This window comes from Lissotriton vulgaris, chromosome 3_1 (genome assembly GCF_964263255.1).
Source record: "Lissotriton vulgaris chromosome 3_1, aLisVul1.2, whole genome shotgun sequence".
NCBI classification, from domain to species: domain Eukaryota; kingdom Metazoa; phylum Chordata; class Amphibia; order Caudata; family Salamandridae; genus Lissotriton; species Lissotriton vulgaris.
Window position 1 is genome coordinate 1,563,152,500 of NC_141689.1, and position 135,968 is coordinate 1,563,288,467.

Here is a 135,968-nt window from a genome sequence, read left to right on the forward strand (position 1 = left end):
ATGCAATTCACTGTATATATTCACTTATGGTTCCATGTCTCACTTGGGGATTCACTGCACAAAGTATACTGCTTTTTTAATTGAAGAGGCAGAATAAAAGCCAGCAATGAGCAGAAAGAGGTAAGATAAAGGTTAGAAACAAGCAGAAAGAGGCAAAATAAAGGTCAGAAACGAGCAGGAAAAGGCAGAGTAAAGGTCAGCAATGAGCAGAAAGTGGCAAAATACAGGTAAGAAAGGAACAGCCAGAGGCAAAAAAGGGGCCAACAACAAGCAGAAAAAGGCACGTTAATGGTGAGAAACGAGCAGAAACATGCAAAAAAGATAGGAAACTAGCAGAAACAGGCAGAATTAAGGTCAGAAATGAGCAGTAAGAGGAAGAATAAAGGTCAGACACGAGCAGAAAGAGGCAGAATAAAGGTGAGAAACGAGCATAAAGAAGCAAAATAAAGGTGAGGATTGAGCAGAAAGAGACAGAATAAAGGTGAGGAACGAACAGAAAGAGGCACAATAAAGGTGAGAAACGAGCAGAAAGAGGCAGAATATAGATCAGAAATGCGCAGGAAAGAGCCAGGGAAGGGATCAGCCAGAGGTTAAAAAAGGCCAACATCGAGCAGAAAAAGGCAGGCTAAGTTTAGTTTCGTTTAGTTTAGCCATTTGTAAAGCACCTGGTTACACCACTGGTGCGTCCCCGCACTATAGACGCTATTCTAAAACAGATAAGGGAGGCTGTGAGAATATGTACAACCTATCTCTCTAATTTACTGCGCTATCGAAAAGAGCCAGGTCTTCAGTTGTTTGCGAAATATTGTTAAGAATGGTGAGAAACGAGCAGAAACAGGCAAAAAAACTGGCAACAAATGATCAGAAGCTAGCAGAAACAGGAAGTATGAAGGTCAGAAACCAGCATTAAAGGTGGAATAAAGGTCAGAAACAAGCAGAGAGCAGCAGAATAAAGTAAGATACGAGCAGAAAGAGGCAGAATAAAGGTGTGGAACGAGCACAATGAGGAAAAATAAAGGTGAGAAACGAGCACAATAAAGGTGTGAAATTAGCAGAAAGAGGCAGATCAAAAGTCAGAAGCAAGCAGCAAGAGGCAGAATAAAGGTCAGAAATAAGCAGCAAGAGGCAGAATAAAGGTCATAAACTAGTAGAAATAGGCAGAATGAAGATGAGAAGCGGGCGGAAAAAAGGCTAGCAACGAGCAGAAAGAGCTAGATAAAGGGGAGAAACTAGTAGAAAGAGGCAAAAAAGGTCAGAAGCAAGCAGAAAGAAGCAGACTCAGGCACCCACTCACAGACTCATGCACTCACTCACAGACGCACTCAGAAACTAATGCACCCACTTACAGATCCACTGAGACACTCAAGCACCAACACAAAGACCCACTTAGACACTCGTGCACCCACTCACAGACCCACTCATTGCCTCACACACCCACTCACAGTCCCAGTCAGACACTTATGCACCTACTCACAGATCCACTCAGAGACTCATGCACTCACTCACAGACCCACTCATAGAGACTCATGCACTCATCACAGACTAACTCAGACACTCAGGCACTACCTCACCGACTGGATCACACACTTATGGAGGCAGTCACAAACCCACTCAGACACCTACCCTCAGACCAACTCAGACACTTATGCACACACTTAGACCCCCACAATGCACCCACTCAGACACTCAAGCACCCACTCAGAAACCCATTCAAAAACTCACATACCCAGTCCCAGACCCACTCAGACACTGACTAACAGACTGACACACTCATGGCAGCACTCGCAAACCCACTAAGACACTCTCACATCTACATCTACACACATTGCCACTAAGACACCCACTCAGAGACTCACGCACCCACTCAGGCACTCATACACTCACTCACAGACTGACTCACAAACACTTTGAAGCCCTCTGAAACTCACTCAGACACTCTCACACCCAGTCACGTACCCACCTAGACATACATGCACACAGATACCGCTCAGACACTCATTCACCCACTCACAAACCGACTCAGACACTCACACAGCCAGTCATTTGAGATGTCATCAGAGATGTCACTGACCATGTCATAAGTGATGTAATATGTTAGGTCATAAGCAGTGCATTATAGGGTGTAAGTTATAGCTCAGGTAACTATAACTGCTGAATTTCACTGGTTTTGTATGATTGAATTCTGAGCCTATCGATAATGTATTTGTAACCTAACTGTAACATCCATGTAACCTTTGGATTTTCCTGTGAATTTCTGTTTTCTTCTAAATTCCATTTCCTAACTATAACGATGGCGCGCCACCAAGAACCCCGCCGACAGAGCAGCTCACAAACCAGCCCTAAAGCAACTACCACTGGCACATCAAAGAAGCCAAGAAAGCATCCATCACCACCGCATCGACTCTTCGGCCCACCACACAAAGGAACTCTTCAAAATAGTCAAAGAACCACTCCTTCAGACGTGCTGGGCTCCAATCGTGGAAATGTACCCCCGTGAGGGCACACTGGTGCAGGTCACCCTCATCCACAGGTCTGAAGCCTAACAAAAGAGAGATCAGCACAGGAGTGAAGTAAAACAAACCAAGTTTATTAAATGCTCATGAGCAGGACTGCGTCCGAACAACACCCTCAAGTGTTGTGGGAGGAAGTACACATAATGCAAAAACCATGGTCCTTAAAACTGGAGGGAACAGGTTCAAACATGGAAATAGCTATAGGCAAACAAGAACAATGATGAGGAGGGGGAGTAAGGAAACGTTATGGCGGCAATAAGCTATCAATCGATAACCTCTGAGACCAGGTCCACTGGCAGCTGCAACCCCCCCCGCCCCCACACGTACACCAGATTGACCATGTCAGAGAGGTCAGCTAATGTTAGAGGACACAGGCTGGGTGAAAAGACGAACAGCAGAGAGTTAAATGAACATGATAGAAACAAAATGGACGCAACAGTCAAAATGGCTGCCGCTTATGCTACCGTAAAATTTACACTTTTCCACAGACAACACTTTTAGCATAAGCTAAGACAGTTTTGTTCCTTCATAGGGGTATTTCATACGTCCTCAACATCTATTGCCATAAATCTATATATTTCTTGTTCCATTGCTAAACGGGCATTTACATTTTGGACATTCACTTTAGACGGTATGCAGGCAGTACAGGCAGAAGTACAGAGGGAACAGAGCATTGGTCCACAATGAATACACAAGCAACAAGAGAAGATAATAGCTATTAATATGAACAGGACTGATAGTATTTTTAAACCCCAAGCTGAAAGTAAGTTCCAAAACCACCCAGTCCAAGTCCATGTGCCTGGGTCTTTATGTATTTCGGTGGCTATTTTGTGCAGTTTGGAGATGGCCGCATAGACAGAAGGTGAATTATCTGGTATGAAGACACAGCAGCTGGATCCGATGATATGGCATGCTCCATCTCAATCAGCTAGAACAACATCTAAAACAAGTCTATTCTGTAAAGCAACCATGTGTATCGATGCTTGTTCTTCTGTTAAATTTCCTAAGGCTGAATTTGTTTGATTGATCACTGCCTCCATTGTACGGGTGAGGCGACGGACCAGCTTACTGTTCTGTACTGGGCCAATGAAGAATAAGAATCCTTTATTAAAGTCTGTATATTGTTCCCATGTGGTCTCTGTCTGGTCGACTACAGAGACATCAATTGCACGTTTTCCACTACTACCAGCATGGTGATTGCACAATTGCAAATCTTGGTGGTATGTTGGGGGAGCTAGAAACACAGGTGGTAAGAGAAAGGCTATCTAACAGGTACCAGACCAATCAAGAACAGAGGAGGGACCCTGAAACATTAAATGTATGGAGAAGGGATCAGGGAACAAATCAAAAAATAACAACAGAAAACCTCTCCTTAACAATTAATTTGTGTACAAGTTATACATCCAACCTCAAAAATACATTGTCCCACTACAACATGAATAGTTAATTTTTTATTTATCAAAATATAAAAAAAATTGTTTTAAAGTTTTATATATATATATATATATATATATATTCACTGAAAAAACCATAGGTTATAGACCATATATAGTTAGGGATTAGCATTTAAAAAACCTTATTTTATTTGCACAAAACCATTGAAATTCCATATATAGTTAGTTGCACTAACTATATATCGCGGACCCGCAATCCACTGCTAATGATGTCACATATTACATCATTCATGACATGGTCAGTGACATCACTGATGACATCACTGATGACATCTCAAATGACATCACTGATGACATCACTGATGACATCTCAAATGACATCACTGATGACATCACTGACATCTCATTTGACATTACTGATTACATCACTGATGATATCATTTATGTGATAATACATCTTCAGACTCTAATATAACCTTTGATACACTCAGTGTAAACAGGCACTCACAGACTGTCACACATCCATGGAGTTACTCACACACCTATTCAGTCATGCAAAGAATCAATCACATCTCCATTTCCTTAACTATACAGTTATACACACCTTACTTATTCAAACATATACTAACACATATTTACTCTCTTATACAATCCTTGATACAAGTTCACAATGATTCATACAGCCACTCTCACATTCACTGACTCTTATGTTCAGTTATTTATATATGTCAACTCTCACATGGAGTGTGCTTTACATATGTACTTACTTTGACATGTAGAACTGAGATATCCATTCACTCACCAATATACTCATGCACACAGTCAACTGTCCATACAGCTGTTTCTACATGCACTTTTGAACCCATACACCTAGGGAATCAACCGCTCACACATCTATGCACAGAGTTATACACCTCCCAGCCACCCACACACACACTCAGTCTCCCATACAAATACTTGGGCAACCATTCAATAACCCATATAGTTACTGATATAGCTACTGATTTAAACATGCAGCAGTTTACAGAAGAACATAAATATTGATTGCCAAATTAAGACACTTTAATCACTAACCCATGCACTCAGTGAGACACATTTAATAATTCTCTCATACAGTCAGTCATGCACCTACTAAATCCTTCATCCAGACACTTATACATCCACTCATTCTTCAATATGTAAGACATATTTTAACTTTACAGAAACATACAGTCACTGGGTGTTGTCATCAGTGATGTCATCAGTGATGTCATTTGAGATGTCATCAGTGATGTCATCAGTGATGTCACTGACCATGTCATGAATGATGTAATATGTGACATCATTAGCAGTGGATTGCGGGTCCGCGATATATAGTTAGTGCAACTAACTATATATGGAATTTCAATGGTTTTGTGCAAATAAAATAAGGTTTTTTAAATGCTAATCCCTAACTATATATGGTCTATAACCTATGGTTTTTTCAGTGAATTTTCAAGGTTTTGTAAATGCAAATTCCTAACTATATATGGTCTATAACCTATGGTTTTTTCTGTGAATTTCATTGGTTTTTTAAAAGCTAATATCTATAGCTGTAAAATATATTCTTTATTAAGTGACGTATCACGTAGCCCGTGAGACGCCTCATGATGCATCGCATAACCGTGACGTATCGTCTCTGCAGCGCAAACCAAACCCAAAACGTAAGCGCGCCAGAACACGCTTAAAGATATATATATATTTTTTAACCTTAATTAGACAAAATCCACACGTGCACATATCACAAACGTTCAAAAAACACAATATGTCGGACTCCCGTTACGCTGCCGGTTAGCTGCCCGGTTAACGTACCAGGAAGCACCTTTACCGCGAAAATCGCAAATTTTTTTTTTTCACCCCCCAGGGAACTTTAATAGCCCCCTCATCAATCCTAGGGGTTCAGGAGGGGTCTGCCTTACCCCTTTCATTCATTTACACCTTTTTTTTTTCCACCTCTTGTCTCTCGATCCCACAGAGAGACAAGATGGCGGCCGCTCCAGACTGTTTACAATGATAACAGCCAATCAGCTTCTCCTCAGACTCCCGTTACACTGCCGATTAGCTTCCCGGTAGCTTCCCGGTAGCTGCCCGGTTAGCTGCCCAGTTCGCGTACCAAGACGCGTCTCTACGGCGAAAAAATCGGATTTTTTTGTTTGTTTTTTTTTGGCCCCACGTGGTTTTATAATATCCCCCTCATAAATCCTAGGGGGTCAGAAGGGGTCTACCTTGCCCTCTTTCCTTCATTTCCCCCTTTGTTTTGGCCTCCTCTTGTCTCTCGATCCTACCGAGAGACAAGATGGCGGCCGCTCCGGACTGTTTACAATATTGACAGCCAATCAGCTACTCCTCAGACTCCCGTTACACTGCCGGTTAGCTTCCCGGTTAGCTGCCCGGTTAGCTGCCCGGTTCGCGTACCAAGACGCGTCTCTACGGCGAAAAAATCGGATTTTTTTTTTTGGGTTACACTGCCGGTTAGCTTCCCGGTTAGCTGCCCGGTTAGCTGCCCGGTTCGCGAACCAAGACGCGTCTCTACGGCGAAAAAATCGGATTTTTTTTTTTTTTTTTTTGGTTACACTGACGGTTAGCTTCCCGGTTAGCTGCCCGGTTAGCTGCCCGGTTCGCGAACCAAGACGCGTCTCTACGGCGAAAAAATCGGAATTTTTTTTTTTTTTTTTTTGGGCCCGGCGTGGCTCTATAATATCCCCCTCATCAATCCCAGGGGGTCAGGAGGGGTCTACCTTGCCCCCTTTCCTTCATTTCCCCCTTTGTTTTGGCCTCCTCTTGTCTCTCGATCCTACCGAGAGACAAGATGGCGGCCGCACCGGACTGTTTAGAATGTTGACAGACACCGGAGAGCCAATCAGCTTCGCTTTGCAAAGTTCCGATACGCGAAAAGTTCGCGAACCGGAGCGCTGCCCGGAGCGCTGTTACAGATATATATCTTGATTTAAACGTTAATTTCTCAAAATCCACTGAAGCACATATATTGAGACCTAGCAAAGGCACATCGGGCTAACAGTCCCTACAATTTTGCCAAGTTTCGTGGAAATCCATTCAGCCGTTCGGGCTAAAAGTGAGTCCAACCGCCCTATGGAAATTAACATGGGAAAAACGCGTTTTGGGACCCCCCTTTTTTCTCGGCCCCCCCTTGACGAACCCCCCCCAAAGTTTCAGGAGCTGCTCAGAAACAAAATGTGCCATTTTCCTGAAAATTTCAGCCGATTCCGTCCACAAACGCCAAAGTTATTAGACATAGAATTTTCAAAAGTCCCATAGGAAAAAAATCCTAACTATATATACCTACTGGCTATCGCCAGTAGGTAATATATATATATATATATATATATATATATATATATATATATATATATATTTATTTATATATATATATATTCACTGAAAAAAGCATAGGTTTGACACCAGTTATAGTTAGCTGGAAATGTTACTGACATAAAACCATTGAAATTCCCACGTTATAGTTAGTAAGACTCACTATAACTTGCGCGCCTGCAATGCACTGCTAATGACGTCACATATTACATCACTCATGACATGGTCAGTGACATCACTCATGACATCACTGATGACACCATCCAGTGAATGTGTGTCTTTCTGAAAAATAAATATGTTTTATATATGTATATGTTAAGGTCGATGGAAGAATAAATGTTTAAGTAAGTGTCTAAATGGATTGTTTTTTAAAAATAAATTGATTGGTTAACTGGCTTATTAAGTTTATCTTAGTGAATACATATATTAGCGAGTAATGTTTAAATATTTAAATATATGTATCCGTGTTTCACTTTGTGTATAAGTGGCTGCATGGGTTGGTGAATAGCTACATGTGTGTGTATATGGGTTATTAGATTTTTTTTAGTATCAGTAGGAGTGTCTGTATGGTTTGGTGGGAGTATTACTTAGCACATAGATGCATCAATGACTGACTCACTGTTTGTATGTGTTTTGAAGACAGCATATGTACAGGACTGTATGGGTGGATGAGTGTGTATATGTGTGTGTTAGTGAGTGAATGACTGTCTCACTAGTGTCTTTATCAGTAACTACATATGTTTTAATCTAGTATATGTGAGCATTGATGTATATAAGGGAGTATATGTGAGAGTGAGAGATTGTAAGAGGTCCTGTTTAAATAAGTATGTCTTTATATAAGTGATTGTTTAAGAGAGTAAGTATGTGTAAGTTTCCATAGAAGTAAGGTGGTAGTGTGTGTATAGCTGTATATGCAAATAAAAGGATGTTCAATAGTTTATTTGCATGTGTGAGCATGTGTGTGAGTAACTTTTGGATGACTGTCGGTGTGTAACAGGATGTATAGGTGTATCACTACATATGAGTGAGTATATGTATGAGTGACTATATAGAACTGTTGGTGAATGAGTGGATGTGTATATAGATGGTGGAATTACTGAATTGGTTGTTGTAACTGGTATGGGTATCTCCATTTTTTGAAAATGTTAGTTTCTATTTTTGAATATGTATTTCAAGGGTTACATTACACTGAAAGGAGGTCTGTCACTCTGTCACAAGGATGGTGTCATCAGTGATGTAATGAGTGATGTCACTGACCATGTCATGAGTGATGTAATATGTGACGTCATCAGCAGTGCATTGCAGGCGCGCAAGTTATAGTGAGTCCAACTAACTATAACGTCGGAATTTCAATGGTTTTATGTCAGTAAAATTTCCAGCTAACTATAACTGGTGTCAAACCTATGGTTTTTTCAGTGAATTTAATAGGTTTTTTAAATGCTAATTCCTAACTATAGCTGGTGTGAAACCTATGGTTTTTTCAGTGAATTTCATAGGTTTTTTCAATGCTAATTCCTAACTATATATAGGGTCTCAAACCTATGTTTTTTTCAGTGAATTTCAAAGGTTTTTTAATAGCAAATTTCTATTGCTATCAAATATAATATTTTTTATAATGAATCCTATATTGTATATTTATGTAATACTATTTTTTATATGTATATATTTTTTTTTTGCCCTGGAGTGCTCCCAGTGCGTCTACCGGTGTGCTGAGGTAATTGAAATTTTTATGGTCAAGTATGTCCCCTAACGTGTACCCCAACATTTCCATGTACGTGCTTAAAGTACATGTAATTTCCCTCCATGACCGAATATGAAGACGCATATACATTTGCGTCCAACGTTAACATGTCATCTACCAGATCCACCATGAATGGATTGATAAGTAAGTCTTTAAACATGCCATGCCAACGTCTTTACATGGTATACTTGTACGTTTCCTGGCTCTGCCGAGCTAGGCCCTGATTTCTGACTTCGAACCACTTCTGTCTCTGAAAGCTGCAGCATGGAAATGTTTCCCTGACCTCTGCCTTACTTCCTGCCAAGCAAAGCGGTGCCTGGCTCAGCCTGGCCTGCCTGCCAAGACAGTATTTTGCCTTCAAGTTATCAGTTCAGCCTCCTCGAAAACACATTCCAGTCTAGTGATATAGGTAAACATATTCCCGGCTGCAGAGCAAAGGGCAAGCCTTCTTGTCTCCTTCACGTAATTCATTGCTCCCGTTACCATGGTAGGCCCATGGCCCCGCGCATTACACTTAGACACATATGCATTCAGTATAGAATAGCCTCTGCCCGAGAGACCTTTTACTTCAGATAAAATATCCTCCAAACATAAGATATCAGATATGTTATAGGAACAGGTCGATCTGACATGCCAGACTTCTGTCTCCTCTACTAGTGCTAAAGTCAAGCTCCCAGCTCTCCCTAGTTCCACGTCAATCACACGTCATACTAATTGCGCGCGCACCTATGTTAAAGGTTTCTGCTGACCCAGCAGAATTTCTCTATGCATCCACCCACCTATGACACTTTCTGTGACGTTTCCAGCACACACCTCCGTGTACGCCCTTGTACACGCCTTCTTGCTACGCACATGTGTTCTTATCTTATTCTTTTCACTTGTCACGCCTACTGTATCCATCACCATTGTACAGTTTTACTATATATATTATGTACTGTTAATAAAACGTTGACATCATTGCATATCCCTTCCTGAACCCTTGTGGTGATGGATCTTATCTCCATTGGCTCAAGCCATTTTATTAAAGCCTGTATGACTCAGATACCACGGACTCTGCCTCTCATTTGATTGAGCTATTCTTTTACCTGTCATTAATTATACGGAAAAATAGTACGGTAATTAAATTTACCACATAATTTGGCGCCCGAACAGGTACCCCTCCCCCACCCCACGCGCCGGCGATGCGTCGCAGGCCTTGACCCCTCTACAGCCGTGACGGACTCCTATGCGCATCTGCAGGTTTTCCTGTATCTCCCTCAGGCCCACGGAGGAGACGGAGACTGCGGTTCAGCATCCAGACGAGGCGGTGAGGAGTGCGGAGGATCCCGACCAGAGCCCAGCCGAGAGAGCAAGGTCCGAGGTGTCCAGAGGCCCACCTGTTTCCGAAGCATCGAGGCGCATGCGTAGTGCGTAGCAGTAACCAGACGTCGTAGCAGTCCAGTCTAGTCCAGTTTCCGAGGCCTTCCGTTCTTGCTTCCCGGTGAGTACCGTTGTTGGGAACGCATCTAGACGGGTTCATTAATTTGTGCCTGGTCAAGACAGGTTTGGGTACACAGACCTGGTCCTGACGTGTTCACTTAGGTGGATACGGTCCGACATGTCTCTTTATGGGACCGGTATTGTCTGTACTGTTTTAGCAGTGCATCTAGTTATCCAGTATTCTAGTATTGAATCTCGAGAGTTTTCAGTATTTGTGTTTTAGGTACCAGGTGAAATCAGTCTGAAACGTTTCAATGTCTTTTAATGTCGTGGTATGAATGATTGTTTGCATTTCATAACTGTGTTTGCGTTCAAGTAAAGGTAATCATGCCACTGTACTCGAAATTACGTCAGATAGGAACTAGGAAAGGGATACTCGAAGAAGCAGTTCCCGTCCCGCCTAGGGACACTCCAGGACATTTTATGTACCACAAACATGGCTTAGACGCCATACTGTACTTAGATTTGTGGGTGGACTACACCAAAGACCTGGAAGAGAAATATAGATGTCCTGTTACAGGGACATGGGATGCTGAGTGCATCATGAGAGTAGAAGAAGCACTGTGGAAAAAGAAAGCCAGACAATCTCAGAAAGATGCCATAGAATTGTGGCGTAAAGAATCGCATAGAAGAACAGAGAAAGAAATCAGAAAAGCAGAGAAAAGTAGAGAAGAATCTGAAAAAGTCAGAGAAAAGGAGTTACTAGAAGAAGGCGAACAAGTCAGATTAGAACAATTAGACCGTCAAAGAAATGCACTCATTACAGGCATGTATCCAGTTCTTGCCGAGGGCCTGCCCAAGGCGACCCAGGAAGTACCCCGTAACTTGCCGCCACCATTGGTTCCGACTAAAGTACGTCACAAACAGACCGCAGCAGACATATTCCTTTCTTCTTATTTAGACGGCGTAGCTCCAGCAAATACCAATGTACCCGTACCACCCGTTAATAATGTACAACAGCCTGCACCGTCTGTTCAAGCCACGACCCCTCCACGTCACCATCTTCCCGCGCCTGTTGTCACTTCCCCTACTGCTGTTGCTACTGCTACTGGCCCCCCTACTACTGTTCCCCCTACTATTGGTCCTCTCAATCCTTTTGTGACAACTGCAACCCAAAGTCCACCCCCATTACATATACCTCTTATACCCGCCATGACCTCAACAGCTACAACTCAGTCAGTTTATGCCCTCGCTTCCGCTTCAGGAGGTGCCGTAGGAGGCCACCTCCGCACCCCGCCACAAGTGAAACGGATGACAATCAGAGAATTAGCATTGCAACGTACACCATAAGCGGTTGCATACGAGAACCTTAGACAGTATATTACAGATTGTAGATATGATCCAGTACCTGGCAAAGAGGGAGACATGATGTTAGCCTCGTTACGTCTACGACGTGTTACAGATTATTTGATACTATTACCAGAAATGACAAACCATCTAGACAACATATATCATTTTATTAGAACGGGGGAGAGACCAGAATGTATTTGTGAGGCCATGGCATATCAAAAGACTGAGACACAAGGTTTTGTCTTACGATTCTTGATTAATTGTTTGATAAGGGAACGAGACCGGCCAGGTACTGTCAAAGAAGAGATGGATGCACTGATAAAATGGAGTCAGAATATTGCAGATTGTAAACATGATAAACAAAATTGCATAGATGCCATGTGCAGAAAGATCCGTAAAGAAATAGTAACGATGCATGATAGACAAAAGGCTGAAAGGGAAGCCGAATCAGACAAGAATGAATCCTCAGAGGAGGAAGAAATAGAGAATCCAGTAGAGAATCAAGGCACAATGGCGTACGTAGGTAGAGTGGAGCTTCCTAAACAGTATTCTTTTGACAGACCTTTTGACAGACCCATTCGTCTAGAAAACAAGAAACGTTTCCTTTCCCCCATACCAGAACAATGTTCTCTTGAACATGTATTTCAACATACTGATAAAATACTGAAAGAAAGAATAGGTTACAACAAACTTAATACAATGCATGAACAAGAACTAGCACGGTCCGCAGTACAGTGGGCTAATAATAACAGCGTATATAAAGATGATTCAGTAGCACAAACATTTTTGAGTCTTACTCCAACTGAACAGCGTTTAGCTGGTATGTACATGATTCAACATCTCATTATGCTATATGAGAGTCAGCATTCTGATCCAGGTCCCCTATATAATATATTAGACGACTTACTTCTGAAAAGATGAAGAGGCCTAGGTACCGATTTGATTAATGTGATTCTTGAACAACGTCATAAATACAGAACATTTTTGACTCCACATTTTGTTCCCGTTCCACCTCCAGTAGGGAAACCCTTTTACATAGACAGACAGAATCCTTTACGAGAAGTTCATCCCGTCCAGACGACTCCAGGGGGTGCGCTTCAACGCGTATTCGTATATACACCCTTAAGTAAAATGGAATTATTGGAAATGAAGAAAATAGTACCTTGTCACGATAAAGACCCTGCAGGGTTTCACCGTGAATTAAAAGACATGTTACTAATGGGAGACTACACATATCCCGATATTATGAAAATGTTAAAAGTACTGTTACCGGCTGGTATTTACGAGAAACTGAAAGAAAAAGAATGGGAGGTGGGAGATAAAAAGATTAACTGGACTGAATTAGAAGACGAAGAAAAGACACGTACCCCAGGTTAAGGTCTTGGGGACAAAACTAAAGCATTACCAGGATTACTAGTACAAGTTTTGCCTAGATTATTGACGGTTAAAAAAGAAGACTAGGATGCAAGCCTGTAAACAGAAACAAGACGAAGACACTAGTGATTTTTATTCCAGATTCGAGAAATGTTTTATTATTAATAGTGGCCTGAAAACAAGTAGCGAGTCATATCCACATCTTTTTGTGACCAAACTAGTCGAGAATTCCTTACCCCAGGTTAAGAACCGTGTATTGAAAGTTGAAAGTACATGGCAAGCAAATACGCCTTCCCAAATGTTACAAATGTTACAGTACCACCAGAACAGAATTAGAGAGGAGCACGATCATGAACAGAGACGTATAAAAGACACGAAAATGAAAGTTTTAGTGGCTCAGTCAGTTCCAGCTGATGGTCAGAGAAGGGGTACGACACAGTCCCATAATCCGACAGCTCCTGTTAAAGGGACCTGCAACTATTGTAAACAGCCAGGTCACTATATAAATGAATGTACCGTTCTGAAACACAATATAGCTACAGGTAAAACGAAAGAAAGACCGCGTCCACCTAGACAGGATCAGGTCCAGCAAAATATTCCGCAGAATGTGAAGCCTACGCAGATTCCACAACAGACCGTAGCGGTACCGCAACCCCAACCCATTGCCGCAACACAACATGTCACACAGCAGATGTACCAGTATGCTCAGTCCGATTACCCCGATTATCAGCAGTATACATGAAACAGCCTAGAGAGGGAGGTTGGCTTGCCCCTTATCGAGGTTCCTGTAGATCAAGAGGGTCCTTATGTACATAGTCAGGTATTAGGTAAGGACAGAAAATTTTTGATTGACACAGGGGCTAGCAGAACTACCATTAGTCATGACGAGGTTCCAGGGGCACCCCTCTCAGGCTCACAGAATATTTCCCTTGGATTTTCAGGAAAGCCTATTGTTAACGAAGTATCGAAACCAGTTCCCCTTGAGTTGGTCCATTGTCCCGTACTACAGATTTGTTACTTACGAAATCATGTCCAGAAAACTTGCTTGGTATTAAAACGCTGAAAGCTCTAGGAGCTGTAATTTGTTGTTCTCCGGAAGGAGTGAGGTTATTCTTACGTGATTTCAAAGGACATTATGTGTTGAGAGATTTTGATCCCAGATTACAGAATGTACCAGAGCATTTATGGGCAAGAGGTCCAACTGATGTAGGTTGTATGCACATTACACCATACCGTGTTACACTCAAACAAGGAGTTGTACTACCCCGAATCCGACAATACAAGTTACCACCTGATGCTGTAGTGGCTTTACTGAAAATCATTGACGAGCTCATTACACAAGGAGTGGTTGTAGAAACCGACTCAAATGTTTGTAATTCCCCTATCATTCCGATTCTTAAACGTACTGATCCGAATGCACCTCCAGTCTATCGATTGGTGATTGATCTTCGAGAATTAAACAAATGTATTATACCACAATATCCAGTGGTCCCAGGCATTTCGTCATTATTGACAGCTATTGATTCAGAAGCAGCGTTCTTTACTGTAATCGATCTCAAGAACGCCTTCTTTAGTGTCCCCATTCATCCGGAAAGCCAGTACCTTTTCGGATTCTGTTTAAATGGCCGAAGTTTCAAATTTGCACGCGCCCCTCAAGGATTCACAGAAAGCCCTAGCATCTATAGCCAAGCACTGAAACGACAACTTGACAGTATTCATATGCCTACTGACACTGCCCTACTCCAATATGTCGATGATCTATTGATCACAGCCCGAACAGAACGAGATTGTGAACGTGCATCACTGACAGTCCTATATTTTCTGGCAGACAAGGGACACAAAGTGTCTCCTTCGAAGCTGCAATTCTGTGCCCAGCAAGTGGTATACCTTGGGCACTTGCTGTCCAAGTGGGGTAGGCAGCTAACACCTGATTGTATCCAGTTAATTGCACATCTTCCACATCCCAAGACACAGAAGGAAGTGCGAGCCTTTATTGGACTCACTTCTTACTGTAGACAATGGATTCCTCAATATGCATATCTAGCTAAGCCACTCATACAGTTGACAACACAGGAGGCAGCGACTTCGACTGTCCTCCCTTGGACTCAGGAACATACACAAGCTTTTGATGAATTAAAGAAAGCCTTATGTCAAGCACCCGTTTTAGCGACACCATGTTACAGCAAACCTTTTACACTTTTTGTCACGGAACGCGATGGCACAGCGTTATCGGTTCTCACTCAGGTTCAGGCAGACAAACACAGACCGTGTGCTTATTTTTCGAGTACATTAGATCCAGTAGCCCAGGCTTTGCCTGCGTGCTTAAAATCAGTTGCAGCAACAGCTCTAGCAATAAGACAAAGTGATTCCATAGTATTAGGACATCAGCTGACAGAACAGGTTCCACACTCTGTGGAAGTTCTCCTAAACAGAACACAGACTCAGCACTTGACTATAGCACGACTGACAGGTTATGAATTGACATTGTTTCAAACACACATAGAGATCAGACGCTGCAATACATTAAACCCTGCTACACTTTTACCGTCAAACACAACAGACCCTACTCCACATGACTGTGTGGAAGTCATTAACACAATCACGAAACCCAGACAAGACTTGACAGATATTGCATTACCCGATCCAGACCTGACACTTTATGTGGATGGTTCATGTATGAGAACAAGCACAGGAGAGTTAGTGGCCGCATATGCAGTGACCACTGAAACTGAAGTCATAGAAACATATCGCATTGACACCCTGTCAGCTCAAGCAGCAGAGCTCATTGCTCTGACCCAAGCCTGTACACGAGCCAAGAACCTTAAAGTAAACATATACACAGATTCACGTTATGCATTTTGGAGTCGTACACGACTTCGGTGTTCTCTGGCAAGAGAGAGGTTTCTTGACCTCTCACGGAGCCAAGATCCAGCATGGTCCCCTCATTCAAGCTCTATTAGAAGCAATACATTTGCCTACAGCCATAGCCATCATGAAGTGCAAAGCACATACTAAAGTCACGGACACTATTTCCCAGGGTAACGACCTGGCAGATCGAACAGCGAAATTTACAGCTCAGACTCAGACTGATATATCGACTGACATGACAAAGACTGAAGTAACTTCACTGATACATTGCATGACAGTTAGGGATCCCACACAAGATGTACTCGATATACAGACACTTGCCACTCCAGACGAAATCAAGAAATGGACTGAACAAGGAGGGGTCCAGACAGAACAAGGATGGATGACGAAGGGAAAAGCCACATGGTTTCTCCCCGACTCTATGGTTCAAGTTATCATTAATACAGCACATAGTCCAGCACATTTAGGAGAGAAAGCCATGTTAGACAGTTTGCAGAACCTCTGGTTCAACAAGCATTTACGAGCAGCAGCAAAACAGAAAGTGCGTACCTGCATGATCTGTTGTCAGTTCAATCCAGGAAAAGGTATTCCCGTGGAACAAGGTGGATTTCATCCTCCTGACCATCCTTTTGAAGTCCTCCAGATGGATTATATCCAGATGGACAGATGCCGAGGATTCAAGTATGTCCTCGTAGTTGTATGTGCCCTATCCAGATGGACAGAAGCATATCCAGTCCCAGATTACACTGCCATAACCACTGCCAAGCAGTTGGTTCGTGAATTTTTCCCACGGTACGGTTTGCCCCGTGTCGTATATTCAGATAATGGTCAGCCATTCTCGTCCGAGCTTATGAAGCAGGTTTTACTCTTGTTAGGCTATCAATGGAAATTCCACTGTGTTCGACATCCTGAGGCAGCTGGTCTCGTGGAGAGACACAATCAGACTCTGAAAACTCGTCTTGCTAAAGTATGTGCAGAAAAAGGTGTAGATTGGATGGTAGCTTTGCCAGTTGCCCTCTTTTACATGCGAATGGTAGCTCATTCTAGGACAGGGCTATCCCCGTATGAGGTGGTCTTCGGTAGGCCTCCTAATATGTGGGGGACGCCTATGCCCCGTAAGATTACTGATGTTGACAGTTCTATGCTGACAGATTACCTTGCTTCCTTGATGTCTGCACTACTATCATGTCGTTCACAGGTCGCGGCAGCCTTCCCAGACAACACCGAGGTGAAACCACATGAACTTGTTCCCGGTGACATCGTCGTGGTACGAAATTTCGACAGATCAAGCCCTCTGGAGCCCCGCTGGAAGGAGCCTAAAATCGTTCTGATGACCACAAGGACCGCTGTGAAAATAGAAGGAAGGAAGGGCTGGCTGCACTCGAGCCATGTGAAGAGATTTTATGGACTTCCGCCAAAAACTGTTTCCCAGGACTGCCACATTCCAGACACTGATACTAAACTCCCCCTGTTAGAGAAAACTCCGCAGCAGGAGTACAAGTCAAAGTTGAGGTCTAGTAAGTCAGACAGTTTAATTGTTTAAGTCCCCCTCGGGTGAAGCGGTTAGACAGGTTCCTGGCATGTATAAGATAGACCCCAATAGTGAGAGAGATAGACAAGAGATCAAGAGAAAGAGATATTGTAAAAATCTCCGAAGTCGTTGCATTCTTACGTTACTTTTTATGTTTATTCTGAGTCTTACGATAATCTGCATAAGTTGGATGTTACATACTTTCTTTCCCATTGCACATTCTTTTCCTAATAACACTGCAGAGCACACGTTTAGTGATCTGCCCCCACACGAATTGTCTTATCGACTTGCGCTGCGCAACAATACATTCATCCGTATGTTACACCATTCTCACCAGACCAGCAATGCTACTAATTGTTGGATATGTGGCCGACTCCCTCCCTATCAGAACTACAAGGGAGCTCTGCCACTCTTTCCTTATCCGTTTACACATAATGGTTCCTGCGGTGCATGGTTTAGTTTAATATCCTCTTTAGACACTGAATCCAGAGTTTCCCAGGGCAATTGGATATGGGGAAATCTGAACACAGTTATGAATAGAGCATGTTTCCCAGACGAGGAAGGTCTACCACAAAGGACAGGGACCGATCTAGAAAATGAAGTGTATGGATTAGGTAATTTTACACTTAACCTCATGATTCTGAATGTTCAGTCCGAGACTAATCCAGACTTGCCATCAATATCAGTCTTACCAGTAAAAGGTGAATTATGTGTCAGAAAGAATGGTTCAGTACATCTAGGACACAGTGACTGTACTACTGTGGTCGAATTCAGTGATAAAGGCAAGTCTACTTTCAAAGCTTCCCGCCATTCCTATTTCATTTGTGGTCAGACAGCCTATATACGTTTACCTCTAGACTGGGATGGTACTTGTTTTATTGCATTCTTACTGCCACCTGTTTTTCTAGCCCCATCTGATTATCATAGGAATTCCCATCCTACTCACGTTAGACAAAGGAGAGGTATCCCAATTGTCGATCAGACTGAAACTACATTAGAACAGTATATAGATTTCAATAAAGGATTTTTTCCATTCTTAGGTACTGTCTCAAATAGTAAACTAATACGCAAGTTAACTAGAACCCTCGAAGCAGTAGTAAATGAGACTACTTCTGCTTTAGGTAACTTAACCGAGGAACAGTCTGCTATGAGACTTGTTGTTCTTCAGAACCGCCTTGTCCTTGACGTCATCCTGGCCGATAGGGGCGGAGCTTGTAGAGTCATCGGATCCAGTTGCTGTGTGTTTATTCCTAATAACGCACCATCAGTATACAAAGCAATAACCAGGCTTCATGAAATAGCCCATCAGCTACACCAGAATCCAGGCACCTGGACTTGGTCCGGTTGGCTCTGGAGTGTAATATCAGCCTGGGGATGGAAAGTACTGTCATTCCTAGGAATCATACTGCTCATAGTATTCAGTTGTTGTCTATGTCTACAATGTGGGCCAGCGATTTGTGGCTTGTGTGCCACAGCCTGCATTCCACATCCAAGTTCACGTTCCAGTTCCCGTATGAGAAAAGATGAGCAGATGATGTTATATGAACAGATAGATGGTCTCATGAAAATAGATATATCCTGAAGGGAACGTAGGGGACAAGGAGGGAATGAGGTAATTGAAATTTTTATGGTCAAGTATGTCCCCTAACGTGTACCCCAACGTTTCCATGTACGTGCTTAAAGTACATGTAATTTCCCTCCATGACCGAATATGAAGACGCATATACATTTGCGTCCAACGTTAACATGAAATCTACCAGATCCACCATGAATGGATTGATAAGTAAGTCTTTAAACATGCCATGCCAACGTCTTTACATGGTATACTTGTACGTTTCCTGGCTCTGCCGAGCTAGGCCCTGATTTCTGACTTCGAACCACTTCTGTTTCTGAAAGCTGCAGCATGGAAATGTTTCCCTGACCTCTGCCTTACTTCCTGCCAAGCGAAGCGGTGCCTGGCTCAGCCTGGCCTGCCTGCCAAGACAGTATTTTGCCTTCAAGTTATCAGTTCAGCCTCCTCGAAAACACATTCCAGTCTAGTGATATAGGTAAACATATTCCCGGCTGCAGAGCAAAGGGCCAAGCCTTCCTGTCTCCTTCACGTAATTCATTGCTTCCGTTACCATGGTAGGCCCATGGCCCCGCGCATTACACTTAGACACATATGCATTCAGTATAGAATAGCCTCTGCCCGAGAGACCTTTTACTTCAGATAAAATATCCTCCAAACATAAGATATCAGATATGTTATAGGAACAGGTCGATCTGACATGCCAGACTTCTGTCTCCTCTACTAGTGCTAAAGTCAAGCCCCCAGCTCTCCCTAGTTCCACGTCAATCGCACGTCATACTAATTGCGCGCGCACCTATGTTAAAGGTTTCTGCTGACCCTGCAGAATTTCTCTATGCATCCACCCACCTATGACACTTTCTGTGACGTTTCCAGCACACACCTCCATGTACGCCCTTGTACACGCCTTCTTGCTACGCACATGTGTTCTTATCTTATTCTTTTCACTTGTCACGCCTACTGTATCCATCACCATTGTACAGTTTTACTATATATATTATGTACTGTTAATAAAACGTTGACATGATTGCATATCCCTTCCTGAACCCTTGTGGTGATGGATCTGATCTCCATTGGCTCGAGCCATTTTATTAAAGCCTGTATGACTCAGATACCACGGACTCTGCCTCTCATTTGATTGAGCTATTCTTTTACCTGTCATTAATTATACGGAAAAATAGTACGGTAATTAAATTTACCACAGTGCGCACCGGAAAGCGCAGTCTTGCGGCGCGCCCCGGTGAGCGTACCGGTGAGCGTCTCGTTTGCGCTATTGCCGCGAACGAAAACATCATCATGACGTATCGCGTAGCCGCGTCCGCGTGATACGCACGGCGTAAGTGCACCCGGAAGCACGCTTAGAGCATACGTAAGCGCCCCGGGGAGCGCCCCGGGGCTCGTAGCGTAAGCGCGTCGGGTCATGTGACCTAAAAATAAAACTTTTCATTGGTTCAGGATAGTTTTGCTTTTCCAAATGATGAAAGCCCTGGTCATGTGACCTGAAAATAACACTTTTCATTGGTTCAGGACTGTTTTGTTTTCCAAATGATGAAAGCCCCCACCTTTTTTCCTCATTCTCACTTTGTACTTTGAGTGAGGAAGACCTGTTTGCAGACCTATTTGTACCTATTTGTACTGAGAAATGGCTACAGTAGCAGCAGCAGCAGGAGCATCTCAACCACCACCACCACCACCACCACCACCACAAGGACCACCACAACACCACAGTGGTGGAGATGAAGAAGAGGAGGAGGAGGAGGAGAGGCAGTTCCTGCCTGAAGATACTACCCCCTATGAGCCAAAGGAGCACATTGTCTGGGAGTTTTTTAAAATCCCAAGAGACCTCAAGAAAGTAAATGCGCCAAAGGTTACTTGTCTGATCTGTGGCACTGTACTTTCCAGGGGGAACCCTGCCAAAAAGTTCTCTTTTGGCAACAACACCATGATTCGCCACATGCAATGCGGGCACCCAAACAACTATGCTGCGGCAGAGGTCAGAGAACTGACCAGAAACCCTCCCCAATCTTCTCCCAGCACCTCCCAAAGTAAACAACCCACTCCATCGGGTCCAGAGACAAGGGAGATGGTCCCAAACATCCAAACCCAGTTTGGAGATTTCAAAATCGTTTGTAAATTTTGTGGAAGAACAATTTGCTATGGAGAGCAAAGTATTAAACTCATTAACCGTGCTGGAGACAACCACAAGTGCAAAAACAAACCTTAATTTTATCCTGTTTTTTTTTGCTCCAGTTGAGCCGTTTACAATTCCCTGTTTTTTATTTGTCCCCATAAAAATTACAAAAAAAATATAAAATTGTTCATAAAAGCCAAAAAAAAGTAAAAAATGTTCCAAAAAACAATAAAAAAATATAAAACAACAAAAATAATTTAAAAAACAGTTCTTTTTAGAACTACCTCCAATTTATAAAAAAATGCTACATTTTTAAAAAACTCTGTCATTCTTTTTTCCCCATGCGCGTACCGGGCGCTCCCCCCGCCCTTTTATGGCCCCCACATCAAACCTAGGGGGTCAGGGGGGTCTACCCTGCCCCCTTTTGGTCATTTCCCCCTTTGTTTTTGCCACCTCTTGTGTCTCAATCCTACCGAGACACAAGATGGCGGCCGCTCCGGACTGTTTGGAATGTTTACAGACACCCGAGAGCCAATCAGCTTTCCGCTCGCGAACTCGCTGGAGCACGCCCCGGTGCGCGAACCGGGGCGCGCTGATAGATATATATATTTTTTTTCACCTAAATTACTCAAAATCCACTGGAGCACATAGCTTGAGACATAGCAAAGGCACATCGGGATACCATTCCCTACAATTTTGCCAAGTTTGGTGGAAATCCATTCAGCCATTTGGGCTAAAAGTGAGTCCAACCGTCCTATGGAAATTAACATGGGGAAAACACCTTTTGGGACCCCCTTTTATCTCGGCCCCTACTTGTCGAATCCCCCCAAACTTTCAGGGAAGGAGCGGAGCGCAGCGAGGCAAATTTAAGGAAAATTACAGGCAGATCCCTAAATCGGCGCCAAAGTTATTCCCAATAGAATGTTGCGGATTTCCTATGGAAACCAATCCTAACTATATATATATATATATATATATATATATAGGATGCACTTTTCTTTGCACATGGTGTGTAAATAAATCGTGGAGAAAATCAAACTGTTGCTGTGCCGTGTCTTTATCTACGGACTCGTAGGAGAAGAAGCTGAGGTGATATATATATATATATATATATACATTAATTTGTTAACAACGTCAATCTGTAAAATGATTTAGACAGCCTTAGAGCCCCAAGAGCATGTTAAGAACATCTCACAGCACAGTCTAAACACCACAAGGCACACAACCAACAAACATACACAACACGATCATACCTTTTCAGAAAACCAAACTGAAAACATCATATTGTAACATAATTCATTGCATAAATACAATTGAAAGGAGAAAGCGCTGACGCGTGTTTCGGAGTGTGGTAAACACCCACAGTTCCTTCGTCAGGGCGCAGCGGATAGGTGTCTTATTTGGTGGTCAACCGATATCCAAGCATCAAAACAACATATGTTGATGTGGTGCAAAGGGCTCTTTTTAACAATAGTTGATAACTTTATCTAAAACAATGTTATTTAGCGTAGCAGGAACTTGAGTAAAACAGTCCCAGCTGGATCGGCCCACTGAGATTATTGCTTTTCTCAAAGGGGGTGCTGCCAGAGATACGGCCTCTCGCCTCCCCTAGTTTAACAAAAATGGTGGGTGAAAATGAAAAACCAAGGGCCAACAAAAGTTTCGATCATAAAATATCCAGAATGACATATCGCGATTCTATATGTCTTGAGCACCCACCGGGGATTTAATTAATGGCTCCAAGATTGTCAATGCTTACAGGGGCTCGGTGGATTTACAGGAAGAATTGGACTTTGGCACAAAAACGTTCAATGTGACTGATATGACAGACACTGAGGAATGATGTCTGTTCCACGTACCCAATGGGGCTCCTTCTCCGCACGGGATTGGTATTGTCATTTTGTATAGCGCCAACTCACCTGCAGGTCTCAGGGCGCTTTGACCACAAAACACAACAACCGAGTTGGCCGAAAGGGAGTGGAGGAACTGGGTAGGACTATGCTGGGCTGAGCGTTGCTCTGAATAGAATTGTTTTTAGGGCTTTCCTGAAATGGAGTAAATTGCCATCCTTACGGAGGGCCTCAGGCAAATCGTTCCAGAGCTTAGGTAGTAGGACGGAGAAGGATCTCCCGCCCTTTGTGGCCAGTCTGAACCGGGGACATACCAGCAATTGGGCGTTGGAGGACCTGAGACTTCTTTCAGGTCTGTAAATCTCTAGCCGTTCCTTGATATACGCCGGGGCTTGTCCATAAATGGATTTGTGGGCTATACAGAGACTTTTAAAGACTGACCTTTGCCCAACTGGCAGCCAATGAAGGCTCCGTACTAACGGGGAGGCATGTGCTCTTCTTGGGAGTTTGAAGATGAGTCTAGCCGCATCATTTAAGACCACCTGCAGTCTGTTGATTAGAGTTTTAGGTAGGCCCAGGTAGAGCGCATTTCCGTAATCAAGCCTCGATAGTATGGTGGCAGAGACTACCGTGCGAAGCATTGACTGGGAGAGGAGTGGAACTAATTTGCGCAGTTGTCTTATGAGGCCAGTGCAGGTTCCAACCACAGTGGAGATCTGGCTGACCATTGAGAGGGCGCTGTCTATCTTAATACCTAGACTTTTGACCGCGTCAGCTGGCTTAGGGGTCGGGCCCAATTCCTGAGGCCAGTACAGGTCACTCCAGGGCGAGCAATTTGATGAAACTATCAGCACCTCGGTTTTTTCGGGGTTTATTCTTAGGAGGTTCGTGGACATCCAATGAACTGTAATCTAAGCACCTCCTGTGCATGTAGCTAAGCCTGTATAGTGTTGTCTATGCTCACCAGCAGCTGTGTATCGTCGGCATAGTTGAACACACGGCAGCCCATCTCAGCTAGTGTATTTATCAGAGGTTGAAGATATAGGTTGAACAGGAGTGGGGACAGTGCTGAGCCCTGAGGGACTCCACATGTCAGGTCTCCCACTCCTGATATCCTGTCTCCCAGCTGAATCCTCTGTGTTCTCCCGGTTAGAAAAGATTCCAACCATCGGTAAGCTGAGTCCCGGACCCCAAAACTGGACAACCTGTCCAAAAGTAGGGTGTGGCTGTCACTTTCATTGAGAAAAAAGATGATATTTTTGATAAATAAAAAATGAACTATTCATGTTGTAGTGGGACAATGTATTTTTGAGGTTGGATGTATCACCTGTACACAAATTAATTGTTAAGGAGAGGTTTTCTGTTGCTATTTTTCGACAGGTACCAGACCAGCCTGGAGGCAGGAAGTTGTATGCCTTAGCTCCTCAAACAAAATAAGTATGACATGATGCAAGGAAGCTGCTTCAGCCTCTCGTAGACATCTGCTACACTTTAGTACAGTTACTGTGGCCCACTGGCGCATCGCCTGCCCTCTGTACACAAAGGGGGCCAGTAGTCAGAGCAACAGAGATAACAGGTGGCCAATTTCCTTTACCCGACCTAGAGTTTGGATACACATAGTTTGTTGCTGCATGTCCTCTACTGTATTCTTCCATTTCCAAGGCAGTCCCTTTTACTTGTGGATCCCCATCTTTGTTGGGATAGCAGGCTTTATTCGGTTTGGCATTGAGGTCGCCCACATCCCATGTTTCTGATAGATTAACTTTGTAAGAAGCATATAGAAGCTTAAACCAAGCTTGGCATGAACCATTGTGAGAAAATAGCAATGGGGACAACGCAATTCCTTTTATGTTCTGATGAGTAGGAATCTTGCCACAAACCCAACAGTTAGTAGCATTGCTTAGCTGGTGTGTCTGATGCAACATTTGAAGAAATGAATTGTTTCTTAAATTTTGCAGGTATCCCTGTTCATGTTGCGGCAAATCAAAATGATGGTGTTTTTTTGTAGCAAGCGATGTAACACTAATGTTAGCAAGGAGGCTCCAGGCATTGCTTCCTCCACTACCCACATTACAGTAGCTATGATGGCAGCAGTCAAAATCAGACCAAGGATACAGATTGTACAACCATTATACATTGTCGCAGCGATCGCTTTCTTCTTAGGCAAACTCATTTTCATCAGCTAACGACAAGAAAGGTAGCGCCCTAAGAGTCCTAAGCGGATGTTTGTTTCTTCACTAACATTGAGATGAGTACCACTAATAGGTGACCCCCCCTTTGTAGTCAGACTTATCCAGTCAGGACAATGGCTTCACCTGTCTTGTTTTGCACTGGTGTGTCTTTCTTCCTGGGTCGGAGTAGATACCTGGATGCACTGGGGATCGTGTGGTCCGGGAAGGCTTCCTCAGTTATTTCAGGTGACGCTGCTCGACCTGTCTCAGTGACCAAGATGTCCTGATGATCTTTCAGTGCAGTAGGATCCACCAAGGTGAACAGAACTTTCTTGCAGTGACTGGCGTGGGTCCAATTCTTCCAGTTGGTCACTCGGACTGCAGTTCGGGTCGTGAGGAGGATCTGCCCTTCCAGCGAGGTTCCAGGCAATTCGTCCACTGGAAGGCCTTCACCATTACAAAATCCCCCGGACGCAGGTCATACCCATCACCTTGCGACCTGTCCGGGAGAGCTTCTCGAACCTGTTGATGAATAGAAAGTAAGCTGTCAGTCAACTGAGACAGATAATCACTCATCAATGCGTGAGGCACATCATGCATAGGGCGAGGCTTAGGGACCACCAAAATATTCATCGGCCTGCCAAACAAGATCTCATGTGGGGTAAGCCCAGAGCGTGTATGAAGTATTGATCTGATGGAAAGCAGTGCCAAAGGCAATGCATCCGGCCATTTCAGAGAAGTGGAAGCAGGGATTTTTGCCAATTTCAATTTCAGTGTGGAGTTGTAACGTTCCACCAGGTTTGCTGACTGTGGGTGAAAAGCAGCATGGAACTTCTGCTTGACCCCTAGCCCCTTCATGGCATAATCTACAACCTGTCCAATGAAATGGGGCCCGTTTTCACTCCATAAAATTCAGCAAACACCAAATCGAGGAAAGAACTCCTTTAGGAGTATTTTCATAGTCGTAAGGGCTGTATTGTCTTTTGTAGCATATGACTCCGCCCATTTACCGAAGACGCAAACTACTACTAAGACATATTTAAGATTGTTCAAACTGAATGTAGTCCATTTGTAGGACCTAAAAAGGTATGGATGGTGTCGCAAACCCTCCCGTTGGAGTCTGCGTTCCCTTTCCAGGATTATACTGAAGACAAACCAGGCAAGACTGGACTGTCTTTTTAGCGGTTCCAGCAATATCAGGATGATCCAAGACTTGCATAAGCTGTTTTACTACTGAGGATGCACCAATATGTGCTGGACCATGTGCCATATGGATCAAAGGATATAGGTATGCAGTGGGCAACTTCCATTTAGCCATATCTTTGCTCCTCCAGCAGCCCTCCTCATTCAATGCTCCCTCCTTAGACCATTGGTCTAATTCCTCAAAGGAGGCAGATTGTTGCATATCCAACACTTCCTGTCTAGCACATGCCAACGTTCAGCTTGCAACTTAACCATATACATGGACGTGGTGCTTCGCTGTGTTGCAGTCTTACAAGCTGTGCGATCCACAAAGGCATTACCTGCTCCTATTTTATCTGTCACCTTCTTGTGTGCACTACACTTAACTATAGCTATTTTCTTGGGATAAGTTAAGGCAGTAAGATGATTGTGCACTAGTTCTCCGTGCACTATCTGCGTTCCATGTGAAGTGAGGAAACTTCCACAAGCGGCCAAAGTTGTGCGCTACCCCAAATGCCTACTGACTGTCAATGTAGACATTGACAAGCAAGTCTGTACTAAGCTCACACGCACTTGTTAGAGGAATATGCTCAGCTGCTTGGGTCGATTTCTGTGGGATGCGAGCTGTCTCAACTACTGCCTGGAGTGTCATAATAGCAGAGGCAGCAGATGTGGCGCCATCGGGCAATTTCAAACATGATTCATCAACCCATAACTCCCCATCTGGAATGGAGAAGGGAGTGTCTTGCAGTTCAACGCGACCCTTCGTCTTTTCTTCAGTGAGAAATATGCAATCATGTGGCTCTTGGGACTGAGGCTGAGTAGCTGGAAAGGTTAATAGTGTGGCAGGATTTAGTGTCAAGCATCGTTTTAGCGTGAATTGGGGGCCAGAAGTGTCAATTCATATCCTGTCAGACGAGCACTAGTCAAATTCTGTGTCTTGGTTTGGTTTAGTAAAGCATCAACTGAATGGGGTACTAACACAAGCAGTTTGTGTGACAGACTAGTCCTTCACTCTGGCTATAGATACAGCCGTTGCTGCCACCGCTCGGAAACATCCAGGCAGCACGCGAGTGACTAGGCCAAGGACAGCTGAAAAATATGCACACGGGCATTGTTTATCGGCGTGTTTCTGTGTTAAGATCGAGAGGGCACAACCTACGCTTCGTGGACATAGAGCGTGAACAATTTTGTGTAATCTGGGGTACCTAATACTGGTGCAGAACAAAGGGCTTGATGTAACTGTTAGAAGGCACTCTGGCATTCAGTAGTCCATGGGAGGGGCATCAGGGTGACTTTGGTCAAAAGGGCTAAGAAAGGTTTGACAATATGCAAAAAAATAGGGGATCCACTGCCTACAAAAGGAAATAACTCCAATCAGTGCACGGACATCTTTTTGAGTACGGGGTACAGGAGTGTCTAGAATGGTTTGGATGTGATCTGGTGTTAGCGCACGTCCCTCCTTAGACAGGAAGTGACCTAGATAGATAACCTGCTGTCTACAATATTACAATTTCTTTCTAGAGACTTTGTGATTATGTGATGCAAGAAATGATAGCAGTAACAATGTGCCTTCTTCACATTGCTCAGGAGTGTCGGTAGCTAATAGAATGTCATAAACATACTGAATGAGGGCCAACCCTTTTGGTACGGGGAAGGAATCAAGTTGTCTCTTCAAAGCCTGACTGTAAATACTAGGACTCTCTGTATAGCCCTGTGGAGCGCTACAGAAACGGAAGGATCTGTTTTTCAGTGTAAATTCAAAAAGATAGCGGCTTTCAGGGTGAATAGGTATTGAAAAGAACGTGTTTTTCAAGTCAACGGCCAAAAATATTGTGGCACTTGGAAGGACCATAGTGAGGAGAGCTGTTATGTCAGAAACTATCGGATATTGGGACACCACAATTTTGTTAACCTCACGCCAATCAATAATGAACCTGTAAATCTTAGTACCAGAGTCCTTTTTCAAAATGGGAAGGATAGGGCTATTGCAAGTATTATAGGGAACCTCTTCTACTACACCTACTTTAATCAAGTCCTGGACAATACCTGCTAGTGCCTCCTCACACTCTCAAAATTTCTTGTATTGAGGCTAGCGAGACAATGAGGCAGCTTCTCTCACTTGAATTCTTACAGGAGGAATAACCATTTGACCGACATCAGTATCTGATCTAGCCCACAGAGTGCAAGGCAAGGATGACAGAGCTGTGTCCTCATTGATAAGGCAAGATCTATCAATGATTGGATAGTTGTCATTGAGGATAACACGTACACCTTACGGGGAACAGCGTATTGTACCACGAAAATATTTTAGCATATCGATACCTACAATGTTATCTGGAGTGTTAGGGGAGAGCAAAAATGGGCATGCTGTAGTGAATTTATCTAATATGAATTCAAGTGGCTGTGATAGTGGGTTAGGTGTAGGTGTTCCATCAAACCCTATCAATGTTATCATTGTACCAGACAGGGGAGCCCTAGGAACCAGTCTTTTAGACAGGGCACTATGGGTAGCCCCTGTATCAACCAGAAATTGATCGGTAGATTCCAAGACATTTGCGTCAAAATAGAGACCCATTTGATCTACTGGCACCTCAACCAGTCCCACACCCCGTCCTAGGCATCCCTATGCATAACCGGAATCTGGGTGTATCAGCAGAATAGTCAGTCATTTGGTACTGATGTTGTTTGTCAAAAGCATTAGGGTAATTGGATCCCTGTTCAACTGCCTCAAACCGGGGGTGAACAGTTTCACCACCTCTGCTTCCTACGTTCCCTGGCCGCCCTCTCATACTCCCTCATCCCCGCTGATATTGCTCACCTTGCAAAACAGTGCACTCAGAATGTCAGTGCCCAGTCTCTTTACAATAGGCACACTGATCAGGAAACAAATTGGCCCGAAGCAGAGCAAACACTCTTGGTGCATGCATTGCACGTGAGCCCCCCCCCCCCACCTCTCCTAAATAGTGGACCATATGCTTGAGCCATCATCACCATTGTTTTCAATTCCTTAATCTTTTTATCCTCCTTTCCCTTCGCTTCTAGTTCCTGTCGCTCATCATATTGTGCCATTGTCAAAAGGGAAACTGGGGAGGAAGTAGTCCAAGAACTTTCACTCGCTTTAAGGCGACTAGATATTTCTGGTAACATATTATCAACAAATTTGTCAAAAAACAAATGTTTGCCCGTGTCATCGGCCAGGGACTGGCTGCTAAAATCATGAAATGTCTCCTCAAACCTTGAAAAGAAATCAGAGACGGATTCATCTTTTTTCTGTTTACAAGCCGCTAACGTTGTCCAATCTATTTTCTTACGGGGTATGAGAGTCTTCAATTTAGTCACAATAGCTTTAGGAAGATCTAATATCTCCTGTTGGGGTTTCTAGTCAGATAACCTATCGGCATCTATTTCTTCTAATTTTATCCAAGTGTCACCAAATGCCTCAGGGTTATTGATTTTGCGTATCGTTCTCCACATATCAGGGGGAAAAATAAGCCCAAAGAACATATCTATATCTGCTAATGTGATAGTACAAGAACTAACGGCTCCTTCCACCTCCTCATAGAAGGCAGGATTTTTCCGGGGGTCAGGCAAGGCAGCCTTAGGGGCCATAACTTCTGTTCTACTCCAGGAATTATAGACCCAATTATATATAAAATATCCCTTTGCATAATCGGAAATCTTATCATCATTTGTTCCTGCACACTTTGGTGGAAAATACAGGGGTGCAGCTTCACACATTGGTCTCATAGCAGACTTACTGCTGCTGGGATCATTCACACCCACCAGCATATCTGTCTTCTCTGTCTGAGATACAGTTTTCTCAACGCCTGCTTGCTGCTTTTTAGCTAATTCTTTTTCCTTTTGCATTTGTAATGTATCATCCCATAATTTAATCGCTCATCTAATTGTGTCAGATATGTTTTTGAAAGGGTAAGTCCCATCTCTTAACTGCCTATAATCTGTCTTCAAATCATTTTGGCCTGATTCATCAGAAATATGTTGTCAATTATATAATATCTCCCAACAGAACTTTTCTAAAAAATATAACTGTTTTGCTTCCTCCCAAGCCTGAACCATAGTTGTGAGGATCGTAGCTGTAGTCTTCTGACGAGATTCCTCTCTAGCACTGCCCTTCAATGTATCTTTATCAGCGCTAGACAGAGTAGAGCGAGTCTGTCGCATGGATCGCTGATCTCTGTGTAGGAGAGTAGGGTCTGCAATCCTATGATCACCCCAGATTTTTGCTTTTTGCTTCACTGGTTTACGACTTCCCTGGCTGTGGGCCTGCTAATCAGACCCACAGCCTAGCTGTTCTCTCACTAAATTGACACGTGTACCTTAGGTGCATTTACCAATTGGTACTGGGCCACCTTATCAGTCCCTGTACACAGGGCCTAGGTGTACCCAGGGCCTACCAGGGGCTGCAGCATGTATTATGCCACCCCTGGCTGGCCATCTAAATCTGACACAACTGGCTGCACGACAGCTGGGGCAAGGTGGTGTAATCACCCTTTGCTTTAGATATCGTATACCTATATCTAACCCTAAAATGGACACATGTATTCCTATCAGTCACTCCTATGGCAGGCCTTAACAATCCTGAAGGCAGAGTGCTTGGAATCATGTGAGATGGTGCTCTGGCATGAGCTGAGCCCGTTTGCAGATTGCGGAACCAAGTCCTAATAGCTGTGCCATGATAACGCGTACCATATACTCTTAAGTGCCTTATAATCCTCGCGGTTATTTGCCAACTTTGGTATCGCTTTATCAAAACATGCAGAGTAAGGTGTCATACGAATTGGAATACTAACCCCTCACCGATTCTGGCGACGGGGTTAGCATTCCACCCTTCTAGAGGGACACGACATGTATGTAACTGTGAACGCCGGTTAAAGTTAACTCAAGCCTCAGCATCACAAAATGGATGCTGCCACCACAGACACAAGTCTGACCTCCTGCTGCTGGGAGTCCTTCCAGTGAGGAGAGCTTGGACAAAGGGTTTCCTGTCAGGGGCGGTGCTAGCACCATCCCAGACAGGGTTTTGTGTATCCCAGGTAGGCAGGGCTGAGAGGAAGGGGACTGCAAGTGGCACCCCGGTGCTCACTGTGCATATGCCGGCTTGAACCAGTTCCAGGGGCACACCAGCCCCTGAGCTGGGGAAAGTCCGGACAGGGGAGAGGGGTGTAACCACCCCCCTTCCTGGTCCCACCCATGGGCAGGACCTAGTCGCGTACCAGCCCCTTTCTTTAGAATAAAGGTAGGAGCGGGGACCCTTCCAAATTAGATCATCTTTGAATCCTGAAACTACTTTCCACGAAAGGAACTCTCGACTTCTTCTCAAGATTTCTCCCTTGTGACTAAGGAGTAGTCACCCTGCATCAGCAGGCACCAATTAAGTATCTTGCAGTTTGCTGCATGTCCTTCCTCCGGAACCAGACCGACCAGCACGACGAGACCCGGGCTCCCTGCCATCTCTGACCTCTACCTGCCTCTACAGCACAGCTGAGAACCGTGGGTGCGACGAGACCAGAGGAACCGGCTATCATCAGAACCTGCACCACACTGATCCAGCACGACCGCCAAGGGACCCTCGAGTGGGTGCACTGGGGTAAGAGAAGCCCCAACCCCAAGCGCACGAGCACCGAAGTCCAGCCCCCCAGCATCCACCAGATCTGCGTGGGGCCCTTTTGCTTCTGTGTTGCTTGCCACGTTGTCCGGTCACATGCCCGTTGGCTAGTGACCCTCCAGACGACGTCCTACGTTTGTTTCACCGCTGGTATAGCTCCTCTAGACTAGCCCTTGTCTCCTCTTGAAGGGGAACTTCCTCGGACCCTCCTGGTCCACTCCAGACGCCATTTTGTGTCGCCACGTGGGCTTGCCTTAGCCAAGGCTTGTTGCCTCCTTCAACGGATCCAGCATCGCCAGCAGCAGACATCCGACGTGGGACAGCTTGCAGACCTCCAGCCTGGTCGACATCAGCACCCTGGTCCGTGCAGCAGCAGAATCCAGTGTCACCTCTTCGCCTGGCTGAGTTACCTCGTCCGGTGCCATCCTGGTGCCCACCTAATCACTGGCTAGTGATTCAGAACTTGGTCCCCTCTGCTTACAGGTATCCTTCTTCACTGATCCATCCTTGGATCAGCCCGGAACATCTTCACTGGTCGCCTGCCAGCAACTACTTTCTTCAGGCTCCTGGTTCATCAACGAGGATTCCCGACGTCACTTGAACCCTATGCAGCCGCAGCCCCTGGGCTAGGTAAACCGAGTACCACAGTGCTCCAGCGTAGGACCACTCTCTAAGTGTCTAGATCCACTTTCGTTTTTGACCTACCTAGTCGGGTTCGCCCGAGAACACTAACTTTGCATTTACTAGCCTCCATAGACTTTGTCCCGCATTGCGCGTAAGAGTTTCCACTCTGCACACGAAGTTCCTAGGCCTCCTGCTTCTAATCCAAGGGTTCAGCATTGTAGGCCCAGCGGTTCTAAAGCCTCTGAGAATAGTTACTTACCTGCTAGCAATTCGCATTCCACTTCCATAGTATATGGTTTGTCGTGCCCCTCGGGCATTTGTGTAAATTGTGCAACTTAAAGTATTTTCTTAAGAGTTTTGTTATGTGCTTAGCTCCCTGACTCATAAAGAGATCAGGGTAGACTTGTTATAAATAAATATCCTTTTATTTTCATAACAACTTGTGTGGTGTCCTTCCACTTGGTGTTCAAGGGGTATATGTGATGGTATAACAGCTGGCTTAACACGCCCTCTAGAGTTTAGCCTAAAGACTGCTCTTGTCCATGCTACTAGGATAGCTGGTCTATAAGGTTGACTTACAACCAATCAATAAGGGTCGTTTGGAATGATACATAGTGATCACTAGAATAGTGAGCACTACATATCAGGCCAACTTCTCACACTCTGTCCTTATCATATGATGAGGAGCTTTCCTCATCAGAAGCACCTCCCTCAAGGGGACTCGGATCAGGAGTTCTCTCTCTACCTTTTCTATCCTTTCCTACATCTCCTTATTTCTTAATTCAACACATTTCTCATACATCGTTTTTCGCTGTTCTTTCTGTGCTTTAGCTTCCGCTTTCTTCGCACTCTCTCACACTTCCTTATCCCACATACGCAAACTATCAAACATATCCGGTCTACTCCTCCTTTTGAACAATCACTCTTCCACATACTGAACCTTCTTAAAATCAAATGACCCATTCACTGGCCACTATAAATCAGATTCCTTCTTTGTGTATTTTTTGCCACAATGAGCCATATATTATGGGACAAATACCATATTTTATATACATATCTTTATTCTGCGTCCCTTCTGGAGGAGCCGGCTGACTTTATTCTAAAATACTTCTGGTACTGCCGCAGGAGCACCACTTATGAAGTGTACTAATAACAGCCATGTTTTTACAAGTATATGTAAAATATTACTTATCCAAACAAGTTTCAAAAGGAGAAAAATCCCCACATTACCTGCCTTCAGTCTTTGCAAAGAATTAAAACCAAACCAAACAAGAGTGCCGCATCAGCGACCTTACGAAACAGAAGTCTTCAACTCCCACCTGCTGATCTCTGGTCAACCTAATGGTCACTGCAAATTTTGCCAAAGAAGCTCCAGTCAAGACCGGCCACCACCCGGAGGGTCAAGTCAGGAAAACCGGAAAGTTCACGTTGGCTGCAAAGACAAATCAATCAATCAATCAGGAAATTTGTATAGCGCGCTACTCACCCGGAGGGTCTCAAGGCGCTTGGGGGGGGGGGGTTCGCTACTGCTCGAACAGCCATGTCTTGAGTTGCTTCCTGAAGGAGAGGTGGTCTTGGGTAAGACGGAGGTGGATGGGGAGGGAGTTCCAGGTCTTGGCTGCCAGGTAGAAGAAGGATCTTCCTCCCATGGTGGCTCTTCGGATGCGTGGAACGACGGCGAGGGCGTGGCTGGTCGATCGTAGTTGGCGGGTGGGAGTGTAGAAGGTCAGGCGGTTATTGAGGTACCTGGGGCCTCGGTCGTGGAGGGCTTTGTGTGCGTGGGTGAGGAGGCGGAACGTGATTCTTTTGCTGACGGGGAGCCAGTGCAGGTCTTTCAGGTGTCCGGAGATGTGGGTGTGGCGGGGGATGTCCAGGATGAGTCGTGCGGAGGCGTTCTGGATGCGTTGGAGTCTTTTCTGCAGTCTTGCTGTGGTTCCGGTGTAGAGGGTGTTTCTGTAGTCCAGTCGGCTGGTGACAAGTGCCTGGGTGACCGTCTTCCTGGTTTCGGTGGGGATCCATCGGAAGATCTTTCGGATCATGCGTAGGATGTTGAAACATGAAGACGAGACGGTGTTGACTTGTCTGGTCATTGACCGGGAGGAGTCCAGGATGAAGCCCAGGTTGCGTGCGTGGTCCGTTGGTTTGGGTGCGCTGCCTAGGGCCGGGGGCCACCAGGAGTCGTCCCATGCAGATGGTGATGATCCAAGGATGAGGACTTCCGTCTTGTCTGAGTTCAGTTTCAGGCGGCTGTTCTTCATCCACTCGGCTACTTCTTTCATCCTGGCGGTGGCGGGGTCGTTGGTGAGGGAGAGGATCAGCTGGGTGTCGTCGGCGTAGGAGATGATTTTGAGGCTGTGTTGGCATGCGATGGCTGCGAGGGGGCTCATGTACACGTTGAAGAGGGTGGGGCTGAGTGATGATCCTTGTGGTACGCCGCAGATGACTTTGGTGGCCTCAGATCTGAACGGGGGGAGGCGTACTCTCTGGGTTCGTCCGGCGAGGTACGAGATGATCCACTCCAGTGCCTTCTCTTGGATTCCGACGTTGCTGAGGCGTTGTACTAGGGTGCGGTGGCAGACAGTATCGAATGCTGCGGAGAGGTCCAGGAGGATGAGGGCCGCTGTTTCCCCGTTGTCGAGCAGGTTTCGGATGTCGTCGGTGGCTGCGATGAGGGCGGTCTCGGTGCTGTGATTGGCTCGGAAGCCGGACTGTGAGTGGTCGAGGGATCCGTTCGTCTCGAGGAAGGCGGCCAGTTGTTTGTTGACGGTCTTCTCAATGACTTTGGCAGGAAACGGGAGAAGCGAGATGGGGCGGTAGTTCTTGAGGTCGGTGGGGTCTGCTGATGGTTTCTTCAGGAGGGCGCTGAGTTCGGCATGTTTCCAGCTCTCCGGGAAGGTGGCGGTGTTGAAGGAGCAGTTGATGATGTCCCGGAGTTGAAGTGCGATGACGGAGTCGGCCTTGTTGAAGACGTGGTAAGGGCATGGGTCGGTTGGTGATCCAGAGTGGATGGTGTTCATCGTGTGGATGGTGTCTTTGGTGTTGACTGGGGTCCAGTCGCGGAGGGTGGTGGTGGGGGGCGTTGGTTCTGTGTTGGGGTGCGTGGTCTGTTCGTCGAAGCTGTTGTGTATGTCTGCGGTCTTGCTGTGGAAGAACGTGGCGAGTGAGTCTCAGAGGTCTTGAGAGGGAGTGACGTTGTTGTTTCCGGCGCTGGGGTTGGAGAGCTCTTTGACGATGCTGAAGAGCTCCTTGCTGTTGTGTGCGTTGTTGTCTAGTCGTTCCTTGAATGCTGTCTTCTTGGTGGTGTGGATCAGCTGGTGGTGTTTGCGGGTGGCGTACTTGAGGGCGGTCATGTTGTCTGTGGACGGGTTCTTTCGCCAGGCTTTCTCAAGGGTGCGACAGTTCTTCTTGGAGTTCTTGAGGTCGTCGTTGAACCACGGCGCTTTCTTCCTTCCGGGCCTGTTGGGATGGGTTTTCAGTGGTGCGAGGTCGTCGGCGCAGTTGGTGATCCACTGTGCGAGGTTGAGGGCTGCTTCGTTGGGGTCCGTTGATCTGGCGGGAGGGTTCTGGTTCAGTGATGTGGTGAGATGGTCGGTGGTGATCTTGCTCCAGCTCCTACGGGGAACCTGTTGCGGGTGGTGGTGAGTCGTGGTCTTTCTGAAGCTGAAGTGGACGCAGCTGTGGTCTGTCCAGTGGAGTCCGGTGGAGTGGCTGAAGGAGATGTGCTTGCTCGAGGAGAAGATTGGGTCGAGCGTGTGTCCGGCGTAGTGGGTGGGGGTGTTCACCAGTTGCTTGCATAGGTCTTCTCATGCAGTACTCCTCCTCTGTGATAATTTCGATCTTCCGCCAAAACCACTCCTTCAGACGTGCTGGGCGCCAATTGTGGAAATGTACCCCCATGAGGGCACACTGGTGCAGGGTCACCCTCGTGTCCACGGTTCCGAAGACTAACAAAAGAGAGATCGGCACTGGAGTGAAGTAAAACAAACCAAGTTTATTAAATGCTCATGAGCAGGACTGCGTCTGAAGGACACCCTCAAGTGGAGAAGTGTGGCTCAATGATTAGAGCGGCAGACCCTGATGCAGAGGTCTAGCCCGGGACCAGGGTTCAATTCCCCGCCTCGGCGGGTTTGGACTCAAAAATTCCACGGACCTGATAATTCTCGCCTCAGTGCCTATTCCAATCATGGAGTCCCACTCTGCAACTCTGGGCAATAGCTTGCTTAATCTCCATAACGGCCCCCACAATGCTAAGGATGCCTGGCCTCCACCTTGGGGGTGCCCAGGAGTGGACGCCTCACAGGGAAAGCCAGGATGGGTTCCACAGCGGTTTTTGTACAAGCGCCTTGAGGTGAGTAGTGCGCTATACAAGTATCAATTTACATTTTAATTTACATTTAAGTGTTGTGGGAGGAAGTACACATAATGCATGTCCTTATATACTGTTTGTTAGAATGCAATCTCATGAGCAGGAAAACTGGAGGGAACAGGTTTAAGCACTGAAATAGCTATAGGCAAACAAGAACAAAGCCTGACCAGATGGTCAAGAGATGAGGAGGAGGAGTTAAGAATGTTTAGGGCGGCAATAAGCTATCAATCGATAACCTCTGAGACCAGGTGCACCGGCAGCTTCAACCCTCCAGCACGTACACCAGATTGACCATGTCAGAGAGGTCAGTTAAAGTTAGAGGACACAGGCTGGGTGAAAAGACGAACAGCAGAGAGTAAAATGAACACGACAGAAACTAAATGGACACGACAGCCAAAATGGCTGCCGCTTATGCAAACGTAAAATGTACACTTTCCCACATGGTTTTCGCTAGCCGCCCGGAGTAGCTCAGCCATCATGTCTTCCATCCCCTCCGGGGCACCCACCGACCTCTGCCCCCACCATCTCTACAACCTTGCAATACACCCAATCAGCACACAGCTCACCAGCATCCTCAACACCTCCATCTCCACAGCAATCTTCCCGGACAGATGGAAACACATAGACATCAGATCCCCTCCTAAAGAAGGCCTCCACCAACCCTAGTGATCTCAAAAGTTATTGTCCGATCTCCCTGCTTCCTACCCGGTCAAAGTGCTTGAGAAAGCCATCAGCCAGGAGTTAATCGAACTCCTGGACAAAAAAAAACACCTACTGTATGCCTCACAATAAGGATTCCGTACCAACCACAGCACTGAGACTGTGCTGACTGCCGCCACAGATTACATCAAAACACTCCTTGACCATGGAGAAACTGTGGTTCAGATCATCCTTGACTTCTCTGTGCCGGTCGACACCGTATTCCACAACATCCTCATTACCAGACTCTACAACATAGGCATTTTATTGGACTGGCTGGAGGCAATCAACTCAAGCAATGTCAATAAATATACTCAGTAAGGAGCAACAAACACAAATAGCGGGTACAATTTATCTTTAAAAAAGCATTAACGTAAATACATGCAAAAGCAATGATAGTTGTACTTTGGCAGAATGGTCATATGTATTTATAATGCAACATCGGCACATTAATAGACCATGAAAGAAACAAGCTGAGATCACTCACAATGCAGTGAGTCAAAGCTCAAAAGCAATTTTGTAATTGTGAGCAGCACAGAAATGTCTAGCCTTTCACCCCTCTAACTTAACGATGGCAAAACAATCACAGAACTATATTTGAGCATACTGCATAATGCTATCACTTTAATGGCAACATACCTCAGCAAAAATAGTTGCATGTGCATTTATAATGTAATGGTGTTATGAACCCCATTGTACCACAATATAGGCCTAGGTAGTTGCACAACCTTTTACCTACATTTGCCCTACCTTGCTCTACATAACTGTTCTGGCGCTGACCTTTTACCTAATTAGGTGCCGAATAAATGTTGTGTGGTTTTCGCCGAAAACTAGCCTAATTTATTAGGCATGAAGATTCTTCGTATCGCAGCAGCATTACCATCTTCCACATACTAACTCTGTATAAGGGTCACTGCTATTGTCAACCTTGGCCAACAAGCTCACAGTACCATGACACATTTAGGTAGAACCCCTGAGGGTACATTTGCTGGCACGCTGACACGAGACACTGAAGTCCCTGCAGGCAGACACTCCAGCACGTAGGGGTCTGACATCCCTTGCGGGGTGTCCAATTCGAGACCAAGACGGGGTCCTTCATTGTCTCACATCAGGTAATGGGGTTGGCTCTTTTTTAGAGGAATTCTTGGCTATACACCTACATACATGCTAGTTAGGCTTAGGTAAATCTAGGTAGGGTTTGCATCGTAGGAGTAGGCGTTACTACTGCCATGTATCTATATGCCTGCATATATTCAATGTTTTAGCACCATGGTAGAATTTTTCCTTTTATTTATTCTATTGGTGCTTGTATTCGTATAAATCTGTTTCTGTCTCATGGTTTTTGCAGTACACGTATATTATACTAGGATGACACTGGTTCAATAAATACTTATTGAAAACATCCCAACCATTTATTCTGTATATCTCTCTGATACAAAGTGAGCAAGAGTGACTGAGAGAAAAGTATTGTACTGTTTCCACGATCCCTGAGGGGTCAGGGCTGTCATGTTTGATAGTTGCCTGAAACTATTTGCTACTTGGTAAGGTTGTGGGTTTGTAGTGGCACTGTGCGCTAGCTGGTCTACAGACTAACATATCCTTTGGGGGTGTCTGGAATCAGTCTACACAACAATCCCTTAGTTTATTTTGTTTAAACGCTCAGATCCTATATAGATTTGTAGGAACTACACAACATGGTGCCGCCAATATTGATTTGGTTCTTATTTAAAGGTCAAATCTAAGTAGATCAGTTGTGCTTTCTTAGAGACCCCTACTCACATTTATCCAGAGACATCTGGAGTGGGAAGGGAAAAATCTGCTGCAGCCAAGTAGGTATATACTATTTATTGGCTGTAGGTTTGTTCAAGCTTGAAGGATTATAGTTCCCCATATTGTGCTAAACCTTATCCCTTTCTCATACTAAAAAACTTCCTTGAAAATTGTCTGTCCAATATGAGGCTGTGCCTGCATTTAATGCAAATGCAGGGGAAGCTGAACAGGAAGGTGCAATAAACAATTCATGAAATGTCAGAAATGCACTTACTTTAAAACTAGCAGATTTTGGAGTCTTGTCATTAGGTGGGACTATTACCTTTGTGATTGAGGCAAACGTGGCATACAGGACAGAGCTGTTCTATTTTTGGGTAAAGTTCCCACCCGCAGATGCACATACACATACATTTTATTCTTATATAGCTGAAGAAATACCAGAAAAATACAATCCATACAAGGCCATTAAAATACCAGAAACATATAAATTGATTTAAAGGTACCCTTCCACACACCACAGAAAAAGTGAGACTCGGTCCACTCAGCAGAGACGGAGCAACTTGGTCGGTCCTTGCTCCTCAAACACTGCATCCAGAAATTGACACATTGCCAGTAGCAAGCTTATGTCCAGTTCACAAAGAAATAATAAAACTTTATAGAAATCTGACAGTTTGTTATGAGAACACTTACACTTCAACCTACAAGGGTTATTCCAGCAGGTCAACTACAAGGGACCGCAGCTAGGATCACCCACCAAATGCTGAATGCGATTATGGGAAAAATGCCCACTAAACGTGAGCAAATGCCGTTATGGATAGCTCTGTGTGAGACTGTGGGCTGGGCGGACCGGAATAACAAGCGGGGAGGCCGGATGTAGTGCGCTATGGTCAAGGATTTATTGATGGAAAGTAAACACAAAGTCCGGAATAAAGAGTTCGTAGGGAAGAATAATCCGCCAGGAAGCTCCCAGCCGGGAGGGGAATCTGGATGGTAGGTAGAAATACTGGCTGTGGTCCGCTGCTGGGCTGTTGTCGTCAGGTTACGGCCGGTCGGTGGGTCTCCTCGGAGATAAGAAAGAGAGAGTATAGGGGTTAGTCCCGTCCAGTAAGGACTACTGAGTACTACCACCGTCACCGGTAAGTGAATGGCCAGGTAATGAACGTGGGGGAAGGAGGGAAGGGTAGGTAGGGATAAGACCACTCGGCAAGCAGGAGGGGTTTGTGATGGGGGTGTTCGGGATAAGTGTGGGGACTATGAATACAGTGCTCGTGATAATGCTCCTAAGTACTAAGGCTGGTGCAGAGTGCTCGTGGGGGCTCTATATACAATATCTTACAGTTAGGTACAATATTTACACTAGGGAAACACGGATAAGGATAGAGTGTACTCACGTGCCCCGCCGTAACTCTCATCCGAGTTACGGCCGCTCTCCCGCCACCTCCGGAGGTCGCCACCAATCCTCCGTCCACAGGTCTTCTTCCTCGTTCTCTTCTCCGGTCTCCGCCTCCTCTCCGCTCTCCTCCTACCTTCCGCTCTCCGTCGGGGGTTCCGCGCCCTTCGCTGTCTCCTGCCACGAGTCCGCTGGGCTGAACACTGTCTCCTCGCTCCTGCCGTCTTTTCTAGCGTCTCGGCTGACTGCAGTGGATGTACTTCCGGTTCCGGTCAGTTTGGTTTCCGGGTCGCCGGCGGGAGTTCTGCTTCTGGTATCTGGTTCCGGGTCTTCGGGGGTTTGCGGATCCTGTGGGCGAAGAGAGGAAGCCCGATGACAAAGGGACGACGTTCCTCCCGGGGTGGGGGTGTGGCTTCCCCGCCTACTCTGCGCTTCCGATGAGGTAGGGATCCCGGATCTTTCACACTCTGAAAATAGCACAACTAGAGGCAGTGTTTCCACACACAGGCCCTCAGCAAAAACACTGAATACTAACGATCTGCTTGCCAATGGAGAGAGCCCCCCAGATAGAGGACTGTACCCCACTTGGGGTACAGTCTTCGCTGCCATCTATTCCTTCAATAACCGTGATACCAGAAGTATTAAGACAAATACAGAACGTGCTTTGAACTTAACAATTAAATTAATAGGCAATTATTACCAGGTATGTACAATTATGTTAGCAAACATAAAAGGTGAGGCAGCAGCGGTGGCCGTACGTCAACGCCTGAGGGAATGCACTCCTGCACAACAGGAGCAAGAATTACCTAATATTATTGAAGAGACCTATGGTTCACTGGATAGAGATAATTTGGGAACTAGACCTGTGAAACCACAACTAATGGTAATTTCTGAAATTTACTAATGGTAAATTCAGGTGCTTGCTTGGATAACTTCAAGCAAAAACCCGATTCTTCTAAAAAGACATAGGATAATAGACAACAAGAAAATAGGCTGAATGCATCACAATCAAGGGGTGGGTCTCCTCAGCAGGAGCCCTCTGAGAAGAAGTATAACCTTAGGATCCTTGATAACATTAAAAAACCTGAGAGGTATCAGGATACTGATACAGGTTCCTCTCATTCCTTTCGGAGTTCATCAAAAAACTCTGAGAGGGAAGGACAGTCAGAACAGATATCAGAAGAGAGAGTCAAGCCAAGAGACACACCTCGCCCTTCAGACTACATTATCAAAAAAGAAGATAAACCCAAGAGTAAACCTCAATTTAAAAAGAAAAAAGTAGCTGGTCTTAAAAAAGAAATGCCCAGGCTACTGAGGACTCAACTTCTGAACGAGGAATGGGTTTTGACAATGCTAGAAAGAGCAGCAGAAGTAGAAACAGCTCACTAGAACCTGATGGAATTGCTGGCGACAGCAGTATTGAATGAATATATCACAGTGGAAAAGGCTGATACAAGGGTAAGTGTCCCACACCAGTTATATGAACTAACACTCCTTATGCAGGGGGACATGCCAAGGAAAGTGAAAGGCCTCTTTTGGGAGAACCTGACATATGGATATGACATCCTTTTAGCTGAAAAGGATTGGCCACCAGCGTTCGTTATGGACTGCCCAAAAGAAGAAACTGTATTTTACAGGCTTTCTCCGACCTCGTTCCAGAATCATTAAAACATTCATGCCCGCAGGAGTGGGTGGTAGCACCAGCTCCTGCATTATACCGCAATCATGTAGGATGGGATGCTGAGTCACCTCACCATGTAATACCCATAAAAACGACTCCAACTCCAAAGAGACAGTACCCAATAAAACATAATGCAAAAAAACAAGTCAGGGAGATCTTAGATCAACTTGAATACCAGGGTGTAATAGAGAATTGCACCTCTTCCATGAATATTTGTCTGTTTCCCATAATGAAACCTGACAATTCATATTGCCTAGTTTTAGACTACAGGCATTTGAACAAACGCACAAAACCATTTGTAGTACAAAATGCACACAGTGCTGCATTAATGAATAACATTGTGCGGGAAAAACACAAAACAACTCTAGATATCTCAAATTGATTATTTTGCCAAAATATAGCACCTGAAAGCAGATATTTAAGAGCATTTTTGGCCCTTGGCTCTCAGCACCAATTCTGTAGATTGTCCCAAGGGTACAAGAATAGCCCCGGGTTATTCTCAGCAAGTGTATCAGAGTTACTTCAAAATTTTGATGAGGAGGTATTGTCCTATGTAGATGATATTTACCTGATGGACGATGAACTGTTGGATCATTTGAACAGAGTGAACAACATAATTTTGGGGTTCGCCTCTGAGGGCTACAAATGTAACTTTAAAAAATCTAAAATTGCCCACCTTAATGTCCTATTTTTAGGACATGAGCTCTCAACTGAAGGGAAAAGCCTAGCAGCTAATTTGTTTAGAAAAGTGTGCACTGCTCCAACCTCCAAAGACCCTGAAAAACTTACAATCAATTTTAGGGTCCTTAACTTTTGGCAGAACATACAGTTAGATTACGCAGAAAAAGCTAAACCTTTCACCAACTTAACTAGACCTTATTTCTCACTTCAACATTGGACACAGGAAAATACAGAAATTCTTTGTTCCCTGCAAGAAGACTTGATAGCTTCCAAACATTTACATATACATGTAAATAGTACAAATTGGGTGAGTCGTGTAAGTGCGGGTCAATCGGGTACACTTACCTAACCTTCAATGAAGGCAAAACTGTACCCATTGCATACAAATCACATTTGTACACAAACGCTGAGATGCATTTTGCATCAACTGAAAAAACACTAACAGCAGTACAAACTACTGTAGTGAGAGAAGGAGCACTGGCTCAGGGGAAACAAATAATTATTGTGACTCCTGTACCAACCTTAGAGGCTGTTACAAAAGCAAGAATTCCAAACGTGAAAGCACTGCATCCATGATGATACAATGGGCTAATTCTTTCACTGCAACAGATGTAGACTACAAATTCGATTCTACATTAAAAACGCAAGCATTTTTGCAGTACGAACAAAAATATACTCTTCTGAATAAAATAATGCTTCTAGATCAGTATGAATACATAATTTACACTGACGGTTCAGCTCAGCCAGCCGAAGGAAGCAAACAACAATACAGCGCAGCTTGTGCAATTTTAAAGGGGCGCATGCCGGACGGTAAGTTCCCTCCTAGCAATACGTAGAGGCAGTCTCTAGGAGATTGCACGGCACAACTAGCAGAACTAAAAGCCCTGATACTGGCACTAAAAAATACGGATCGAGAATTCCCTACACTTGTTGTGTGTGATTCATTTTATTGTGTCCAGTCTTACAATGAATACCTTCACTACTGGGGCAAGTATGGGTAAAAGTTTGCACAATAAAGCACAAGTTACTCTGGGAACAAGTGGCAGAGCTGAAAAAAGGCCTGCCGTTGGCCCACGTGATTCATATGCTGAGTCATCAGCGTATTGGCGTGCACGTTGAAGGGAATTCATTGACTGATAAACCCGCCAAGGTGACTGTGCGAAGTGCTGCCATAGCTGCAATCACTCATTCTAGCACGATGATAGATGGACAGATAATGGTAGCTATCAACGCTACGCCTAATAACAGCTCAGCCTTGCCAAAATGTTTTCCACTCACGTACTCCTATGAGTTAGATGCGCAAAACATACTGTCTTTAAGCGGGTCCCCCTAATAGACTGAATGCGTTGTAAACCCATCAGGATGTTATTCCTGTACTTGTTGCTGGTGTTGAGCACGTACCACCGCTCCTGTGTATTCAAAACTTAAATGCTAGCTATTGACTTTGTAAAAGCGTGAGAGTACCACTAGAATTTTCTGGGGCAATGTTAATGGTGAGTGATTGTCAAATAAATACCATTTCATCCAAAAGAATGAGACTTATCCTAACCTACCATTCTTTTGCGCCGGTTATTTTAATAACACATTTAAAATCGGGGGATTGGTATTAAGACTAATCTCTTTCCCTATCAAAGATGGCGACTACAGTGAACGAGTCGGATTGCGGTCACGTGTCCGACGCGCTCGCGCAACGGTGCGTGATACGTCAGACATTTTTAACACGAACCCGATCGCTGAGACCGGGGCAGGATGATTGATTGCGCACCGAGCCCGAGGTCACGGTAAGAACTTGGATGTGACGTTGGGAAGTGAGTAGAATACCGCGCAAATGTGTAGGTCTTTAAGCGGGTCCCCCTAATAGACTGAATACGTTGTAAAGCTGAAAGCGCAGTCTTCATAGGAATGACAATAGGGTCTGAGACCCATTTTTTATGTAATGAATGGATGTGACTTCCTAATGGTAAAAGGGATGTGAGAGTCCATCTAAATGACGATTTTGGAATACGGGTAGTGATGGAGTTGCTCTGCCTTCGAAATTTGACCGTAAGTACATTTGACCACAGGTGTAACAGACCCGTGGGCATTCAGTAGGAGGACGCGATCACACGACGCGGTAGTCTCCGTGAGGTTGCCGGTATGCAGCAGTCACGCAACTAGAAGGTATGATGGTCAAATTACCTTGAAATACTGATGTGGAGAACTACAGTACCTTGGGATACGTTTTAAACGAGATTGCAATTATAATCAGTCTTAATCCCGTCTGTTTTATTTTATCACCACCACAGGTTCTGATATAAATCCTTATTGAAAACAATGATCTGGATCCCTAGCCCTGACGAAGTTGCTCCAAATTGAGTATAGCAATGAAACATGTTGGCTAGTTATGATTAATGTTTGACTTGATAGGAGTCAATTTTAACGTGGAAAGGCTTACAGCTAAAGAATAAAGATTATGGGTGGCAAGTAAGCTTTACTAATTTTTATTGGTGAGAACTACGTCTTTGGTTCTCACGGGATCCTTTGAACACATGCACGATTTCTGCACATATAGGAAGTACATTCACATTTAGTTTGTTTACTTCTTATTTCTCGTTTTTGTTTTCATTGGGTTGTGGATTTGTTGCACAATATATGCACATTTTTCCATTGGAAAGAAGGTAACCGATGATGAGAAGTGGGTCACTGGCGAGTACCAGTCAGTGTTGTCCCCCTTGGTGTTGCTATCGTGAGGTGCCTTCTTTCATTTTCACACTTTTTCTTTGTGATGAAAGGTCTGTGGTGGTGGTTTATTTCTTTTTACAAATAGGATACACTGCGGTTTAATGACCAATTAAGTTCATTGGTTTATATAAAATGATGTCTTAAATTGACTTGACACGTTTTAGCCTGCTAATTATAAATCTTGTTTTGTGTATCCCTGTAGGGATAGCTGCCAATCTCCTCTTGCTACCATACAGGAAGTTCAGACAGAAAGACTAATAAAATTTGAAGATTCTTCTCTACGAAGTAAAGGAGTTGCCAACAATGGAATGGTACTCGTACCTGTCGAAATTGAACAACAGTAAAATACGAATGAAATTCAGATCTCAATTCGGTCTAATACCGACATGTATGTGAATATGTCTCGCAACGAGTCATCTGTAGTTCAACAAAACCTGCTGAGCTACCAAAGATAGATCGAACAGTGTCTTGTTACATCATTGATTTTCACCCCTTTTCTCTGGATCCTAGTGAACCTGAGTTGCGGCCAGCTTCTGTTTCCCTCAAAGAAAAATATTTAAACTCTACCTTTGGCTGAAAAAGACTAACTTTGTTTCACACCGGCTACAGCTCTGGATGGCAATTGGTCTACTTTTCCTAGTCCTTTTGATAGGTATAGTGACTGTCTTTTTCCTGCTCCTGAAGAACATTATCTCCCAGAATGCTCTGTAGTACAACATGTGAACTTGGTCCTGAAACCACATACATCATCTCATTGTGAACAAAGAGACCTGTCCTTTGTGAACATTACAGCAGTTCCAAATCCTGAAGGAATAGTTTGGGATTGAGTTTCATATGATGTATTTGGTCCTACTTAACTTTTAAAAATACCACATGTGTTTAAAATGTCTTTGAATTATATCATCAAAAATGTATTGTATGATGATACATCTGATTTGGATACCATGTATTGTTACTAACATTATGGTCATTTCTTGCACAAAGCAAGTATCCCACGTAGTGTTTTTACTTACCATCAATGGGAACATTGCCCAACACCACGAAAGGGAGTTCACAAACATTTGCACTGAAGTTTGCTTATTTTTCTGGGTTTAATGCTTCAGACCCGACCTCATACTATTATAAGGTTGTACCTACACCTGCAAAGAAAAATATGCTCACTAATATGAAACAGATATACTCTGCTTCCTTTATTTCCCAGCTGTCTTTACAAGGTTTCGACTTCTAGAGGGACACCATAGACACAAAATCTGTCTGGGGGACTACAAATTGGCAAGTTTAGGGAACTGAAGCATTATTTAGAGTGTGCCTCATACCACAGCAAATTATCTTCCTGAACAAGACAATACAATAGGCTTCTTGTCCTGGACTAGCCAAGATCAAGGAATTGAACACACTTCGTATTTCTGCACTTACACACTTTGAAGGATGGCAACATTACATACAACATAGTGAGGATACACTGAATGACATTCGTCATAATAGTTCACACAATTCATCAGACCCCAACTGGCAGTGATGGTTGATTTGGCCTATCAAGACAAATAGGTGTCAATTAAGATTCAAGTGTACCACCAAAGGGTTTAGTATCCATAGACCCGACCGACACTATGTACAACGAGAACATCCAGGCATGGTGACATCCTACAGTGTTGTGAAGTTATGCCTAGAGTGGCTGAGAACCTCAACACTGTCTCAGGTGAAATAACACTTGTCCTTACTTTCAGATGGCATGGATCTAAGGGATTTTCTGTTAGGTCCCTGGAAACCACATTGTAAGTGTTTATTATACGCTATTTACAACAAAGTATGGAAAATCTCTCAACAGGAGGCTGTGGTGAGATCGCGTGAAATTGACAGGGTTAACCTAGAGAAGGCTTTGGCAGTGGTTGACAATGGCATGACCACACTAACGTCCAGGATTTATACACTGAGCAACATTGTGTCTTTTGCGATAGATATAATAGAACATGATTCATTCATTCTTCAACATGGGTAATCGCAATTGTGAACATTCTATTATGAAGCTGGACTCTACAATATTTGCGCTCTGGTCACGTGCCCTGGCGATATCTCAACAATACGTCTCTGTTTTCTGTTTATAATCTAACAGAAAGGCAGACAGCAATGGCACAAAGAGATGCAAAGTATACAATGCAGCACATTGAAAAATTGGACCAATTACCTTTCACTGCAGCTGAGTCACCTTCTACAGAATGGTTAATCCATAGCCATATTACATTGCCAGTCACGACATTCCAATTTCAATATTGCCTACACTACCATCAAGTAGGCAGGTATGAAGCTTTTGGTAGGGAATAAATACATGAATCTTGGGAATTACCTTATAGATTTAGATGAAGAAATGGGGACACTGAAGTCTTTCTCAGCAGTTCAGACTATGAGAATTTGTTAAGTGAGTCTCTAATTTGTCAGGATATTATACTTCACGTAAATTGTAATGCTTTGGTTGTCTCCTTTCTGGTGAAGAATTGGCTTGGTAGTTTAGTCTGCCCTGTTCCCATGATGCCCTGGGCCAGGGACAGACTGATTTGCATATAGCCAGGTTCTGAGCTGGGATGGTGCAGTGAGATAAATAACGGTGATGGATCAAGCCCTGATCTTTGGACTGGGTAAGAGTGGTCTGCTTAATTCAGACACTCTGTTCATCACCACCCCCTTTTTGTAAATCGTTTTTGGCCACTATAGGTGTGGCAGGGTATACTCAGACATGAGTCCCTTTCTCACTGCTCCATCAGGATTCAAGCAAGCCGGGCCGAAGAAGGCTGAAATGCCAGAAACCGGTCCCCGGTAGCTTGTCTCCTTTCTGGTGAAGAATTGGCTTGGTAGTTTAGTCTGCCCTGTTCCCATGATGCACTGGGCCAGGGACAGACTGATTTGCATATAGCCAGGTTCTGAGCTGGGATGGGGCAGTGAGATAAATAACGGTGATGGATCAAGCCCTGATCTTTGGACTGGGTAAGAGTGGTCTGTTTAACTCAGACACTCTGTTCATCACCACCCCCTTTTTGTAAATCGTTTTTGGCCACTATAGGTGTGGCAGGGTACACTCAGACATGAGTCCCTTTCTCACTGCTCCATCAGGATTCAAGCAAGCCGGGCCGAAGAAGGCTGAAATGCCAGAAACCGGTCCCCGGTAGCTTGTCTCCTTTCTGGTGAAGAATTGGCTTGGTAGTTTAGTCTGCCCTGTTCCCATGATGCACTGGGCCAGGGACAGACTGATTTGCATATAGCCAGGTTCTGAGCTGGGATGGGGCAGTGAGATAAATAACGGTGATGGATCAAGCCCTGATCTTTGGACTGGGTAAGAGTGGTCTGTTTAACTCAGACACTCTGTTCATCACCACCCCCTTTTTGTAAATTGGTTGCAAACCTATCATGCCACTTGAAAGGATCCCCAGCTGCTGTGATTCATCGGGTGTTTAAACAGCTCTCGAATTGTAGTTATTTGATGTTGAACAATCGAGGTTGTTGTGAGATGCTACCAGGCATCGCCTATCTGGTTACAGTAAGTTTCAGGGTTACATGTTGTAGGCAAGTATTGTTTCCAGAGGCTCACACAGTCAAGGAGGCGCTGCTATGGCCTTCGTTGAATGTTTCCCTTATATGGTTTGATTCTTAGAGCAGACTGAAAGCCATACTTTTACAGTAGGAGGTGACCTTAACCTCAGCCCGAGAGACTTTTGATCTCGAGGTTGCAAGGTCTTCAGCTGTGATACAGGCACTAGTCCGAACTAACTTCCTGCTCCATTTTGGGGAAATGGTAAATCATATCTTTAACATGTCTGATACGAGTGAGATAGTAGACCTATTCCAGAACTTAGGTTCTGGGCTATTAAGCCCGTTTCAGACGATTTTTGGAGTAATTCCATCATTAATACACTCCGCATTGGGAAAAGTTTTTGGAGGGCTTCAGCTGGTCCTAGTAGTGGGTATCCTGGTTTTAATTTTTCTGCTACGCAAAGGACATCCCAAATTCCAAGGAGATGGAAAAAGCGCTCTTGGAGCCACGTTGCCGTGAACGCATGATACTCCATCTTGGCACACCTCATCTTTGGAAGCTAAGCGAGCATTGGTTTCTGTCTTTCAGATCAGTCTGGGTTGACTGAGTCTTGCATGTACTCCGCTACCTATTCTGCGGATATGAATGGGTGTTGGACATCTGTCTAACACTTACATCATTTGCGCCTCCAGAAGTGGATGTACTACTGGACCCATTAAAGGCTCATGTAGTGCAGTGTCCTCAGCATATTCCAATTCTGAAGTCGGCATTCTTAGAGCCACCACTGGATGCTTCCACTACTGTCGGAATGGACACCGGCTCTGTACCAGGCTTACAGGCATCAAGTGCTTCTCAGCAGCAGCTCTGGGAACCGGAGAAGATCACATTTGCTCCATTGACCTGATCCAAGAGGTGTTACACGGACCGTTGATTGCGAAGGCGAGCAACAGTAATGTTGCGTCTCCCACACAGGAAACATAAACATTTGGCTCTTCGTATGCAGTGAACAATTCTGTCTTTTTTCAAAAACAACCTAAATTGGAATTTGAAAACATAATTTTGTTTTTATTTCTCTTCTTTTGCTCTCACTGAGCACTATGGCTTTCTGCATGCTCCGTTGGTCTAGCAGTACATTGAATATTAGGAGGACTCAAGAAGTTTTTTGACTGTTGCTTCCTTTCTACACATACCATGTTTTTAGATGTTTTTTATACTCATATTTTAGGTATGTTTTTATGCTTTTTAACCAGATATATTTTAGATTTTCTTAGTTCTGTTGTCCAGTCGGATGAGGAGTGGGTGTTATAAACCCCAATATAGACTTAGGTAATTGCACAACCTTTTACTTACATTTGTCCTACCTTGCTCTCCATAACGATTCTGGCACCGATCCTTTACCTAATTGGGTGCCGAATAAATGTGAGGTTTACTCCGAAAACTAGCCTCCTTTATTATGCATGAGGATTCTTAGTATCACAGCAGGATTACCATCTTCCGTATAATAACTCTGTATAAAGGTCACCGCTATCGTCATCCTTGGCCGACATACCCACAGTACCATGACACATCTAGGTAGATACCCTGAGGGTACCTTTTGGGTATACAAGTACCACATCTTTGCTGGGCAAACCAGAGGATAAAAGCTTCTATGCTGACACACTGACAAGAGTCACTGAAGTCCCTGCACACAGACACTCCAACACGCAGTAGTCTGCCATCCCTCGCGTGCTGTCCAAATCGAGACCAAGACGGGGTCATTCGTTCTCTCACATCAGGTAATGGCGTTAGCTCTTTCCTAGGGGGATTCTTTTCTATACACCTATATACATGCTAGGTACACTTAGGTACATCCAGTTAGGGTTTGCATCGTAGGAGTACGCATTATTACTGCCATGTATTTATATGCCTGCATATTTTCACTGTTTTAGCACCATGGTAGAATTCTCCCTTTTATTTACTCTATTGGTACTTGTAATCGTATATATCTGTTTCTGTATCATGGTTGTTGCAGCACACGTATTTTATACTAGACACTGGTTCAATAAATACTTATTGAAAACGTCCCTACCGTTTATTCTGTATATTTCTCTGAGACAAAGTGAGCATGAGTAACTGAGATAAATGTATTGTACTGTTTTCACGATCCCTGTGGGGTTAAAGTTGTCATGTTCGATAGTTGCCAGATATTATTTGCTCCTTAATAAGGTTGTGGGGGGACTTGTAGTGGCACTGTGAGCCAGATGATCTACAGACTCACATATCCTTTTGGGGTGTCTGAAATCAGTCTATACACCAATTCCATAATTTATGTTGTCTAAACGCGCCCGATCCTATGTAGATTTGTAGGATCTACACAACAGGTGCACATAAGGGACAGGTTACAATGCAGTAAACCAAAACCCAAGAGCAATGATCTAGTGGAGGAGAATATAACCTGACGACTAACAATAGTAGACAGTACAATGCTTCTGCAGTGATGGGGAAACACACACAATCTTTCAGCTAAGAATAACAAAATGGCCACATCTAATATATTTATCTATAAGTACAGTGCAATGTTGACACAGTAACAATGAAACACATAGAGCCCGATTCCGATCTCGCTAGGAAAGCCCTCCGTACGAATCGGATCCGGAGGGCTTTCCGAGCAAAACGTGCTTCAGGAGTCCGACCAAGCGAGTACAATGCATCTGTTTGCTTACAGACTCAGTTCGCTCGGACTCCCATTGAACTCTATGGGAGCCTGTGTACCGACGTGTACACAGGCTTCCATTGCAAAAAGGGGTGGGTGGGGAAAGCCACACTGTGCGTGCTTGGAGCGGGGGCCCATGGGCACCCCATGACAGATTCGGAGGCCTATAGATGAAGGGGGGCCTGCTACGCCCCCCCGAAGTATGATTCCGACAGCCGTTTCGTCTCACTGAGACCGAGGCGATGCAGCTGGCTGAATCGTGCATCGTACTCGCTGGGTCGGAATCCGGCTCCATTGCGCGGCACAAATCGGCTAAGAATGAGACGTATGGACACAAACGGGTCCGGAAACGATTCAGTCGGCGCGTATGCTATCTTCGCATCGTAATTGGTCATTCGGACCTGTGTACGATTCGAACGGAAACAGGGGCTACAAATTGGACCCGGGAAAGCCAAATCCAATTCGGAGGCCTTCTGAACGACATCGGAATGGGGTCCATACTCTTAAATCAATTGAAATGCAGCTAATTAAATGCACACTAATAAGAAACTAACAAGTCAGGATAAAGCAATAGAGCTAGGCCGTTCATCTCCAACCTCTCCAAAACCCTCTCTGGGAACGGCACAACTGGGGGGCAGTGGCTTTGGGCTGACAGCAGCTCTAAATGAACCCATCGGTGAGCTTCAATCAGAGTTTCCCACTCCCCTGTTTTATACACAAACCTGGCTTGCGCAATATTCTGATGTTCCCTTCTTGCAAGCTCTAGCCCTGTTATCAGTATTTACATTGTTGCTCTCTCTGGTACTCATCAATCATCCTCTCGGATCCTCTATGGGTCAGTACATTCTCAAAGGTATGTTTCTCCCATGATCCACCTGGCTGCCCCAGTGTACCAATACAGAGCTTCTTTGCAGATAGCTGTGTCTATAGAATGGAGAAAATAAACATTGCAAGCTTGAAGGATTCCCTGAGCACAAGCAAATCAGCGTATCTGTAAGTATTGCAGATAATATCTATTTCAAAAAATCAATGTCCATATCTGTGCATCCAAATTGTGAAAAGTCCTTATTTTTATTTCCTTAGTCCATAGATGTTCATGAAGACTTGTGGATACAGCAGTACAGTCTTGATACACAACAGCCAAATGCCAACACGTGTTTCGTCAAGGGACATCACCCAATGACTTCTTCAGGGCCTAGAACCGGTTACACGCGTCTGTTGGGGAACCCGAGATATTATATGATGGTTCTACAGAGGGAAGGTCAATATTGCCTGGTGTAACTGTATACTAAGGAAGACAGTGATTATTGGGAGAGTTGTAATACCAACTGAATGAGAATCACACAATATAGGTTCTTGTTATGAGCCTGAGTCCATGACATTAAGAGTGAGAACAAGATTCCCTGCTAACGCTGCATGGTACAAGGGTTTTCTGCATGCATTTTTAATCATCTACACTGCCTAAATTAACCCCTTTGTGTCACAATAACTTCCACACACTACTCCCTATATACAGGCATACAGCAAAACGCCCTCATGTGGATCGCCTCCTTCCTAACAGGATGCATGCAGAGCATCTGACTGTTTCCCTTCACCTCCGCACCCAAAGACATCATATGCAACATACCACAAGGATCATCCCTCAGCCCCACTCTGTTCTACATCTACATGACCTCCCTCTCAGTTGGACTCAACATAATCTCTTTCGCAGACGAAACTCAACTGATACTCTAACTCACCGAGAACCCCTCCAACGCCAAAGCCAACTTCTGCAACACCATGACTAACATAGCCAAATGGATGAGAGTCAACTGCCTCCAACTCAACTCGACAAAACTGAAGTACTGATCTTCGGGGGGAACACTTCCTTATGGGACCACAACTGGTGGCCCGCAGAACTTGGACATATACACTCACCGACCGACCATGCATGCAACCTCAGCATCATCCTCGACAGCCAACTGACCATGAAACAACAAGTCAACGCAATCGCCTCCTCCTTCTTCCACACTCTTTGCATATTCTTCAGATGGATCCCAACCAACACCAGACAGACCGTCACTCAGACTTTCGTTACCAGCCACCTCGACTACAGAAACGCCCACTAAATGTAAATGTACAGGAATTTATATAGCGCAAATCACGAGCGGTTTCTAAGCGCTTGCTTAGGGAACCCGTCCTGGTATTCCCCTGTGAGATAACCCCGGCAGGGTATCCGCAAGGTGAAAGCCAGGCATCCCGCCGCGAGGGGCCGTTGAGGAAATTAAGCAAGCTATTGCCCAGAGTCGCAGAGTGTGAACCCGTGAATCGAGTAGGCACCGGAGCGAGAATTGTCAAGTCCATGGACATTTTAGGACTCAAGACCCCGCCAAGCCGGGAATTGAACCCTGGTCCCGGGCTGACCTCTGCTTCCAGGTCTGCCTCCTCTAACCAGTGAGCCACACTTCTCCACTAAGCCGGCATCTCCACCCAGCTCCTCATGAGACTCCTGACCATACAGAATGCTACAACCAGACTCACTCTTGACATCCCCAAATGAACCCACACCGGCCTCCACCTCAGAGACCTCCACTGGCTCCTCATCCAGAAGAGATGCCCGTTTAAGATGCTCATGCAGGCATACAAAGCCCTCCACAACCTAGGACCTGCTTACATCAACCAACAGCTGAACTTCCACCAACCGTCTAGACACCTGCGCTCTTCTTCACTCACCCTCGCACACACCCCCTGCAACAGTCCCAGCCACATCGGTGGCCGCTCCTTCTCCCACATCGCTGCCAAGACCTGGAATGACCTTCCCCTTCAGCTCCATACAGCCCCCTTGCTGGCAGATTTCAGAAAGAAACTCAAGACCGGACTCTTCAACAGAGACACAACGCTCAGATACCCCTAGGGGTGACAGTGTTGCGCTCTACAAATGCTGTTTGATTGATTGATACCTTTGTGTTTTTTAAGTGAATATATGTATAGTTACTACACAACCCTGGATTGTCGAGGGGTTCTATTTTTCATGCCTCAATTACAGTGGCGGCTCACACAGGTAACACTGTGGGGCACGGCAGGGGAGTGTGACATACGACGGGAAAGTCGAGAAAGGAAATAAATAAATAAAAACACTTATTTTGCGCTCGCAGCATCGAGTCGGCGATGCTGCAAGCACAAAGTAAGTGCTTTTATTCATGTATTTCCTTACTCTCGACTTTCCCGTCGTATGTCACACTCCACTGCCCCACAGCGTTACCTGTGCGAGACGCCACTGCTCAATTATATTGTACGTGGCACCATTTACACGCCCTGTTTCAAAAACTTTTAAACTTGAACCTTTCCCATTTCTTTGAAGTGTTACTTTGCACTAGGCTGTCGAGTGATGTGGGTTATTGAGCTGTTTATTTTTATTCTGTGATGTAAACAGAAAACCATTACCTGCACGTCTATCTCTCACACCTCATCACCCACCAAACTGCTAGGTACTGCCTTCCATAGCAAGATAGCCACGCCTTGGCGGTTATCACTCACCGGCACAGCAGCCACAACATGGAACACTTCCCACATATAATCAATACAGATATCTTTACAATCACACACTCTACCTGTCGTAGCTGGGCTGGCTGTCTAAGTAGGTAAGTGCTTTTGTGCCCCACGCAGGGGTAGTAAGCACTAAATAAATCTACAATACAATTTAAGACGCACTTCAAAAGTAATGTTACCTTTGACTTAGTCTGAGGTAACTAAATAAATCATTGTTACGGCCCGATGACATGTTTGCTGCAGCAAGTTTGAGACTACAATTTATAACAAAATCCAAGATTTTCTTTATAAACAATTCGGCCGTCAAGTTATTGGAAATTTCGGTGACCAACAGCCCACCCTTTGGCTTCAGAAATATGCCTAGCGCTTGTAAACTTCACGAATTGGGTTTTTTTTAATTTGTTTTATAGGCATTTAATTAAAAAAAGGGAAACAGTATCACAACGACGACTTTTCGAACAGAAGCGGAAGATGTTCCTAGGGAGGAAGAAGCCACGAGTGGCAAAAGAGTAACGAGAGAGAGGGGCTCACACAACTCCAGGAACTGTTCGGCACATTTTTAAAGCACTTTCCTCGTGGCTTTAGGGACCGGAAGAAATTAAGTTTCGTACACTTCAGCCAATCAGAAGAGGAGTACGACAGTTTGCCTCTCCCCGACTTCCAGCTCATCTTCTCGTGTTTCCCTGCACGTAAACGGGAGATCTTCCCTTGCCACGGCACGGCCCACCGACACTCCCTCTGCTGCTGAAGTTCTCGACCAGGACGTATTTTGTGTGATTTACGGGTGGGGGCGTGGTTACGTTTCCTTGTGAGAAGGGGGTGTGTCCTCCTACTTCAATTCACGTTTGTGCGAGTCGGCGGCAGTTTGCGAATCCTACTCCTCTCCCGTCCCCTGACTCTCGCTTCCTACTCCGGGACAGCCATGTCGGACCAGGCTCCCTTCGACACCAATGTCATCACCCTGACCCGGTTTGTGATGGAGGAGGGCAGAAAAGCCAAGGGGACAGGAGAGCTGACCCAGCTGCTCAACTCCCTCTGCACGGCTGTGAAAGCCATCTCCTCAGCTGTCCGGAAAGCTGGGCTTGCCAACCTGTGAGTGTGACTTCTTTCAGCCCCAAAGGGGCCAGTTTGCATGGGTACCAGAACGACACCCGCAATTTAACAAAACGCCGCCCAAGTCTTACCGAATTTGAGGGCGTGTCCTCGGTTTCTTTACAGCTAGTCTGTCTCTGATTTCTTTATAGCGGGCCTAATGCGGATTTTGGCATTAAATGCCTCTATGAAATTAATAGAAACACAACAAGTTGTAAAGATTCTGTGAAATGTTTGTACACGCCCATGCAAATATTTTTCTCGTCAAGAAGGTAACCATTTGTTGAGAGTAAGAAATATATTACGTTGAAAACTGATCGGAACCACTTCCTTGCCTCCCTGTTTTCTCTGAAACTGGTGTAAAATCTGGATTGTAAGGTTTTAAGTCGCCTAGAGGTATGCCGCCGTCTGCCTTTGCATGCTTTGTCCCACAGTTTTTACCTGCCTGAACTCTGCAGCCTGTAAATTCTAAATGCAATAGCTTTGCGCCACGCCTCGCCACCGCTTTAGGACTGAGTTTAAACAGCCATGCATAATATCGATGTGTTTTTTAATTTCTCAATTTAGGCTCAGATTGGGAACAAAATAGCCCTAGGCTCGCCAAACAAGAGGCACAAGTACGCGAATCGCGACCTCTCGCATAACATTGCTTGGTTAGTATCACTGGGCTAATACATTTTGGATACATATGTTGCGGAATAAGTGTTTTAAATCTTGCCGGGCAATAACGTTGATCAGCACAGTAGCTCTTACCTGTGCCTTTCCAGAAGCCCACTAGGCCTTAGGGGTGCTTATGCAGCTGGTCCCCTGATTCTGGACTGGGGAGTAAATCCAGGCTTTAGACATCAATGGTGCTAGCCGGTGGATGGGTCACTGATATTCTAGTTTTTCGTTCCTAATCCTGCGTTTCTCCTGGGCAAGGTGGGGATTGGCAAACTGGCTGAGTGAGGCCTTTGTGGCTTGCTCTGTAGACTGTGGGCCTTGGGGTCTGGCTTGCAAATCTTCGGCCTCGGCTGCATCCTTCAGGTCACAGGTGATGGCCGCTGTCCTTGTACTGTGCAGAGAGTTGTCCAAATGGTGAACTGCCACTCTGTAGCCAGGAAATGATCTTCCTCATTTGACCTGTCTGGGCACTGTGATGGGCCTGGGAGTGTGGCCATCGTGAGTAGGAAAAGATTCTTACTCTTCGCTGGCACCACTATTGTCCTGTAACATTTTGTCCTGGCGCCTCAAGCCTCTTCGTCTCTGCCAGTTGGACTGCAGACTCCAGATACTATTTTCCTCGTAGCCCTCGCCACACTGCAAACATTTTACTTCCTCACTAGCAGAGATGTCTATGTTCAAAAGCGAGAGTAGCTCATCAGGTTCAACTTTATTCTTAAATTCTACGACTTGTAGTTCTGATTTAATGATAGTCTTTTAAAAAGACTTAAAATCCCATAATGTAAAGAAAATCCCTGGACTTGAGGAGCAAGTCTCACTTTGACATTGACTGGTGGACTCTTTCGTCCCCTACCTCTGTGACATGGGTTCAGTGGCAAAGGAATGGTGATATGGGTCCTAGAGTAGGCAAGGAAAATGTGTTCCCTGGCCACTAGTTGTGTAGCAACAGACACCGCTAATCTTGGTTCAAAGGGCCGCTTGGCCACTGTCGCCGCACCTTTGGTTGGTATACCCCCGTTTGGGGAATTGATCTGCGACCGACCGACCCCCCTCAAATTTCCAATGAGTCACTCTTTCATATCAAGATTTTTCTTTGTATTCTGGAACTTGTAGTCTTGTTCAGCCCTTTGTAAAACCTTGAATACTTATCTCTCTGCGCAAAGAAAGAACCTGGACTGGTTGAGTTACTCAAGTAAGGGCAACTTGAGAGCCCTGGTTTTGTGCCTTCCTGGTCAGTGTTCCAAGGTCCATGCACGACTAGTTTATTCAGGTCAGACTCCTAATTAAGATTCAATATTAGGCTGATAAATACTCCAAATCCTCGTAAGAAAAGGAAACAAGCAAAATGATTATTACATAATACAATATGCATATAACAGTATAATTATAATATGATTGTATAATAACCTTTGTACAGTTGTATGACCTGTCATTGTATAATATGGTATGGCCTGTCCGTATATGCTATGGAATAATATGGTATGGCCTATCCCTGTATGCTATGGTATGGCCTGTCACTGTATGCTATGGTATAATACAGTATGGCCCGATATTGTATCTACATTACTGTATGGTACTGCATGGCTTGTCATTGTACTGTATGATATGGTATCGTCTGGCTTGGCATGTACTCTCATTGTGTGGTGTGGTCTATCACATGGTATATAATGGTATGGGATGTATGTTATGTTATGGCTTATTATGGTATGGCATGTCGTTGTATGGTATGGCCTGCCATTGGTAGTATGGTATGCCCTGCCATTGGTAGTATGGTATGCCCTGTCATTGTTTAGTATGTAATGATCTGTCATTGTATAGAAAGGTATGGCTTGTCATTGTATAGTTTGATACGACCTCTCATTGAATATTATAGTATGGTATGGACTGCCACTGTATAGAAAGGTATGGCCTATCATTGTATATTATGGTGTGGATATGGTGAGGTGTGAGGTGACCTGGCGATGTTTGGTATGGCCTTAGATTGTAAAGTATGGTATGGCCTGTCATTAAAGCGTATGGAATGGTCTGTATTGTATAGTGTGGCATGGTCTGTCATTGTATGATATGGTGTAGTCTGTCCTTGTATGGTATGCTATGTCCTGTCATTGTATACTATGATAGGGTATGGCTTGTCGTTGTGTATGGTATGGCCTGACATTGTATTGTATGGTATGGTCTGTCATTGAATAGTGTGGAATGGTCTGTATTGTATAGTGTGACATGGGCTGTCATTGTATTATATGGTATGGTGTAGTCTGTCATTGTATAGTATGCTAAGGCCTGTCATTGTATACTATGGTAGGGTGTGGCTAGTCATTGTAGGGTATGGTATGGCCTGACGTGTATTTTGGTGCGTTTAATCTTTTGTTACAATGTACACATTGAGCTACAAGAGAAAGTGCAATAGGAGCAAGCAAAGTGCTTTACAATATAAATATATTTTCACACCAAAATTTTCTTATTAACACATTGGGCAAACATAAACCAGTTAAAAACACACCCTGTTTTTTGCATAAAACATTTTAATCATGCCCGAGGCATCCCATAATTCATGAAAAAAAGCGCTTTGTTGCAATCTAAACAAGTGATTACTTTTAACAGAGATGGCGCGAAGTCCTTGTTAAAAGCAATACAAACAACTTGTGGTCTTCTGGTGTTAAAAGTAGATGGGTGAGGATGAAAAGTAAAAGGGAACAAATGCCGGAAACAAGTTGTGAAAGCAATAGCACAAAGCAAAACCAGGAGCGAGGCAACCTGAAAATTCATACAAAGTGTAAGCAGTGGAAAGACTCTTCTTAATTATTATTTTTTTTTAAAACACAGGAAGCAGTACTTGATCCAGGGAAAGGGTACACATACAAACGGTCAAAGAAAAAGGGGCGTAATGGGTCCAGATCCTTAGCAATCCTGCATCAATAGAGCATATAAAGTGTAGATCACTTGTCTTTGGCAATCGGAGACCCCTTCCCCATTACTGGTTCAGAACTTCAAGATGTGTTGGAACATGTAAAATAAATCCTACTTTTTGTGGAAAAAAAACAATTTATTGCTTCCTTAATAATGTTACGATGCTTGACTCCTTGGAAGATTCCGAGTCCTGCATAGACGAGACAAAAAGTAAGAACATACAACAGTCAACATGTGTTTCGCCCTCGCCAACCGATGGAGACCACGCACAATTGACACCAAAGATTTTTACCGCATCCAGTTACGGAGACAGGATTGTTCTAGGATTTAGCATCAAAGTACACACCACGCTCTGAGGAAGTCCCAGGCCAAAAGGCCAATGTGAGGGGCAAAACACGTGTTGGCTGTTGTATGTTCTTTCCTTTTGTCTCAGGAATCTAGGATCCATCTATACATATGACTGAATCTTCCAAGGAGTCAAGCATCGTAACATTATTAAGGAAGCAATAAATTGGAATTTTTTCCTCAAAAAGGAGGATTTCTTTCACCTGTTCTGGCACATCTTGAAGTACACATACAAACGGGCAGTGAAGCCAAAGCAAGGCTAGCATGTGCTGACAAAACAGGGGCCAGCAAATAAGACTGTCAATGAAGGCAACGAATGGTTAGCAATGGACGGGTTCTTAGCCCGCAACATTATGAAAAAAAAATTTGTGTGAGCAACAGCGCATGCACTATCTCGGGCAAGACTTAATAATCTGGACTAGATAATCTATTCAGGCATAGACCTGGTCAACCTTAAAGTTCTGCTTTGGTAAAGCTCTCCGCTCCTATCCCACGACCCCCATCATGTGAAAAGTCGCATAGCAAAGGTGGCAATGGACCTAGAGCAGGCAATGAAAATGTGTTGGTCACAATGGAGGTAACTATGATAAAGTCCATACAATTACATTTTCAAGTGAAATTCCCATTCATGATTATTGTTATGCTATCGGGCAAGGAACCTTTCTGAGTACTTTGCACAGTTGGTACTGATATTCTGGGAATGCTTGAAACCTGTGCCCAGTGAACATTGGGTAGGGCTGAAGACAGGGCCTTTAGCTTGTGAGTGCTAGTGGTGGGGAGATTGCTCGTCGTCGGATGCTACCAAAGTCCATGTCATAGCCTGGTATTTGCAGTAGGTGAGGCACGGGTTGTAGGTACACAGATATTTCTGTATAAGTGCGCTGCAAATTGTGCCATGTGATTGGAGGGTGTGGAGTGTGTCTGTGTGAGTACAAAGTGTATTGGTGTGAAGGGTGTGGGGTGTGCCTGTATGAGTGCATTGTGAGAGGGATGCCTAGTGTTTGTGTGTGGATATGTAAGGATGAACTGTCTGGGGGAGTTCTGAGACAGTACTGCATCGGACTGCAGCATTTGGTGTGTATTATGAGGGGAGACTTTGGTAATTGTTTAAGTGCATGTTGAGGGAGGCACTGTATGACCGTTCACTGGGGCAGTGCCTGTGTGAGTGCAGGGGGAAGTGTGTGTCTGAATGAGTGTAGAAAGTTATGCTTGTATGAGTGAGGACGAGCAGAGTAAGTGCAGGTTGAGTGATGTGCATGGTTGTGGTCCGCATCTGAGTGCGGGTGATGTGGAATGTCTGTAAAAAGAGGTTACGGGGTAGTGAGAGTGGAAGGTGCGAGGGGAGTTTCTTTATTAGTGGTGGGTAGGTATTCTACGTGAGTAAAGGACTTTGGAGTATACTGTGACTTAAGGATGGTTGGAGACCTGTAAGAGGGTGAGGTAAGTGCGTGTGTGATTTTAGGGTCAATGTCAGTATGAGTGTATTGGGAGTTGTGCCTGTGTGAGTGAGGACCAACGGTGTTTCTGTGTGAATAAGACGTGAGTAACGTTTTCGAGTACATTGTTATACAAATTGGATTAATATTTGGGTAGGGTGACAACCCCACTCACCTCCACCTCAAGGAATGATCGCAACCCTTATCGGGATGAATCCTTGGTCACTAAATTAACCTGAGCTCAATTCCTTAAAAGCTATGGTACAGAGCAAACAGGCTTAATTAAGGATAATGTGTAAAATAGTTATGCTGTACCAAAACAGTAATTAAGTCCAAATACAAAACCATACTAATCCCAAACTGAATTAGTAAAAATAGAGTGCAGTTTAATAAACAAAATGACAAAACCCTGTAAGGGGGACCTGAGGTATGACATTTTAATGTTTTAAGTAGAAGGGAAGTGCCCTTGTGAGTCCCGTGGGAGGAATGTGTCTATGGGTACTGTGAGTTTTGCCTTTGTGAATGCAAAGTGCGCAGTGTGACACGAGAGTTCATGGTTTTGCTATGTGAGTGTGGAGGGAGGCGACTGTCAGTCGGTTTGTAGAGATCAAGGGGTGTTTGTTTGAGTGGAGGGTGTGGGGTTTTACTGCATGAGTGTAGTGTAAGCGTTGGGCCTGTGTGAAGATAGGAATATGCCTGTGCAAATGTATAATGAACCGCATGCCTTTGTGTGAGGGGTATGACTGCATTTGTCCTGGGTGAGGGCTGAACCTATGTAAGTACAATGTGTGTATTTGTGTTTGGAAGGTGAGTAGCATGTCTGCATGAGTGTAGTCTGCCCACACAAATGCATGGTGCTGTCAAACCTATTGGCATTGGGAGTGCTTTTTTTCTAAGTTGACTCAGATGTTTCTACCTATTTGTACTTGTGATGAAGTAGGCACAGTGGTAGAGGTGAGATTTAAGGGGTGAGCTACACTGAATAAGCTCTTGTTAGACCTGGCACCTTAGCGTGGGTCTCCCTTCCATTTTTTGCTGTTGCCTCATGTGTTTTCGCTGGTGTTAGATCCTTTGTATTAGTGATTCCTTGATTGGCTGATTTGGTTTACTGGTCAGACCCTAGTACAGTGCACAGAGTGTGCCCAGGGCTTGTAAACCAAATGCTGCTAGTGGGCTTGTGGCACTGGTTGTGCCACCCACAGAAGTAGCCTGTAAAAGTGTCTCGGGTCTGCCATTTCAGAGCCTGTATGCAGTCTGCTACCACCATGTTGACTGGACACTATGGTAGGCCCAAGGGCTGGGTGCATTGTAAGTATATGTTAGGACAAGCCCTGATGTGTGTGGCATGTCCTAATAGTGAATTACAGCCATTTTCGTTTTTCACTATTGCAAGGCTACATATAGTCCAGAAGGGGCAGTTAGATTATTACATCTTATATTCCTAACTGACTCGGGGAACTAGGTAGAAAGAATTCCTGAACTCCTAATGATAACATAAATCTTTTAGTGAAGTTGGTTTTAACTTTCTGTGTTTGAAAATACCACTTTTAGAAAGTAGTTATTTCCTTGTCTAACTATCCAAGCCTGCCTCTGCTAGGTTGTGTATTCCTTGTCTGGAGTTGAAGTGACAGGGGATGGGGGATTCCAGGAGACAGGGTGAGTCAGCCCAACGGTGAATAGAGAGATCTGCATCTAGATGGGAGGAAGGAGTTGCACCTGGGACCTGAATAGGACTGTGCCTTCCCTCCACAATGCTGGCTCCACCTCTTGTGGTGCGTCTGATGTCTCTGTCCTGCACTGTGAAAGGAAAGAAGGAGTCATGTAAACAGTGCTCCAGGACTGACCAGAACTGGTTTGGACTATGCGAAGGCCTCCCTGCCTTCAGAGAACAAAGAGAAACTGTGTATAAAAGAGGGGACCCAAACCCCAGAGAATTCGATCACTTTTGGTCAACAAGAAAAAACCTTTGCTGAGGAGAGGAACCAGAAGAAACTGATGAGAGACTATCCCTAAGCTGAAGTGCTGCTTGGGGGAATTGGCCTGCAGTGGTTTCCTGACTGCTAAAGCAAGGAGAGGACCTTTGTGTACTTTATTTCAACTTGTGAAGGATCTCCAAGGGCTTGAGGACAGAGCTTACCTCCTGCTGAATTCTCAGAGACAACAGACTTCACCCACCAGCTCCCCAAGAGTTCTCTTGAAGTGCCTGCAGTTGTGCTGGACTTCTTGAGGACGTGCGTGTCGCAGGGAGCTGGAAATGCCACTCAAGAACAGGCAGTGTGTTGCCGAACTGCCGCTACCGCTTCACAACATGAAGCGCCTCACTTCGTCAGAGAAGAGGATCAACGTCGCAGCAGACTCCACCGCATCAACGGGAAGTGTGTTGCAGAAGAATTGTTGTCATCGCAGGTCCACCGAAGTGCCTCGCATCGCCAGGAGAAGAGGCTCAACGTCGCAGCAGATGCAGCCGCATCACTGGGAAGCGTGTCGCAGGGCCTGTCATGGCTCCTCGCCGGAGAAGAGGATCGACGTTGCAGCAGCCGCATCACCGGGAAGCGTGTCGCATCAAGGAGAAAGCTCAATCTTTGTTTCTTTGCACCAGATCTTCAACGCATCACCGTCCTTGCGTGTAAGGGACTACCTCATCCCCTTTCCTGCCACACTTTCGTTGCCCTGCGTGTCCCATCTTATGGTAGGTTGACTCAGTGTTGCATTTTAATATCTAAAGAGAACTACGCTAATTCTGCCATTTTAAGCACAGTATTGTGGATTTTTGTTTGTGGTCTTGTGATAAGTCTATGTAAAGAATACTTATTTTTTTATATTAAACCTGTGTGGTGCCCATCTGTAGTGTTGTCACTTGATTACTATATGTGTTCACAAATGCTTTACACTCTGCCACTGACATAAGCCTGTCTGCTCGTGCCAAGCTACCAAGGGGGTGAGCAGGGGTTATTTTAGTAATGTACCCCCTTACCCTGACTAGAGGCAAGGGTCCCTATTTGTCACAAGTACCTACCTGTGCCAACTAGAGACCCCCAAACCTAACAGCTCCTTTTTAAGAGGCTGACAATAGGCATAGTTCTTCCTCCGACTCACAATTGTCTGTTGAGCAATTTCACTGGGAATGGAGGCTGCAATCTGCAGATTCCAATCCCTGCAAAAGTTCAGGAGGTCAAATATACTAGTTGTCACCACTCCAGCTGCTGATTGCAGATTCCAGTGCAGCTAAAATTGCTCAGTGGGTTAATGCGCCTGCTGGTGACCTATGAGCAAGATGACAGGTCCTGAGAACCTGCTTGAAAGCCCCATGTCAGGTGTCCCTTACCAACTCAGCCTGCCTCTCAGGCGTGCTCCCTCTCTCCCCTGCCCCCCCCCATTCATGGGAGAGTGGGAGGTGAAAATAGCCCACCTCACCTTTCCTCCAATGAGGTACTCTGGCCCTCTCTAAACCCCACCTTCCCAAACACCTTGCTGAATCTGTACATTTCAGTTCCAGTAGGGGTGCGTGGGAGGCAGTATGCTGGTCTTACAGGGTGAGGGGTGAAGACAAAGGCCCACATGTCACCTGCTTCAGGAAATCCAGTGTAGCTGGTGGGAATCATAATGGGCACAGAGAGAAAAAAATCCACCACATTTCTCCCCCCCCCCCAAATACCATAACTGTCACTCTGGTGCTGACACATCGCAGAGTTCCGGACTGCCCACCTTACGAATCCAACCCTGTCTCATAAACATTTATTTAACCCAATGTGTTTTAATTGGGAGATAACACTTAGCCCAGGATTCTGTATCTACAAGGGGCAGTGGCAAGTTATGGGTCTTGAGGTGCTTTTTCGTAAAAGACAGTAAACTGGACCATCTTGATGTATTTCGCAGAGAGTTCTACTTCTAAGAAAGGCAAAAAACAAACTCAATTGTTCCATGTTAGATCTGGTGTTAACCAAGAATCACATTTTCCTTCTACCTACTATAGCATACGTATGTGTGAATGAGGCAGCCCACTTCAGTCATTGGCTAACTTCACTGTGAATGATGGCATTCTGCCCTTTCACATGGATTACATCCACACACAAAGCAGTTTCCATCAGTACCAAGTACTTCCATGGCAATGTGTGCTTTCTGAGGCCAAATTATATTTTGCTTTTATTCAGTCTTTTTTTCTTCTTTCTAGAATGACCAATGCCCAGCAGTTTTCCAGACAATAACGTTTTGTAAAACCCATGAAAAAAACAGCATTGACAAAACCAGCACCATACCTTTTGGCTTTGCCAATGCTTGTTAAATGTTGGTAGGTCAAAAGTACCTGATGCCAAGTCCACGAGACAACCCTCTCCTCACTTAATTTTTCTGACCACGTAAGTTTTTGTTTGTGCAAGAGCTCTGTGTCATGAGTGATCTACCTGATGTAGTACTTTGTTCACCACAAGCTTCCAGACTCTGTTGTACAATGCTGTTACACCCCTGGTACTTAATTTCTCTAGGGGCTCTACTAGTCCCTGACCAGGGTATGGCACCACTAACTATTGGTGACAATTGGGTATAGTAGCAGGGTAAAGGTATTTTTAACTGCACCTTTGTGGGTAGGCAGACTACTCACTCCACTTGGCAAACTTCAGCAGTATGTCGTATCTGGACACCTACATTTCCATGATTGTATGCCCATACATGAGACTGAATTCCAGTATGCGTCACCTGTATGTATAAAACACCTAAGTTGTACAGTGTCCAACAAGATTATGGGAAACATCAAAATAATTAAGTATTGTCAAAGTCAGTGGGTTTGAAATTGGTGGTCAGACTTTTGGTTTTGTCAATTTGTGTCTTGTTCTGGCATGGTTTTTGTGAAACATTATTGGTGTTGGAGCTGCCGGGCCCTCACCATTATAACAAGCATTGGTAAAAAGCAAAAAAGAAATGTTTGGTCTCAAAAAGCACACATTGGCACATTAGTTCCTGGCACTGAACAAAACTCCGAATTTGTGTGCCAATATGCTCCTTGTGAAAGAGCAGCATGAGTGACAGCAGCCGATCGATAGAAAGAGAGAATGTGAATAACCACAAAAGGTCTTGGTTAACGCCAGACCTAATTAGGTGCCCAATTATTAAAGCAATCTCAAAAGTGCTCCCATGGTATATGTGGTTGCATTAGTGCAGATTTACAGCTTTCATGAATTCACAAGAATTTACAGAAGTAGGTCAATAAATTATTGTCCTAGAAAATATTTGTGAACTGCATTTTAGCATGAGCAAACATGTATGTGTAGATTTTCTCATGCGTTTGCAAGTTCGCTTTCCCCCATCCACTTTTTTCCCAATCCTGGAAGAAATTGTCTGTCATTGTCAGAAGTAAATATCCAGCCTTTCTCTGTATGGGAAAAGATTAGAGAAGAGCTGGTGAAATCTTAACACATGCTAGTTAGTAGTTTTGCACAGACTTAAAAGGGCATTCCAATCCTGGAACTATTGCTTACCATTACCTTCAGACGCAGTATATAGATCTGCGGAAAGGTGACAAGGTAAGGGAATTGCTAGTATTCAAACCTTGCTAGGGTATGAGCCCTGGCATAATCAGAGAGGCTATATCAGAGCTCTTGTATAATGAGATTGGTACCGTAATTTGTCACTACTCTACAAGGCACAAAAGCGGCAAGTGGATTTGTGTAGCAGCCTGCCCCATGGGGGGAACATCCTTTTCGACGCAGATTTTACTCTGCAGTACTTTTACAACGCGTCCGTTACAACGCAAGTCGTAAACACGACTTGCGCTGGAGGGCGTTAGAGGATAAAGAATAGTATATTTACTATATTTACTATTCCAACACCTTCCCTAGTATCCACGGGGACTGGTGTTAGAATAGTAAATTATACTATTCACTATCCGCTCCCCCAACGCAAGTCGTTGTAACGACTTGCGTTGTTAAAGACGCGTTGTAAAAGCACGCGTTGTGACGGTACGCGTCGTACTGTCTTACATCCGCCCCATGGACAAGTAGATATGTTATTAAATTCCACACTCCTGAGAACACTATCTGTTCAGGTGCAAATGTCGACTCCTTCCTACCTTCCTGTCCAGGAAGGGGCATCAGAATGCAGATGAGTGCTCAGACTCATCTAACCTTCCTGTGTTTGTGGATGTCTAGAGGAAATGCAAAGTGAAGCGGTCATCCACCCCAGACGTGTATTGGAGTCAGGTTGCATTCACAGAGCTGTAAGAGCATTGAACTGTCTACTTTCTAAAATAGTAATGTTAAATCCAACTTTACCTGTAAAGAGGATTTATCATTACCATTCCAAAGATATAAAACTTGACCAAGCTACTCCTTTTTAGTTGTGGATTATTCCTTAAAAGTGCATTAAGGAATTCCCAATGTTAACCTATGAGCGGAGTAGGCCTCACAGTAGTGAAAAACAAATGTGGGTGTTTGTCACTACCCAGGCATACCAAACTTAAAAATACATGTCCTACCTTTTTACTACTACAGCACCCTGTCCTATGGGCTACCTAGGGCCTACCTTAGAGGGGACTTGTACAATAAAAGAAGAGTTTAAGGCTTTGCAAAGGGTTTTAAATGTCAAGTTGAAGTGGCAGTAAACTGCTCACACAGGTCCTGCAGTGGCAGGCCTGAGACGGGTTGAGAGGCTACTTGTGTGGGTGGCACAATCAGTGCTGCAGACTAGTAGCTTTTAATTTACAGGCCCTGAGTATATATTATACTAATTTACAACAGAATTATAAGTAAATTAAATATGCCAAATGTGTATACATCAATGTTACCATGTTTAGGGGAGAAGCACATTAAGTTAAGCACTGGTCAGCGGTGATAAAGTGCACAGAGACCTAAGGCCAAGAAAAAGAGGAGGTAAGCAGGCAAAATGTTCAAGGAAAACCATCCTAAGGATGACTGGTTTAACAAACGATGAGGACTGTGCTGATTGGCGGTGTAGGACTTAAGTGTCCGAACAATAGGGGCTTGTGGGACAACTCTGTGTCTTGGCTTTTCGGATTATTTTTTTTATGTTGAGTTGTGGAAAAGTTAAGGCATTCACTTATGCGTGCAGAGTGGATCATTCATTGAGCTTATGCAGGGAATCTACAAGAATTTCTACAGTTGATCGATTATTCAATATATTTAATATTTACCATTCCAACACCCTGTCTTTATTAATGGCCTTTTTTTGTTGTTGTATTTTAGGTATGGGATTGCTGGCTCTACAAATGTGACGGGAGACCAGGTGAAGAAGCTGGACGTTCTCTCAAATGACATGGTCATTAACACATTGAAGGCATCCTATAGCGCCTGCGTTCTTGTGTCAGAAGAGGATACACATGCCATCATAGTGGAAGCTGAGAGGAGGGTTAGTAATCTACCTGTGTTTTTTTTTTTGTCTCACTTCTCGTCTTAATTTTAGGTTTCCTTAACTGTCTAAAGTTGAGGATCTATTTTGTACTATACCAACACTTACAGTGGGCTTTGTTCAGCCCATTGCTCATCATTGGTTGGCTTTCTTGGCAGTCTCATTTGCTTGCTTATTGATGTTTTTCCTTCCTCTTCTGTTAATGTATCCTTTCGATTGCATTACCTGAATCCTTTACTGCTTATGTTCATCGAACAATTTTTTTCGTTTCTCTTACTGCACTTAATTGTATGTGAATGTTTTGTTGGTCTCTCCCTGCTATATTGCTTGCCCTCGCACGTTCCCATTCTACTTGAGCTCCGTGTTCTTTTCTCCTACTCCCAACAGGTCCTCCTTTTCTTCCCTCACACCTCCCTATCCAGCTTTTATTTATTTTTTATTTTATAACCCGCTCCCCATTGTTCTCCATTGCTCCCATTGCTGTATTTCGGTCTTGCTCTTCAGTCCCCCAGCTCCTGCATTGCAACCCTCACCTGGTCTTCCATTGCTTCTCTGCCCCTCCCCATTGGGTTTTTAATTAAAAAAATTTTTATGGCGGGTCTAGAAGCTGAAATGTGCTACTGGCCTGCACCTTTTGTCTTTCATGCACATTCACGTATACTTTAAAACAAATTGCCTCTTCAAGATTGGTGTCCTCCATCTTAGAATGGCAAATTAAAAGTTAAAAAAGATATATATATATATATATATATATATATATATATTTGTCCCATTATTATCAAGCTTTGCATAAGCATGGTGGTGCATGTATGTGTATTTTTCATCAGGGTTTGGCAATGTATTTATTTGTCTATGCTGTTCCACATTGGCAATCGCGCATATATATTTTTTTTCTTTTTGCCCCATGCGGAACAGACCTGGCAAAAAAACATTGGCAAAAGCCATAAAATCACGTATTGTCCTTAAAACGCAAGACCAATTGACGTTGGCAGTTTTTGTTGGCTGTGCCTCAGTGCACTGCTTCGTCATTGTTTGTTACTAGCTACTTGGGAAGGGGTGATTTTTGACATTTTTTTAAAGCCTCTGTGATGCCACAGCCGACGGCTATTTGCGATTGAACAAGCTCACGGATACCGCAGGTAGCTGTCTGCACCCGGGTGGCGTTTTTTGATTTATGCTTTCACCCTTGAGAAGTTTTAAGACACACAAGTGTATCCTCTTTCTACCCCAGACTGTGATCAATGACGTCCACCCCGTGATAGACTTCGAGACCCACAAGAGTCTGCCCAAACCCATCCCCTGTCCTGAGGAAGACCCTCCTGTAAGGGCCATTCTATCCCTACCTTGTCGTGGGGTCGAAACATCGACAACAGATCCCTCTACCAGCTTCTATCCCGAGCTTGAAATTGCACTGCTATTTTTTTAGAAGCATGGTTACCTCCAGAATAACCCTTTGTTCATTTATGTGTATCTGTTTCTGGTTCTTGTTACAGCCAGTTTCTAAGTAGGGTTCTGAATAAGTACATTTGACCTATACTGTATCACACTACCTTACCTTGCACTACCTCCTATCACTCTCTCTCCCACCCCCCCTCTTTTGGGCACTATAATTTATCATGCAAACATATACATTACAAAGGTAAAAGAACCTTAGGGGTAAAGTAGTCTCTTGTGGGCGTCGGCGTTGTTAGCGGGGCCTGGCAAAAAACAAAAAATGGGCGCGGCATTGACTGCGCACGCCATTCACGCAGCATTACTGCTAACCTTCACAGTACTCGCTTTTGGGCCTAACCGTTCTGACAGGAGCGTCGCCAAACATCAATGTGCGCAGCATTCACAGAGCTTCGCATTCAGAACAATGTGCCCCGCATTCACGGAGCTTTGCATTCAGGCGGCATTTCACACACTTAACTGTTTCAATTTAGTCCGGTGCACAGGCGGGGCCTGAAAGCAGTCAGCCTACCAGTGGGGAGCCGCATTCACGGAGCTTCGCATTCAGGTGGCATTTCACACACGTAACAATTTCAATTTAGTCCGGTGCTCAGGCGGGGCCTCCAGGCAGTCAGCCTCAAGGCAGTCAGCCTACAAGCGGGGATACACACGCACAGTCCTCGCAAGCACGCTACCACGCACTGCACTGTCAGCGTACACGGATTAACGTCGGACCGAACGCTCTTGGGGATTCTATAACCAACCCACTCCACAGCACCCACAAGCTGCAAACTTTACCGCTGAGGACGCACATATCACGAACGCTCTTCCTAACACTGCATGCACAAGCGGACAAACACATTGCACAGAAATTACCAACTTCACAAGACAGGTAAAAGACGACGTGCAAGATCAATGTTAAACAACGCATACAAATCCCTTATGGATGCATAACTATTGTGCCACTTCAGCCATTTAAACGTCCGCATTACCCACTTTCAAACGCTGCTATATTTCATCTCCGGACAACGTCGGGACGGGCTGCTAGTTTGTTATAAAGAGGGTCTCCTATAGTACGTGATCTGTGAAAGGTACAGATAAATCCACCTCTATCTCATGTTGAAAGTAAGGTTTTCCCTGGCATTTGTAGTTCTGTATTAGTAATCTGGAAAAGCAGATCTGTAAGTATAATAATTCCATATTTGTAAACAACAAATTTATCACCCCTAAGGGTATCCAGCCGCTGGGGGCCATCAGGGAAATTGTGAGCTATTACCCAGAGACACATGATGCTGAGCTGCCGCTGGCGCCGTGGATCGAGCCGTGAGACCCGCGCAGTGGCGTAGCTAGGCCTTATGCTGCCTGTGGCGGCCACTGCATTTGTCGCGCACTGGTGGCCGAATGTAAGAGCTGGTGGGGGGTACTGGTGATTCCTGGGGTGCCGCCCTGCGATGGCTGCAGGTAAAAGGGGGGGCGAGGCTGCCTGCCCCAAACTTGTCACTGGGGGACGGACTGCCCCCACTTGCTACGCCACTGGTCCGGAGTCAGCTGCTCTGGGCTGGCCGCTGGACCACACATCTCCCTCCTAAAGTATGAGAATAGACAGAAAAGAGAGGAAAAGTCGACACTGACTTGGGACAACCCAGGCCAAGATGGCATTTAGTGTGAATGAATGGCTTGCGTGTGAAACGCGGTTTAGACAATGGTGCCTTTTTAAAGTCATTGTTTTGACTTGGACATAAACAATAGACCTTAAATTAGGAAAACAAATCTGCTTTTATGAAGTTAATGGTGAAATGGAAATGAATGGCGTGTAGATACTGTGTCTACTATGCAGTAAAAAGACAGCATGAACTTTTGGAACAAGTTTGCCGAGGTCAGCATTTCCAACTTAGTGACTCACATGCATTCGAAGATGGCTGCCATAGATTTGTGCACTTCCACAGCAGCCATCTCTTTATGCATTTTGTAATATTTTTCAAAATGCTGTGCGCGTCTGCAATGGCCATCTCCAAAACCAATTTTTTGGGGCTAAGCCAATCCATACGTTTCACACCTTTAACAATGCTTGTTACATGGTGGGTGCAACATGTTAAGAAATTGTGACTTGTTGATGCTGTTCCTTTTCTCAAACACTTCTTTTACGTACATTTCAACTTTTCACTCATCCTTAACTATTATTGGTGTTTCACATGAGGTACGAAAATGTTTTACTTTCTACAACTTTTTTGTATGGTCTAATAACAATATCTAGTCCTAGCTGAATCGATGTCTCAAATGGCAGCGTCTTTAAATCCCTTATCACTAAAGGCCTACATTCTGAATCGCAATCTGCTGATGCTCTCTGGGAGGGATTGTTTGATCTTTGAGATGATCCTCATTATTTGTTTTACAATTAGACAACAAATTAATGCATTTTTTACTTCATTATTAATTCATTTGAAGGACTGACGATAATGAGGAATAACCAATTCAAATATTACTTTAGGATAAATAAACATGTCTTGTTGTTTTTCACCTGTCATACACACTGTATGTTTCATAAATCTTCTAAAATCTTAGCCTAGAGTCTACATAGGATTGTGCCAGACCAAAAAAGTATATCACAATGATTTAGGCTTCAAAAAGTTATCTTGGAAAAAGACTGATTTTTGTTGTAAACACGAACTCCATTGCTTTGAAATAATATTTCTATATTTATTCTTTAAATCGGTCAGAGTTCAGGCTTGAAAGGCATCGAATTATTGGACAATTTGCACTGACTATCTCCATGCTTTTGATTCTCCAGGGAAAATACGTGGTGTGCTTTGATCCTCTCGATGGCTCATCAAACATCGACTGCCTCGCATCTATTGGATCGATTTTTGCCATTTATAGAAAGGTAAATGTATCTGACGCTGCCAGAACACGTGTGGTTGGGTAGAAAAATAAAACGAATACATTTTGTTTTATAAAGGAATGCTGAAACTTAGCAACCTAAGCGATTTCTGAAATCTAGAAACTTGGTGGTGTCCAGAGTGGTATGGCTTGCACGGATCCCATTAATTTTTCTTACCCAGAATGCTGTGCAAATGTTAAACTCTGGGTGGAATCGTAAGATTTCCTCACAGGGAAAGTTCCGGAATATGCCTGTAAAGTCTAAAAAAAAACGGACTGGTAAACATAAGGATTTTTGCTTACATCGATCGATGGGGTGCAAGTAGCTGCTGCATTTGCAGACCTTTAAAAAAAAAAATTGGACACCCTGATAAATCCAGAGGGGTGTAGCTTGTGTACATAACATGTTTTCTTCCTCAGAATGCTCTGCAAACATTACAATTTTACCTAAAAAACGAATTGCCTCACTTTCTATGAGGGGTAGCTTTAATATTGGCCTTCAGAAGCAATACATGTTCAAACTCCAACGGGCACAAAACGCAGCTGCCATATTGCTGCTGGACATTGCCAAATTCCAGCCTATTGCCCTTAGCTCAAAGAAACTTCACTGGATTCCCATGATCAAGAGGACAGAATTCAAATCCCTTTGTCTAGTTTACAAGGCTCTGCAGGGAACAGGACCAATGTTTCTGAGACAACATTTTTCTTGGTACCAGCCTACTAGAAATCTTTGTTCATCTCAGAGCAAACTTCTTCAGACACCCAAAAAGCACGCTGGGTAGGAAGAAGCTTCATTCTGGGTACAGTGAAACAGTGGAATTTACTCCCAATAGAGATCGAGAACAGGCCGACATTACTCACTTTCAGGAAGTTACTAAAAAACTGATTATTTGCTAGCTAAGTTCCACTTTTATAATCCAGATGTAGGTTGACTATCCGCTGAGCGCCTAAATGCCCCCGGGCAATTGTGCACTATATAAATCCTACAATCAAATCAAATATTTCAACCAGGGTGGGCCGGTATCAAGTTAGCCCTACCAGGCCTGGGCATGTTAAAAACCGGAGAACCCAAGGGAATCTAAAATGTTAAGGCTTGAGTAGATCCCAGCATGGATCCTTAACGAATGCTCTGCCATCATCATAACTATGCCTAGAAACCCACATTTCCTTTCGTTTGCCAACGAGGTGGCTGCAGTATGAGAGTCTAGGGTCGACAGGCACCCAGTGAAACCTACCAACCCCATGTATTTCTGTAAGCTAGAGACCTGGGCAAATCCAGGGTTATATGGTTTGTAAGGATCCCACCACTATTTCTGCCACTGAATGCCCTGCAAACGTCAAAACATGGGTGAATAATCTCAATTTCCGCACATTTATGTGACTGAAATCTCCAGAACTTGCCGCCAAGAGCAGAATTCCCACCATCTTCCATTCCCAAACATCTAGCAATGAACACAGTATCCCAAGATTGTGGGTTGGTGTATCATAACTGAAAGGGATAGGTCAAGACAGTGACCTGTGAAGTCACTGTAATGCTATTGTTGTTTTCACATAAGTGACAGCTCTGACCTGTTACTGTGATGTGCAACAGGCTCAATCTCACAGGGATGCTTTCAGGGTTGGGTTGGCAGCCCCTACAGCTTTCTCAGCATCCAGAGCAACAAAGAAGTGATCTCTCAGTGGTCTGGTTCAGTATGAACTGGGTGGTGTTTCATAGATTGCCAAAGGACTAAATGACAGTATATTGAATTTAATTTGTTCCCCAAACTGGAGCCCTTGTAACCACTGCAGGATCACTGGAATTATATGGCAGGGGAGGACCAAATTATGCAGCAGGGTTCACTACATTATGCGGCATAATGTGGCACTTTTTTGATAGTATTCATTATTTTATCATTTTTACACATGGTAATACTGTTTGGGCAAATATTTCATCTTGTTAGTACCAGGTTACCAACCAAATACAAAAAAAACCTGAAAGATTACCAATTGCCTTCCCACTGCACGCCAACACATGTTGCAGCATTTCTAGTAACTTTTGATCCGTTTGACCTAGAAACAAAATATTTTTGTTAAAATCTGAAGATTATGCAGCAGACGATGAATTATTTGGCACATGATCCAAATTTATAATTATGCAAAACAACAAAAAAAGCAGATGCAAAATCACATGCTTCCAGGGGCCATGGTTATAATGGGGCCATATATACATTCTTGGAGAAAGAAGACTGCTTAGGAAGTCGAAAGGTAAATGAGGCGCAGGTGGATTACAAGATGTCACAGTTTGACTAATCATGCGGTCTTTAGCCAGCCACCATTAAATAACTGACTTTGCCTAGTCTTGTTTTTATTGTCGGACTCGTGGGTTAAGTGAGGGAGGCCATTAGAAAATGTTCATATTGATCCATCCTTATGGTTTGAAGTCCTTGGACCACATTTTGCTCCAAAATGACCCATCATATATATACCCAGTACATGATGGGCTTGACCTGCATTCACTTGCCACCATCCTCTGTGACCAGTGGCCACAGATTTTGGCTGCACCAAGTGCCCCACTATTAATGTTAAAAACGCAGTCGGTGCCTTTTATTCCAAATGGGTTCTAGTTTCAGGATGTGGTCTGCACCCAGTCAAATGTCCCTCCAAACCCCTGTCTCCCCATGCCATGCAACTGGCCATGCTGTGCCCGTATTCTCCCATCCCGGTACCCTTTGGGAATAATCCTTGGAGGAAAAAAAAATCTGCGTTTTTGTTTATCCAGAATTTTCTACTAGAATTTCATTAAAAATACAACTTCTCCTGCATCCTTTTTGATCGATACGATCACAAGTTCAAAGAATAAACTTACATGCCCATAGTTTGCTTATCACGTTGTCCCTATATGAATAATATGCATAAATACTTTCCAAAAACTTTCATCAGCGTAGTACTTGCTGGTATAGTGCCGAGTTGGGACTTTAGGCCAGGGCTATGTTAACGGCGTTTCCCCTTCTGTTTCTATGGCTGGTTGCCAACTCTGGTAGCTGAACCGAATCTAGCCAATTGTTCTGTTGCAAAAGGATATTATCACCCCTCTGAGAATCATCCCGTCCTCCGGGGATAGATGTAGTCTTCTCGGTTCCAGAAACTTTTTGTCCATATTGATGCTAGCAGATTTCCCCTTAATCTGCGAACTCCCTGGAGCATTGTAAAATTGCAGTTCAAGCAAAATCATTTATTCAGAAAATACACTTGATGTGGATTCATACATTTTTTAATTGTAAATTACAGGAAAACTACTGAAATGGGTGACAGAGGAAACTTAGATCTTTGTGTATGCCACGTTTTATAAAATCAGATGCACAGTTTGGTCACTACCACTGTACACACTTACTGGGTGAGTCTGGGGCAGACCATAGTCAAGTCAAGTCAAAAGGCTTTATTTCGACATAAAAAGTATCTTAAAAAGCATACATACATAGTAAGTTCAGTATTTAACATTGCTAGATAAAAAGCATAAAAACCCCTACGTGCTAGGAATCAGCTGTTTTTTCCCTGCCAATTCTAATGGGGGATTAAATAAATTACCTAAAAGAGATAGGCCAATAACGGACCGTAAATTTAAAATCAAGATTAAACAATTTGCCTAAGTCTTTTTGACCGGATCCGCCATGCCCACCCAAGATATTTCGAGGTGGCGCATGCAAAAAATGTACGAGTGTCTGTAAGTAGTATTCTTAGTGCCACATTGCAATGTCTGGTGCCCAAGGTGAGACACATCGGTTTCATCCATTTCGTACGAGGAACCTTGTAGGCAGGGCACTCGAATAACAAATGGGGGACAGATTCACGCCGCTGAGGGCAAAAGGGGCACCATGGAGCAGCCTGGTAAGGAATTTTCCAGTGGCATGTGAGCTCCATTACAGGGAGGAGACCTAATCTGAATTTAAAGTACAGTGATCTTTCCCATGGGGCAGTAATAGTATCCAAATACAATTCTCTGATGGGGACATCTTTGATCTCCAAGAAGTTTCTAGTCGATTTGCAGGTTGTTGTCGAAGAATTTCTTCTGTTTACCACCCACTGCCAGTAGAGTTTTTTTATCGTGGATTTGGGCGGGGCTGACTGTTGGAGCCACGCTTCTTCCAGCCCCAGGTTGACAAGTAGGGCCTTGATGTCCCTTAGCCATTTTATTTTTGCCCAACCCGGGGATTTAATTATTTCCCGAAGGCCATCCGCATAGCTTGAGAGCTCTGGTACTCTCCAGATGCGGGCCCACAGTAACAGGGGGCGTAACTTTGCTTGGTCTTCGATCGCCCGACATCCCATATCCAGTTGCAATGGTAAGATGGGGACAGATGGGCCGAGAGACATTAAACTTCTCAGGAAGGTATTCTCTGCTCCGATTAGCTCTTTCATATTTGACATCCCCCAGAGCTCTGCCCCGTAAAGTGCTGCACTTACTCCTCTAGCCGAATAAATGTCCATTACTGCCGCTATTGGTTTTGTAGAAGCTGCTCTCTGCTCTTTCAACAAGACCCCGGTCACTCTTTTCAAACTCCGTAACATTTTGGTCAAGTGACAGTCCCATTTCATGGAGTCCACCAGCCGGATGCCTAGGTAGTCGAACGTCTTAGTCCTTTCCAATGCAACGGACCCCAGTGTAGGAGGGGGTCCGAGTTTTTGCGGGGGGTTCAAAATGAGATATTTTGTTTTATCTGTATTGATACAGAGACCTCTTTGCTTGCAAAAATCGTCAAATCCAGAAAGAAGTTGCTGGAGGCCCATTGGGGATTTTGACAATAGTAAGGTGTCGTCAGCAAAGAGCAGGGTGGGGATTAGACGGCCTGCCAGACGGGGGGCATCTGCTGGTAACTTGGTTAGGAAGTCCACCACCCCATTGACATAGAGGGAGAATAGGGTCGGGGCCAGTACGCAGCCTTGCCGCACACCTCTATTCACCTCTATTTTTGGGGTCTTTTGACCATTTGGCCCCCAGCGTATTTGAGCATAGTTCTTTTCATGAAACCTCATGATCAAATGAAGCAGATAGGGTGGCATGCCAAGGTCACTCAGTACCTTCCAAAGGTTGTTTCTGGGTACCAAGTCAAAAGCCGTTCGGAGATCGATGAAGGCCAGGTATAAGGTACCCTTCCCAATCGTGACGGTCTTCCAGTGAATCATGAGCAGCCTAAGCGATTGTTCTATTGTTCCTGTGCCAGCTCTGAACCCAGCCTGGAAGTCCGAGAGTATCATGTTTTCCTCTGCCCATTGCTGAACTCTGGATAAGAGGACCTTGCCCGCTACTTTTTGAGAACAATCTATCAGGCTAATCGGCCTGTAATTGGCTGGATCGTCTCTTGAGCCTTTTTTGTGCAGGGGTACCACCTCAGCGGCCTTCCATGAAGTAGGGAGGGGGGGCCCCTGCCATGGCAGCATTTAGTACAGATGCGATTAGTATACTCCAATCATCTGAGTCTGCGCGGAGAAGGTCGCCAGGAAGGCCATCAGGACCAGCTGCTTTACGGGGAACCAAGGATTTTATAGCAATTTCAGCTTCTTTCCTGGTAAACAGACTTTCCTCATAACTCCCATCACCTCGAAGGATCTGTGGTAGCGAGAAGTCCGTTACTTCTACTTCAGATGATGTGTACAGTTTTGAGAAATGTGCAAGCCACTGTTCTTCGGTTATATTGCATGTGATGACAGTATCTAGGGGTCTGTTTTTCTTTCGCAATAAGTCCCAGAAGCCTTTAGCATTTTTTTCCACACTGGCTGCACGGAGTTCCTGCCAGAAGGCATCTTCCCAGTCTCTCCTTGCTGCCCTTAGCGCAGATTTATAGCTCTTGCGTTTGTTAGCTATTAATGTTGGATCACCGCTCTTTACTGCCAGTATTAGGGCTTTCTTTCCAGCACGGCACTCCGACGAATACCAGCCTGATTTGCCTTGTCGTTTGTCAAGGTTTTTGCTCCCCTTTTTTGACTTGACCATGAACAAATCCCCAATCGACGTTGAAACCTCGCTAAACATGGCTGCAATCCTGTGCGGACTGGGAGGCTGCCTTTCCAGGAGTTCACAGGCTGCAGCAGTGACGGCTTTAATGCAAGATAATTTTTCTTCGTCGATAGCCACTTTGTCCCATCTTAGGCGTCTGAGGCAATTTGAGGGGACCACCCCCCCCAATGACCTTTGCTCTGGAACGTCACGATCTCCATAAAATGAGCCACTGTCCCTCCACCAGTATGTTAGGGATAATGAGAGCGCATTATGATCACTATCCAGGGAAGGTAAAACTGTCATGTCCTTCGTGTGGGCCCACAAAGGAAAGTTTAGAAGAATGTAATCTATCCTGGATGAGTGACCCACCCTATTATACGTGTGAGCCCCCGCTGGGTCAGAGCGTGTTCTCCCGTTGGCTGCTCTCAAGCCATACTCAAGTGTGAGGGAGTTTAGTTGAACAACTCTAGGGGTCCATCTTTTGACAATAGGTAAATCAAGGGACGGAACACCTCTCCTTGAATCTTCGTCATACAGGTCCAGCGATTCATCGGATAACAGGGGCTCAAATGTGCAGTTGAAATCCCCCATAACCAGGATTAGGGAGTCTCTATGGCACTCCCCTAAGGCTGCCTCCAAAGCGGTAAGGGTTGGTGACAAAGCCCTCCCTGAATCTCCACGTGTGTAGATGTTAAAAATCTCCAGTTTTACGGCTTTCCTTGGGCATTTTACAGTGAGCCGCATAAGGTCTGGAGATTTTTGGGGGTGATGATGTACCCTCCAACCTAAAGATATATCTACCCAGACTAGGAGGCCTCCAAACGGGCGCCCTCTTCCCGAAGCTGGGATACCTGCCGGGACAAAGAAGGTAGCATAGCCTACTCTATGCCTTGGTTCCACACACCACGTCTCTTGGAATGCACAGACTGCGTGGGGCTCGGTGAGCGCCACCCAGTCCGGGGCATCCAACTTGTTGTTTAAGCCTGCCACATTCCAACTAATGGTTTTCAGGGTAGGGCAATTTGAGGACTCAACACATCCAACTTCCTCACCCTGTGCAGCCGTAGATTGTACTCCATCCACGGACTCAGTGGACCCGGTCCAATAGCCTGGGGAAGAAGGGATAGGGGGGTTGGGGCACAGAAATGTTGGCTGGTGACGGGGGAACCCTCTCGGCTATGCGTGATGTAATAACCCTCAGTGAGGGGGCGTTTGTTACCACTTTATCACCGAGTCACCAACCCCAACCCTGCGGGGGGCCGCTTGGGTCGGTGTCCATGCCCTTGCTCTAGCGTCTAACGTTGGGTGGTGCGGGAACCATGCACCTCTACCCTCATCCGGCAAGAACGTCTTATGCCTCGATGAAGGAGGGGGGCGGTAAAAATACCCCAAATCCCTAGTTTGAATGTCGCAGAAGTTATAATGCGACTGCTGGCTGCATATCCATGCCTGCTGCTCTGGGATCGTTAAAATTGATCAGTACGCAGTCCCCAGTTAGGTCCTTACGTCTATTACCGATCCACACCACACGGCGAACATAGGCTATTCTGCCGTTAATGTGCCCTGGGAGGGGTCTATTTACTTTGAGCCAGGAGAGTGTCTTATGTTTAAGATCAGAATATAGCTCAACAGAACCCTCTTCGAGCTCCGGGACTCCCGTTAAGATTACCACATACGGTTTACAACCAGGGGGGAGGCTAGCATTGGGTGTGTGCCTTTTTACTCTATCTACTGGTGTTGTGGCCGGAGGTTTAGCTAAGGGTTTGGCTAGGGGTTTAGGCGTAGCCTGATTGCCAGGAGTGGGAAGGGATGGAGTTGTGTTTCCCTTCGACGAGGTAGGCAAGTTTCCTACTGTATTAGGGTTAAGGGCTATAGGCTTGGGATTGGGAGCAAAGTTAACCTTCGGGGCCTTGGGCGCTTGGGTAGTGGGTTTTTTCTTTTGGCGGCCCAAGCTGGGCTCAAGAGCGGGAGTTTTTGGAACAGGACTGGTTCCAGTATTGGGTTGGAGTGACTGAGGGATCTCCCCAGGTGCAGACGGTTTTTGGCGAGGCACTGAATCAGAGGGGACTAGGGTGACAGCTCCACTCCTTGACCCGCCATTTTCTTCTCCCTGCACCTTAGCATGGAATTTGACCAGTGATTTCACAGCGTAAAAGTTGTCCAGCATTGACTGCTCTAGGGCAGCTAATTTACGTGTGAGACTGTCAATCTTATCTACGAGCGGCATTACCACAGACCTGATTAAGTTCTCAACATCTAAGTCGGTGTGCACAGCCTGGGGGAGTATGATGGAACCTAGAGGAGCCAACGGGCCTGGTATGCCCTCAGGTGCAATATCTCTAGTGTGGGTGGTAGAAGTGTTTGAGTATGGGGCATGATTTGTAGTAGAACCCCCTTTGGGCGCATTTTGCCTACTCACTTTACTGTGTGGCTTATGAGACCCCCCCTTCCGAGGACTGGCAGGACGCTTTCGCTTTTTTTGTGCAACTTGTCCTAAGGCTGGTTTCCCAGTAGGTGTAGTTTCTTGAACTACTGCTGAGGGGGTGCTTGCTTCGATGGATTCAACTGTGGGGGAAGGTTGTGTGGCTTCGTTAGGCAACGCTGAGGGGCTACGGGCATTATTGATCTCTGAGTAAAGATCATAATTTTGGGCCCCCTGCGAAGGGTCAGTTTGATCAAGAGGATTTAGATGTGTTGGGTCTTGAGCAATGACTGGTGCAGTGGTGGTTACCCTTTCTAAGCTTGCCCTAATCCGACTTACTCTCTCGTCAATGTCCGGAGAGTCGATTACGACCAATGGTGTAGTCGGCACGTTTGCGGGGCTGGGGGCTAGGGCAAGGGCGCCCAAGGATGAGCGCTTTTGAGATAGACCCCTGGAGTCCCGGGATAATCTTCGTTCAGCAAGGATTATCTCCTTTTCTACGATGGAAACAGCCCGGGTAATAAATTGGTCCATTGTGCCTATAACAACGTCTCCCGCAGCTTTCCTTGATTTACTTGATCTTGTGCCTGTGGCCATGTTCTTACAATTCGCCCTCCCTCTTAGGAGAGCCAAGAGATGTGGCCCGGCCCGGCCTCTTCTGGCCCCTGATGGCCACAGATGGTCCCGCCCTTGTCCCGGGCTTCTCCCGCGATGCTCCTGCACGGCGGGATGAAGGCGTTCCTTTGTGGGGGTGTGAAGCGAGGGGGTGGGAGGGGCAAGAGGTCTGCAGGTGTGCCGGGACGCAGGGACTCCTGGTTCTTTGAGTCCCTGCAGCGGCAGCGCTGGTGAATAGAGCGTGGGCCTGCTCCCTCGAGTGCTTGTTAAGGGCTGTGAGCAAACGTGCTCCCAACAGCCTCACGGACCAGAGCTGCGACGCGGCACCCGCGGAGCGGGTGCGGCTAGTTGTAGCGAAAGGCAGCAGAGGCAGCAACAGCTACAGTGGTGTCCACAGCTATCACAGGATAACGCCGGTAAGCCCTCGGCTTGCGAGTGTCCCCTCGGCGTGCGAGCATTGTAAAATTGCAGTTCAAGCAAAATCATTTATTCAGAAAATACACTTGATGTGGATTCATACATTTTTTAATTGTAAATTACAGGAAAACTACTGAAATGGGTGACAGAGGAAACTTAGATCTGTGTGTATGCCACGTTTTATAAAATCAGATGCACAGTTTGGTCACTACCACTGTACACACTTACTGGGTGAGTCTGGGGCAGACCATGCCTCCGAGTACAAAAACAATAGCGCTTGCACCTCTACATGAAAGAGCACAGCATCGACAGAGCCACAGTTAAATCTGCTGCTCTGTTTTGCATTCCCAGTGTACCTGGCCTTCCTTTAGAGGAGGGGGGAGGGGAGGGCTGTTTCTGGGTGTTTCCTAGCTCTCACAGAAGGCGTCTTTGAGTGATGGGTAAACGTCTACCAAATCTAGGTGCCCCATAGTTAGTTGCCTCTTTAGAGCCGCTTTGCCCATGTGGTTGTGTCAGCTACGTGGCACCCAGTCCAAATCCTTCACTCTTTTTCCTGGGGCCAGCCTCCTGTGCTGTGCAGATAAGGGAACGCTAGCAATATGCTGTGCAGAAACAAAAAGTGCAAACTGGGTATTACAATTGAGTCTCGCAAGTGTCACAGTGTGGTACTATTTATAATAATGTGGTTTGAAGAAAGAAGTCACTTTTATGTGCACCTTTGGTGATCTGGTTTACATTCATCCAGCAATCCCCCCCCCCCCCCCCTCCTAAATTGACAAATTAATTTATAAATATGACCGTTGATTCGAGACTTCTTTTTAAACTGAAATTTAACATTCTGATTGGTCACATCCTTTGGCGAATGTCAATGGTTATGGATTGTAAATTGTAATTATATTACACTTATAAATGAAGTATGATGGTGGGATATTTTACTCGTGTGTCTCCAGGTGACAGTGGTTTAAAAAAAAAACGTTTTTTGTTTTTCTTGTTCAGGTTTCTGATGATGAGCCTAGTGAGAAGGATGCTTTGCAGCCTGGACGCAACATTGTGGCAGCGGGCTATGCCCTTTACGGAAGCGCCACAATGGTGGTGCTGGCCACACAATTTGGAGTCAATGGGTTCATGCTAGATCCGGTAAGAGGTTTTCAAAAACTATTAAATATTAGTACCTCATGCGAAGAGTATCTGCTTTGTTGGTGAGTACACTCGTATAGTATCACAGAGAAGCCAGGAGCACCCACAATAGTGGGATGCTGAGCAGGAACGAGTCCTCATACCATTAATATTCCTTAAAAGGTTCACCATTTTAGTGGAATTTATCTGTCACTCTTGACAAACCTAAACTTACCCTTGTGGTGTTCTTGCATGTATACGTACTCTGACATGTAGACTTTCGCCAAATTAATACCACGAAGAAGACGCGTCTTTCCGGCACAGGGTTTGGTTGAGAAGTCATTCGAGTGGGGGATCCCTAAAAGAGATGGTCATGATGCTGTTGGAATGATCTACACTCTCACTCTGAGAAACTTAATTGATCGTGAATTCTGAATTCCTCCAGTGTAGAAGAAATATTAGATTATCAAAAAAAATCAACTATTCAGTGAATGGACTGTAAGGTGTAGAAAGCAATATCTTAAGTGAAATGATATTGGTGAGTTAGTACTAATGTCGGTATTTTGTAACTTACTCAGTGTAGCAGATGTGAATGGTTTCTTAAGGACACTGGATGGGTTCTTACCTAGGAGAAGGTCAAATGGGTTTCATATCGGGCCCCTAATCTTATCCTAAAAATACTTAGTTGCTTTGCTTTCAAAAAGTCTTCTGAATCTCTCCTAATTTATTTACACGAAAACACTCTGCTACCCATTAAGTACTGTTATTTTCTTTATATCCCTTGTAGGCAATTGGAGAATTCATCCTAGTAGAAAAGGACATGAAAATAAAAAAGAAAGGCAACATCTACAGTCTTAATGAAGGGTATGCCAAGTTCTTCGATCCTGCTGTCACGGAATATGTTAACAAAAAGAAGTTCCCAGAGGTATGTGTTCTTGTTCAGTTTAAATCTTATCATGTGTTTGCTGTCTACAATGTTTATTATCGTTTTATTTTGGATATTGGAGCCAAGGCTTGGGCTAGGGAAAGAGTTGGCAGGCCGGTGGAGGAGTGTTTTGCAATGTAATCGGTGCGCATGACTGTTTGGCCAGCCGTCTCAGGACTGTCAAACTGTCATGCACACTGAAACTATCTCTGGCTGCGTTGCTGGGTTGGAGAGAGCCGGCACAGGCTCTCTTGTCTACCTGGGAGTTCAAATCCACTGTGCTCAGGCCAATCCTAATGCTCCTTTCATGCAGCACCAGTATTGGCTTCAGGGGATTCTGGTAGCCTGTGCCTGCTGTTCACGAGCCAGATTGGAGTTTGTATGCAGGCAATTCATTTTATTTTTATTATTTTGTTGTCCGTTCCCAGTTCCCCCTCCCCCCCCACCACTTTGGCCAGATACTGGCTGCTTTTGCAACAAAGATTCATTATGGCCAGAGACATTCCAATGTGAAAATGACTCCCTTTTAGATTAATTGTATGCATTTTTATTTCAAATGGATATACTGAAGATGTAATATTACTCTGCCCTTTGTGAATCAACGTTGGACATCCCAATGCGATGATCGTTAAAGAACACAAGGTTTCTAATGTTCCTTCATTTCACTATAATAGTTAGTTGGACCGTTATGTGGCTTTTATACATAGGAAATTAGGAATCTTTGAACGTGTTTTATAGACATTTTGCCAATTTGGTGAGCTAATCAAACTGTGATGCAGTGCTCATGTCCAAGGTCTCCCCTTGTGTCTTTGTTGCCTATACCATACTAAAAGCCTTTTATGGATGTATGCCCATTTTACAGGAAGTATGTAAATGTACATGCACTCTTGCCATTTTTATATTTGTTTTTCATTGTTCCACTATGCTTGGTTGGTGAAAAGCATGACATTGATATGGTAATTCCGCACGGGGAGATTTGGATTAAACTTTGACTCCATGAGGTAAATAGGCCACAGCTGCATGCATGTGATGATATCATATCATATACTTTGAACTTCCTGAGTTGAAGACTGAGGACCTTATTATGAGTTTTTGACGGTGCAGGACTGGGACATCCTGCTCCCGCACTGCCAAACCCATGTAGGATCACCTGCCAGACCAGGAGTTTTCTCCTGGTCTGGCGAGCGGTCCTTGGGCGTTCCCAGGGCGGTGCGTATGAAATAAACCCCCCAAAGTGAAAGCCAAAGGCAGTATCTACATGGCATGGCATGGACTGCTGAAGTCCATACCTTGCAGCTGCTGGTGTGCATGCACACAGGGAGGCGCCTGTTTTATTCCCCTGTGTGCATCCACACGGCGTGAGGCACCAGGGGGCCCCCTTGGCTCCCTCACACTTTTTTATGGCCGTCACTCTACCATGAAAAGTGTGGTATTGAGTAAACTCTCAATATGCTTGGCGGGGGTGCAGTGGCCCCGCCAAGCATATTGCAGCCTCAAGGCCACAGTGCCACCTCCAGGGATCTCTGATCCCTGGCGGTTGCGGTGGTCCCAGGGAGGCACACCACCCTGGTTCTAATGGGGCAGTCGGAAGACAGCCATCGTCGCACCCCCGCAAGTCTGGCGGTCCGTGGACCGCCAGTCTTGTAATAAGCACCTGAGCCTTCTCCGAGTTCTAGTGACAATTACAAACTACTCCTCGCTGTGCTTTATGGATAATTTTCAGACCACCTTCACAGCGTGTACGGATCATATTTTATTGCTAACAAGTTATGTATCATTTAATTAATAAGCATTGATTTTTGATTGCTGCAGGCTCTAATTAAAGAAGGACATGGTGCCATTCATATTTTAACAAAGCTTGCGTCATGTAGCTAACTCCTGCTCAGCCCAGAGTAGCTGCTCCATAGTTGCCTACATCCAGGCGAGGAGGGTCCCACAATAATGAATATATCAAACCAGGTTTATAGTAGCACATATATGGGCAGCAAAAGCATTAAGGTGTTGTTTTGCTGATTAGACGAAGGCTAAGACATGCACCCAGGACCCTCTGCACACAGCTGAAGGCCGTATACAGTGGATTCTTTCTTTGTCAGGGAACAAAGTATAGCATTGAACTACCCAAACATGTACAGATAGCAAGAGAAGTTAATCTTTTAGCTTGTTATGCAAAAGACAAGATTTAAAATAAAACTGTTGTATTTAGCCTAAGGCTTGAGTGTCTGGCTTGTACCCAGAGCTCACTGAGCAGTGCAGAAGAACATGCCACGCGGAGTCTTGTAGAGCAGAGTCAAAGGCCAGTTCAAGCACACAGGGATCACTAGTTTTAGTTGAAATTGTTTATAGAGGAGTGCTGAGGTCAGGTCCTGCATCCATAACACACCTGTTGAAGGCCTTGCCCAGTGTACTTTTGTGGTAGAGGTTTTGCTGTCCTGGATCCAGGCACCATCAGAGTGGAAGTATCCATTTTGTAAATTACCTCTTATATGTTGCCATCATTGTAACACCCATTATTGTTGGGGGGAAAAACACATTTGGGCTGAAATTAGTGTTTGTGTAGAGATCCTGATGATTCAAAACGATGAGCTTGTCAAGCTTCTGTGTGTGTAAAACCTATAAAATGAAGAGTTCCTTGGTCTCATTAAGCCTTTTTGGCACATGATGATAATTGAATTTCCTCAAGAAGCCTTTGAGATGGAATTCCTAGAAAGCATCAAAGGGGACCGAGACCATTTGTATGAAGAGGTGTCCATGCTATGTCAGTGGAACATGAAGACTAAAGCTAGTCCTCAGTTGAACTCTTTCAGAGGTCCATTTCACGTGTATAATATGCAAATAAATGCCATAAGAAACTAATTTTACATCGAAAGCAGATCACAGACTACTGTATTGATAACCCGGAGAGAGCCATATGGACATCAGCTACAAGGTGGATTCACACTTCACCATCATTAACAATGCACGATCAACTAAAGTACTGAACATTATTGGACGATCAACCTTAAACAGAGGATCAGCCTTGTGTTGTCTATAATTTGTGTAGCTCACAAATGCCACAAGCGTGGAGAGTTTACAGGTGAACTTATATGCTTGGTTAGAGAGATGTGTGTTTGTAGTGGGACCCATGTGAGTAGTGCTGAGTGCAGTGATCTGCGGGTCACTCGTACTTTGACCATTTGCCTTCATCCAACATGAGATCCCTATGAAAGCAAGCCTAGGCTAAGCTTTGACTATCTCTTTATGTCTTTGTCTAGCTCAATATCCCTACTAATTCTGTGCAGATGCCAGGTGGACCCTTTACAACGCCTCCACATGGGAGCCTTCTTAGGCTCAGGAAGACTTCTCTTTAATGTGCTCACTGTGCTAAATCCAACTTCTTTCACTGTGTGGTAGTTAATTGGAGGGTGTCCAAGCATGTCATGTGGCCCATTTCTTGGATAGTGTGAGCATGCCTATATTTGAAAAGATGGGGTTAAAATCCTGGGGCAGATTCTCCTAAGTTACCTAAAAAATATTTCCAGAAGCACTAAGAACCTTACAGTTTAGCAGACGGGGCACTCCATTAAAAACATGAGACCTGTCCACCTGTCCGTTCCACTGTTATGTGCAATGCACTGATAGTAATGCATTTGGGGAAGATTTGGTAACTTTGCTGTATCAGTTTGAATCCACTAATGGGCGGTGAAAGGTGAGTAGCCATGCACGGCCATTCAAAGTCCAGTCTAACAACATAATCTGACTATTTTACTTGGCTGAGAATGTAGAAATGTTTCTTCCCATTCCTTGCCGAGTAAAATCCCTGCATCTGTGATATGGTTGACTCTTTTCCTCTATAGCAAGATTGCAGTCGACAAAATGCCACTTATGAAGCCTTGCCAATGTCTTCCCAAACAGATGAAGTAGAAGCTACGGCTTTTACAACAGTAAGACTGTCTGTGATGGCCAACTCAAAGTCCAGGAAGGACATCACTCTTCCCATGGTAGTCTGATGATAGTCAACTCAACTTATCCATTGCATATTGCCAAATGGATCAGATGGACAGCCAACTTCTTGTTCCAACCGGCTTGTAAGAACTTGCATGTCTTATGGTTGGGAGGAAGTAGCTGGTCAGATTGGTCAACCCCCAGCCTATGTATAATCAAGTATACACTTGATCTTCTATACTTCTGCCCCAAAATCTTGATCAAACAAGCTATACATTCCCCCTTACTTGAGATTTTCACAGCCAGCAGCTCAAAGCACTGCTCTGACCTTTTTTGGAGCTTCTTGTATACTAGCTCTTGAGGCAATCCTTTGCTGCGACTTTGGATTGTACTGCAAGCCACAGTAACAACATTGTACAACTTACTGAACGTCTTTAGTCCTGTGTAGAAAGTGTCCACATAAAGGTTATAACCATTATGAAGGAGTGATTGAACAAGATCTCTCACAATCTTTTCACTAATTCCTAATGTGGAAGAACCACCTGCAGGATGTATACTGGTTTCCTTCCCTGTATACGTTTTCAGACTATGTGACTAACCGCTGTAGCTCTCGCTCAACACGTACAACTTGATGGGTACCAAGCTCACCTGCTCTGTATAAGCTGCCTGAACAGCAGCCGCTATAAGTACAGGATTAAAGTCTCATCGACTGCTATATTCTTTCCTGGAGTAGAGATCTCAGGAAACTTGGCAAAGAAATGTTACATATCCGGCTGATTTTTTTTTAAAACCTGTCATGGTCTGAGTAGTACCGCAGCAGTGCTGTAGAGTTATCAATAAAATGCAGTATACGCTACAGAATCAAAAAACGATTTCCACTCATTACAGGTGGGAAGCTACCTAGACCATACAAGAAGACCAGTAAGTCTTTCAGACAGTTTGGAAAGTATTTCCACGACCAGGGCAAGGCCTCAAATTTTTTGAATGCCCCAAGTGAAGGGAGAGTCTACGGCCGTGCGATTGGCACAAGAGGACCTCCATGCTCCCTCAAAAAATATTTAGCGTGCATATTTGTTTGCTGCACAATTTTTACCAGGAACGGGTCATCCACAAAAAGCTGGAAGTTGTCAACGGGCACTAAATTAGCAATATTGAGTTTACATCCATCATCTCCAGTGAAAAGAGGAATTTGCGGCTGAAATCTTTAAGAACGCTGCCAAATGAGCACTACTCCTGTACTCTGCATGCACTGCAGAGGGAGCTACATTGCCATGGTCTCTGAGGCACAGCTTGCACCTACAAAAGGGACATCACAGCTGCCTTGCTGTGCTGCACGCTCAAGTGCTTCTCAATCACTGTTAAAGGATTAGCCATCGGATGGAACTCCACCTACTGAAAAATCACTTCATATTCTGATTCATGATCCACTCCCTCAGATGCAGTCTCAGTTTCAGAACCGGCTTCCGAGCTATTCATTATTTGAGTTAAGGCCTGTGCAGCAGTCATTCAAGGCATCATGTGTGGTTCCTCTCTAAATCTTTATTCCTCAAATGATGTGTGATTGGTAGAATGCTCAAGTACTTGAAAGAAAAGTTAATGGAGTAAGAAAGTGGTGTGTGATGTGAGCAGAAAGTAAAAATAAAATACAATGCAATGCAAGCGAGAGTGGGTAACAAAAGTAATAGAGACAAGAAATCACTGGAGGAAAAGAATGTACGGTCTTTTCTTGAAGTCCTCCCATGAAGCTGCTCCAGAGAACTCCAAAGTCAACTTATAAGACAAGATGAAGAAACATGCAAAACACTCATGAAAGCAAACCAAATGCAATTATAATAACAATATTCCCATTTTAACTATTGGGAGTGGCCATTGGAGGAGTACGAGGCCTGATTGGCCACCCCAGGGAAAGCAAAATGGCAAATGTATAATGTTCTCATTGGGGAGGTGGGGGGTTCGGCCCCTTATGCTGTGGAGCTTATCTGCTCAGACAACAAATCCCTGGTGAGTAGGTGTATTCCCGCTCAAGGTCTACGGGCCCAGCTGCAATGCTCAAACCGGAATACATATAAGTGGGGCACCAGTAGAAAGGGGAATCTCTTTTCATTAATGTACCTTTTTGTTGAACTATATGAGGCAGCACAAAGCCCCCCGACCACAAGCACGAAAAACTAAATGTTTACCATACATTTTTCCGTCCCACAAGGAGAGAAGGGAAATTGTTAGATTTATAGTTGCTCCAATGGGAGGTTTGGTCCCTTTACCAGGGGAACACACCCGTCCAAATAACACATTTGTGGTAGCTAGTGGTGGGTCCTCACAAGCCCAGCCATGATTCCCCAGGCAGGAATCGATAAGCGAGGAGCACCATTACAAAGAGGGTACTTTTACAGAAAGATATTCTGGGGGCAGCACAAAGCTCACATGTGCCAACATTGAAACAAACAAAAAATGACTACCGGCCACCATTTTTTTTTTTTTTTTTGCATCATAAATCTCTGCTTGATTCTCAAGCTGGGTCAATCGAGAGGCTGGGCTGTAGTCCTCTGCCAGGGGAAGACAACCCACCAATCTGGTGTCTAGGGTCGATTTACTGCTCAAGGATCATCACCACCTTCCAAGAGGGGGCACCTCGGGATAGGGAAGGCTCTTCTCATCCCAATCTCTCCAGTGATGCCCCTTAAATTAAGTAATGTGCTCAGGAGCTGCACAAAGCCCCCATGCATCAACAAAAACAAAATGGTTACCATACTTCGCAGGAGTCAATCAAGAGGATAGAAGACAGACTGCATTTCCCTCTTGGAAGGGAAAATCCATCAGTTAATATGTTCCTTCTGGGGGATGGAGGGGTGTTGGCAAGCCACTCAACAACACTCATCCGTCATGCCTAGTGGCAGATTCCTGCACAATTCAATCCATGTGTAGGGATTCATTTGAGAAAGGCCTCTCCTAACGTGTTCCATGTTTAGGGGTGAGCAATGGCACTGGACACAGGCTGCAACCCTTACCTGTGTCCTTTTAGGCCACATCTAGTGCAGAAAGGATTGCCAGGGTGCCCATGGTACGCTGACCCTCATTGAATTTCATGGAATAGGGTCAGGGGTTCATGCTTAAATGCTTCTGCGGTAGTGTCTGATGGGGACATACATGGGCCTCAGCACTGAGGAGGCAATGTGTAGGACGGGTCTGTCTCCCCCTTCACATTTGAGCGGTTAACTTGCTTGTTTTACTTCCTTTTCATCTCCTCTGTCTCCACTTTTAATATTGCTCTAAAAACATACCTTCTCAAACAAGAAGGTAATATTGACTAATCATTCATCATAATCTCTCATTTCTCCTCCCTCCGTGCCCAAAGACATGATTCGGTTTCAACCAAATTCCTATGTATGTTTAGAGATTGTAAGTTATTTTAATGTATATAATGTCTTGTAACGCTCACTCACCAGCTCCAGTAATACCACTGTTTTATCCAACACATGTATTTTTCTAGCTGTTGCTGTATACATAGTTTCTAGCTGAAATGCTCTTGTACTGTTTTTGTTCAAATAAGATACTTAAATAGCACAGCCCTAGGGAGCAGCAGGGCTCCTAACAGAAGGGCGAGAGCTCAGGTACACTTTAGGAATGCTACAGTAAAGTAGGTAGGTCAATACATTAAAGCGGATGTGGTAGTTTTCGAGCAACATTTTCCTGTTTGAAAAAATGTGGCATGCAAACTGAACCAAAGTAAGTGATACAAGAAATACATATTGGCCAACAAATTGATTTCTCGATGCAGCCTAGTGGGTTCGTTTCGTGTCATCAGAAGTCAATTTTATCTGTATTGGGCCGAAATAAAGTACAAAGTAGCTTCATTGTTTATTTTACTGTTACCTTTGGCAGGACGGTAGCTCACCATATGGCAGCAGATACGTAGGCTCCATGGTGGCAGATGTCCATCGCACACTGGTCTATGGAGGGATCTTCTTGTACCCTGCCAACTCAAAGAGTCCCAAAGGAAAGGTGAGTAGGCTGGTCTCAATGCCTAACTTATTTCTAGAACTTATTCCTGAATCCATACTGCACTACATTATTTACTACGCTTTGTAGTCTGTTGATAGTAGGCATCTGCAAGGTTGGACCGGCAAGTCTGACCACATGGGCCATTGCCGGAGGATATCACGGTTCCAACCCCCCTCTGCCAACAGATTTGCAGATGAAAAGGTGTTTCGAAAAGTTGAAGTTTCTTACTGCTGCTGCTTCTTCCATTTGAATGTTAAAAAGAAAAAACGTCCTAGCTCCATAGGGTGGAAGGATTAAAGTGCCCCTAGTAGAAAACTTCTAAGAGCGTGAAGGAAAAGAACCCTCCTTTTGCTTTACATGTGTTGATAAGATGTTTTTCAAATGTCTCATATTCAAATTGTTTACATTTATGTTCTCATTATATTTGTGCATTTTTTTTGTCAAATCGCTGGTCAAAGAAAAGTACAGTTAGGCATGGTAAACAGGGATATATAAAAAGAAAGATCTGAGCACACTTGAAACCCAGTACAAAGTATAGGTGTGCAAAAAACGTAGTGACAAAAAACAATAGTAATCTGACGTTCCTTCGGCTGTGTGAGTTTAAAAGCTGTCACCGTGGTAGACCGATGGCGCAGTATTCCGGTAAATTGAAAATCCACTGCATACAAGATTGCAGCCTAGAAGGAGCCAAGTCTTGTTGGAAGTGAGGACAGGCTAAAATATGTATGCAAGATTTGCCGAAGGGGTTACTGACAGCCAGCTATTAAATACACCAAGATCGTAAGGGGCCCAGAAAAATATTGGTCTATTTCCAGACCTACAATGTTTAAGAGCTAATATTGAGTAGAGCTTTAGCAAGTGCCTCTCTCCGTTATCGGGCCAACCCATACCAAATCGGATCAGACATAGGAGGAAGAACGGCTCAGAGACAATTGGAATTGGGGTCAAGAATGCCGGAACTTAGATCATTGGGAGCGAAAGTGCAGATGAAGTTTCCAGCCTTGCTTAAGGTCATGTGGAATAATAAAACGTATACCTGCAACCAGCCGGAGGAGGTAGATGAACTGTTACGGAATATGAGGGAGTAGGCTATGTTGGAAATATCTAGCCCCAAATATTGAGCACACCTAAAATCTGACTTCAATTTGTATATATTTTTATACACTGACTATGCCTGTATGGCAAGAAATTAACTTAGCAATCCAGGACATATATAAATCATACTAAGTATAAAAAAAAAACCATATACAATAAAGGGGGTTTGCACACCTGTAAAAAAAAAAAAGGGGGGGGGAGAAGGAAGGGAAGGGGAATGGAGAGTAATTGACACTAATTCACATTGATAGTAGTTAACAGAGGCAAGGGATAAGATAGATAGGGCGCTGTAAGGTGGAGAGCTCCACAGGGGCAGGACAAACGCCCAAGATGAAGCGAGGGTTCCTTGGGGGAGGGAGTGGGGGGGGGGGGGGGGGGGTAAAAAAGAAAAAGTCCTCATTTATGTACAGAAACTCTAAAACTAACATCTACATACACAGACAAATACAAACACATACACATAAACATAGACATCTAGACAATACCCTAGAGATTAACTGGGAGGGTAAAATTTGGCTATGGCAGTAAACCCGCATACAAGTAGTAAGATTATTTCCTGGAATCTCAATGGAATAGGAAGCTTTAGGAAACAACAGAGGATATGTGATTTTCTAAAGAATCTCGAGGCTAGTATATATTTTCTACAGGAGACCCATCTTGAGGAAAAAGAGTGCAAGAAGGTTTTCGAGAAAAGGCGTTGGGTACAGGACATTTCATGCTCGAGGCAAAAGGGAATATCTAGAGGAGTCGCAATAATTATTAGAGCAAACAAGGGTATTAAAGTACAGAGTTGGGACACTGATCAGACAGGGAGGTGGCTGGTAGCTGAGCTCTTAATTGCTAGCTTACCATACACTTTTGCAGTGTTTTACGGCCCAATTGAGGATAATGAAATCTTCCTTTGTAAACTTGAGAGGGTCTTAATTCTTAGTAGGGCACCTCTTATTCTTGGGGGGGACTTTAATCTCATTTTAGATACTCAGTTAGATCGCACCTCCAGAGCAAAGTATATCCTCCCAAAAAAATCCCTCTCTGTTCTTAAAAATATAATGAAAGAACACAACCTTTTAGATGCCTGAAGAACCAAGAATGGCAACCTAAGAGAATATTCCTTTTATAGTAAAAAATACAAACAATTCTCGAGAATTGACTTATTTCTGGTAGATCATTCCTTTGAGTCAGTTTTGGCGTCAGTCACTCATATTCCAGTGGGCCTTTCGGATCACTCAGTAGTACAGCTAAGCATTAATTTCGCAAATATAGCCACTGAACGAAGATGGACTTTAGATAGAACTATTCTTCTAGATGATAATATTGGAGTCAAAATCAAGAGCAGTTTAAGAGTATTTTCTATTTAACGTGGGCTCAGCACTAGAACATACTGTTTGGGAGTCATTCAAGTCCTTTCTTAGAGGTTTACTGGGACACCATATGAGACAAAAAAAAAAGAGAAAAGAGAGAGAAATTAAAGAATTGGACTCTATTAAAAAAGAGCAGGAGCTTCAGCATGCAGCCTTGGAGGAAAGAGAGAAGATTCCAGAATTAGAAAAAGAGCTTTTAGAGTTGCAGCTGAGACTCAAAGCTAGAGCTGATAAACAGATTCATGATAGATAGGAAACCTAGTAAATTAAATAAACTTTGAATACGGAGAGAAGTGTGGGGCACTTTTGGCGTGGAAGGCCAGAGCGGACAGGACCAGAAACAACATTGACACCTTGATCCAAAGAACCTCTGGAGATCAGTTGACTAAAGAAGAAGAGATCAGGGATGAAGCCAGAGGTTTCATGGAAGTGTTATATCGGGAAAATATTAAGGTTGGAGTAGAAGATTTGGAGAAGTGGTGGAACCAAAGGGCACTACCTCAATTGAATGAAGAAGATAAAAAGACCTTGTCGAGGGACATCACTGAGGGGGACATTAGAGCTCAGTTAAAAAAGATGGGCAGGAATAAAGCCCCAGGCCCAGATGGTCTACCAACGGAGATCTACAAGGACAATGAGGATGAGATTATTCCACACTTGTTGTCCCTCTTCAATAATATCTATCAGCAAAGAGGGGGTATTCCACCCTCCTGGTCTGCGGCCACCATCACCTTAATAGCTAAACCAAACAAGGACCCAATGAAAATAGTCATACAGACCTATCTCTCTTTTAAACTCGGACCTCAAAATATATTCGGGGATTCTGGCTGAGAGACTATCCAAAGTTATTAAAACTGTCATCCACCCTGACCAAAGGGGTTTTATCCCAGGACGACATCTGAATGAGTTGACCTTTCAGGTCATTGGAGCAATTAATTTTTGCCGAAGTAAAGGGACTGCCACTTACCATCGTGGCAATAGATGCCGTAAAGGCTTTTGATCAAATTAACTGGGTGTTTTTGTGTGACACCCTAACAAGCTTTGACTTTCCATCACCCTTTATTCATGCTGTTAAAAACTTATATGGGAACCCACGAGCAAAAGTTTTAATTAACGGGTCCATGACAGACTGGTTTGAGATATCAAGAGGGATGAGGCAGGTGTGCCCCCTGTCTCCTCTCCTTTTTGATTTATATATTGAGCCTTTTGTGACAGTGATACAATCAGACCCAACAATCAATCTCCCCCTTTAATATGGGTGGGCTGGAGTTAAAGACCGCATTGTATGCTGACGATCTGTTGCTATACACTATCGACCCATTAGAGGCTATTCCGAAGTTATTCAATCTAGCAGAGGAATATGGAGTAGTCTCGGGATATAGCATTAATAAAAACAAAACAGACATAATGAGTTGGAATAGTCCTGTCCCCATACCAGATATAAAAACAAAGATCAGGTACCTAGGTATTCACATTACTCAAAAATTGCTAGACATACCCAAAATAACTTGGCAGATTGTGGTAAAAGAGATAACTAAACTATTTCAAAGATGGTCCAGTCTACCTCTTAGTATTTATGGTAGAGTCAATTTAATTAAAATGGTAGTATTACCTAAAGTGACTTTCCTATTTAATAGTATTCCATTGACATTTCAAAATAAAGGCATTTCAAGCCTTCAGGGAAAGGTTAGCTCATTCATTTGGGCAACCAAGTCACCAAGAATTGCTTGGAAAAAGTTGAGGAGGGGGTTAAAAATAGGTGGACTAGCTCTCCCAGATTTGCTTTTCTACTGTTACGCATTTCAGTTAAAAAACTTTAGACTCCTGGCCAATAAGCTAGATTCGTCGTCACATGGTCGCTTGTTTCAAGCTCTGCTATCCGACCTTCCTAAGGGTCTTGAATTTTTTCTGTTTAAATTTGGCGCCCAAAAATTTTACAAAACAGTCCGCCTAAAAATTCTATTAACAGCCTTAAAACTATGGCAAACAGCCTGTAAAATCTGGAAAGTTCCCTATTATAACTCTCTGGCACCAATTTGGGACTCCCCGGAACACCGGAATGTCTATTAGATCGACTCTCTTTTCCCTTGAGAGAGGCTGGCCTAATACGATGGGGAGATCTGCAGGTCAATCTAGAACTATTAGACTGGGCATCCATATCTAACATGACAGGAAGGTCCCTCACGAGGTTCAAATATTACCAATTATCATCATGGTGGGGAAGTCAAAATTGGGCGTCAGAAACAGCGGGCTGTGAATTCTTAGAATTAGCTAATAGACAAGAAGGGTGGAAGGGTGAGGTCTCAGCATGGTATAATATACTAATAGGGGCAAAAGACAGGCAGGAGGAAGAGATCTCGAAACTTTGGGGGGATATAATAGGAGACGATTCGGAAAAACAATTGGAGGTTTGGATAGACTCATTCGTAATATCTCAAAAAACAATAAAACCTGCTAACCTCAGAAGAAATCCTCTTTACACGGCATACAGGATATATTGGACTCCCTCTAAACTTTCAAAAATATCAGGAATACCACACTTTTGTCCCAGATGTAAATATACAGCGGCAGATGACTTACACATTTTTGCAGATTGTACAGAAATTAAAAACTACTGGTTATTGGTCTGCACCTTTTTAGAGGAGGTACTGTCTAGATCAGTCACTTGTAGCCCTAGACTGTTTCTTATAGGTTTGTTAGTTGTTAGAGGAATACGACTTTAGAGACAGTATCACTCAGTTTATATTCTATGTGATTGTCATCGCCAGGAGGGAGATCTGCAGAGAATGGAAATCTCAACCCAATGGTCGGATAGTTAGACCACAAAAGTCCAATGATTATTCCAGGGGTTTGTGGTCTGGTCCTCCCCAAGACAAGGTACAGGGACATCGATCAGGGGAGTTGGACTAGTAGAAGACCTACCTCTGGGAGACTTCTCGAAAGCCAAACATAAAATAAAATATTCCAGGCCGCACAGTTTGGCATTATGTTGGCAGAATTGAGAGTTTCCATCCAGAGTCATTCCATCTGGTAGCATTTATGAGGACACAGAAAAAAAAGGAAAAAAAAGAATCTAATCCAACTCTTAAATAATAACCAAAATGAGCAATGACCAAAATAGTCAAAAGGGTCTTAGCGCTACAACATTCTTAGCAGCTGGTCCCCTGGGGCCCGCTAGGCCTGTGACCACCCTTACCCACTCCTGCCTAGAGGAAGTGTGCCTTGTCTTAGCGGGTGACCAGTCCAATGCACTTGCAAGGCTCCACTCTTGCTTCGTGAGTCGGCTGCACACAGGAAGTGTGGCAGCACTCCGGAGTGCAGGTTCTCCTCTGCACCTATGCTGTCGTCTCCGGCTTTGATCGAAGGTGTTCTACCTGCTACTTCTGCACGCTAAGCTTTGCGCTCCCCAGCAGTGAAAGGGAGGGGAGGGGTTCATACTGATGCTCCTGATCTCGGTCCCTGTGATGGTGCGATGTGCCCATGGCTTCTACACTCAGTCCATGGGGTCAGTTCAGGTGCAGTCCTTGATGCTCCTTATATATGGGTCATTACAGCTTCACAGTTCTCGGGCTACAATCTGATCCTCATACCACGTTTATTTCTGGCAGCCTCTGCTGGCGTAAAGGGTTGCCAGGCCACTGCTTCCTAGGCACTGGCCCTCACCACACAGCAGTCTGTACCACGGAGGACCGTTATGGCACACTACAAATTGGTAACCCTCCTATATTTACAGGAGGTTTGTGTGCACACTGAATGGTACCCACTGTGACAATACCTGTTCCCTTGGGAACTAGATCAGAACAAAACAGCACAGGTGCACAACAATATCGAACATGAGCTAATTTGTATCATGCAGCTCCAATGAGTCACGAAGAAACAACTTCCTGAATCAATTTCTTTATTTCAGTAACCACGATGAGTCCTGAGTCCTACGTGGCCGAAGGACTCATCGTGGTTCCGGTTCTCGGGTGATTTTCGGATCGTTCTTATTATATTACGATTTGTGTACTCTTGTCAGAATTGAGGAAGCTCTTTACTCAAACTTTGCTTGTGGGATTATACACCTACTACATAACTTAAACTGAATATTCGTGACGTTTTACTACACCTCATGGACCTATACCAATGATACCTTTTTTTTAATCTACGGCCACCTTGGAGCTGCATGATACAAATTAGCTCATGTTCGATATTGTTGTGCACCTGTGCTGTTTTGTCATGAACTAGATCAGATACATATAACTGGAGTTATGTATTTTTGAAGAAAACATTAATCACGGCAATTCCCTACTGTAGAACTTTTACATTGTGCTCAATGGGAAAAAGGGGTAGTGACTATCTGTCACTTGCAGGTTGAGTTACGTGGAATCCAAGGAGTATAAAGGTGATGCAGGTTCCAGGACCACATAACGACAGTCTTTTAAATTTGACCTGGCTCGGGAAGCCCGGGTGCAGAGTTTCCTAGCTGTCCTTGATGCTAAAGCGTGAGCAGAGGGAGAGCTTGTCTTGTTGCTTACACAGTGCTGGTGGGGAACAGGTTGCAAAAAGTTAACAACGAAGCCACTGCTGATGTCGTATGAATAATTTGCGGAGTTCCCTCTAGCTACAGCGTCGAGTAAAAGGGACAGTTGCTGGATTAGCGACCAACAAGCCTTGGCAGTGGTAAGCACAGTAGGAAGGTAATTTAATGTCCTGAGGAACACAGTAGCCACCTGAAGCTTTGGGGAGGTCAGGACTGCATTTCCCACCATGCATTGGACCATCTACTTCTGGGTAGTCCTTCAGAGGGCTTGATGACCAGCAATTCTTCGGTTCCTGGATTTTGGTTTTACAGCAAACAAATGATGGACGGAATGCTGACAATGCAAACCTTCTCCCCCAGTCAAAAGATCTGGGTTAAATCCATTGTTCTTTTGCCCACTACACCACCCCAGTTTGGACCCAGCCATATGCAAATCAGTCTTGACCCTGTGCCCCGTGGGAACAGTCCAGACCGAACTGCCAGGCCAGGTCCTCCTTGGACCGGAAACCAGCATCCTGGGACCAGTTTCAGGGTATGTCACCCTTCCTTAATGAGTTTAGCTTTCTTAGCTGTACAGACTAGGTAGCCCACCCTAAAGATGTGGCTAGCCTTCTGGGGCTGTACACCTTCTGAATATCTAATGTTCCTGCCTGCCCTGGTGCAAATGTGCCGGAGAGCAGGGTAGGGCGGTTTTCTTCTTTGGGAGGCAGCTTGGTTGCATATAACAGGCGATATAACCTTTTGAAGCTCACCTCCTTGATGTGCTACTTTACTATTCAACCTGTCTCTTGTTTGCCCAGGTACCAGAACCGTGCCTCCTGGGCTCTGGTAATTTTCCTTAGGGGTGACAGGCAAATATTAAAAATAGAGTATTGACTATGCTACACTTGAGGGCGAAGTAGAGTTCAGCCAGTGTGCACTTATCATTCAGCCAGCAGTGGAAGACCTGCTGTCAGTAGATTACTTGGGTCACACACAGTGGCACAAACAGTTCTTCAGGCCCCGGTAACCCCTTTAACACCCATGCCTTAGATACCACTGGTACCATATACTAGGGACTTATAAGGGGGTCAAAGTCCTTTGCCAATTGGGGCTACCAATTCACTTATTATTTTTAGGGAGAGTGCACTGTAACTGTGACCTTCTAAGCAGGCTTCAGTGCACTGTCAGTCGAGACCCAGCATCTAGTAGTCCAAATGGGGCCAAAAAATGGGTGGCATCTGCAAAAAGGCTGTTTTTTTACACATCCCCATTTCTTCTTGAAAGGCCATCCGCCACATTAGGAAAGACTCCAAAGCTGATAGTCCCACAATACTGGTCATGGGAGTTTGAGTTATACGAGTGCTTCTTATTTCAATTTGATACTTGAAGAATAATTCAAAATCTTGGACTATGATTTTCTTTTTATTTTATATAAAGTTTCAGTACATAACAACACTTTTGCATTCCCTCTCATAAAACATAACCAAGTATCTTTTGGTTACACAGCTTTTATACCAACAACCCAATTTGGGCAGGCAACGACATACACCATTTCTTATGCATTCCGAATCGGGTGTCCATAATTCCACTTTGCCACTTATGATGTTACCCCACATTGATGTTTTATTTTCCCTGAAAGTAGCGTCCTCCAGAACTGTCACCTCATGTATCTTCAACGCTCCCCCGCCACACACCGCTAATACTCCTACCCTCGTTCTACTTGGGTACTTCCCAGGGCCAAAGCGTCATTTTCTCAATGTGTAGTACTACGTCCTGACACACAACAGACGACCACTTCACTGTCACTTGTACCTGCTTTTCCTGCTCGCGCCCCCCCCCCCATCATCTCTTGTCTCCCCGGTGTCCCCCTGTTTATATATCCTGTACAATCCCCAAAAATTCTTAGGCCTGCTGCGTGGAGGGAGCAATTCGCTATAATTCTCCGTCTGCGTATAGCAGTATAGCATATCATGTGACCACCTTTGAATTGTTGGAACCGGGCCCCTCATCCAGCACAGAGCTACAACCCTTTTTGCCAGTAGCAGTCCCATATCCACAAGTCTGCGTATTGCCGTGGGCAATTTTTTGGAAAACCCCAGCAATGCCATTTCTGGGTCTGGGGCCAATTCCACCTCCACTATCCTCCCCAATTCCTTAAAAACCTCCCCCCCAGTATGCAAGTATACCCGGACAGTTCCAAGCCAGGTGTAGGAAGTCCGCAGTCACACGTCGCCTCTTCTCTCAGTCCGTATCTACATAGCCGTTCTGGTGTGTAGTAAACTCTGTTAAGAAATTTTGAAGTGTTTAAGCCTATCCTTCCCATGTAGTGATATTAGCTTTGTATTCGAGCAACAATGCTGACACATCCTGTCATCAATTATAATTTGTAAGTCCCTTTGCCTTGCCAGGCCAGGCGCGCTGTTGTGTACTCATGTGCCCTGTGCGCCATAGCTATTCTATAGATGTTAGTGACAATCTTACGAGGGTAGTTGGTTTTAATGACCTATGCTAATTCGGAAATTTCTGGAGGCTCCTGCATATCTTCTCCGAACTGCTACAGCATTGCACGTCGCACCCGGTAAAACTGGAATCGCTGCATCTGCGTGGCTACCCCTGCCCCCTCCTCTACCTGTTCCCAGGGCTTTGCTACCCCATCTTGGAAAAGATCACTGGCAAACTTAATATTCAGCTCACGCAGAACTTTAATGACTCCCCTATCCCTACACGGAGCCAGCCACTGAACCCACTCTATAGGCATAATCGGTGCATATAGCCATGCTCCAGCCTGTTGCTTTAGTAAACAAAGCTACACCTGTCTAGTTGCATTCATTGAATCGAGGAGTCCTATCCTGCGGTCCGGCTCCTCAAAAATCATCACCGATGGTGGTTGTGGTGCAGCAAACAGCGTCTCCAGACGCAGAAATGGTACACTGACCTCCCCGTGTATCCAGGTATGCAAATGTGCGCACTGCGCCACCCTGTAATAGAGCTCAAAATCTGGTGCCCCTAAGCCTTCCACACTATAGGGTAAAATGAGGACCCGCCATTTCACCCTTGCCTGTTTAGTTGCCCATGCCAGCTTTAACATTAAGTGAGTGGGTCTTTGGAAAAATGTTTGTGATAGTACCATTGAAATATTATTGAATAGGAACAGCATCCTGGGCAAAACTACCATCTTCATGATGGATATTCTTCCCATCCGGGACAGGGGAAGCCTGCACCAGGCCTCTACATAGTCTTCCAGTTTATCCATGGCCGTGCCATAGATTTCTCGTAATACCGTTTCTGAGTCCGTGTGCAGGCGTATTCCCAAGTATCGGACTGAGTCAGTAGTCCACTGAAGTGGGTATTCCAGTTCGAATTCTTCCGTGACCGGAGTCAGCGGGCAAATTATGGACTTGGCCCAGTTGACTTTTAGCCCTGATAACGCACCAAAGTACACCACCTCCCTAAGAAACGCCGCCAGATTCTGCTCTAGATTTCGCACATACAGTAGCGTTTTATCGGTTTAGGTGGATATAACTAGGTTATACGTCTGGAAACTGATGCCCTCATGCACGTGATACTCCCTAAGAGCGCACACCAATGGCTCCGCGACCAGGGCATAAAGCAATGGAGATAGTGGGCAGCCCTGTCTCGTGCCTCTAGTGATGGCGAATCTGTCAATGACCAAGTTACCTATGCATACTCTAGTGGTGGGTTTGTGATATAGTGTGCCAATTAGTTGTAAAAAAAAACGGTGCCAGTCCCATCCGAGTCAGAACCTTGCACATGAACGCCCATTCCACGGAGTCAAATGCCTTTCCCGTATCTAGGAACACTGCTACTGCTTTAACATCTTGCCATACATGCTGCATGGTGCCAAATACCATGCGGATATTGTATGTGAGATTCCGGTCTGGTATGAATCCCGCCTGTTCCGGTCCAACTCGTATCTTAGACAAAGGGGCTAAACGGTTGGCCATTATCTTTGCAAATAGTTTCGTGTCCACATGTAAAAGTGGCAACTGGCGGTACGAGCTGCACTCCTCCGCGGATTTCCCCGGTTTATGTTATGTTATGTTATAGGTTGTTTTGTAGCGCGCTCTGCTACTGGGGAGTATCCTGGCGCGTTGCGGAGGTGACCAAACATAACACAGAGAGACAGCCTAGACCTAACAAACAAACAGATGGGTCTTGAGATCCTTCTTAAACTTGGATAGACACTGGGCGGTACGCAAATGAAGAGGGAGAGCATTCCAAGCCTTCGCAGTTACCACAGAAATAGATTGGCCGCCCAGCCTAGCCCGCTTATAGCGGGGAAGAGTCAGTTTGGACAGCGAGGCTGACCTGAGACAGCGAGAGGGAGTGTAGAAAGAGAAGCGCTTCCTCAGGTAGCCGGGGCCAAGCTCGTGGACAGCTCTAAATGACAGCACGAGAGATTTGAACATAATTCTCTGAGCTGCAGGAAGCCAGTGAAGTGCGCGCATGTGTGACCGAACACTCTGCCATTTCGGAATGCTAAACAAAAGGCGGACCGCGGCGTTCTGGACAACCTGCAGTCGTTTGACCAGATATGCCGGGATACCACAAAACAAAGCATTAGCATAGTCCAATCTGGACAAGATGAGGGCACGCGCAACCGACTCCCTAGCTTCTCTGGGCAGCAGAGGGAAGAATTTTCTTAAAGCCCTTAGCGTAGCAAAACAGGTCCCTGACAGCTTCTTGATATGGTTCTCAAATCTGAGGTCTTCTCCAAACCAAATTCCGAGGTTCTTAGCCGGGCCTCCCATCACCTTGGGACTAGGAAAATCAGGGGGCCACAACTCATTCTTAAAGTTGGAGGGGAAGGACCCATAGAAGAGGACCTCTGACTTATCCTCTTTGCATTTAAGCTGGGCCATCGCCAGCCAATGAAACACTGAGGAAAGACAGAGGTGAACAGCCGTTGTATCCAGCTGGTCATCCGGCCAGGTAAAGAGCAGCTGGGTGTCATCAGCGTATCCGATGACCTTAGCCCCAAGCTGTTCGGCCAGGTATATCACAGGGGTGATGTAGGCGTTAAACATCAACGGGCTCAAAGTGGAGCCCTGAGGGACCCCTGTGCAGAGTGGTTTGGCCTTTGAGGCAAACGGCGGCATCCATACTTGCTGCGTCCTATCAGAAAGGAAGGATGACAACCAAGCCAGTACCCTGCCGCCAATGCCAATCTCAGACAGTCTAGCAAGGAGGAGATTATGGGGGACGGTATCGAACGCGGCAGAGAGGTCTAAAAGAATCAGGACCGCTCTGCCGCCACCATCCAAGCACTCTCGAATGGCCTCTGTCACCTCCACCAAAGCTGTCTCTGTGCTAAAGGAATCGCTATGAGTATCGCTTCTCTCCTGGATCTCGGCATGGTGCCTTCAACACACAATTCGTCGAAGAGCGTGGCTAAATGGGATAACAATATATCTATGGCCATCTGTCCCCGGTGCTCAGCTCGACTTCATGCCCGCCAAGGCTTCAAGAATTTCACCTCTTTCTATCCGGAGCATTAAGAATTGTACATCTGAAAGGAACAGTAGTTCTATGTGCTCTAAATAGTCCTGCATTTCATCCTCCATTTCCTCTGACCTCTATGTGTAAAGGCCTGCATCATAATGTCTGAATCTCTCTGCTATATCTACTTCTTCCATGAGATGTTCCCTCCTCGGATCGCACCTGCGTGATCAATGTTTTACCTCGTTTTGCCTTAAGGATCTTGGCTAATATGGAACCCGGCCTCACCCCTTCCCCGTGCGTGCGAGATGTGGCATGTTTTCCTAAATGTTTGATCTCACTATCTGCCGCTTCATGATACTCCTGTAATAGGCCTTCGCAGTTTAAGGAGGAGTGTTTTTGGATCTTGATCTCCTGCCTAAACACTTTGCCATCCTTCACACCTTTTTAATCCTGACCATGGAACCTAGGAATAAAGGATTAACGGGTATCCATGAGCCAATTTTAATGATCACTATCTAACTGCACTTTTCGTCTATCACTCACCCAGTCCTTAGGGACAACACTCATTGTTGTGATCACTGTTTGTCACATTTGTGTTGATCCCTGTCTGTTTTGTGTTCTCCACCCCCCCCCCCTCCCTATGCTCCGCCCCCTGCGTGGCTACGCGGGGGCGTATTTTAAGCGGACCCGATGATGAAGCATGTTACACACATTGTGTGTGAGTGAGGGCAGTTTTTCTAAATAATTTTTATTTTTCACAGCCCTTTGTCTTCGTCTGTATCGAGTTTCTTCCTCCCCACCCCTCCATGTGTTTACATTGTAGAGTAGGGGGTTTGGGGTAGTGGAGTTTATTTGTTGACCCTCTCCCCTCCTTTGTGATAAATGACTCCTGTAATAGGACCTTTATTTCTTCTTCCTGCCCCCCTTCCACAGTCCTCCCTTGCAGGTCCTCCAATTGGTTCAGTTTCTGTTCTAGTTCCTTCATTCTCTGCCTAATGGCCTTCAGTACCCCAGAATGCTTGGTCATCACTATACCGCGTATATAGACCTTGAAGGCTTCCCACACTGTTTGAAAACTATCTACCGAGCCTATATTCGCCTCAAAAAAGATTTCTATAGCCTCCGAAAATTCTCCCCTGAATACAGGGTCTAGCAGTGAGAACAGAGGGAAGCACCAGGTAAACGGGGGGTATAGTTTTCTTAGGAGTAGCCACTGTCAGTAGTACCGGCGAGTGGTCCGAGAGTGTGCGCGGTATGACTTTACAGGTTCGGACATCTGCTAACAATGAGGCTGAGGCCAACCAATAATCTATGCGTGTATATACATTGTGGTAAGCTGAGTAGTGTGTGAAGCCCCCTGAAGTCTGGTTACGCGCACGCCACACATCTTCTAGGTCCATGCACGTCATCACCCGTTCCATCTCTCTCGCAGCCGCAGACGGTTTCCTATGCGGACCCGCCGACCTATCTATTCCAGGGTCCCTGACCATGTTGAAGTCTCCTCCCCAAAGTATTGTTGAACCCTTAAATCTCTTTATCGTGTCCGCCAACTGCGCGAAGAACGTAGGGCAGTCAAAATTAGGTCCATACACATTAACCACTAGTAATTCAAGCCCCCTGCCTCTACATCGCGATATGACATACCGTCCAGCAGGGTCCGACTCCAGCATTTCCAGCGTGTAATCCGACCTGGGCTTAACCCAGGTCATCACCCCTCTGGCATGTGTTGTGTACCCTGCGCAATTAATGTTCCCTGCTAGCCCCTTGCTACGCAGTAGCGTACTCGTTAGTGGGAGATGTCTCTTGAAGAAGCGCCACATCTATATTATGTCTGTGCAGGAAACTAATCACCTTCCGGACCTTACGGTAATCATTAAGCCCCCTAACATTCCAAGTCATGGCACTCAGTGTGTCTACTGCAGTCTGTTCTTTACACTCACTAGCACTCAACATTATATTGGATTGTTCCCGTGTAGTGTGCCGCCATCAGTGTGTTTGAGTTGGACATGTCTCATATTGCCCCAATGCCCACCAGTTCCAGTAATCGTTGTGTGACCTTATGCATGTTGTGTGCTTGTACGTAAAATTTGTAAACAAGAACAAAACCAATCCCCTTTCAGCAAACCTCCCACCCCCTTTAGTTAAAAACGTTACTCCCAGTCCACCCGGTTTCCCCCCACAGCAGACCACCCCCAACTTGGCCGCGGATGATTCCAAAATACACCCCCCAACTCCCCTCCCCCCGATCTCCACAAACTTTACAACCGTTGTGCCAGATAGTCTGAAGCGGAGGTAGCTCCGTGGTTAAGGTGAATCACCAAACAGAAAGAGTCCACCCCAGCCCTTCCGCCCCAGCGTCGGCTGCCCTAGTTTACAGTATTTCCCGCCCACCAACCCCCAGCCAAAAATAACTGAATGCTCTATCCCGGTAGAAAGTGCTTCCTCTTTTTCCTGGTTGCAAATAATCATGCCTGCTCGCCCTACCACGGGGTCCCGCACCCGCCACAGTCTTGTACAGTCCCCAGCATGGCACAGACCACTGAGTCCCTTGTTCTGCGGGCCCAGACACCCAAGGAGCATTCCAGACAGTCCATGCATACCTCCCATCCTGAACCCTGCCCTGCCCTCCCCTCCCCACCAACCCACTCATCTTGCATCCATAGGCGCACATTCTCAGTCCTGCTCATCCAGTGCACCGCCCGCCGCCTCGTCCACGAGTCTTTTCTCCGGCGTTCTACGTTGATCCATCGCCCAGAGTTTGATGGCCTGTTGCAATGCCTTTGGGTCAGTTACAAAAAAATGCGAGCGCCCTTGTCTATTCACTCTTAATTTCGCTGGGTACAGCATGGCATAGTCAGCCCCCAAGTCTCTAAGCTGCTTCTTCAGGGGAACGAAGTCTCTACGCGCCTCTTGAACCCGAGCAGTGAAGTCCGGATATATCGCCAGATCTGATCCCTCATACCGTAAAGTTTTCTTTTCCCTGGCTATGCGGAGTGCCACATCGCGATCGCGGTACTTAAGTTATTTAGCGATGATCGGTCTAGGTGGCGTGCCCACTAATGGTTTAGGGCCCAGAGAGCGGTGCGCCCTCTCTTCCCTCTCCCAGCAAAGTCACTAGTAGCTTTTCCACAAATAGCTCCATGTTGCCGGTGGAAGTGGATTCCAGCAGGCCCGTAATCCTCAAGTTGCTTCTTCGTGAGCGCGCCTCCAAGTCCTCCATCTTATCTTGCAGGACTCTCATAATCTTCCCCAGTTGTTTGAGATCAGCATCCAGGGTGGTAAGCGCCTCTTCCACTTCAGTTAGGCGCCTCTTCGACATGTCTAGTCTTTCTTCATGATTATCAATGCGTTCCGCCATTCTATTCATCCTATAGGAGAGAGCGTCCATTTTTGTGCGCAGGGATGCAATGCCACCCTGTAGAGATTTCTCCATGGCCCTTTGCATGGTGCGCATGTCCGCTTTCCGGGTCTTAAGTAACTGGAGGCAGTGATCTGGCGTCTTCTCCTAAGGCCCCCTCGTGAGATCTCGCGTTTCTGCTCAAAAGACAACTTAGATTGGGTTCCCATTCTTGCGAAGACTCTGTACCTCCGGGCAGTGGTACTTTCTTCCTGTTTCGTATCCACTGCACGCCAGGCAGCTGTGCCTGAACGTGTGGGCTTCTCCGCGTCGCCGCGACTTCTGCCACACGCCCCTCTTTTGGGGCACTTCACCAGGAACTTTCCCAGCCGCTGTCAGCAGTGCAGCAGGAGTACACTCTACCAATCCCTGTATCATCCAGCACCCTCAGCTCCGTACCTTCGCTTCGCTGCCTGGAGCGCAATGCAAATGTGCCCACATACGCTTGCTCCTTCTCTGCTAGTTCAAGTGCCTTGCAGTGAGTCCTGTACCCCTCCTCTGTACCAAACGTGCCTCCTGGGAGGGTGTTTAGCCGTTCCCACCGGGAATCCCTTGTCTGCAGCGCAGTGTCTTCCTCCAGATGTGCTCCCCAGTTCTGTGCCTACTATTTGCGCTCCTCAACCAGGTACGTTTCTCTTCCACGGGTATCCATCGCCTTCCCTTTTTGCTCGGGCAGGTCAATGCTCGCTGGCGTCACCCTGCCGCCTGTTCAGCCGCTGTTAATGGCCCCAAGTCTCAGCATCCATGTCGCCTCCTCCTGTGCTCTCCAGTCCTCCACCAAGTCTGTGGTGCACCCCCCCAGGCTCCGTCAGCCCGCCCAACCGCCGCGCGGTACTTGCCTGTGCTATTGTCTGGGGATCGTCACTTCACTGTAGGGCGCACCCCCCCAGGGCTATGCAGGCGCTCAGTGCATTTATTTCCTGTTACATTGAATTAGTGCTGGGGCAGCGTTTTGACGTTCGTGGCTGCGCAAGTTCGCGGTATCTTTTCTGCCAGCTGCTTAATAGGGGCTCCGAGTAGCCACTTCTCCCTAATCCACCGCACACCACTACCGGCGCGTTAATGGGCCGCTATCTGCCGGGGACAATCCGCCCGCCATTGCTATTACTGGGCCCAGCGCGTCCTCTCCTGCCGCACGTCTCACCACGCACCTCGGGCTCCGCCGTTACTCCAGCCCGGTGCTTCGCGACCTTGAGACTGCTTCCCTACGCCACCGTCTATCTTCCATTCCAGGTCACGGATTCCGGATTGGAGCGGCGCAGAGTCAACCGCGCACCTTCCACTACTCAATCCTTGAATATGGAGGGTTGGTTCACAGCTACACTGCAGGATAATTTCAGGATAGTGAGTCGACAGGGCGGAGAGCTGGGTTCAAGCGGCCATTTTAGTTGTGAGCTAGCTCCGCCCCCCTCTTGGACTATGATTTTCTGTTCTCCTTCTATTCATGATTTTCATAATTTTTTCAAGATGTTACAATATTCGGTATCTGATTTTTGTCAGCCGACACAGGTTTCGCCCTTACATGGTCATCAGGAGCAGGGCTTCCTCAAGATTGGTTGCGGTCTGTTGTGCTGCTTCCTTCTCTGCAATATCCCAGTTAGTAAATGGTCATGGGTGTGACGAGAGATCACACCTGGATGTCAGAAACCGTGGTATGTGTTTCAAAAAGGTTAATCTCTGGCTTCCAGCCCTTCTCTCTACGATTCCCTCATCGGCCCATCTCCTTCCTGAAATGTGTCCAGGTCCCTTCTTTGTGATCTCTCACTGAATCAAAGCGCGCCCTTTGAAGTGTTCAGAATGAGCCTCGCTCTCCGTCCTTCAGTGTGCCCCACCAAGCTCAAAGGAATGCTGAACTATACAAATGTGTTTTGGGGAAGCAGGGCTGTTCCTCTACCTCCCCATATCTTCACTAGGCGGTCCTGGGGGGTTGGGGTTGGTGGTGGTGTTCACACGTACACCTATATATCCTCCTCGACACACGCTCAATGTATTGTGCCACCCTAGGCACATATAAATTCAACACACACATTCACTGTGTGCACATATCTCAGTACTTTAGCCTTTCTGCATTGTTTCACTTTCGGGGTCACATTTCTACATGTGTTCGATGCCCAACACAACACCCTTCATGTATTGTAGTCCTCTTGTGTACACATACACCCAGGACATGCATTGATCGTGCAGGAACTGCACAGCACTACTCTATCCATGTACTGCACCCATCCTAGGCACACATACAACCAGTGCAGAGTCTACACTCCTGCATTGTGCAAAATTAACATCTTACTGATGTAGGTCAACTGTGAGTTAGGCAGTCAGTAGCAGAGCTTTAAAAAAAAAAGTTGAGAGCCTGTAGGCATCACTCCAGTGGCACAGGTTAAAATGACCTTTTCACTCCTATTGATGACTATACAGTAAGCTGCCACCACTGTTCTTGTGCTTCTTAACTCCTGGTGACAGCTGTAGCCTTCCCCCAATATGAGGGTAGTGCTTTAGGTGCCCCTCCTGGGGCAACTTGACTGCCCCATGCAGTCCATGATACAGGCACATGCATGATCGCCTATGACATCAAAAATCAGTATTAGGGATTTAGACAGGAGTAAAGTTGGGCACTCCAGGAAGGAGTACATGACCATTACCATGCAGATGACTTTTCTGTCTCAAAGGTGAAAGTTGTGGAAATTAAACTTTAAAGTAAATAGAAAATTATTTTGTTTTACTATGCTGCACTTCTTTGCTTGCAAAACATTCTAAACTAATTATAAGGTAATTTTATAGTAAAATTATATTATTATTCAAGTGATGCAGGAAGGCAGTTTTCCTAATGAGACTAAATCCTGTCTTGCTTCTCTAGTTGCGGCTTCTGTACGAGTGTAATCCGATGGCTTACATCATGGAGAGAGCAGGCGGGATTGCCACCACGGGAACGGAGGCCATTTTGGATATAGTACCAAAAGAAATCCACCAGAGGGTTCCCTTTGTGTTGGGCTCCCCAGAGGATGTGCAAGAGTACATCACTATTGTCAAGAAACATCTGCCCAAGTAAATGAACTAGAACTCTATCTGCATCAGCACTGTGAATTTGCGCGCATCATTCCTTTTTAAATGGAACACATTTCTGTTTGGTGAAGGAACTATCTTTTAGAATGTTGTATTTAAGCACTTTACTTCATCCAATTACTGGCTCCTTCGGACACCCAAGTGCCTGGTTGTTTCATGTATTGAAATACAATATTTGATATCCTGATTGTGTTTCTTGTTTAAACTGTACTTGAATCTTGAGTGCATTTTTGCCATTTTAATTGACTAGCTTATTTCTAGAAACCTGCAGTGAACACTTCAAAATGTAGCAGATTCCTTGCATTTAAAAGGAAACAATTTTGCATAATTTTTTTTGGGGGGGGGTTTGCAAAGTATTTTAAACCCTAACCCCAGAATGTATTTAGCAGTACACCTGCATGGAGATGGGGATTATTCTTCTTTTCTGATGCATGCCATAATGTATATTCGCTAAAGTCTCCCAGAAAGAAGTACATTTTGCCTCCGTGGAAGGGTAGTAATCGAGATCTTAACTAAGATATTGTTTAACTCTTTATGGCTTGATGTTGGCATTTATTGTACATTTTGAACTTAGGGAAAAATGTGTGTTCAAGGTTTTGGAGTTAAGGGGCTGTGTTTTGTCTAGCCCCAGTAATTTCAAACCCCTCATAACCGTTTTCTTATTTCTGGTCATTTGTAGCTTCCAGATTCACACATTTGGTATGCAGGGATTAAAGTATGAGACTGGTACAGACGATAACATTACCTTGAACCCAGATCTGGCTCCTTAATATTTGCCCGTACACGGAAGGTAATGCATATACCAAGCTTTTAGAATTAGGTTCTAAGGAACAACTTGACCGAACTCAGTGGTATCTGTTACTTCATCCCATGAGCAATTTGTACAGAACACATGTAGAAAAGAGCAAGGAGCTGCTTCTAGCGTTCTTCTAAAGGGTGTAGTTCAGGATCAATTTGACGCAGACTTGCAAACCAGATGCTGTGTCAACACACATTGAAACCAGCATTCTGGCCAAGGTAGATAAAATAAGCAGAGGGGAAACTCAGCAACTTCCTTTCCATATCTCTCCTCTTTACTACCCTCAACCTTGGATGCATACACTTCAACCACTTGATTGTCCTTCCACTTATCCATCACTATGTTCTCGCTTCCTGTCCGGTATCGCTCTGTGCTTCTGTGCTCCAGTGTCCTTTCCCTCTTTATTGCGATATCCCTCACCAGCCTCAGTCCTCTCTAATCCAAGTTGGTGACTGCACCACAGTCCCTCCCAGCAGCTTCACTCATGGTGCCCCTTAACACATCCCACAACCTAGATGTCCCTTCCCTGTTACTCTAATATAGTCTCACTCTCTTTTCCCAATCTGGCATAAATCCAAATGGAGCCCGAAACCTATCAACGTAATCTTGAAATTACCTCGAAATGGGGGTAGTCCATTTAAGTTCTCAAATCAACTTTACAACCGCAGCAAGAAGAACATGGACCCCAGAGTGTGATGTTCCTCGATAGTCCATCCAAATATTTCTTAATGGTAGGACAGGAAAAAGTTGAGCTTTCTTTTGACAGTCTGCCATGCTAGGAAGAGCCCTACAATATATCTAGAAGGATGAATTTGAATATCCGTTTCTACTGAGTTGACCTCTACCTTTCCCTCTCAAAATGGACAATAAATAGGTATTGAATTTCCAAAGTTAAAAGTGGTGTGAATTAGTGACCCTCTTTCTGAGACAAGCTAGTCCCCTGAAAGAGCAGAAATTGGAACAAGACCCTAAAAGGTGGTGGGTCACTTAATTACAAGTGATGTATCTCATGACACTAATTTGTATCATATCTATCTATATCTATCTTCCTTTTGTCACTGCACTATATACACCCACCACTACATTGTAAGGCAAGCATATAATGACTTTGATTTATTCATTCCACCCAGGTAAGTATGGCTGGAGTAAAGAATAGTAATTATATACTTAGCTAACAATACGGCGGTAGATCGATGTAGCGAATATAATCTCTCTGTATTTACAACTTCGATATGGTGTCAAACAACCCTTTAAAAGCTCATGCACACTGATGGCCATCCTCTCACTTTGCCTGCCTTAAAATGTCACATTATTTGTGTCTATCGTGCCTTCCTTAACCCCTTGCCCGTCACCGGAATTCCGCTCCTGTGCGGCACATTCCGATCGCGGGCGTGGTCATGACGGCTGGGAGCCGTCATCAGCACACGAGCACTGTGTGCCATGACGGCTCCCAGCTGTCATCCGCATCGAAGGGGTTAAGGCTGGTTTGTGCCCATACAGACAACATACTGAAGGCACTTGAAGTATTCACTGATGAGAAAGCCCTCGATGACCATTTTTACTACTAGCCTTGTCTGACTCTTGCTTTTCTGTGAGAGAAAGGGGGCAACCTAGAACGTACTTGCTGATCGTCCTACCTAGATGGATGGAAAAAGTGGTTGTGGTGTAAAACTTGATGCTTATCTGGGTTTGCTTGTTTTCTCTACTAGAGGAGGTTTCACCAGTGGCGCTGTGTGCAAAAGACAATAGGTTAGAATGCACCCTCGAGTGATTGCGACTTTGCATTACTACCAAGAGTATAGAATTTTACTGTGGGAAAGGCCACCAGTGGTAAGTCGTGCCTTCTGGTTAAACAAACATTGGCAAAGTCAATAGGTTTCGCCTGTGCAAGAACTATTGGCTTTTTCAATGTCTTTAGGTCCTGTTGTACAGCAGCATGACTGTAGGGTAAAAAAGAAGGTGCTATTATGCAGCCAGTGTTGACCCCGAAGGACAGTGATCCATTTTCTGAATATGGGATTATTCTCGGACTTCACCAAAAAACGGGTTAAAGAACAAATGACAATAACACCTTGTCAGCAACCATAATCTAACAAGAAAATAAAATATCTTGTTTTTAAAGGGGGCACGAAATGTGAGCCAAAGGCTCAGGGTGCTGGCCAAAACATAAATTAAGCCACAATAACACAAATAAATAACTGCCATCCATAAATTGTTGGGAGGGCTGTAATCGACTTACAGAGGTTGGAAGTTGTCAACTGCGGGAAGGCTCATGGCATAGCTACGATGTTTAAACGCTCAGAAATACATAAAAAGCGTTCAAGGAAAAAACTCACTTGTTTAGTGGAGTTGGCTGTGTTGGTCCTGCATGAAGCGAGCATCAAAAAGGCCAAGCCGAGCAGGGGGCGCAGTGCCGTCTGTCTGCATCTCATATGTAGCCTCTAGAAGCCTGTTGGTGTGCATTGTCGGTATTTTCTTTCTAGTGGAACAGCAGTGGGCAAGTAACAAACTGGGTGGGGAAGGAGGCGTACTGGTCAAGCCACAACGGTAGAGGGGGACCTATGAAAGTAGTGAGCAGTAAAATGACACTGGGCACGGGAAACAGTATTTGAACCATTCTCCAGGGTAGGGACCAACTCATTACGAGGAAGTGAAACGGGCACACACTAAGCTCCCTGTAAGTAAGCAAAATGTCTCGCAGGCGACAGCACATGTGCTCTCTGGCAAGACCCAAAGTACAAGAGTGGGGAGGGAAGGAAAGGAGGGGGGCAAACTATTGAAGGTAAAGATACCTGCCAAACAATACCGCAGGTCATAAAAAACTGACAGTGCCTCCAAAACATTAGGGCCTTTACCATGCAGACTTTATACCGCAGATAAGTATTTTTTATATATAACATACTTTTATGTTATTTTAAAAAAATGATTTTAGAGTTAGGCATGGGTAGAGGGGAAGTGAAATGAGGGCAGTTTTAGGGTTCTGGAGTTGCTTGAGGTGAAGGGAGCTGTAGGAAGCGGGCTCTGTATATGTCTTCATCACTAGATGGTAATACCGTGCACAGAGTTCTGGGGTTCCACAAGTGTGCATGGCTCAATGTAAAACTGAAAGTGTTATATGGTAGTGCGGACGAGCGACTATAGGCCTAATACAGAGCAGCGTAAGACCTTTACTGCACTAAGGAGCAATAATGGACACACAACTCAAGAAGGAGATCCAGACCAATTTTATAAAATTATACTTTGCACTTTATTTTAAGACCCTCGCTTCGTAATAAGGTAAGTACGTTTTTAGTTAAAAATACTTTACACTTCCAAAAATAAACACTTTTTCACACAGCCCAATGTTATCATATGGGGAGAACAATATTGCGGTTAAGCTGGTAACGAACGTATAATTTCAGTCTTCTGAGCCAAAAGTCAGCAAGGGCCATGGGTTGGGTATGTACAAAAACTGCCCACCAGCGGCACATGGACGTTCAAGTGTAGAGGCCAGAACTGGAGTTTGACCCAATGCTTTCCAATGGAAACAGGGGGTGCCGGGAGCAACACTGCTTGCAGATAAGTAGATTGGTTGCAGGGGATAAGCTTTGGGGATTATGTTAAGCATGGGGGACACAAAGCAGCACCAAATGTACACCACCAGTGGCACAGGGGCTGCTGGGTGCACGGTGCTATCTTGACGTCCGGTGCTGAATGTTTTTCAATTAGGTTTTTCTTGACTGTAAAGAAGCTGCAGGTGTGGCACTGGGGTTGCAGGAGGAAAAAAAGTGACAGCAGAGAAGTTGGGATGTAGGGGGTCATAGGGGCACAGTCTTTTCAACTCACTACGGCCCAGGGGATTTGGGTGCAGGGGTGCCTTTGGAAGTTGGAGTCTTCTTACCGGAGCCGGTCACGGGAACCTCTGGAGTCACACGGCAGGTGCTGTCGTGGAGGTCAGGAGAGGTCATCTAAGTCTGGACACGAAGTCAGGATCACTGGGGAGACTTCACTGCACAGGTGAGACACTCTGATTCAGTCTGTGGGAGTTTGGTGATGAGTGGGCTGGGGACGCAGGTCTGCCTGGATCCGATATCTTTGGAGTTGTTTTTTTGGACAGGTCCGCTGTCCTCAGAAGATTGGAGTCTTTATTGAAGCCAACAGCCCCACCGGGGTTTTGGAGGTCATTGTTGCAAAACCGGTCGCAGGGTCGTTGAGCTGTAGACAGGCCAAGGCAGTGGACTTCTCGCTTCTGCTGTAGCGTGTCTTCTTTCTTAGTCGTGGCAGATCTGAGGGTCAGATTTAGGGGAGCTACCTATATACTAAATTTAGGAGGCATTTTAGGGGAGTAGCAGGTAGGGCCAATGGGCATCTTACCCTGGGTGACTACACCCACTAGTATGCTACCCTCCTTTGGGAGGGGGCATAGACGTTGCTCTGATTGGAGCGGCCCCCCCATCTTAAAGATGGCAGGACTGAAAGTTGTGCTTCACCTGGCAGAGGTGGGCAGGCCTCCTTTCCTTTTGAATTTTCCCGCTGGTTTTCTGGTCCAAAGTGTGTGTGTAAACCAGGGGCTGCCACCTGCTGCTAGCAGCAGAGTCTGGGGGGTCACCTTATAAAGGTGTTAGGCCTTTGAAGCTTCACCTTTTCGAGCACTGACCCCTCTTGTGGGAGGAGGTATGACATCTCTGCCCAGGAAGTGCATTGTTTCCGGTCCTAGAGAGCAGGGGCTCGCTACCTGGGGGGAGGAGGTCCAGAAACATGTCTGGTGGTGGCTGGCTGCCTACAGCCGGTCCGAGACCACACTAGGGTTGGAAGGAACTCTGGTGGTGGGGGGGAGGGGGGGCACCTCTGAGGGGCCCTCTGGGTACATGGTACAGTAAATCCCATACTGGCATCAGTGTGGATTTATTGTAAGGAGTAGTTTGGTACAAAACACTCCTATATTCAGCTAAGCCATGATGGTGCTGTGAAACTCGAGTTGTTGAGTTCACAGCCCATGTACTGTATGGCTTCACTGGGACAATATTTAGAAATGGTGCCCAGTATTGTAAGGGTACATCCGCTCATGCAGATATGCCTGCGCTTGTAGTATAGTGCACCCTGCTTAGGGCTGTGATGCCCGCTAGAGGGGTGACCTGGCTATACTGTCAGGCAGTGCTAGCTGGCATGGCACCCAGGCAGGGTGCCATGTCTACTTTGTCATTTTCTCCCTCACAGGGGCATGCATGCTGCAAGGGAAGTGGCATTGTCACAATGAGGGAGAGTCCCAATTGACCTTCTTAAGCTTTCAGACACTTGGCACCCAGGGTACCATTTACTAGGGACTTACAGAAGGCAGCAGTACCAATTGGGGGTTTGTTTTTAGGGGAAAAAACTATGATACTGGGAACCTGGACATCGGGGGCCCACTGTTCTGCAGTCAAAGTTGCATCAAAAGCCAGGCAAAAAGTTTGGAGGATACTGTAACAGAACCCCATTGTCTCACAGGAGTTACGTGTGATTTTAGGGTTCTGGGATGGGTAGAGGTAAAGGGAGATCAGGATGAGTTTAGTTTTTGGGTGGGTAAAGTAAGGTAAGTTAGTTTAGGGTCCAGGGATGGGTAGGAGTAAATGGAGGTAAGGGTGGTTTTAAGATTTGGTGGCGGGTAGAGGTAAAGGGATGTAAGCGTGACACTCCAAAATTATCAGTAATCTAGTTGTCTTGTAAACAAATGAGTTACAAAATCGGAGAGGAAGCATCTTGGAAGAACACTTAAAAGAAATCAATCAGTCCGTGATCCATGCTCCAGGGAAGAAACAAACACAGAGATGAACTAAAAGCTGACACGAGCTCACCAATCAAAAGAAAGAAAATAAGAGTGGCAATAAAGCCAAGCAAATGGTAAGTAAGCCCTTTTAAGGCTTTTTTTTAATGTAACAAAAGAGCTTTGCAAGTGAGAGTGCGTGCAGCATGCCCTGTCTGAGGTGAGCCCTAAAAAATGAAATATGACTGATTCAGTACCAGTAACTTCATTTATTAGCTTAACAAATGACTGGGTTTAATCACTGGTTTGTACATTAAACTGATGATAAATGAATTATAAAACTACAGGGGTTGCAGTTTACTGCCATTGGCTAACCTACAGCCAATCACATATCATATAGTAGATTCCAATGTCAGTGCTAAGGATAAAATGCCTAAAATGCAATACACATCTGAGTGTTCAGTGACCGTACATAACTAGCATTTCACTTTGCAAAAGCCAGACCCAGATTTTTCTACTATAAGACCAACTATCCGCTTTATTTATTTTTGTAATGGGATTGCCAGCACTGGTGCAATTACTGCCAACAATATGTTATCCCAAGGTAGAGTAAATGTTTCTGCCAATGAAGTTTTTCTCCTCCTATAATGGTTGGTTATTACCCATTGCAGTGGCAATATTCCTGCCGCTCATTCCACAATATCTGAAATCAATGAAGTAATGTAAGTAGAGTCACATTTATTAATGCCAGTGCTTAACTGATCAGCGGCATTCTGTACCAGAGACTTCTTTGTCACTGTATGTACTAGAAGACTAGAGAGTATGGAATTTATATATCTCAGTCTATACATTTACCAGAGTACACCTGAATAAGCCTGGTCTGTGACTCAGGTATGTGAAGCTGGTTATGCATGGCAGATTATAGGACTAGGGTAGTCTAGGAAACAAACAACCGGTACTTTGAGTGCAAAGAATCTTCAATAGACAGAGTGGGAGACCTACAGACCTCTTGTAGCACAAGGTGAGTGTTCCTATATAGGACGAAAGCCCTCACTCGCCAACCTGGTGGTATACTTCATCTTAGGGTTTCTCCTCACACCTGTGGGCTACAACCCTGAGAAGGCGGGGAGCTCTTGGAGTGTTCAGAAGGAGGCCCTATGACTGGGGCAGCCATGTGGGTGAATATCAAAGGGTAAAATTCCTCCTGTCTGAGAGAGAACAGAGATGCAAAGTTATAGAAATTGACTGTTAAATAAAAATCTTTTTTTAAAACCTCTCCGTAGTGCACAGCAATTGTATTCCTGTCTCCTGAAAGGTGAGGTGAGCAATTCACTCCAAGACTGGTCGACCTGTTTCAGTCCTAACTAACCCCTTCATCAGGGTGCAAACATGCTTTCTTCGGTCCATGTAATGTCAGAATGTTGCTCTATATTACGTGTGCCTCGGTGAGCTATGTAAAGTAAAAGAATACTTGACCCTTGTATGTCTTTAAAGATGCTCTTAAAATAAGTTTTTAAAGACGTCTCATTACATCCTCTTGGTTGGTCGAGGAGATGTAAGACAGGAGATAATATCAAAACACGAATCCACTCCAAAATAGATTTACAAATTATTGTCCCAAATCATGTCCCTAGAAACCGTACCCCTGCACAGTCCACCGTGGACCCCTTGCTCAGGGATAGCGGTTCGGGGGCCAACTGTACATAAAAACTAGGCAACTTGGTTAGGAGTACTCCGTTCTGGATTACATCAGCATTGCCCCAGTTCAAGTAAACAGGTGCTGCCCTTTGAGACCTACTTTATTTACAGTTGAAAAATGCTATGCATCGATAATTAGCTAACTCAGAGCAAATGGTTATGTTGGGAATGAATAACCATGCCTGTTAGAACTGGAGGTCTCCAGTTGGCAATGGTATACACCTTTGACCAAATAGGGACCCTTGCTTCTAAGTCAGGGAAAGGGGATTACACTACTGGATAACCCCTGCTCACCCCCTTGGTAGCTTGGCACGAGCAGACAGGCTTATCTCAGAGGCAGTTTAAGCATTTGTGAATACACACAGTAATACAGTGAAAACACTACAGATGGACACCACACAGGTTTTATAAAAATAAGTATTCTTTATATAGACCTAACACAAGATCACAAACAACAAAAATCCACAATACTATACTTAAAATAAACTTAAAGATGGTAGAAGTTACTTAATTCAAGTTGATGATGAATGCGACAAAAGTACCTGGATGCGTAACGCAAAACAAACAAAAGGTTCACAGGAAGGGAGATGCATTGGTTCCTTGCTTCGGGTGAGACGATGCGTCGCGCCTCAATGATTGCGCAGAGTAGGGGATGCGGCTTGGTTCTTACCGGAGAGGAGGTGATGCGTAGATTCTCATGATTCTTTCCGGTTGCGATGCAACAAGATGGCGCCTCGATGCGATGCAACAATCCGGTGCGTTGCAATAAGATGGTGCCCTTGATGCGACGACGTGAAGACGATGCATGCACGCCCTGCGGCGAACTCTGTAGCTTTGGAGCCACGACAGGCCCTCGACACGCTGCTCTGGTGATGCGACGGCGACCTTGCGGCGACGCGCTTCTCCGGTGATGCGTTGGATAACAGCTTTGACGAAGTCACGCTTTTCTGGTGATGCGGCGCAAACCTCTGTGGCGGTGACACGCTTTTCCGGCGATACGATGGCAACAGCTGCGACTGCGACACGCTTCTTCTCGATGCGTCGCTCTTCAAGCGACACGCAGGCTTCTGCAGACAGAATTCCCAGCAAGGAAATTCAGAGGGGAGCTGGTGGTGAAGTCTTTTGTCCCTGAGACGTCAGCAGGAGGCAAGCACAAGTTCAAGCCCTTGGAGAAATATTCTGCAAGATGATGAAAGCTCTTTAAAAGTTCCTTCTCCTTTCCTTGGCAATGAAGAGACCACTGCAGGCCAACCCAGCAAACAGCGCACTGGCAGAGGGGCAGTCGAAACTCCTGCTGCTTCCTTGGTTCTTCTCCTTGGCAAAAGGTTTGTCTTGTTCCCAGAAGAAATCTAAAGTCTTGGGGTCTGGGTCCCCATATTTATACTGCAAAATCATTTGCCCTCTGAAGACAGAGGGGCCTGTACCTAGTCCAAACCAGTTCTCTGCAGTCCTGAAGCACTTTGTTTACAGGCTCCTTTCCTTTCACAGTGTGGGCCAGAGACATCAGAAACACCACAGGAGGTAGAGCCAGCATTGTGGAAGGCAGGCACAGCCCTATTCAGGACCCAGGTGCAACTCCTCCCACCCATCTACATGCAGATAGCTATAGTCAACCTTGTGCTGACTCACCCTGTCTCCTGGAATCCCCCAGCCCCTGTCACTCAAACTTCCAGACATGGAATACGCAACCTTGCAGAGGTAAGCTTGGATAGTTGGGCAAGAAAATACCTACTTTCTAAAAGTGGTATTTTTCTGAGTTAAATTCGAATTTCCTCCATGTCCCCTGGGTCAGTTAGGATTAGAACAGGGTTCTTCAATCTGTGGGGCGCGCCCCACTGGGGGGGGGGGGGGTGTGGGGGGGGGGGGGGCGGTGCCATCCCAGGGGGGGCGCGGGCTCCACTTCGATCCTCCCTTTGTGCCCGTTTCTTTGTCTGGGTGATTCTCCCAGGAGGGGGCCAATTCACGGAGTCGACACCTTCGGCTGCGTGCGAGGGAGGGGTCTCCTCTGCTAAAAACTAAAGCAAACAAACAGACACGCTTTCAGTTTTAGCAGAGGAGACCCCTGCCTCCCACTGCAGCTGTAGCTGTCAGCTCTGTGAATTAACCCCCTCCTGGGAGAGTTAGCTCTTCCCAGAAGGGAGAGAAGGTTTTGCAGAGGTTTTGAGGCACGGGCATGGTGGGCTCTGGTCCAGGGCCCCAGCCTTTCAAGGGGGGTGGGAGTGAGGGGGAGTTGGGGGGGCTTGAGTCCTTCAGTTATTTTGGCAAGGGAGGGAGAGGTTGCAATCCGGGTTTGGCCATGAATCGGGACAGTGGGTTCTGGTCTGCGGTCCTCAACTCATGAGGATCTTTGTGTGGGCACCCGGTGTTCAGGGATGTTGGTCTGCAGATTCGAAGTTGAATCATAAAAGGTGTGAGGGTGGAGTGGTGGATGTATGGGTGGGGGGTGGATGGATGAGTGAGGGGATGGATGGTGAGTGAAGGGGTGAATGGATGGTGGGAGAGAGGATGGATGTATGAGTGGAGGGATGGATGGGAGTGGATGATGTGTGTATGGTTGGAAGGGTAGATGGATGGGTGGAGGGGTGGATGGATCAGTGAAATGGTGGATTGATCGATGGGGGGTGGATGGTGGACGAGTCGGTGGGTGGATGGATGAGAGAGGTGATGGATAGATTGATGTATTGATGGGTGAAGGGATGAATGAATGGATGGATGGATGAGTGAAGGGGTGGATGTGGGGATGGATGGGTGATTGAGGAGGGTGGATGGACGGGGGGGATGGATGGAGGAGTGAAGGGGTGGATGAGTGGTCAATGGATGGATTCATGAGTGGATGGGTGAAGGGTGGATGGAGGGATGGGTGGCTGGGTGAGGGGGGAATGGAGAGAGAAGGGGAGGATGGATGGATGGATGAGTGATATGGATGAATGATTGGCAGAGTGGATGGGCAGGTGTGTGCATGGATGGGTGAGGAGAGGAGCATGGAGATGGATGGGTCAGAGAGTGCATGCATGAGTGGGGGGGGGTGGAGAGTGGGATGGATGGATGGGTGGATGGATGAGTGGGTTTGAGTGGGTGGACGGATGAGTGACTGGGTGGATGGATGGATGGATGGATGAGTGGGTGGGGGGATGGCTGGATGGGTGAGAGGGTGGATGGATGGATGGATGAGAGGGTGGATGGATGGATGGATGGATGGATGGATGGATGGAGGAGTGGGTGGAGGAGTGGATGGATGAGTGGAGGAGTGGATGGATGAGTGGAGGAGTGGATGGATGAGTGGGAGGATAGCTTGGGTGAATGGTTGGATGGATGAGTGGGTGGATGGATGGGTGGAAGAGTGGTGGGATTGGTGAGGGGATAGATTGGGTGAAGGGATGGATGGATGGATGGATGGATGGAGGGATGGGTGAGGGGGTGGATGGAGGGATGAAGAGGTGAGATGATGGATGGATGGAGGGAAGGAAGGTGGATGGGTTTGCAAGTGGTTGAAGGGGTTTGGATGTGGGTGGGGCTCAGATGGAGGGACGGAATGAATGGTGGGGGAGTTGGTGGATGACAAGGTGTACATGATGGATGGGGAGGGTTGTGATGACTTCCTTTGCTTTCCTGGTGCCATGAGAGCTGTGGTTCAGAGTGGAAGGTATTTGAATTGTTTTGCTGCTCCCTTGCCTATGTGTTACTGTTCTGTATTCTATGTGTGCTCATGTGTGGGATCTATGCATCATGCGTGTGACATTTTGCGTGACGTCCAGCTGCTACTTGAATGCGGGGCCCCCATGGGCAAGGTCGGGTTCCATGATTTGGGTTCCGCTTGGTGAAGCACCCATGGTGTGTTCCCTACAGTGGGTTCATCACGGCGGTCCTCCCTTTGGTTCACTTGTGCATGGTGCTTTACATGCTACAATGTATTTGTTTATTTGTTGGGGAGTTTGTGAGATTGGGTTCTCAGCACTTGCGGTGTTGAAGACTAGGTACCGTTTAGAACTGGATGTGGAGCACAGCCTGAGGATGGCAGTGGCAGGGATTCACCCACAGATTGAGAGTCTAGGTGTGGCTGGGCACCGGCACACCCGTCACATTCATGTTGGTGGTGGTGTTGTTGTTGATCTGTGTCCTGTGTAAGGCAGGGCATCCTAGTGGGGAGAATTTGCACACATTTTGTCTTGGGGGGATTGTGTTTTGAGCTGTCTGGTACGCCTCTGTCGTTTCGTCACACCCACTCACAGGCCTGCAGTTTGCTAGGCACTCTTGTTGTGTTGAGCATTGTTTGCCGGATATGGCCCGTGGTGTGCGCGTGGCAGTCGATATATGTGGTGTGCCGGATTCCCGAGGTTTCTGTCGGGTGGTGGGGGGCCCAACATCTGGGGGAATTCAGCTGCGGGGGCCCAACCTGGAAAAGTTTGAAGACCTCTGGATTAGAAGATGTTATAATCAAAATGCCCATTCTGGTCTATGGGGAACAGGTAGCCTTGCAATAGTGAAACAACGAAAATGTCTGTAATTCACTATCGGGACATACCACACACATCAGGACATGACCTACCTTTTACATACAATGCACCCTGCCCTAGGGCCTACCTTAGGTGTCTGATATGAAGAAAAGAGAAGGTTTAGGGACTGGCAAGTGGGCGCACTTGTAAAGTCAACTTGGAAGTACTAGACTGCACACTCTTGCAATGGCAGGCCTGAGACACACTTTACAAGCTACTTCTGTGGGTGGCACAACCAGTGCTGCAAGCCCACCAGCAGCATTTGATTTACAAGCCCTTGGTACACATGGTGCACTTTACTAGGGTCTGACAAGTAAATCAAATGACCCAATCATGGAGTCACTAATCAATACATCAATTTAACATAGGGAGCACTTGCACTGTGGCTCTGAATAGTAGTGGCACAGTGCCCAAAACATCTAACCAGCAAAACCGATCAAAAACAGAGGAGGCAATTGGTAAAAAAAATTGAAGGGGGGCTCACACCAATGATATCTGGTCTAACAATGCCCCTATCAATATTGTCCAACATGATACAGATTATAATATTGAGGTGGAATTCAATAATACTCCAGCTAAAAAAAGTTAGTTTTCCATCATCTATTCCTTACAGAAGTGACTTACCTCCCATATAGTGACTCCTCTCCTACAATTGACCCTTGCAGAAACTGCCACCATGTTTGAGGGTATAACTTTGTAGGAACAAAATACCTGCACATGAGGCCGACAAAAACAGGGATATCAGGATATGTAGTCCACACAGGATGAAAATTCTTGTATATCTGTGAGTCGAGTGCCAACGTAATTTGTCACCTAAAATGATAAAAGGGTAAAGAATGGCTCTGCATTGGCCATTTTGTGGCACAAGCCGTCCGGTCCAAATTACTTCTCTACCAAAGAGTAGTCATTGCATTCAGTGATATCGGGACACAGAATGTCTTGGTCACATTAAATGTAGAAGTCTGTACTCGGGGCAATGACCGGAGGTAAAACATTATCTGCTTCCAAGCTTTACATGTCTGACATGCTGGCAATATATGTTCCAGGGAATTTCAGTAACAATATATACTATTTTTTAAAAAAAGGTGGAGGCTCGCTCCGTGATGGCTATCCTTAACCATTAGGCAGCAAATGTGTTTCTCTGTCTGACTGTTCATACATATTGTCACATGTTTACTGTGAACAGATTTTGAACTGGCTGTGCACTGTGATATGACTGGCCACTCCATATCTAGCAGGAATTGGGAAGCTGGTTTGTTGTTCAGTCCAGGGTCCTATCTCACCAATGAATAATTGTCATACCTGTCTGGTACCTGGGAATGTGGCTTGTCGTCTGTTTCTGAGTCCCAGACTTATCCACAGGATCTCATCATTCAAACCCCTCATGTGTCCGGAGTTTGAATATCCATTTTTGTTCCTTGATAAAAAAAATGCATCATGGGTGGGATTGTTAAAAAACACCTTCCAGAAGAGGTCTCTGTCTTGATGTATTGTGGTAAAAAAAATGTGTGGCATCCTAGTTATCTGTTTCTTACATCTGATGTTCCTGTATCACGATTTCGATCTTCCTGGTGGTCATATCAATATACTAGAGACCACATGGACAAGTGATCATATATATGATATCAACACGGTTGCAGTTGTTATAATTTCTAAGCTCCCAGGTGTCCTGTGTCCTAGATCAGTTTCTTGTTGTTCGGTCAGGTGGCAGGAATTGCAATTGCCACAGGAGCAGTGGCCGATGATCCTAGGCAGTGAACCCATAGGATCTGGATTGTTCCTTATCTTGGAGCGAGTGTGTATCACCAGGTCCCTGAAGCTTCTATTCATTTTGTGTCTAAAATGGGGTTTCTCTCACAGATTGTTCAGTATGTGCCAATATCTGTTGATTTTATTAGATAGGTCATTATAAGTGGTGACACATGCTAGTCGATTTGAGGATTGTTTGTTAAAAGGGTCCTGGAAGGCATTACAATTATTATTATTGGCACTATCAATGACACATAGAGGGCATGACTCCAGTTGTCTAGAAAACAGGTCTGTGTGTAGCTTGCATGTGGTCAGATACAAGCAGGTTGTCTGATCCTGAGGGACAGTCCTAATGGTAAGGTCTGTGAGAGAGTGAGGGTGGAAACTAGTCTAATGCAGCAATGAGTTCTTACCTGTGGATTTCCAGTAATTCTGTTTTGAGATACCCATTCTCAGCTGTTATCAAATGGTCCAGAAATAGAAGTCGTGCTTTTTTTTGTGTGTGTGAACTTTAGGTGGGGATCTCGGCCAATTAATGAATTCCAGGGCACCTGGTTCGTTCCCTAGTCAGATAATGAAAGCGTCCTCAAAATATCACTTCCATGTTGTAATCAACCTGTAGTATAGATTAGTCTGTATACATATGATTTTTCAAAACTGAGAATATGGCCATGCTCGGGAACAATGTACTCCCCATTGCAGTCCCAATCACTTGGAGGAACATTTGGACTTCGTATTTTGAAAAGTTTTCCTACATTGCTATGGTGGCACAGCTCTTAATGAATTCAGAAGAGGTTAAGCAACCTCGTTCAGTCTCTTCGAATAGATGGGGCATTATGGATAGTGTTGCTTTCTGAGGAATGCTTTTATATAATGTTTCAACAACCAGTCCTATCAAGAGGTCGGAATTACTCTAAAATGTATCTTTCAACAGTTTGAGGATATTGTTGGTATCTAAGAGGTATGAAAAATTATTTTGACCTTAGGTCTCGGAAAACTATTCAAGAAAATAGAGTAACTCCAGTTTATCCCGGCCACAATCAGCCTCCCAGGCGGAGAAATTCTCCCTTTATAGATTTATAGAAGTAGGGAGTGATGGGGTTTTCGGATGTCATAAAATTCACTCTCTTGTTTGGTAATCTATTGGTTCTCCTGGCCTAATGTGACTAATTTCCGAATTTGACCTTTCAGATTCCGGGTTAGGTCCTGTTGGATTGGGACTGTAGATCTTCCTGTCCTCCAGCAATCGGGGGCATTCTGTGTCCGTCTTCTTTTGCCATCAACACTATTGCTCCACCCTTATTTGCTGATTGTATTTCTATGATTGTCAGTCAGTTCTTTTAGGTGTCTCTTCTCTGGTAGAGAGGTTCTGGAAGATGTTGTGTGGGACTCTCCAGATCTTTTTAAACTTGTCTGGTGTTGATATGGGATCTGGTTCCCCATAGGTGCTGGTGGAATAAATTTCTAGTACGGTCCTTAGTCCCCCTTCTATTGTGTTCCTCATCCCTACTTTAGTCATCGGAGCTCCTTACTCACCCCTTTTTACCATATCACTGGGACGTATGTCCTTTCTGTGTCATGGATTCTGTCTCATTGTAGTATTGAAAGCTATATACAATAGTTTTTGGAGCACGCATGCAGGTATAAATGCATTGATATCTTGATTAACTCTGGCATGTGAGTATTTCTTAATGTCGCTTTAATTTATTGATCTTCATTTGTGTCAGATACTCTTTGTTCTCTGTAATGGTTTTATTGCAATCCTCTAGTTTTTTTCTTAAACTGTATTGCTCATTGTTATTTTGATATTGTTTCCAAAGGCGTAAGGAGGAGCCCTATGATGAAGCATGTCACTAGCCTGGGGGTGAGGGCTTTCATCCTATAAAAGAACTCTCCCCTTGTTCTACAAGAAACCAGCAGGTCTCCCATTCTGTCTAGTCACAATTCCTTACCTTCAACAAGGTACCCACTGGTAGTTTCTACTGATTAAAGATGGTAACCTGGCGGGTTTCCGTATACCTCTATTTTGTTGAAAGTAAGTCTAGGTCACCACGCACTATAGAAGCAACAAGTGATGGCCCTGCTATAGGGTGTGGAACTGGGGTTGAAAGCAGACCACAGACTTGATGCAAAAAAGCAGCATGAACTGCAAAAGGATTGTTTGACTTGTGAACTCAATTGTGATTTTGCTACACATGGGTGTTATTCTCCAAGCCAAAGGTAATGTAACCTGCTAAAATGACAACTTAGGACGTTGAATGCTGCCAGCAGAAAGCTTTAGAAGTTAAGCTATGTTTGTGGAAGAATTCAAAGATAACTAAATATATAATTGTCAGTGTTGCAGGTCGCTGCCCTCCAAACAATAAATGTGAATTGGATCCAACAGTGTACAATAACCAGCAGCAGCAAGGGTAAGCTTCCGGAGCATGTCCACTGTCCGGAGACTGTACATCCAGAAGCCATGCAATCTTAAATAATGAACTGGCACGGTGCAGGCAGCAGCAGCGTATGCTATCCTCAAACTTAGAACAGGCACAGCATATGCAGCAGCAATCCAAGCTTACCTCCCACACACAGCCAGTATAGCATAAACAGCAGAATGTCAAGCCTGAGGTCCCTTCTATGCATTCCTGTGGACTCTAACCGTGTATGTAGAGTTGGCAGCGGCGTACTAGTGTACTCCTGACAGTGTGCATCTACCACAGGGTTAGTGTGCTCCTATATGTGAGGTGGAGCGATGGTAAGTTACGTGTCTGGGAGTTTTGGGGCAGGGACGGTCAGCTGAGGCCTCTCCATCAACAAAACACCTTATATTGGTCAGAGCACCTTTGCGCGTCATCCGGCCACCACTTAGGCTAGGCGGTTATAGTGCATCAGCCTTCAGTGACTCTCTGCTAGCTGTTAAAAGGTCTCCAACTTACCATCAGAGATTGCCTGCTCACTCTCATTTACCCTCGCATTAGCTCAGCCAGTAGTCACACATGCCGAAGCTAGACCATTGCTATCTATAAAAGAGGCCTTGGTCACCATCCAAGAAGCTCTTCTTGTCCTGAGAAACTCTCAGGTGGACTGCAGAAACCGGATTCTCAACCATCAGTGGCGCCCTTTAGACGTATGTACTCTCCGGGGTCCCTTTACTGTCGCTCACACACTGTTTAACTCCCTGTCATCCTACGCACTGCACCCCAGCTCACTTATTCCCCAAAGCATCTGTACAGACTGTGCAGCCCACAATGCCACTTCTCAATAGCTCTAATGTTATATTTTGCCTCAAGCAACATCCAGACCCGATTTGCTCCTCGGCTTGTTACCAGTCTTCTGGTTTAATGGTAATATTAATGTGCCTTCTGCGCAGCACCCTATGCTAGTTTTGAATACTATAAACGTAACATTACTTAGTCTGTTTAGGGCTTTTGTAACGCAGCTTAGTTGGTTAATGTGGTTGATGGTTCAGGGTTACTCCCTGTAGTGTCGTAAGAAAATGGGATCTGCCCTTTGCACTATAGTAATAAGTGTTCAAATCGTGTTAATATATTACACTTGTCCCAAATAAAATGTTTCATTGGACTGTGCTTTTTTTTAATCACTGACATGGTGTAAATATATTCAAGGGTACTTATAAGCACAGATTCATAATGTTTACCACAGATTTCTTGATATGGAAAGCAATACATGGCAAAGCTCTAGTGTACCCTCTTCCCTCACACCTAACCTGTCAGATTCCTACGGTCTAATGCCCAGTAGCGAGCGACTGACTCAGGAGCCCCAGAATAGGCTTCATGCTTGCACTATATAAAACTTGAGAGGCACTAGGGAAAAGGTGGTGTTACCAAAATGAGCATTGTTAGAGGCACTGTTTGATGCTCCAGTTCACCTCTGACGAAGGACCTTAGCGGTCTAAAATATGGTATACACCTGTTACAACGCATTTTTTACAACGCAATACTATTACAACGCATTTTTTACAACGCAAATACTTTTACAACGCATACTTTTACAACTGATACTGTTACAACGCAGGTACTGTTACAACGCAGGTACTTTTACAACGCATTTTTTAATGATATGTTTGGATTTTATTGATATAATTAATGAAGGGTATGATTGTATTGTTTTATTTATATATATTTTATTTATTTAAATTGTTAATTGAGTATTAATTTGGGTATTATAGAACTAATTTAAATATACATATATTTTGTATTAATGTATCTTATTTTATTTATGTTGTATTAATTTATTGTTTTATATTAATAATATAATTAATCTATTTTATATGGTTATTTTATTATTTATTTAATTGAGTATGAATTTGGGTATTATAGTACTAATTTAAATATATTAAACTTAATTTTAAAATTAAATTATTTTTTATTTATAAATTAATAAATAATAATTTATTATCTATTATGATGTTTAAGTTTAATTTTGTAGTATTAATTTATTGTTTATATTTATTAGAGTATTAATCTGTGTACTATTGAATTAATATAATAAAATAATATTAATAATATTAATTTATAATTAGTAATTATTACTATATTCTATTTTTATCTATAATTTTTATATTTAAATTTATAGTATTAATTTATTGTGTTTATTTATTAGAGTATTAATCTGTGTATTATTGAATTAATGAAAAAAGGGTAATATAATATTAATAATATAAATTTATCATTACTAATTATTACTATATTTTTTTATTAAAGTGTCTTATTTTATTTATGTTGTATTCATTTATTTATATTTTAATTTATAATAATTTTATAAATTTATTAATTAGAGTATTATGTTTGCTAGTTTTTTACATATATTTTTAAATTAATGTATCTTATTTTTTTATGAAGTATTAATTTATTCTTTTATAATAATAATTTAAATAATTTTTTAATTAGAGTATTATGTTGGGTATTTTTTTAGATGTGTTTTAAGGTTACAAAAAATATTTGGTACTTTAAAAAAAAATACTTATTAAAAAAAGAATTATATATTTTTAAATTTATAAGGGTAGAAAAGTATTATTTAAAAATTAAATAAGTATATATTTTGAAATTTATTACAATGAATAAATAAGTGAATAATTCATTATAACATTATGGTTCCCACGGTTTAACATTGTTTTCAATGGATACATTTGTCCTTCGTTTATTTTCATGATACCGTGAGATGTGTATAGCGGTCCGGAATAATAGCAAAGTAAAGCAAAGGAAAGAATCGGAAAATAAGGGAAAAGAAAGAAGAAAACAGGTAAGTAATGAAAGTAGATTTTATAATTGAAATTTGTTTAGAAAATATACAATGCATTAATAAAATAATAACGAAAAAACAGTGTTTTAATAACTTCAAATTTTATTTAATTTTTGAAGATTTATTTAAAAAAAATATCCAATTTGTTGAAATTGAATGCATATTTTTGTACATTTTTATTTTACATGAAAATATATATAAAAAATCTTTATTACAATAAATGTATTATATATAAATGTACAGTAGTCCTTTGTTTATTGTTGCAGCATATCCTGACGTCATGACGTTTACGCGAGCGTCATCTGCCATTTTGTGGAGTATCGGAGCAGGAAGCAGCAGGAAGCTGATCTACGTCCAAGTAGGAAACCACTTTAAACTTAAATAATATTGTAAATGATAAAAAGATTAACATTTATTGTAAGGATAGGATAAGTTGAGGTTGCTCAAATTAAAACAAATGTAATTTAAAAAACATGTCGGTACTCGTATTACTAGAATATGCCTATGTTGGGTCGGAGGGTGGGGGAAGATCGGTAACTTTATTTAAGGTATAATTAGTTGTATTTAATGAAGATAAAGTGTTTTATAATGTATTTATTAATGAATATAAATCATTTGGTATGCAATGTATTAAAATGCATTTTCGAGTGAAATTAAATATTAGGAAAATGATGTTTGAGAAAGTTAGTTTGACGTAATTGTTGATAAAACATAAATCGAATGTCAATAGTGATATTTCCAATGTTGGTTTCGTGCTTTGTTGACAAAAAAATTGTCTTTATGGGAAAATCGAATTTTTGGAATATTTTCAAAAAATATATTAAAGGTTCAAATGTATAGCATTCTTTATTTGAAAAAAAAGGTGTTGGTTATATTACTGATTGTATTATTATTGGTTACTAAATTTGGATTAATAAAAATAGGTTACATTGGTTTTTTTTACTATACGGTTTTGTTAAAAAAAAATTGTATATTGAAAAGGCCGAATTGTGCTTTATTGTTAAGAAAAAAAGGACATTCATATATGTATGATGTATTTTCTTCTTAATAGTTTTTGGTGATTAAAAATGGCTTGAATGGTGGAAAAAAAAAATCACATTTTAAAATATAGAAACATTTTGAAATAACAGTTTTGAAAAATCTTGATTATTAATTTGCTATTATCGTTAATTGAATGGAAATATCATTTTTTAGCTTAAATAAATAGTTTTATCAACAATTGTATAGTATAGTTTTGAAAGAGGAATACTGTAAGTAATCAAAAATGCATTTTTAACATTAGCAAAGTAATGTCGAAAAAATTAGTAAAAATTATATAAATTTGTTTTGATAGTTTTTTTTTTTAAACAAAAAAATATTTTTATTTATAAGTCAAAAATATTTCATTTTAGTAAGGGGATGATAAAAAAAATTGATTAGGAAAATAAATATTTTAATATAAATAAAGGTGACCCAACTTTTAATTTAGAATTTTTTTTTTAGAAAAAATATTTTTTGCCAAATAAAATTAGAAAGTGAGTAAATGTAGAATAAAGCAGGAAAGTAATGGGAATATGTGTTTAAAAAGATAGGATATTAGCAAGATTCTCAAGGTAATCTAGAGCCACACACAACGAAAACTGTTGTATAAGTCCCAATAGTCGTTCTGACATTTCCTTAGTTCTTTGAGTAATCCGTGAGTTTAGACTACCTGTGAGAGTTTGTGATAGTCTAATTTCTTGAAAGCTTTGCTCCTTCTTCAAAGTTTCAAGAAATGAATAGAAATTTGGGTGGGGTTTACCAATTAAATGATTGAAGGAGTTATGCCATCCCTCAATGGCATTATTTGTTTTAGCCTCTCCCTGTAGGCAAGTCGAATAACAATTCCACCACTCCACATGGAAACGTGGCTTCCTCCTGCGACCCGATCTGCCTAGGTGTCCAATCCATGTGTCTTCCATATAATTTAGAATTGGTGCCAATTTATCTTCGTTTGGTAGATAATATTCAGATTCTGTAATGGCAGTGTAGTACTCATCTACACTTTCGGGAGGGACAAAACAAAGAGCTGTTAATTTTTTTAATTCTACTTGAAGTTTGCTGTCTGTTGAGTATTCTGTAACTAAGGGTGTTTTCTGTAATTTACGCCAGAATGCCTGGGAAAAATGGAAAAAACACCCCTGAATTTGGGTATCCGTGTACATTTTGTTGATCACATTGATCATGCTCAATTCAAAATCCATTATTATTTTCCTAGGGCTTTGGTTTGTTGTTGATTTAATCACAGTTAAAAATTCTGTGTAAGTTGCAGAAGTCTTATCAGGCAGCAAACTGTACACTAGGGGTATTACACTGTTGTTAATTTTTGCATGAATAGTGTAAATTTGGGTGAATGGATGGGGCGTGCTTTTAAACGTCCCATCCATCATCCAAATTTCACTACTTTCAAGCTTTAAAAGGTTGCGGGGAGTACTAAAAATTAAAATACGCTTTAGAGGGTTTTCATTGTCATGCAGAAGGAAAGGTTCATTAGCAAAAGAAATAGTAAGTTCGTGTGGAATATTTATATCAGAATAGCTATGTGGAGTATTTACTTGAGTATTACTTGCCTGCTTTTGACGTTGTATAATTCTACGCAAATTATGAATGGTAGGCATATTACTAGCAACATGAGTAGGGACATGTTGAGCAACCTCTCTCAAAATGGATCCTGTGGAATCATTGGAGGTGCTTGCAATAACTTTCATTCCATTTACTGTTTCTCTTACATCAACTTCCATTGCAGAGGCAGAGTGGTTATGGTCGGTTGTTCTTACAATAATATCATCGACCGTAACCGCTCTGCCGCTGCAACGGGTTGTATGGTATTGCACGCATCTCCAATGATTCCGTGGATAACTTATCCTATCCTTACAATAAATGTAACCTGCGTGATTAAGTAGTTTGTTTCCCTTCCTGGAGTTGATATATTTTGCTGTTGGATGTGTTGACATTTTCTGAAAAGAAAAAAAAAGGATTTTAAGTTTTTAAATACAAAAAATTAAAACTACATTTTTCTGTACTTTTCCTATTGCACTACTTAGTTAGAGTTGGAATAGTAATTAATATCTCTATTTTATTCAGCACTTTACCTACTGCACCACTTACTAGGAGTTTCAATCGTAATTAATATCTCTATTTTATCCAGCACTTTCCCTACTGCACCACTTACCAGGAGTTGGAATAGTAATTGATACCTTTACACTATCCAGCACTTTCCCTACTGTAGCACTTACCTGGAGTTGGAATAGTAATTAATACCTTTACACTATCCAGCACTTTCCCTACTGCAGCACTTACCAGGAGTTGGAATAGTAATTAATACCTTTACACTATCCAGCACTTTCCCTACTGTAGCACTTATCTGGAGTTGGAATAGTAATTAATACCTTTACACTATCCAGCACTTTCCCTACTGCAGCACTTACCAGGAGTTGGAATAGTAATTAATACCTTTACACTATCCAGCACTTTCCCTACTGTAGCACTTACCTGGAGTTGGAATAGTAATTAATACTTTTACACTATCCCGCACTTTCCCTACTGTAGCACTTATCTGGAGTTGGAATAGTAATTTATACCTTTACACTATCCAGCACTTTCCCTACTGCACCACTTACCAGGAGTTGGAATAGTAATTTATACCTCTACACTATCCAGTACTTTCCCTACTGCAGCACTTAACAGGAGTTGGAATAGTAATTCATATCTTTACACTATCCAGCACTTTCCCTACTGCAGCACTTACCTGGAGTTGGATTAGTAATTATTACCTTTACACTATCCTGCACTTTCCCTACTGCAGCACTTACCTGGAGTTGGATTAGTAATTATTACCTTTACACTATCCTGCACTTTACCTACTGCAGCATTTACTTAGAGTTATAATACTATTTTATTTTTCAGGACTATCCATGTACTAATGATATGTTTATTAATAATGTTGCATTCAACTTACTTTTGAATTTGGTGGCTTCTTCTATTTATATGTGACTTGGATGTAGTTTTTCTTCTGTTGTTGGGTTTTTTCGGATTTGGTTTGGATGGGTAGTACTCTGAAAATAATATTTTGGAAAAAAAATGTCAATTATGCTTACTGATGAATGTCATTTTTAAA

General features: G+C 44.4%; 1 protein-coding gene across 1 annotated transcript; it reads left to right on the forward strand.

Moving 5' to 3' along the window:
* Positions 1 to 56,370: 56,370 nt before the first annotated feature.
* LOC147728185 (fructose-1,6-bisphosphatase 1-like) lies at positions 56,371 to 112,343 on the forward strand. Its single transcript, XM_086962046.1, has 7 exons — positions 56,371 to 56,838; positions 69,383 to 69,545; positions 73,765 to 73,857; positions 84,281 to 84,421; positions 85,188 to 85,325; positions 93,126 to 93,245; positions 111,920 to 112,343. Exons 1-7 carry the CDS (start codon positions 56,669 to 56,671, stop codon positions 112,109 to 112,111), a joined length of 1,017 nt encoding a protein of 338 aa, XP_086818172.1. The 5' UTR covers positions 56,371 to 56,668; the 3' UTR covers positions 112,112 to 112,343.
* Positions 112,344 to 135,968: the final 23,625 nt, after the last annotated feature.

Excerpts from the sequence above, each read along its gene's own strand:
- LOC147728185 (XM_086962046.1), top strand. The coding sequence starts at position 56,669 with ATGTCGGACCAGGCTCCCTTCGACACCAATGTCATCACCCTGACCCGG. Across the intron at positions 56,839-69,382 it reads AAAGCTGGGCTTGCCAACCT|GTATGGGATTGCTGGCTCTA; the intron begins GTGAGTGTGACT and ends GTTGTATTTTAG. Across the intron at positions 84,422-85,187 it reads ATGGGTTCATGCTAGATCCG|GCAATTGGAGAATTCATCCT; the intron begins GTAAGAGGTTTT and ends TATCCCTTGTAG.